This window comes from Theropithecus gelada, chromosome 5, assembly GCF_003255815.1.
Source record: "Theropithecus gelada isolate Dixy chromosome 5, Tgel_1.0, whole genome shotgun sequence".
Taxonomy (NCBI): Eukaryota; Metazoa; Chordata; class Mammalia; order Primates; family Cercopithecidae; genus Theropithecus; species Theropithecus gelada.
Window position 1 is genome coordinate 138897077 of NC_037672.1, and position 144179 is coordinate 139041255.

A 144179-nucleotide genomic window follows, 5' to 3' on the forward strand; every position below is an offset into this window, starting at 1 on the left:
CATTAGGCCAGGATGAAGGACAGATACAGGGAAGGAGAGGCTGTAACCAGAAGGCAGTAGAAAGCCCAGACCTCCCCAAGGGCCTCTGTGGCACTCAGTCCCTGTTGAGTCAGAGATAGGGAGAAGCCAGGAGGTAGGGGAGTTGGTGAGGGGAGCAGCCTTGGTGAGCGGGAGGTGGAGAGACGGAGACGGAGATGGAGATGGAGACAAAGAGATACAGACAGAGACAGAGAGAGGCAGAGATGGACAGAGGCAGAGATGAAGAGATAGAGATGGAGAAAGACAGAGATGGGGAGAGACAGAGATGGAGAGAGACAGAGAGAGAGACAGGTGGAGAGAGACAAAGACAGAGATGGGGAGAGACAGAGATGAAGAGAGACAGGGTGAGACAGAGATGGAGAGAGACAGAGAGAGAGAGACAGAGATGGAGAGAGACAGAGAGACAGAGGTGGAGAGAGACAAAGACAGAGATGGGGAGAGACAGAGATGAAGAGAGACAGAGTGAGACAGAGATGGAGAGAGACAGAGAGAGAGAGAGACAGAGATGAAGAGAGACAGAGAGAGAGATGAAGAGATACAGAGATGAAGAGAGACAGAGTGAGACAGAGATTCCTTTTTGCTACTCTACGCCAAACTCTTCATGGTGTAATTGCACATAAGCTCCCAGCAGGGCCCAGACGGCCCCTGTTGGAGGCTACTTTTGGTGTAACCAAACTCTATCTAAAACTCTTAACCATACCTCCATCACCCAGTCCCTTTGCGTTCCAGTATCTTTAGTGCCTAGCTTAACCCTATATAGCAAAGGAGAATTGTCTGAACTAGCTTCCCAGCTCAGCTCCAGCAATAACATCCAAAAGCGGGCTGTTTTTCTTCCCTTAGTTATCGGGGTTTCCCTAGCTTCAACAATTTAATGCCCCCTTAACCCCCGGACCACTGGTATGGCTACTGCCTGTAGTACAGCAGATGCTTCCATTCCTAATTCCCATACTGCCTTATGTTATGTCTTGCTCCCATTCTAATAAAATTTCTCCGAGCCAAGGTCCAAGAGATCACCTGAGTCACCTTCAACCCCTGCAGGGATGCTCCTGCATCCCTACACCCAACTGCCAACCTCAGACCCTAACTACGCCCCTTAACAGCAGGAAGCAGCCAGACAGACCACGGTGCCCTAAATTCTTATAATTAATAAGAGGTTGGACTGTTTGGGTGAAGGAAAAGGGACAAGATGGAGGAAGGTGAACAAGATGGAGCAGTCCCTGTTGTTTCCGGGTTCTTCTTCACAGACTTTCCCGCACCCGGGAAAAATTCCCGCACCCGAGAAAAGAACCAAATCAACTGAGCATGCGCAGAATGACGTCAAGCCGAGGACACCGAAATTCAAGAAGCCACTCCTACACACACGCCCCAAACTCCTCCCCTTCCAGCTCCCAGGCATAAAAGTCTGCCGCTGGCCAGAGCCGGTGTGACTTCTTCGGCCCCCGCATTTGTGGACCGGAGAACATCCCCCGAGAGCACCGGCGTGACTTCCCTGGCCCCCCACACCTGAGGACCAGAGAACTTCCCCCGAGAGTGTGTGCATATTTGCAATAAAAAACTGCCACTTTCTTGCGTACTTTGGCCTCATGTTTAATTACTTAGCTCTCCTAAATTAGGTTACATTAAATTAAATTAAAACAACAAGAATCTTGGCCTCCATAATCCCCTACTTACCTTTAGTCAAGCTGACCTCATTTCTTTATGGAGAGCTTAAGCTTTCCAATGAATTGTCAACCAAGAAATCTTTAAATCCACCTATGACCTGGAAGCTCCCTGCTTCAAAATGTCTCATCCTTCCAGGCCAAACCTATGTAAACCTCAGATTTACTGATTTATGTGTTTGTCTGTAACTTCTGTCTCCCCAAAATGTATAAAATCAAACTGTAACCATACAGCTTTGCCCACATGTTCCCAGGACTTCCTGAGATTTTGTCACAGGTCATCATCCTTAACCCTGGCAAAATAAACTTCTAAATTGATTAAGACAGATCTCAGATACGTTGTGGTTTACAATATAAATGTAAACAAGTGTATATTTTAAAAAGAAGACCTTTATATATGTGGTGAGATGTGCAAATAAAATACCAAGGCTTTCAACACAACTTATATACCTTATAGTTCATTATTTTTGTATGAATGAAAGGATGTTCAAATACCATGCATGGCTATTTCCAATACCTTTTCAATTTTCACTATGTTTCAGCATCAAAGTAAACTTTGCAAACATAAGATTTTCCTTGCCTGCTCAATAATCTCATTTCTTATTCATGTTTCAAATAGAACAAAACTGCCAAACCTTACCTTTGAAAGCCATTTTTCAGAGAAATGGCCTTTCAGTATTGTGTGAGCTTCTGACTTTATGCAATCAATAATAAACCTTTAAATGCTTTCTTGGAATATAACACATTTTCTTGTTGTTTTGGATAAGAACCCAAATACTATATTACATTCACCTAAAATTTATTTGCTCTTTCAACTGCATGAGAATGGTTACTTCTGTGGTGTATTTTATTAGTACACTATTTATTGACAACTCTTTCTTATGCTGGTTTTTGGTTAGTTCATATTGGGGATGTATTGAAAAAATCTTTATTATCTCTTTTAATTTAACATGTACAGCTGAGAAACTTTAGTGTTATCCCCATCACTTGTCATCTGTTCTGCATTCTGCCATTACTTGGATTTTTCATTAGGTATGAATCACCTCATTTCCCTATACTCTGGTTTCTCTCAAAATAAAGTGAAATAGAATAAGTTTCTTTCTAGAACTTTTAGGACAAAGACCTCTTCCTGGCAATGTCTTTTAGACCACTTTAATGAGTGTGACCTAAGCTTAAATTTTCAGATTCTCCAGCTGAATTTTATATGAGGATATCTTGGTTGGAATAAAAAGTAAATAAAATTGTAAACACCTATTCATAGAGCAAGTTAATTAAATTGTATGGCTATTATAGAATGCTGTTTTAAAAAATATTTACTGCTGTTGAGAAATGTTTATAACTCCAAACATTAGAAGCATTATAGTAAAATGTAAATGCATCAAATACAGCACATTCTGTGGCAAAAATAACTATTTGGCTGTTCTGGCTCTTCATCCCTAAATTAGCCTTGCTAATAGTTTATTCCAAAAGAAAAGAAAATTTGTTTTCAATACCACTTTGTAAGTATGTTTTCTGTAATACAAGTTCTATAAAAGATTAATTGGTGTTCTGTTAAAGGGTTATAAGGCCAATAAGTTTGAGAAATAAGTCAAATAAGATCAAATAGGATTTTTAATTACATGAGACACCAAAACTTTTAATGTATTGATAGTCATTTGGGACCTTAAAGAGGGTAAAACAGCTTATATTGTGATGAAACCCGATTTTGTCATCTTTTTTTTTCTTTCATCATTAGTACATTTCGTGTTCTGTCCAAGAAATCTTTGCCTACTCTAAGATTGTGAAGATTTTATCCTATGCTTTTTATTTAAGAAGTTTTATCATTTTTAACTTTTGCATTTAGGTCTCTGAACCCTTTTTAGTTAACTTTAAGTATGATGCAAGTTGGGAAATTTAGAGTATTTTTTCCACCAAAATACCTAGTTGTTTTTACATCATTTGTTGATAAGATTATTCTTTCTTTCTCTTACGTAGGCACAATTGTCAAAATCAATTGGCCATATATGTGTGGGTTTATTTCTGGACTCTCTAGTCCGTTCTATTGATTTGTCTATCTTTATGCCATGAATATACTACTTTGATTATTAAAGCTTCATATTAAGTCTTGATATCTGGTAGTACTAAGGGAGGAGACCACCCCTCATATCATCTTATGCCCAATTTCTGCCTCCAAAGAAAGAAGAAGTAAAAACTAAAAGGCAGAAATGAAATCCACAGGCAGACAGCCTGGCGCTGCACCCTGGGCCTGGTAGTTAAAGATCGACCCCTGACCTAATTGGTTCTGTTATCTATCGATTACAGACATTGTATAGAAATGCACTGTGAAAATCCGTATCTTGTTTTGTTCCGATCTAATTACTGGTGCATGCAGCCCCCAGTCACGTACCCCCTGCTTGCTCAATCAATCATGACTCTCTCACATGCACCCCCTTAGAGTTGTGAGCACTTAAAAGGGACAGGAATTGCCCACTCGGGGAGGTTGGCTCTTGAGACAGAAGTCTTGCTGATGCCCCCGGCCAGATAAATCCCTTCCTTCTTTAACTTGGTGTCTGAGGAGTTTTGTCTGTGGCTCTTCCTGCTACAGTACAGGTCTTACAACTTTGTTCTTTTTCAAATGTGTTTGCCTCTACTAGGTTTCTCATTTGCATTTTACCTTTAGTATCCCTCCATCAAGTTGTACAAGACAGCCTGCTGAGATTGCACTGAATCTACGGATATCTTTGGGAAGAACTGACATCTTACAGCATTAAATTTTCTAATTCATAAACATAGTATATCTCTCCAAGCATTTATGAGGGGTTGGCAAACATTTTCTATAAAGAGCAAAGCAATAAATATTTTAAGTTTTGCTAAATTATTTGGTCTCTCTTGCAACTTCTCAACTGCAAAAGTAGCCATAGCCATATGTAAACAAATGAGTATAGATGTATTCTAAAAACAAAAGCAGAGCATGAACAGCAGGCCATAGTTTACCAATCTCTAATTTATGTTATCTTCAGTTTCTCTCACCAATACTATAGTAGTCCCTCCTTACCTGTGGAGCATACATTCCAAGACCTCTGGTGGATGCCACAAACTGCAGATAGTACCAAACCCTGTATATACTATGTTTCTTCCTATATATAAAACTATCCATGATTAAAGCTTAATTTACAAATTAGGCATAGTAAGAGCTTAACAATAATAACTAATAATAAAATAGCAAAATTACAACGATATGCTGCAATAAAAGTTATGTGAATGTGTTCTCTCTCAAAATATCTTATTATACTCACCTATTTTAAACTGTGGTTCACCTCGAGTAACAGAAACCTTGGAAAGCAAAACCACCAGTAAGGTAGAGGACTTCTGTATTTTGTAGTTTCAGTGTACATGATGTTAACTTTACCCTTAAGTATTCTATATTGGATGCTTTTGTAAATTGTAGTTTTTAAATATTAATTTCTTATTATTAATGGCTTGAATAAGAAATTATCATTGATCTTTACATACTTATCTTGTATCCTGGGACACTACTAAATTCACTTATCATTCCAGAAATTTTTGGTAGGTTCCTCATAAATTTATTGTCTGCAAATAAAGACAGTTTACCTATTTTTTCCCCATATTAGTTATTTATTTAAATATTTATTTATTTTTGTTACACTGTGTTGTCTAAGATAGCCAGTTCCAGTTGAATAGGAGTAATGAGAAGAGACATCTTTGCTTATAGCTAACTTTGGAGAAGGCATTAATCTTTTTCTATAAAATAAGGTGTTAGATGTGACTTTATGTGGATGCCTTTTATCAGGTTGAGGGAGCTTCTATTTCTAGTTTGCTGAAATGTTCTATCATGGCTGAACACTAAATTTTTTCAGATGGTTTTCTTCTTTATTCAAATAATATGGAAAATTACATTGACTGACTTTCAAATGTTAAATCAGCTACACATTGCATGGAAAATCTGTAGCTGCTCTTATTCCTTATGATACATTTTTGGATTAGATTTGCTGATACTTTGTTAAGAAGTTTTGTGCAATGTTCAGAAAAGATGTAACTATATCTGCAGATTTATTTTCATGTAATATCTTCGGTTTTGGCAGAATAACTCTGGACTTCTACAGTAAGTTAGAAAGTGTTTTTCTTCTGTTCCCTTAAAGAGTTTGTGTATAATTGGTATATTATTAATATTTTTTCCTTAACTGTTTAATAGAATTTTCCATTGAAACCATCTGGGCCTGGAGTTTCCTTTGTGGGAAGGACTTTAATTATAAATTTAATTTCTAAAATAGATATAGATCAATTTAAACTTTTTTTATGTGAGTTTTCATAAATTGTGGCTTTCAAGTTTGCCCTTTTTTATCAGGTTGTCAAATTTATTGCCATAAGGCTGTTTTTAATATTCCTTATTATTCTTTCATGTGTACAGTATATTGGTAATGTCTACTCCTTCAATGCTCATGCTGGTAATTTATATTTTCTCTCTTTTTCATTAATCAATTAGCTAAAAACAATTTAGCTAAACATTTTCTAATTGTATTGATCTTTTCAAATAAGTAACTTGTTTACTTTCCTTTTCTTCTTCCATTTCAGCTCTTGTTTCCTGTAATTTGCTTTGTGTGTATTTTTCTTTTTCTAAAGGTAGAAGCTTATTCTATTGATTTTGATCTTTTTGTAAGGTATTTATAACTATGAATTTCTAAGAACTGTTAGCTGCATCTCTCAAATATTGGTATGTTTTGTTTTCATTAACATTCAGTTCAAAGTATTTTACAGTTTCTTCTGTGATATCTTCTTTGGTCCGTTGTTTATTTAGATAAAGACTTGTTGTTTATCTTGGAAACTTATCAGAACATACCTTAGGAAATGTTAAGCACTGTTCTTGCTTACATTTAGAGTATAAGGCATGTTTAGAATATAAAGTATGAGTAGAGAATAGACTCAGGATTGAATCTACGTATACACACGGTCTATATTCCCCCACAGGTTATAGCAGATTTGATTTCATTTCAGAGATTTATTGAGATCCAAGATGGTATCACATTGGAGGGAGTGGCATAAATGTGAAGGAGAAAGTTTCAGTATCAGAGCAGACATGATGCTACAGGTCAGGAGAGCCTTGGGTTGAGGACATCAAGCTTGATGTGTAACAAAAACTTACAAATGCAACAAAGTCAAAAAGCACACAAGTCTCAAATAAAATAAGTAATCACAAAGAACTTCCATAATATGACTCTGCTATATAATTAGAGAATATTTAGCAAAAAAATTATAGGATGTATGTTAAATATAAACAATGCAAAAGTGAGTAGCTTATGTGGTATGGCAAAATTCATTAGATGTGTTAAAAATAGATGGTAAGTTTGTAGCCTGAAAGACATGTTAAAGGTAGAATAAATGAAATATATACTAGAATGAACAAGAATATTACATATAATAGAAAAGGATAGTAAGTTGTAGTTATGATCATGCCCTTTTCAGGCAGGCATTTTTATATATAATCTTTAAGTTGGCCATTATCAGTGACATCCAACATGGTCCCATTCTAACCCATTCACATGTTTTGTGTCTATGAGGTATAGATAAAACCCATAGTTGTTTAGGAGGCTAATTGAAATAGAATTTTGCTTCAAATTTTGCTCCTATGTCTCTCTGATATGGTTTGGATTTTTGTCCCCTTTGAATCTCATGTTGAAATGTAATCCCCAGTGTTGGAGATGGGTCCTGGTGGGAAGTCATGAAAGTCAAAGGGAAACCTTTGGGTCATGAGGCCGGATCCCTTATTATCGAGAGAACCCACTCCCGATGTTTAACGTGGGTTCTTTTCTATTTCCTAAGTGTCTCGGCTGGGTTGAGAAATAAAGGGAAAGAGCAAAAGAGAGAGAAATTTAAAGCTGGGTGTCCCGGGGAGACATCACATGTTGGCAGGATCCCTGATGTTCCCCGAGCTGTAAAACCAGCAAGTTTTTACTAGCGATTTTCAAAAGGGTAGGAACTGCACGAATAGCGTGTGGGTCACAGAGATCACATACTTCACAAGGTAATAAAATATCACAAAGCAAGTGGAGGCAGAGCGAGATCACAGGACCACCAGAAGAGGAGAAATTAAAATTGCTAATGAAGTTTCGGTGGCATTGTCATTGATTACTCTTATCAGGAAACAAGGTTTGAGAGCAGATAACCTGTCTGACCACAATTTATTAGGTGGGAATTTTCCTCCACCTGATAAGCCTGGGAGCACTATAAGAGACCGGGGCTTATTTCATCTCTTTGGCTTCGACCATAAAAGACGGGTTGCCTTAAAAGGGGCTGTCTATAGGCCTACCTTCAGGGCGCATTCTCTTTCTCAGGGATGTTCCTGCTGAGAAAAAGAATTCAGCAATATTTCTCCGATTTGCTTATGAAAGAGGAGAAATATAGCTCTGTTCCGTCCGGCTCACCAGCGGCCAGTTCAAAGTTACCTCTCTTGTTCCCTGAACATCGCTGTTATCCTGTTCTTTTTTTAAGATGCCCAGATTTCATATTGTTCAAACACACATGGTCTACAAACAATTTGTGCAGTTGACACAATCACAGGGTCCTGAGGTGACATTCATCCTCCTCAGCTTACAAAGAAGATGACAGGATTAAGAGATTAAAGACAGGCATAGGAAATCACAAGAATATTCATTGAGGAAGTGATAAGTGTCCATGAAATCTTCATAATTTATGTTCAGAGATTACAGTAAAGACAGGTGTAAGAAATTATAAAAGTATTAATTTGGGGAACTAATAAATGTCCATGAAATCTTCACAATTTATGTTCTGCTGCTGTGGCTTCAGCTGGTCCTTCCATTTGGGGTCCCTGATTTCCCGCAACACCTTATGAATGGTTTGGTGCCCTCCCCATGGTAATAAGTGAGTTCTTTAGAGTTCATATGAGATCTGGTTGTTTAAAGAGCCAGGCACTTCCTCTTTCCTCTCTCTTGCTCCTGCTCTCACCATGTGACATTCCTGCTCCCACTTCACCTTCTGCCGTGAGTAAAAGTTTCCTGAGGTCTCTCCAAGAGCTGAGTAGAGGCCTTTGCCATGCTTCCTGTACAGCCTGCAGAACTATGAGTCAATTAAACTCATTTTCTTTATAAATTACCCAGTCTTAGGTATTCCTTTATGGAGATGAAAACAGACTAACACACTCTCTGGTAGAGTATGTGTTTTGGCCCCAGGTAACTTCTGTCCATGCATTCCATTCTTATTCAAACTTCAGCCTTGGTCCCCATCACCACAGCATCAGCAGAGAAGGTTGGCATGGCAGAGACTGAGAAACATAGGGAGGGAGATAGCTGTGTTTATGTGAAAATTATATAATTCAGGATTTGGGTAGTGTGATCCTTTCACACACTTGTACCCTACACTTTGTGTTAACCTGGTGCCCCATTTCTTTTACATCTCATTGTGTGTTTTAGATTCATTTAATATATCATGTTATTTGGGCATCTTAATTTGGTCTGTAAGTTTTTCTATTCTGAGACTTGTAGAGTAGCAACTGGAGGCTACCATTTCATCAAGGTAATTTCCCACACAACCATAATAAAATCAATATTTTAACCAGTGATCAGAAAGTTATATTGATATTTTACCAGTGATTAGAACTAATTTTAATATATATTATGAAGAAATTTTAGTTGAAAATTTAATAAAAAGTGATTGTAGGATTAAACACACATGTTAACCACAGAATGAAGTTATATAAATATATAAATTATCAAATTATTTCATGATAATGGAAAGAGCTTTTTTACATACATATATATACACATACATACATACACACATACCTGTAAGTTCCTAGATTTTGATTCTAGCAAGTATTTAAACTATGAGACAAGAGGTGATTTTTTTTAACCAAGATTAATATAACAAATATTTATTGAAGGCCAACTATTTGTCAGCCATAGAGTCAAAACCAATGCCAGTTTAACTTTGTTGACATAAACATATTATTGGTATTGACCTGATTTACACTTTTTGTAAAGGTTATTATGTGTGGTAAAAAAATGTATGAATTTTAATCATAGAACAAATTCAAGGAAGGTGTATTTGCCATGTTTTAGCCAATGTATGTGAAGAGAAGTAAAATTCCTTTTTATAATTTGTCATTGAAATAAATGCTGACAAGATCCATTGTATACATTTATAATAAACTCTCAGATTATAAATCTAAATAGATTTATTAATGTTTTGTAACTTAAGATCAACATTAAATGACTGTTCAGAATAGTACTGTTAGCATATGAACTTGTCACTTCTTTTTACGTAAGCTCCTTTCCCCCACATTAAGTACCAATGCATTTAAGATAACATGTACTTTTAAATATATCAAAAATTAAGTATGTTATTGTGATGGTTAATATTGAGTGTCAACTTGATTGAATTGAAAGAAGCAAAGTATTATCCTTCTGTGTGTCTGTGAGGGTGTTGACAAAGGAGATTAACATTTGAGTCAGTGAACTGAGAAAGGCAGATCCACCCTTAATGTGTAGGCACCATCTAAACAACTGCCAGCATAGCTAGAATACAGCAGGCAGAAAAACAAGCAAGGATTATACTTGCTCAGTTTTCCAGCCTTCATCTTTCTCCCATGCTGGATGCCTCTTGCCCTCAAACATCAGACTCCAAGTTTTCCAGTTTTTGGACTCTTGGACTTATACCAGTGGTTTGCCAGAGGCTCTCAGGCTTTTGGTCACAGGCTGAAGCCTGCACTGTTGTCTTCCCTACTTCTGAGGTTTTGGGATTTGGGCTGATCCACCACTGGCTTCCTTGCTCCTCAGTTTGCAGACAGCCTGTCATGGAACATTACCTTGCGATCATGAGTCAATTCTCCTTAATAAACTTCCTTTCATATACACATATATTTTATTAGTTCTATCCCCATAGAGAACCCTGACTAATACAGTTATTATTGTTCTTAATCTCCAGCTTGAAACTAGGCATCTTTTCTCCTTCTTTGTCATGGGTACACTCTGACATTTCAGTTCAAAGTCACCCATGTCTATTAGAATCTGCCAACTCCTAGTTCCTCTGTTTCAGACCTGCAGCAATGTTCTGCCAGCCTTTTGTCAGTCACTTTATTCAAATAACTTATGTTAGTAGCAGGTATGCAATACCTATTGCAGTTTCATTACAGAAACATAAGATGAGAAAGCAGAAATTCAAGGAAAACTGATGAGTTTCCTCCCTGGTGGTGACTAAATTTATCCTGAAGCAAACAAAATTGGACCAAGACATACTGTCTGAGGGCCCATGGCTTCTTTCCTTATGAACTCTGTTTTAGAAACAGTAGAGAATGGTTGCCAATTTAGAGGCACCGGAGAATAGGAATGTGTATTCAAGCCACACTGTCTGAGTTCAAATCCTTGCTGGGTTAGCTAATTTCCATGTGATTTTAGGCAAGTTGCATAATCTTTTGGGCCTTGGTTTTCCCATTTGTAAAATGGAGATAACAATAATTTATATCTCATAGGTTTGCTGTGAGGATTTAATAAGTTAACATTTGTGTTTAGCACAGCACTGGAGAAATAGCAGATTGGAGGAACTACAGAAGTCCTAACTAATATTGCTGTGGTTCTGAAAAAGCCTCAACTTGAGGAGCTCTTGAAAACCTAAATAGCATTTAAGGCCAAGAGTATCTGTCTATTGTCAGGATCACCAGAAAAACATGTGAGAAGCAACTTCAAGGTAATGCTGCATTTCAGCATGCTTTACCCCGAATGGAAACATAGAGGACCCAGGCAGGCCATGTTTTCCAAAGAGCAGGGGATCAACTTGTTCTTGATGGGAGGTTTAAATCTTAGGAAAACCATAAATAAGGCCACAGTCATGGACTTTGAACACTAAATCAGATGAAATGACTTGTAACTTCTTCCATGTAATCACAAAAGTTAGAAAACATTTATTAGTAATTTATTTTAAAGAAGATTACCCAATTGACATTTTCTTTGAAAAAAAGATACTAAAAATTTATTAAACTATAATTTTATTGTTAATTATTTGAATTCAAGAAGATTATTATGGTCACTTCTGTGAGGTTTAGTTAATTTTCACTTCTTTCTATGTTGTAATTTTATTAGTCATTGTGAAGCAGTTTCAAATTATTTCATCAATCTTCAACTTTGCTTTTAATTCATGTAGTGGGATTTACTTGTTCATTGGTATGAGTAATTTTCAATATTTTGCCAAACAGCCTGTGGCAACTGAAAGCACAAGTTGCATACATTAGACTTTTCTGTTTGAGTGCAATGCAACAAAAACAAATTACGTGCAAACCCAACTTTATTGAACTGCGGGCACTCATAACTAATTAAAAATACTTTTAAAATATCTGCATTTATGAAAACAAATTTGATCAACATATTTGGGAGGCAAATAGTAGAGCAAAGCATATCTTATGATTATAATAATTTTTAGTTGTACTTTATTTTTATTTATGTTTTTTATCTCCCTACTCTGACAAAATGCTTTATATATCATTCAGTCCATCTTGTTCTAGAATCTACTGTATTTGAAGCCCAATAAACAGTTGTAGACCAATTTTCTTACTGCTATATACTCAGATTATGCCTGGAAATTCACCCTACAAGTAAACTTTCCATCAATTTCATAGTGTTGTGAAAACTCTCTAGTAGCTCAGAACATTCTTGGCGGTCTCAATGTATTAAAAGTATGCAGTCAGATACTGATATCCCTCAGTCCTGCAGATAGCTAACAAAGCTGAAGTCCACAGGCTAGTGAGCACCAGCTGAGAGCAACTTTCTATAGATTTCGTGAGCAGCCCATGAGAGACAGGATCTGAGATGTGATGATATGTCCTCTGGCAGCAGCAATATCTGATATCGAGCTCTGCTAGGTGGTGCTGAGTGTGGCCTCTGAGGTGTCTTATTGTCTGGGACACCTGCTTCATTCACCAGCTGCAGAGAACACAGTATCCATTAAAGGAGCTGAAGGAGGTGCTACAGGAGTTTACATGGCAGGAGTCCAAGAAGCTCTACAGCAGTCCAAAATGAGGTTGGGGCACATAATACACTTGTTCATCCCTATTCTCTATTTTCGCACATATGGGTATCAATCCTTCTGTGGCTGCAATATCCTTGTGATGGGATCCAATCCAGCTGCAGTCTTGCTCTCCCAGTGCATGCTCATTCTGCAAATCGGAGCTTCAATGTATTGCTACGAAAAATTCTGTCTGGTCTTGAAATCCATTGACACCATCACAAGAAAATTCAACATGACATTGTCATGAACAGAAATGGATGATTGCTTCATATTCTTACATATAATTTCCAACTATGGTGAAATTTTGAATGATTGTAAAAACTGTTTTTGCATGTTTATACCTCACTTATTTTGTTGATGGAGACTATCTAGAGTTGGAATTCTCATCAAAAAGTCCATCAGTAATTATTTTAAATATAAAACTGATACCGAAAAATTGAGTTAATGAAAATAAACTCAATTTTTTCATAAAAAATATGAAATGATATTATATGGAACTTTATGTACATGGAAATTGAATAATTTCTATTATGTTTCTATTTGATATTTATATTTATGTAATTAAAAAACATAATTAAATTTTAAGCTAAATTAAACTGAGCTCCAGGAAGACTTATCATTTTCTCTGAGCCATGACTCTGAAAATTTGGAAAGCACCATACAATAGGGATTTTCAGTGATTCAGGGATTTCAGTGATTTGCAAGATTCTGCAAAGTACTTTCAAAACTGAGCATGAGGTCTTTGCTACTGCCTTTATGGCATGCAAATCACTCAGCCTCAACTCAGTTCCTTCCTCCAATGTAAAAAATCCTACAAGAACAACATCTCATGGTTCCATCAAATGGGACCACGTGTGATATTTTACACTGGACTACACAACAGACTGGAAAAGTGATCCGCAGAGAGGCTCATTGCTGTAAGTTCACTCCATGTAGGAACTGTCTTGCACAAAGCTGCCACCCTGATATCTTCTTCCAACTTTTCCTCTAGTTGGACCTCAAAGTTTCCTTCTTCCAGCCTATGCGAGGACCAAGAGGCCTGTCTAGAGTAGCCGCCCAGCATCAGGCTCCGACACCCTTTTCCCTTTCCTCTGGGAGACTTGGATATGTGCCAGCCCAGCCCAGGTCTCCAGGTTCTGCTGCGGAAGCTTCCCACATGGTGCCCGTCGCTTGGGACGCGGCTGGTGGGCTCCCTCCAGTGTCCTTGTGTCTTCTCTGCAGGTGTCCCGGCAGGTAGAGGAGGAGGCCGGTGGCTGGTGTTCCTGCAAGGCGGGGCTGGGGCTCCTCGATGTCCTTGCGCTCGCTCTGCAGGTTCTGCGCCCCAGGACCCGGCAAGGACGGAAACAGGCCGGGAAGTAGTGACACCTGGGGCAGTCAGTCATCCAGGAGCCGCCGCCACCCGCCCCACCCCCAGTCTCTGCAGGAGGTGTTTGTCTTCGCCTCTGCTCCCGGCTCTTTCTCTTTCACTTTTCTTTTCGCCAGGGGTTGGGACTCCGGGTGGAAGGCGCCCGGGGGAATCCCAGCTGACTCGCTCACTGCCTTCGAAGTCCTGCGTCCCCCCGGGAGGGAACTGGGTGGCCGCACCCTCCCGGTTGCGGTGGCTGTCGCCCCCCACCCTGCAGCCAGGACTCAATGGAGGTACAGAGCTCGACTTCTCTGCTTTGGGAGGGGAGTGGTGGTGGTTGAAAGGGCGATGGTATTTTCCCCGAAAGCCTACGCCCGGGGCCCCTCCCAGCTCCAGCGCTACCCTCTGGTCTACCCATCTGGCCTGGTTGCCCCGCCCTCTCCTGGGGAAAACTTAGTGGCAACCTCAGTTTTTGTTTTTTCCCCTAATGACACTTTAATGACACTTCCGAGGCTCTCCTCGCCATCCTCCCGCTTCCGGAGGAGCGCAGATCGCAGATCCCTTTGCCCCTGGCGTGCGACTCCCTACTGCGCTGCGCTCTTACGGCGTTCCAGCCTGCTGGCTAGCGCAAGGCGGGCCGGGCACCCTGCGCTCCGCTGGGAGGGTGAGGGACGCGCGTCTGGTGGCCCCAGCCAAGCTGCCGGTTTCTGAGAAGACGCTGTCCCGCAGCCCTGAGGGCTGAGTTCTGCACCCAGTCAAGCTCAGGAAGGCCAAGGAAAGGTACCGCAGCTCCCGGCTTCCTAACTGCTCCGGCCCCAAACTCCCTGTGGGCCGGTGCAGATGTTTGTGCGTGCGCGTCTATCTCTATCTTTGCAAAATCAAATTATCGCCCTCTTCTTTGCTTGCACACGTCTTCTGGGAGAGAAATTTGCAGGAATGGTTAGTGCTTGGCAGTCAGGCCTGGGTCTGTATTGGTTCCAACTCTGAGCCAGCCAGTTATCTATTAGAGAAGCAATAGTGTATCTAGAGTGCCAAAGGAACTTGGAAAAAATACGAGCGAATTTCACTGAAATAAAATCATTATTCACGGTGGCTTTTAAATGAAAATCCAGCCAATTTTTTCAAGTGTTATTAAGACCGCATGTTACTAGGGTATACAGTTCATTTGACTTTATGTAATTCCATGCATTAAAAACTATGTTAACTTCAAAGTATGTGTAAACCAAACTAATTATTAAATGACCCTTACAACAGATTCTTAAATAGGATGAGTCAGCAATTTCAAAACTGGTAGTGAAGTGGTGGTCACCAGCTAGTTTCCATTACATATTTTTAAACTACTTTCTAATATTATGATACTGGTGGTGGCCAACTAAGTGGTCGTCATCCTTATCTTGTCAGTGTGGTGAAAGAGGCCATATTAGCTAGACTGAATTCTTACTGTGGTATTACAGAATAAACTGGTGATTATGCATCCTGCCATGTAGAGGAGGCAAGGTGAACCACTCTACTGAAAGTATCAAGATACAATACACTTTTGGAAGGCTGAGGCGAGAAGATAGCTTGGGACCAGGAGTTCCAGGTTACAGTGAGCTATGATCTGCCACTGCACCCCAGCCTGTCAAAAAAATAAATAAATAAAAAAGATATAATACAGGTTAAAAATTTAAACTCCTCTTGTTTTCGTTTTAAATAATGTGGTCAACAGAGAAAGGAGATACAAGATCCAAGGGAAGGAACATAAAGATATATAAAGAGAAGAACTGAAAACACAGCGAAAGCCATTTAGATTTAAAAAGTGAAGAAAAAGCTAGTTTTACTTAAAGTTAACAAGTATCGTAGAGATCTTAAGGTTCGTTATGATTGTCTTAGTTTCATATCCTTGCGTTTCTGTTTTCTCACAGAATTTTAGTCAATCACAAGAGCCTCTCCTGCAGTATCATCTGCTTTGCAACAGTGACGGAAAAGGGTCAGTTGGCCATTGGTCTGGAACTTCTGATAGGCAGGGTATTCCCATACTTTTGGTTTCACCGTTCCCTGCTTGATTTGTAGTGGCAACTCCAGAACTTGATGGGAAGCTATAGTTCTAGTTGGAATTTTCCTGCAGACTACTGGTGATTAAAATGATGCTCTTTTGTTTTAATCCTTGAAATTAATGTAGCAAATATCAACAGCTATATTGCAAGGCCCAACGTTTGTCAATGAAATATTTGTTTATAAATTTCCTTGGGGGATGGAGAAAAACAGTGCCTTAAAGTTTATTGAAATAGCTTTTGGAAATGGAAGGTTTTAAAGCCTATGGGATACTCATCTCAGATTTGGTGCCTCTGATGGATTTCAGGATAGCTAGAAAAGGAGCCCTGAAATGCTGGGTACATGTGGAGTTTTCTCAGGAAAATATCCGCAACTTTGATCAACTTTTTAAATGGGTCTCTGACCCAAAACAGTTTTAAATCTTTTAGAAATATAGACTACTGTCCTTTTCTCCCCATCTGTCCTGGAGTTTAATGTTGAGTTCTGCTCATTGTGTTAACTATTTTTCTGAGGGTTAGCTAATGATAATACAGAGTTCTGTCTTCAGACCCATAACTTAAGTTATGAGAAACAGTATGAATAATAGCTAACATTGTTGAGTTTTTACTATATATCAGACATTGTTCTAAGGATGTATTTTTTAAAAACATCACAATAAACTTATGTGGTAGGCAATATATTTTACAGCTGAGGAAATTCTGAAGGTCACAGAGCTAGAAAGTGGTAGAGCTGAAATTCCAACTCAGACAAGTTTAAGATTGTTGATATTTATGGAGGATAGTATTATCTGCATAAAAATATTTCCTACAATTTGACAGTGATAATCAATCCCTATTTATTTTCAGGCAGCGTTGTAATGGTAGAATGTTGGTTGTAAAGTAATGTTTGTATGGCACTCGTGCAATTTACATTATTATATATTTAAAGATTATTTTTCTAATCAAATAATATTCATTTGAGTATCAATATGCGTTTGGTTCGTTGGAGAAATTTCCTTTATGGTCCCCGAATGAAAACATTTGTCTAATTTGCATCACTTTTTGCTGAGAGAGCTTGACAAATAGTAGGCAAATGTGGATTGATCTAGATATCTGTCTCTGCCTATCTATGTATCCATTCATCCATACAACTAGAAGTCTGGGATTCATGGATAGGTCAGAGAAGAGGTTTCCATAATATCACAACTGGTGATGATATGGTTAACCATTTGGGACGTCCTCTTTTCAGAAGGCGTTATGGTAGAAGGGTTGGCAAGAAGCCAGTTCTTTTACTCAATATTAGCTCTTTGATTCACTTACCCAGTGATTACAGTAACTGCATGAGACTACTGACACTAAACATCGCTTAAATACTTGCTGCTGTCCTATAGGAACGGGTTGGATGGAAATATTCCATAGAAGAGTTGAAGGAAAAATTGTTGTTTTAGTGAGTACTGGAATGCATTAACTAACACCTACTTGATGGTGAATTTCACTAATTAAATACTATCAAGTATATGTCTATATGTGTGCATATATGCCTATATATGTGTATATATACTGTATATGTGTATATATGTGTGTGTATGTATATTTTGTACTGTACTATTTGTTAACAGCTGTGGGCAGACAAGGGCTACTTTTTACTCAGCTTCCAGACTGTATTGACTAGGTAAGCATAAGTAGCTAAGAAATCTTGACAGAAAGCCTGAAACAGAAATTATTGTTATTAACAGTGTCATTCCAGCAGGAACCTCATGCGAATTTGAAAGTTACAAAGAGGAAGCCTGTGCTATGTTTCAGGCACCATACTGGCCCTTCATCTGTATGTCCTCACTGAATTTGAATAACCATTGCATTTTTATCCTGAATTTACAAACAAAAAAAAGGCATGCAGAGTTTCACTTGCATTAGGACACAACTGGGTGAGACAGACACTCCACTGAGATTTATCTTGATTCTAATGTTAATGCTCCTTTTTGGATATCATATGTATTCTCTTCTAAGAAAACTCAGGTGTTCAGTGTACTGAAAACTAAAATGCTGCTATCCTTACCTTGAAATAGACCCTGGTCACCATTTGGGGTGATTTAATGCTATTTATTAATTTGCCTATGTAAAAGAATATAGCTTTATTTATTTATTTATTTATTTATTTATTTATTTATTTATTTTTGACACAGTCTTGCTCTGTCTCCCAGGCTGGAGTGCAGTGGCACAATCTCCACTCACTGCAACCTCCGCCTCCCGAATTCACGCCATTCTCCCACCTCACCCTCCTGAGTAGCTGGGACTACAGATGCCTACCACCAGGCCTGGCTAATTTTTTTTGTATTTTTAGTAGATACAGGGTTTCACCATGTTAGCCAGGATGGTCTCAATCTCCTGAAATTGTGATCCGCCCACCTCGGCCTCCCGAAGTGCCAGGATTACAGGCTTGAGCCACCGCGCCTGGGCAGAATATTGCCCTTTTTTAAATAAAAAAAGTTGTTTAGTGCTGGAGTCAGAAAGAGAAGAAAAAGAGGCTCTTTGATCTCAGTTTAGTTCAATGATATTATTTGTCCACATTTCACATCCAGAGCCAGAGTATTTGTATGCACTTATTTCATAGTGTTTCATCCCACTGTAGGGGCAGAAGACTCTATTGTAGACCATATAAAATTGGATTTCTTAAAAGTCTGCGTGTAATACACAGTTGTTTCTTCTCTAAATGCTAATGGTTCCTCCAAGTGCCGACGGGATGCAGACAAGATGAGGAAAGTGACAAATTATTTTGTGAAATGAGGGAATTGAAACTGCAAATGGTTCTAGAACAGGAAAATATGATGGTTGTAAGGTTGATGGGGGGGGGGGTGGCGGTGGGGGTGAGCTCTGCTTGCCATTGTGACACACAAAAGGAGCCCAGAGAAGGTCTTTGGTCCTTTATATCACTGAATGCTACTTCTCCTTCCCGGGTATTTTGCTCACGTTCCTTCTAATAGAAATTTGACAAAGTAGTCCTTGCACACTGTTAGCACTGACCTCTAAAATTATCAAATAGTTATTTCTTAATTGAACATTTGATAAAGATTTTACATTTTTAGGTTATTTGCTCTCCTGACTCATCTGCAACAAAAATAAGTACGTAAAACTTGATCTTTTATTTGAAGGATTTTTATTGTGAAAATTATTCTTGCTTACGTTATTTAAAATACTATCATTACAAAATTAATCAAAGGAACCATTAATTTTTGGTAAGTGGTTATTAAGCATAAAACTAAAACAACATTGGAAATACATATCATACAAGTAGATATGTCAATGCTTTGATTAAAGATGTCTCTTATATCAACTTTTCAAATCGCCCCTTTATTTGGCATCCTGGTGAGGCAAGACACATGTTAAGATTCTGGATAGGGAGAGATAGGCATTTTTTTTTCCTAAAGTGGGAGAAGGGTAATTATGAAAGAGGAAGTGAGGAAGGAGAACTTGCCAGAAATTTGCCTGCTTTGGGCACATATCAGGCATATCTCTGGTAAAAGGGACTCTTGTGCAAGTAATGGATCTTGAAATTGGTTCGTTTAGAACCCTCTATGCCCACAAACCCCGGGAAAGTTGTAGGGTATGCCAGAGGTGTGTGTTGTTCAGTTGGGATATATAGTTCAGCCTTCTTTCCCACACCCTCCCTTTGGCTTCTGGATTACCATGGGTTACTGTGCTTAAAGCAAAGCACAGGGAGTGGGATGGGGAGCAGTAAAGAGCCTGGGTTAACTTCTGTAGAGGTATCCCACTGGGGACTAGTGGGAAATAGCTCTAAAAGGGCTTGGGTAGCCTCTGCAGTGAAGTCTCCTCTTCAGCTACAGTCACCCTGCCTCAGTGTTCCAGACACACTTGCCATTCTTTGTCAGCCTTCCTGGGTCCTGTTCAAAATGTTAACCCCCTATAACATTTTCTGTCCCCATCTACTGCCCAGGCAGAATTATTTTCTCCCTTACATGAATTTTTCTGGTGCAGTCTGCATTCCCTCATAACAAATTTAATGTCTGTAAACTCATTTTTATGTGTCTGCCTCTTCACTTATATTTTGAGTAAGGACAATGTGCTCCATGTGCTTAACAGAGGGTTGGTCAGAGTCTATTAGGATTGACTTCAGTAAGAGTCAGTCATCATTCAGTTGTTTGACAGCTAAGCAGACAACTGTAAAAGAGGTAGGAAACATAAGTAATATAGCAAAATAATGTTGGAATACTGTAATAAAGATAGCATTTTAGGGAAATTAGTTTGAGGCAGAATTTATTGAAGAAAAGACAATTAGAAATAAGGAAACCAGCTAAAAATCTGTCACAGCTAATTCAGGAGTGTAGTTTCATTCTCATTATCTGCTCAAGGACATAACTCTGGTAATTCATTCTTTCTCCCCATCACCATTTTTTTTTCTCTGTCTCTGATGGGTCTTTCCCAATACCATGTAGCCATACTATAATTTCTACCATTTTTAAAAAATACTCATGTTTTTCTCCTCATGCTTCTCCTCACTTCTATATCTGTTTTTTCTGCCCACATTTTACAGGAAAGCTTACAACATTAACTATATTCTCTGTTTCCAGTTTTCCTCTGTCCATTCTCTCTTGAGCCAGGCAGTCTGTCATGTCCACTGCTCCACTAGAAATACACTTGTCGAAGGTACCAAGAACATCCCTTTTATTAAATCCAGTGGTTAGTTCTTGGGTCCCTTCCTATGTATCCTTTCAGCAGGACCTGAGAGATCTTCATGTGGCTTCCAAGCCACTCTCCTTCTCCTTATTTTCCTTTTACCTTACCAGCACCAATTTCAGTCTCCTTTTACTTTACCAGCAACAATTTCAGTCTCTGACTGGTTCCTAATTTCCCTAACATGTAAATACAGCAGTCTGGGGGCTCAGTCCTTAGGCCTGTTCTCTATCTGTACTCTTTGTCTTGGTGATCTCATCTAGTGTCATGGTTTTTAATCCCTTCTTACATTGATGATTCACAAATGTACATGTGAATCTAGCCATAACCTCTCCCCTGAACTCCAGACTCATTTAGCCGTCTATTTATCTGTTATTCACCCATCTCTGATTGGATGCCTAATACTTACTGGATTCCTGCCTTTATTGCCATATCTGCTTGCTCCACCTTCTTCCTCATCTGACTTGATGGCAGTTTCATTCTCTTAGTTCCATAGATAATCAATCAGTCTGTCTTGGATTTGTCCTTAACGTCTCTTTATGTCATATTCCACGTTGAATCTGCCACCAAATTATTTAGCTAGGCCTTCAAAATATACGCCACATCCTATCTCTTCTCACCCTTTTTTTCACTGCTGTCACCTGGGTTCAAGCTGCTGTCATGTCTCACAGTATGATTGCAAAAGTGCCTGCTGCTTGTCCCCTCATCTCCACTACAGCCTGTTCTCAACATGGCAGCCACAGTGTTTCAGTTACCTGTCCCTGCATCAAAAGGATCAATAACAATAAAACAAGAACAAAACAAAACAATACCCCCAGAACTTAGTGACTTGAATAACAATAATTTGTTATTTATCATGATCTTGTAATCTGGGCTACTTTTGGCTGCTTGACTCCTCCTAGGCTGCTGGAGACGAGATATTCAAGAAGGCGTCTTCCTTCACATGTCTAGAACATCAGCTTGGATAGCTGGAAAGCTCATGCTGGCCAGGCATCCATCTCTCTTTATGTGACCTCTATACATGGCTAACTTGGACTTTACATCATGTTGGTCTCAAATAGTTGTACCATTGAACTAATTATTGACTTTCAGGATCCCCTATAGCTTATCTTGTTATGGTATCAAACTCAGAATTTAAGTCTCTAAACTGGATCTCCAGATGAGGATGATATTTCTCTGATGTAGTTTCTTGAGTGTAGAAACCTGTAACTAAAAAGATAGGTTATCTGTGACCTTCCCCTTGTCCCAACATACAACGGTAAAACAAAAATAGGACAATTGCTTTAAACAATACAATTTCAAAACAAGACAATAGAAGGCATATGACAGTCGCTAGTCCATAACAAGTCTAAATAGAGCCGGCATATGTCCTAAGTTCTTGCTCTGGAAGCAATACATCTTCCTGATTAAGGTTTAAATTTGTTCCCTAGGAATCGTTCTCTGTGGCTTTTAACTTTACCTTTTGTACTTTGGGCTCCTTTTCTCATTCTTTCTTTCTTTTCTATGAGAAATAATTTTTGCTATTCTTTGCATTGGTGTAGCCTGCTTCCTGATGTTAGAGCGTTAATAATTTAGAGACCTTTTGTATACTCACTTTTGTTTAACTGCTCTTTGTTTTTAAGTTCAATGATATTTAAAATTTGGGGGGCTTCCTATGAATTTTATTGAGATTCATTCACTTCGTTAGATAAAAGACGACTTGTCTCAAATCCTTGAGACAAGTTCCACTTTAATTTGTTGGGAAGTCGAGATGCCATAGAAACCCTTAGCATTTTTAGAAGCCCTTTGCCTAGTTAGAAAGGTCTATGAGGCACCACTTTAAATCTTTCAGAGTTCTTAATGAAGGGCCTCCCTGCCATACAACTGATTTGATCTTCAACCTGAGAGCACATGTAATAGTACACCCTGGATTTGATCTTTGCCCTGAAACTACTTATTTCTTGGAGAATCTTTTGCTGCCTGGAAAGGCAAGAATGAGAACAGTTGTTATTTTCCAATCTAGCAAGTCTTAGGTTGAACTATTTCATCACTGTGTTTCTGGCCTTCACTGACAGTGTCCTTGCCTCTCTCCAGGTGTCTTCCCACCACTCAGTCTCATAGTAGTTTCAATGTCAATTACTAATTTCCATATAATAAACAACTCCAAAACTTAGTGGTGTAAAATAAGAACCATTTTATTTTCTCAAACCTAAGAATTAGGACAAGTTACAAAGAGAATGACTTGTATCTACACTGCAATGTATATGGCCTCAGCTGGTATGACTCAATGGTCAAGGGATGTCTGAGATGGCTCAGACATTAAGTCACAGATAGAGAGCCTCAGTTCTGGCTGTTGTATGGGCCCCTTGGCTCTCCTCCTCTTAGTCTTTCCACATGGCTAAACTGGACTTTCTCACAGCATGATCGTTTCAGGGTTGTCAGACTCTTCACAACTTGACCAACTTCTATAAGAGAGGAAGTTGGAACTGTAATCACTTAAGGCTTGGATATGTAATTTCCAGACTGTAACATTTGTTTTATTCTTTTGGGAAAAGCAAGTCAGAAGACTACCCAGATTGAAGGGGAGAGGACAAAGATTCCACCTCTTGATGAGTAGAGTGTCATGCATGTTCATGGGAGGAAGACATTGATTGATGGCAGCTGTCTTTGGAGATTATCCACCACAAAGGATAATCCTGTTAAAATATTAATCAGGTTATGCCGTTCCTCTATTCCAAACCCCCCATGGTTCTTTCATCTCACTCTAATAAAAGCCAATTTCTGTTACAGTGGATATTAAGTCTCTAAGTGATTTGTACCCCTGATGTCTGCCATCTACTACTCTTTCCTTAGCTCACTGAGTCAGTTACACTGGCACCTTTTCTATTCATCAACCATACTACTATGTTCTTGTCTAAGAGTCTTTTACCTTGCTGTTCCTTCTTCCTAGAATGCTTTTCTCTCAGATATCACCCTCTTCCCCATACCTGCTTTGGGGTTTGGCTCAAATATCCCTGTTGCAATGAAGTAATCCTTGACTGATGTACTTCAAATTGCAGCCTCCCCAGCACTCCCTGTCCCAATCCTGTTTGGGAATTCAAATTATTTTTCAGATTTTGGAAAGTAATATAGTGTGTTTACTATATATCATGTAACGACGAAGCTTATTCAGGTACTTCCTCAAAAGGGAATAAATACAACTTACACATAGTCTAATGTTAGTTCAGTGTGTGTTTTGTTAACCAGTGAATTAAGGAGAAACTTTCAGTTTTTAGAGTTTTTTTTTGATTTAATATTTTCATATAAGGAGCTATGGACTTATATGTGTTATTGAATTATTTGATTATTAACATCTCCCTTCATTAGAATATGAATATGAAAGTCCAATTTATGCAGTTTTGTTATTTTATTCATTGTTATATCCCCATCACCTATTAGTGCCAAGCATATCATATGCTTGGCACTAATAGGTGATGGGGATATAACAGTCTCTCAACAAATATTTGCTTGAGTATTTAAAGCAAAAATGAATGAGGGAATGAATGGATTAATGGATGCTAAGTAGTAGGGTACTGCAAATAGAATGGAGAATAGAAAGACAAGCTAATTTCAAGGAAGATTTGATTTACCAGTGTTCTATTTATTCATTGAACTGATTTTGGCAATTCAGCAGTTAATAATTTTGAGTGCCTAATATGGGTTGGGCACCTACCTAAATACTTGACTGGTCTGGATTGAGTGGGGGGAGCAGAGCACAGGGAAGAGTCAGAGGATGCCCAAAATTTTAACCACGAGAGTCAGGAAAGATAAACATGTTAGGAACGGATATATATTACAGCTAACACATGGGGCAAGGTAGGGGAATGGATGAGCTTGATTTTAGAAATATCACAATAGAGCTAGAAGTGGAACAAACTACTTAAAATGTCCTGTAAGTGATTAGAAGTGCTAGATTGAAGATTGGATGAACTATTTGTACAAGAGATTTGAGTTTGTGAGTTAAGTAAAAATTATTGGTTAAAACAAGTGGTCAGGCTTTTTCCCCAGGAGGCAAATGTATATATAGATGGTTTAGGGTCACATAAGACAATCAGAAGGACTGTCACTGAGCTAAGCACCCTGAAAGAGAAGATGTTCGGGAAGGCCTTCGAGGAGGGATTGGCCAGCTCCCAGGTCTTCAAAAGAGAAGGCCAGGCTTTTTACACCTCCTATCCCTTGCCTGCCTGTCATACTTGCTCTGCCTGCTGCTATCTAGAGGGATTTTAATCCCTTATATGCTTGTTCTTACATATTCATCTTTAAAGACTCACTTTCTCTGTGACATTTTCCTGGCCAGATGCCATCTTTACCTCCTGTCTTGCCTCACACCTTTTCTTTGTGAGTTCTCCACCTGGTAGATATTTCTCTCATAGTATCTGCAGTGTTTCACTATATTTACCTGTGTTCATATTGCCTTTTCCACAGGTGTATGCTAAAGGTCATAGATGACAGGAATTGTGATGGTGGAGTTGGAAGGGCTGAAGTTTGAGAGACACTGAATCCTTATGTGTCTAACACCTTGCCTGGCACAGAGTAGACCTATAATAACGTTATTCTTGTTGTCAATGATCCAACATATATTCCCGAGGGGTCAAGTTAGATAAGGTTCTGAGAAAATGAGTTTGACTATATTTGACTCATAGTATATTACTGGTGATCACATGGCTTTTGGGAAACTATTCACAGCATATTTCTTATTGTCAGGGTCAGAAAGGGAAATAGAATTTTCTGAGGGTGTACTTTGGCCAGGTAACAAATAGGATCTTTACCTTCCTTATTAGGAGCATGAACTTTAGAGAACTGAAAACAAATAGGTTTGTTTAGTATTTTGTGCCAGTTTTAATATGGGGGGATAATTTTATAAATTTGCAAAGTAAACGCTTCAGTAAATGAAAGGAAATTGAAACAAGTCACACCCTATTCTCTAAATTCCTTCAAACAGAAATCCTTTCATTTTCTTAATTTTATTTGCTGAATATTTTGAGAAGTTATTTCAGTAGGACAAAAAAGAGACGAGAAATTGTGTGAAAATAATAGTATTGCTGAAATTTAATTTATTTAGTATCTCTTCTCTTGAGGGTTTAAGAGAAGAAATATAGTTTCTTCTCTTGTTATGCTGTTAAAAAATTTGTAGTTACCTCAAATATCAGATTAAAATCTGTATTTGGTATCTTTCGATTCTACCCCTGAAAAGCAAGATCCTTGTAATGAACCTCTAAAACTGGAAAGATGTGATTATGCTGATGGCTTATTTGACTTGATATTGAGGCATTCATCTTCTAAACCTTGACCTTTCTTAAGTCAAGTCATATTACTCTGAGCCACTGCAATTTATAAAACATGGCTTCCAGGCTAAGGTGTTTAATCCGAAGAAGCTAACAGCACACCAAAAGTTCTAAACAATAGTGGATACTTACTGATCACTTTCTCTGTACATGACTCCCTGCCAAGTGCTGTGAAGGATAAAAAGACGCAACACACATGATTATCCTTAGAAACTTATTATCTAGTGCAACAATTATTGTTTGCAAGTAAAGACCTGAGTGTCCAGGGTACTGAACTACTGTCAGCCCCTGAACACAACACACTTTCTTTCATAGCCAAACATTTGGACACGTTCCTCTTATTGGAAATGCACTACTTCATCCAGTGTCTGTCTCTTCCTTGCCCCCTTCTCCTCACTTACCTCGTCCAGAAGTCTCAGTCTGATCATGGCTTCTCTGGGAATATTGTCCTAAATGTCCGGAGTTGGGTTAGGTGTCTTTGATTCTTAACTTCATACCATGAATATTTCAATAGTTAATCTTTATTTTCATCCATAGTTCCAAGTACGTTAACATATGTAGCCTTCTCAAACTCATGAGATACTTTTCTTTGCACTTTTCAGATAAGTAAACTGAAGCACCAGAAAGGGTGGTGACTGGTGCAGGGACTACCAGTAGGAAGTGGTGGAACTGAAGCTTGAACTCAGGTTTCTCTCCCGAGCATGCACACTTCCTATAGAGGGTGCTACATTGCTGGTGCAATTAATAAGAATTATAAAGTTTAAAAGAGAGGAGGTAAAATTTTCATTATAGATGAAAGCCATACAAATTAACAAGCTACTAAAACAAATGAGTTCAGCAAAGTTGCCAGACCAAGATTTTTTAAAACTCAATAACATTTTTCAATACTAAATAAAGCATTAGCTAACATAACACAACAGTAAAACAAACCAGCAACACAACCTTCCCCAGCAGAAGACTGCTTGCTGCAATTAAATATGGTTTATTTGAGGATTGTCTGGATGGCTCAACATCAGAACATCTATCAAAAAAATCTTGACGATACAGGAAAAGTTAATGTCAAGTTCTGAGAAGAATAAGAATAGATGGAATTTTCCAAAACTGACTCAAGTATATCTATGAAAAATCTATAGTAAACATCAAATTTAATACAGGGCTCAGAAAAACTTTTTTTTTGTTTTAAATTTTGGGAGATGATGAGAATGCCAGTGTTGGCACAGCTATTCAGTAAGGTAACGAAGACAAAAATAATAATGACCATTCATTTTTATTGAGTATTTACCTATGTGCCAAGCAGTATAAAAGCAAAAGTGTGGTGGATTCCCATTGGTGCAAGGAGATGGTGAAACGCCCATCTTCTTACTCCTCCAAGGTAGAGGTGATAATTGAACTAAAGTGAGCCAGGATGAAAAGGAGTTGTTGCAGAGCAATTGTAGGTAGGATGTTCAATTTATCGTTCTGACCCAGAATGTAGCTGTTTGGACATAACGGACTGGAGCAAATTACAATGTAGTAAACTTTGGGTGGTACTGGTGATGGTGTAGGATAGTTAGATCTAAGCTGTGAAATGAAAAAATCCCTCAATATCTACTAATAACTGCACTTTAGATATAGTCAATACATATGGAGGTGCAAGTACCAAACATACTGTAATCATGGATTTTTGTGGTTGAAGCAGAGCACTTTTGAAATTAATATGGAGAAGCAGCACAATGCATAGCATATGCCTTGTGCTATGTTAGCTGAATGAACTTCTGGTGAAGAATTAAAGTGGGGATCCAAAACACATTGTTAAATCTCAATTTAACCTCTTTATGTAAAATTGAATAATACATTTAATTTCTCTGCACTTATTATTCTCTTCTTGAAAATTAAGATGATTAGACCAGAGAAATTCCCTTTGGTGTTGAATCTGGTGGTTCGGGGAACCAACATAACATGGATGGATTCTATCATATGCTGAGGTTTTCAACCTGTGATCTTTATAGATGTTACTTAGGCACTGGAAAGGACTTTAGACACCTCCAATCTAATCTCCTTACTTTAAAGACAAGGTAACTGACACTTAAAGACATAAAGTACCGTGCCAGCGTCACATAGCTGTTTAATGACAGAATCAAGCCTTGGGTCCAAGTCTCTAGACCCCAGTCCATTCCATGGTTCTGATAAGATTAGGAAAGCTCCAAATTTCATTAAGAAGTTCTCAATCTGAATTTTACATGAACTATAGTTTTGGAAATTGTAATATGTTAATGATGAATAGATGGGAATGATGGTAGTCTGTATGGAGTATAAGAAAACAATAGATGGTGAACATTTCCACCATTATTTACACAACACATCCAAAGAGAGAAATTCTATGGTGTGCGTGTGTATATATACACACCATATATACATATACACACACACCATCTATATATATATATAAAAACACACACATATATATACACACATACACAATGAAATACTATTCAGCAATAAAAATAATAAAATCATGTCTTTTGCAGCAACACGGATGCAATTGGAGGCCATTATCTCAAGTGAAACAAATTGAAACAGAAAGTGAAATGTGGTATATTGTCACTTAGAAGTGGTGGCTAAGTGATGTGTACACATGGACATGGAATGTGGAATAATAGTCATTGGAGAATCCCAAAGGTTTGGAGGATGGAAAGAGGTTGAGGGATGAGAGATTACTTAATGTGTACAATGTACATTATTCCGGTGATGGTTACACTAAAAGCCCAGACTTTACCTCTATGCAATATAGCCATGTAACAGCACTACCTTTGTACTCCTTAAATGTATATTTTTAAATGAATGTTTGTGGTCCCACCACATGGCCACATTTAATGTTAGTTGCGTAGAAGTATGTTTTATAACTGAATGGAGATAATTTTCTATACTATATTCTAACCTAGATGATGTATATATTCTGTAAGATTTTTCAATTTTCTTTGTTCTCACTCTGTATTTGTCAAAAAAAATTATTAGTAATTTGGTCATGTAAATTAATAGTGCAGGCTTAGTTACTCAGGGATTGCTCTGGTGCAAGAAAAAAGTTACTCACTTCTGCCTTCTATACCGCTTCACTTTTCACTCCGCCACTGTTAAAAAAAGCCCTCCAAATAAATCTGACTTCTTACACTACAAAAAATGCAGCCATCTTGGGAAACCTGCAACAAGTACACCCAGTAGAAAGGGTCAAAATCTTAAAGATTGTGACATATCTGTAATCCCACAGAAGGGATGAGGCATGCAAAGTGTTGGATGATGTCTACAAAACCCATTTTCCTTAGACAAAAGCTGGAAGGCATAGAAGTGATATAAAGCAGAGAAAAATGAAAAGCAAAAATTATAAAGACAAGAATGGCAATCTACTTATAATAATGGTTTTGATAACTACCATTTAGATAAGAATAGTTCATGAGGCCAGTGAAAGAGGAGATACAGTACTAAAACTGACCATTTTCCTATCGTGAGGACAGGATCTCTGTTAGCTCTGTCTCAGATAATTTGTACAGCCCAAGCGGAGAAGAAAGAACCAGCAGTGCTATAAAAGGTAAGTTCTTCTGTCCAATCTAGGGAGAAAAAAGCAACCACACTGACCACATTAGAGCTCAGGAGTCCAAACACTGCTAGTTGCCAAATAAACTTCATTAAGAGAGACAACTTCCCCCTTAGCAGTTTTATAAACACTATTGCTTTTTCATATAGACTTGAGAAGGTTAGTTTACTTGTCAGAAAGTAGACTAGAAAGCAATGTTTTAGAAACAAGACGTTTGGGACTGCCACAGGGATCTAATGTTCAGACTAAATCACTTGATACATTTCATACGAAGCTAAGTATTTGGAACAAGAGATGCTAGAGGTCTAATCAGCAAGAATAATAATATAAATAATAAATAATAATAATAATAATAATAAAATAAGCAAGAAGAACGACAGCCAAGTCTAGCGAAACTGTCTGGAGAAAGAGTACTGGAGGATTTGCAGTCTAATGTGCATTTGTGCTTAATAAAAGATAAGCTGTTCCTAGATTTTTAAATTTAAGTGTTATTCCTGAGGATTATGGTCATCGCATCTCTTTGCTTCTGTAAGGGGCTGGTGAGATGCAATAGCAATGTTTGAGTCCAGTTATTTGTGAGTGGGAGATGTGCTCTATCATTAGGTGTCCTTTTCACCGAATGGGTTATTATCAGCAGGTAATAAGAAATGCGCATCATTACAGATTCTCAGGTGGTATTTTGTTCTAAAACAGACAAGGTATGTCTTCTGTGGCAGCGCAGAGTGAACACATAGAGACTGGTGTCAAAATGGCTGTTATAAATTACAGGGTACGTTTTAATAGTTAAACAATTATCTAAAGAGGCAGCACTGGAAAATTGTTTAGTAATAATTGGCTGATTTTTATGATGAAGGATAATTCTAATGCAAATCTTTTTATATAAATACCTGAAGAATTCAAAAGAAGGACATTAATTTTAAAAGCATTTCTGGGAACTTTCTGTTGTCTGGACTTATTTATCTTTAACTGCAAATGCTGGAACTGTTCAGAAAACCATCAAAATAGCTTTCTATATCTATTTTTAGAGCTTAAAAGTATGACATACATATATAGTCATATGTAATTAATATATATAATATAAATGAAATATAATTTCTACTATATAATAATGGTACTTGAGAGGCCAAAATTGACCACTACTAAATTCAGGCCTAACAAATTCTGTTGTTGGAAGCTACAACTAAAAGAGAATGCCTTGGCCTATGGAATGAAAGGAAAATATTTCGTTATTCTTGAAGGGTTAAAGCTATAAGGCTTCTTTTCCTTCTTACCCTTTCCTTTGTCTTGGTATTATTTCTTTATCATTCTTCTTTACTTATCTTTCTTTCCCCATCATGGTTTTTATGTTTTCAAAACTTCGCTCAAATTTACCAGCTGTAGAAACCTCACCTTGACTACCTCAGTTTGTCTCTGCCCCTTCAATGCTACTATACTAGGCTTTGCCCTTTTCATGGCAAAATATGACAGCCTTCCTTTTTGTGAAAATGTTCAAATCATATCAAGGAGTATGTCTTCCCAGTAAGACCACTACCATCCAAATATAAAAATGTTTGTTGCTAGTATTTGGCCTGATAAAGAGCTTGTACCAGAATATAAACTAGCCACATCACTAACACAGGTTTAGTTCACGTGACTTTTTTTTCTCATAGCAAGACTTTCCTGAAAAAGAAATTAGGGCAAGCTTTATTAATTGCAAACTGGCACTTTAATGAACTAGACTATAGGGATGTTAGTGGATACTTTTTATCTTCCTGTGAGAAGGGTGAGTAGGATAATTGTGATAGATGAGGTGACTGGTTGGTGGTGAGCTGTGACATTCACAGTGTTGGATAACTGCTAATAAGAGGTGACAGTTTTGAGTGTTCACTGTGTGTCAAGGCCTGTTCTATGCAGCTTTTATGAATGAGCTCACTTACACCTCACAATTGCCATTTTCCCCATTCTACAGATGAAAAAAGTGTGGCTCTTGAGGCCAGGCACGGTGGCTCACACCTGTAATCCCAGCACTTTGGGAGGCCAAGGTGGACAGATCACTTGAGGTCAGGAGTTTGAGCCCAGCCTGGCCAACACGGTGAAACCCCGTCTCTGCTAAAAATGCAAAACTTTGCCAGGTGTGGTGGCACACACCTGTAATCCCAGCTGTTTGGGAGGCTGAGGCACAAGAATCGCTTGAACCTGGGAGGTGGATGTTGTAGTGAGCAAAGATTGTGCCATTGCACTCCAGCGTGGGTGACAGAGCAAGGTTCCATCTCAAAAAAAAAAAAAAAAAGTGAGATCCTGAGAAATTAATTTGTCCCAAACCTTACACTTAGTAAGGGGCTAATTCAGATTTCAAACCCAGATTTGTCTGAAACCAAATTCTATACCTGGATCTATTCTGTCCCACATAGCTTTCTACAGTGAAAATGTTCTGTCTTCTGTTTTCAAATCGTAGCCATTTACCACATGTGGTTTATGAATACTTGCAGTGTGTCTGGCTCAAGTGAGAAAGTGAATTTCTAGTTTTATTTTAGTTAATTTACAGATAAATTTAAATAGCCACATGTGGTTAATGGCTACTGTGATCAACAACACAGGTCCGGAGACTTTAAAATGTTGCTAACTACAGGCTAATCACAGGAAACCCAGTCCAGGAAAGTATATTCATGTAAGGTCTAGTTTTTCTCCATTTCTAGAGTTTCTCAGACATTGTAAAAAAACCAAAACCAAAACCAAAAAACAACAACAACAGCAGGGGTACTATCTTAAATTGCTGCTGCATTGGAGGTAACAGAATTCAATTAAAAAAATTATTTACAGTCTCCTTTGGTTCAGAAACTGTGTCATGCTTTGGGCATTCTAAATGAATTTTGTCTTCCAAGAGTTCATCGTCTAAGTAGCTTTATGGAGAATGTCATAGTTCTTTTCCCAAATTTTCTTCATAAATGATTAGACAAAGTATTTAAATCTGTGCTATATAATATTTTGTGGTATTTTGTTTTAATTTTATGAATAGATAATACATTCCCATGGTTTAAACTTCAAACGGTTCAAAGCGCCTTCCAATTCCCTTCTATAGGTGCAACCAGTGCTGTCATTTTCTAGTGTAATGTTTTGTGCAGACACACAAAAATGCACATATGTGTTTAACCATCCCCCTTTCTGAAACCAAATAAACACTGTTGAGTTACCTTGTTCTTTTTACTTAAAAAATACACCTTGGATATATTTTCATGCTAGTGTTAAAAAAGCTTCCCATTCTTTTCTATGGATGCATTATATTACATTGCATGCATGTATTATAATTTATTTAAACAGTCCCCTACTGATGGACATTTAGGTTTTTTCCATTCTTTGCTATTACAGAAAATATTCACATGAGTAATTTCAATACTTATATTCTAAAGTGAGCTAGAGTGACTGTATTCCTGTTTCCCAGACCGTATTCCACAGAACACAAGTCTCATGAGATGTTCAATATCCAAAAGGGTTCTATAGTTAAATAACTTTGGTTAACTCTGGGTATTTGTTGATGTTTCGTAGTGTACACTGTCAAATTAAAAGAAATCTTGCAATAATCTGCTTCGATGTAATCCAAGTGTTTCCCAACCTCACATTTTCTCAAGGAACAGAATACACTATTGTTTTGGGTCAGGTTCCTGGGAAGCAGACTGAGATAGAAATGTTCATGTGAGAGGCTTACTGGGGCATGTTCTAAAGAACAACACCTGATGGAAGTGAGGGCAGATCAAAACAGGGTGGGCAGAGGGAGAAGTTGGACTGTGATGCAGTTGCAACAGTAGCCTCACAGGATCCCATGGGGAGCCTTCTAGAGGCAGGATGTCCCTTTGGAGATGTTCCAACTCTGGAAGGGAAGCAGGCCAGATTCCTGGAAGGGAGAGCCACTCCCTGATGCTAGACAGCTTTCTTCCATTGGAAGCATTTCTCAGGAGGGGCTCAGCTGTGGGCTATCAACTGGAACAATGAATTTCATTGTTCACTACAACTCTGTATAGAATCTTCAAATTTTTAAAGGAGGTGCTTATCAGTTCCTAGAATATCTTGCTGGTCACAGCAAGTCATTCGGTCTCCCGGGACTCAGTTTCTTGCTGTATGAAATATGTATACTGAACTGAAAGTTCTTTAGAGTTTATAACATTCTTTGCATCCATTTCCATTTCAGTATGTGCGAATTAAATTCTAAGGTCAGACATAAGTTTTCCCAAAGACATACTTGGCTATATAGAGGCCAATAATGTGGATAGATAGGCCCTAATTTTTTAATATTTCTGCTGTGCAGTTATGGAAAAAACGTGCATTGTTATAATGCTTTCAAGTATATGTTCCTTAACTTGGGGCAGACTCTTGGGGCAAAAATTGAATAAGAGAGTTGAATTAGAGCTTTTTATTTTAAAAATATTTTGGTTACCTCTTGTTAGGTGTTTGCTGAAGAAGCTAGCCTGCTATCTTCCTAGGAACATTGGCCCATATTGATAAAATTGAAGGAGTATACTGGCATGAGGTGTAAAGGAGAGAGGAGCATAACTAACTTTAAAGCACATTCTTAGAAGCTCTTATTTATTCTCCTTTTAGAAGCTCAGGAAGCAAACAGGTGTAGATAAACAGCGATAGCAATTTCTCAAGGACCATCCGTTTGGGAATCAGATGGGTCTAAATGCTCATCCTATGTCTTTTATGGGACTTGCGAATTTCATTCTCATGCTCCTGCAGGACTCATCAATTCTGGTTGTTATTGATGGAAGCTTGTTTCCTGGCAGGAGAGGGAAAAGGGCTCAGGGAATGGGCCTCTCTTAAGTGTGCCTGGTAGAGTTGATGAAGGTTCATAAAGAGAATGGAAAATATATCCAAGAAAAAGAAAATGTTCTTTTTGGATAAGGAAATGGGAAGTGAAATCAAATTTAAAGCGGTGGGTATTATACAAATATGATGCAGAGAAGCAAACAAAAAGAAAAAAAAGAAGAAACAATTTTAAGATTGGTGGCTGTATGGGTGTAGGATCAACTTTTAAATTGAATGTAAGTTTTTCTAAAAAACCTTAATCTTTTTCTTCAACACAAAGCTTCATAAGGATTCTTGGATCATACTGAAATTTGGTTAAGCTGTTTCTTAATTTATTTTATAAAATAAAAGTTATACTACTTTACTTTTTAAAATGGCATAATAAGTTGGATTACCCTTATAAAAACAGAAGTTATACTATTTTTAGGTTTTCCAATTATATAGTCTGTTGACATGCTTATACCCCCCTCAAATCACATATACCTTAAAATATTATACTATATTGTGATGTTGTAGTTTACTACTTCATATTTGAGTGGAGACTTTGCCACTTGACTTTTAGAATAAACGTTTACAACTTATTTTCAACACCTTCTTTAGACTTGGTCAGTAACTTGATATCAAACAAATACATTTGACATCACAAGTGCTTTGTGATATTTTGTGATAAAGAGAAAAACATTTTACTAAAGAGCTATATGAAGCATTATAGGTTTTAAAAAATGATATATGATATTTTTTTCTCCAAAATGATATACGATATTTTTTTCTCCAAAATGATGTAGTTCTAGTCAGCAAGGACATGAGTTAAATTATGGGGAACTCTGAGGATTATAGAAAAGATTTCCCTAAGAAGTTCAGTCTTGACTTATATAGTTTTCTCCATATGAGTCTTCCTGTTTTTTTATAGCATGATCAGGTATGTAGGTAACCATAAATCTGAGGAAGGGAGGATTACTCAATACATAATTATTAATCCTTTTATCCCTACCTTTGACTCTTACAGAATCCATTCCAATATATGGCCATGTGGCTCTTTGGAGCAGTGTTCCATCATGTTCCACGATGGTGACATCATACGGAGCACAGAAATCAATGTTAGCAGATAACCAGCCCATATAAAATCGAGTAAGTAAAGTTTTAAAAATTGTATCATGGCAATATAGATACTTTTATGTAATAGCATAACTAATAATAAGGAAGATGTGGCAAAACAGGTGAAGTTATATATACCCACAACTTTTAAAATGAGCATCTTGGTTTAAATACCGTTTGTTATTGCATGCTTAAAGTATATATTTGAGGGCACAGAATATTGCACATAATTTTTTTTTCTGGAAAGAGCCACTTAGTAAATATTCTATGCTTTGTGAATCAAATGATCACTGTCACAACGAGTCAACTCTGCCCTATTGCTTGAAAGCAGCCATCATCGTGTATGGGCATGGCTGTGTCCCACCGGAACTATTTACAAAAACAGGCAGCAGATGAGGGTTGGCCTCTGGGTCATAGTTTGCCAATTCTAGGCATATAAAATGACAGAACTGTGCATATCACTTTCTGTATATTACTGGATTAATTTTGAAAGAACTTGGGTGCTTAAAATTAAATAATAAATGTAATCAAACCATCTAGTTTTTGAATGAGTTTACTAATGTAAGGATATTAGAAGGTAATGTAGATTAGATTTTTTAAAAGACTAATTGAGACTTTTGAGGAGTATTTTAGAGAAATGTAAGGTCAAGTTCAGTCTCGATAACTAACAAAATATAGTAAGGTATAACTTGATGATGGAGATATGTTCTAAGAAATATATCGTTGTACAATTCTGTTGTGGGAACATCCTTGGCTGTACTGACACAAACCAAGATGGTATAGCCTATACATGTCCAGTCTATATGGTATAGCCAATTGGTTCTAAGCTACAAACCTGTACAGCATGTTACTATACTGAATACTGTAGGCAATTGTAACACAATGGTATTTGTGTATCTAAACATAGAAAAGATACAGTAAAAATACGGTATAAAAGATAAAAAAATATATACCTGCATAGGACACTTAGGATAAATAAAGTTTACAATACTGGAAGTTGCTCTGGTTGATTCAGTGAGTGAGTGGTGGGTGAATGTGAAGGCCTAAGACATTACTTGACACTACTGTAGACTTTATAAACACTGTACACGTAGGTCATGCAAAATTTATTAAAATATTTTTCTTCTTTTAATAATAAATTCACTTTAGATTATAACTTTTTAAAGTTAAGAAACAAACATTTTCTTTAACTTTTTGACTTTTGTAATAACACAACTTAAAACACAAACATATTATACAGCTGTACAAAAATGTTTTTCTTTATATCCTTATTCTGTAAGCTTTTTCCTGTTTTTAAAATTTTAAAATTTTTACTTTTTAATTTTTTTTTGTTAAAAACTAAGACATAAACCCACACATTAGCCTAGGTCTACACAGAGTCAGTATTATCAACATCACTGTCTTTCTCCTCCACATCTTATCTCACTGGAAGGTCTCCAGGGTCAGTAACACACATGGAGATGTTATCTCCTATAATGTCAATGCCCTCTTCCTGGAATATCTCTGGAAGGAACTTCCTGAGGCTGTTTTACAGTTAACTTTTTTTTATATAATTTTTTTTATTATACTTTAAGTTCTAGGGTACATGTGCACAGCATGCAGGTTTGTTACATATGTATACATGTGCCATGTCGCTGTGCTGCAGCCATTAACTCATCATTTACATTAGGTATATCTCCTAATGCTATGCCTCCTCCCTCCCCCCACCCCATGACAGGCCCCAGTGTGTGATGTTCCCCTTCCTGTGTCCAGGTGCTCTCATTGTTCAATTCCCACCTATAAGTGAAAACATGCGGTGTTTGTTTTTATTGTCCTTGTGATAGTTTGATGAGAATGATGGTTTCCAGCTTCATCCATGTCCCTACAAAGGACATGAACTCATTCTTTTTTATGGCTGCATAGTATTCCGTGGTGTATATGTGCCACATTTTCTTAATCCAGTCTATCACTGATGGACATTCGGGTTGGTTCCAAGTCTTTGCTATTGTGAGTAGTGCCACAATAAATATATGTGTGCATGTGTCTTTATAGCAGTATGACTTACAATCCTTTGGGTATATACCCAGTAATGGGATGGCTGGGTCAAATGGTATTTCTAGTTCTAGATCCTTGAGGAATCGCCACACTGTCTTCCACAATAGTTGAACTAGTTTACAGTCCCACCAACAGCGTAAAAGTTAACTTTTAAGAAAATATAAGTAAAAGGAGTACACCACACATAATGATTAAAAAAGTATAGTATAATAAATACATAAACCAGCAACATAGTTATAATCGTGTTATGTACTGTAGATAATTTTATGTTATACTTTTATTTGACTGGCAGCACAGTAAGTGTGTTTCCACTAGCATCACCATAAATTGAGCAATGCACTGTGTTATGACGTTATGATGTCATTGTGGTTTGGATTTGTGTCTCCATTGTTGGACGAGGGGGCTGGTGGGAGGTAATTGGATCACAGGGAGAAACTTCCTCCTTGCTGTTCTCATGATAGTGACTTCTCATGAGATTTGGTTGTCTAAAAGTGTGTAGCACCTCCCCCTGTTCTCTCTTCTTCCTGCTCTGACCATGTAAGACATGCCTGCTTCCCCTTCACCTTCTGCCGTGATTTTGTTTCCTGAGGCCTCCCCAGTCATGCTTCCTGTATAGCCTGTAGAACTGTGAGTCAATTAAACATTGTTTTTTCTTTATAAATTACCCAGTCTCAGGTAGTTTTTTATAGCAATGTGAGAATGGACTAATACAGATGTCTTTTTCACCAGGTGCTAGGAATTTTTCAGCTCCATTATAATCTTATGGGACCACCTCATTGTATATGCAGTCTATCATTGACTGAAACTTCATTATGGGGCGTGTGTGGCATTAAAGCACAGAAATAAATCTAAGCATCTGTCTTCTTACTGGTAAAGTGAATCTATACATTTTATTTTCACTTCCAGTTATAATTTCTAATTAATATCCTCAGATAGAATTCTGTAGCATGTATACTAGATCAAGATAAACAGTAAAATAAGTAAAAGAGTGTAAGGAAATCGAAATATTTTATAAGAACTCTAAGAGGAAAAAGGTAGTTTCTTTATTTTTCCATCATTTTTAGTATGAAAAAATAAAATAACTATAAATTCAAAGAAAAAACACGGAAATCATGTTCTTTGACAGTAATTATTTATAAACTGAAACTTACCCCTTAACTTCCTAGAAATTACTGTTTCTTGGAATTTTCATTAAGAATTCCCCAAACTCAAGAACAAATTTACTGGTGGGTTTTTTTTTGTTTTTTGTTTGTTTGTTTGTTTGTTTTTTTTGTGAGATGGAGTCTCGGTTGTTTGCCCAGGCTGGCATGCAATGGCATGATCTTGGCTCACTGCAACCTCCGCCCCTGAGGTTCAAGTGATTCTCCTGCCTCAGCCTCCTGAGTAGTTGTGATTACAGACACATGCCACCATGCTCAGATAATTTTTGAGTTTTTAGTAGAGACGGAGTTTCACCACGTTGGTCAGGTTGGTCTCGAACTCCTGACCTCGTGATTTGCCCACCTTGGCCTCTCAAAGTGCTGGGACTACAGGCGTGAGTCACTGTGCCTGGCTGATGTCTTACTGATCCACACAAATTATTGCTACCATTGAGGGGTTAAAAAAGAAGCAGGGGGAAATTTTGGGTATTGAGTGATAATATTTAAGACATTTTTAGTAATAGCAATGTAGCTGTAAAGTGTCTTGTCACTGAGATATTGATGGAATGAATAAACATTCTTTTTTTAACAAAATTATTCTGATCAGTTCTGTGGCAAATTAGCTATGGCAGGGGAATTTTGCTTAAACGAAATTACGCTTGAAATATGCAAGAGATTTAAACAGAGATCTCCCCTAGTATGTGAGTAGTAAATAAGTGTTTCAAAGTCATAAGAAGAGTGTCGTGTGCCTTCTCTTTTCCTTTTATGAATTCTCTTTGACTCCTACATTTTTAGGTTCAGCCTCCTTTGTCAGGATACTTAAAAACAGGGGCACTTTGACTGGTTACTTTTTGGTGGCCAATAATAGTTATTCATATCAGGATTTAGGTTAGATGGAATTAAAGACCTCAAGTATCTCTTTCAATTTGCATAGTAAAACAGGCAAGTAAGTGTAATTTGTTCCTTGGTGAACTCTGCTCTTACTGTAACAAGAACCCAGAAAGGCACTATTTGTATCAGTTAATCCCTTGAAGGTAGCTTTTATTTTGGATAGTCACCTGGGGAGTGTAATGGGCTCAATGCTAAAGAAACATTTGAAATATTTCTGCCAACTGAATCTCACTTGTAGTCTTTATCATGATTTCTTTGCTATAATTTTTACATTCTGAAAATAAACACATTTATAAAGCAGAATTGGGGTATCAACTAAGTTACTAAAAACCTCACCAGTGCATGTTTTCACTCAAGGCCCCTCCTCTTTTATTTTAGCTAGGGATGCAGCTTATAAGCTTGGGTGGCCTTGAGTCACCACTTTTAACTCAATTTAGTTAAAGTTTTTAATTTTATTTCTTCTTATCTCTTTGATTATCAGGGTAATATGTGCTCATTATAGAAGAGTGAAAACTACAGAAAAGTTTAAAGTGGAAAAAATATCACCAGTTGCCGTACTTACTAGAAGGCAGCTAAATGCATGACTGTTAACAGGTTATTTTGTTTACGTAATTGCTATAAAAAAGATTGAAAAGTTGCATTGTGGTTTTGCTTGTTTAACAGGAAATTGTGACATTTCTCTGTGACATTACATAAGTAAACGTTATTTTAATGTGTATATAATACTCTAATTCAAAACAGGATCCAACCCACCATTCCTTTCTCTAATTTTTGATTATTATAAATAATACTTCAGTGAATGTATTTTTGAATAAATTTTGTCCATATTTCTGATAATTTCATTAGGTACATTTCCTAGGAAGGGAACTAAGATGTCTAAAGTAATAAATATTTTAATGGTGCTCAGATCTTATCCCAAAAATGATGTACAGATTGACACTTTTGTCATCCCTACACCTTCATCATCTCTATGTGAGTCTTGGTGATATTGCATCCTCACCAGTGCTGATGTTTCACAATTCTTTCTGGTTCTATGAAGAATAGGGGCAGCAGTTTATGCCAAATGTAATTCTTATCTTGGAAACCACAGAGAAAATTATGAGAATGGGATTGAAGGGAGTCCCACAAACTAGGTCTAGCAAAACCCAGAGACAGTGAGTAACCATAAAATCCAGAACATGTTACTGTAGATAGGCAAAAGCAACTGAAATTAGCAGAATTTGTGCAGGAAGCACTGCCAGGAGGAATGAGAGTGTGGAGGGGCCACGGTGATAGCAGATGTTGCTGACTGTCAGCAGGTAAGAAGGAAAGAGCCCTGTTTTGAGTGGGAGCTAAACTCAAATAGGAAGTCATTCCTGGGAGAATTGGAGAAAGATGTTTTTGTCCCCATAAGAGGCAGATCTCAGAAAGCACATCTTTTAAAAAGGAGAGAAATGCATTGGAAGGAAGGGGTTGTATGCCTTGGCGGCAGCTTCTAGTGAGGAAGCTGGAGGAGCTCAGAGCTGGTGCATGTGTCATTCCTCGTAAGATCCAATGGACTTCACAAGGTGCATCCTGACAGGCAGAGTTGGATTCCTGCCTGCATTGTGCACTTAGTGCCTGGGACTTTTCTCCTTTTATGGAGATGTGGACAAGTTAATAGCCTGTGTGGCTCATCTTTGACCAATGGGATACAGAAGTTAGCAACACATTCTTCCCCTTTTCTCTGCCTGAGTGTGACCTCTTAAAAGTACAGTTTGTGTACTGCTGTGCACTTAGAAATGATGAACTCTGTTGCACACCGTTATATTGGCTCCCTCCATCCTTCGTTTCTGTTTTGTTGTTGTTGTTGTGGTTATTTTTTCTCCTTATTTTCACTTCTTTCTGCTTTCCTGGAATCATACCCCTCAATAAAATACTTTTTTCTGTGTCTAATGATGATGTCATACCCGTCATACCTTTATTGTTTTTCTGATTTCTATTGGGATTTCTTTTCTATTCCATGGATTATTTAAAAATGTATTGCTTAATTTTCAAGCAATTGAAGATTCCCTAGTTGTCTTTTTCATTTTTAGATTTCACAGCCAGGTTTCTGTTAGAGAATAAAACATTGAGTACTTTTAGTCCTTTTAGTTTTGTCATGACTTGCTTTAGGCCCAACATATGGTTAATTTTGGCAAATGTTCCAAGAGGACCTAACAAAAGTAAGTTTTGCCATTGAGTGCAATGCACCTTAGAGAACAGGTAGGTCAAATTTATTGTTTTGTCCACATCTACTCTGTCCTTGTTGACTTTTTCTTTTACTGTGTATTTTATCAGCTTTTGAAAGAGATGTTTTTACATTACCCACAATGACGGTGAATTTGCTTATAAGATTTAAAGCTGTGATTTTAGAAGACTATAGATTTTGGAATGTGAGACCTTCCTGGTAGTTTGACCTTTTCATAGTTAAGAAATGCACACCATCATCTTTGTAATAAGGCTACCTGCCTTAAAGTCTGCTTTGTTATTAATGTAGCTACCTCAGCTTATTTCATTTAATATTGCATGATATAGATTTTCTCATCCACTTGCTTTCAGCCTGTTTTTTTCTCTATGTTATACACGTGCATCTCTTGTAAACAGCAGGTAGCTGTGTTTTATGTTATTGTTTTGAATTCAGCCTGACAATCTTAGTCTTTTACAGAGTATTTAGTTCATTTTTATTTAAAATAATTTGTGTTTGTATTCATCAACCTATTTTTTTTCTGTTTGACTCAGCTTTTATGTAGCTTTTTCTTCCTTTGTTGTTATTACTTAGCTATTACAACATGCATCCTTTGCATATTACATTCTATTTAATGATTTGTTTTAAGAAGAGATAATTGCAGTTTGATTTAAACCCTTAGAGAAGAATACAAACTCCAAATTGTTTCCATGAAGTGAGAATGCCACTGATATCTAAGCTTGATAAAAATTTCACAAGAAAACTATTTTCCCAATTTTATTTATGAATATCAGTGCAAAACTCTTTGTATTATTGGCAGAAAAAAAATCCAGCAACTCATTAAAATAGTAATCATTAAAAAAGTAACTCATTAAAAAAGTAATATCATGACCAAGCAGGCAGGGTTCATTCTAGGAATGAAATATTATGAACTCTATTAAAATAATTTATCATGTTAATTGGTCTAAAAATCATATGGTAATTTCTATAGATGCTGAATATTTATTCGACCAAATTCAACAGCCATTGTGGATATTTTTTAATAAGACAACTCAATAAAATAAGAGTTAAAACATTTTATGAACATGGCGAACTGACAAACTATTTATGCTGTAGGGGCAGAAATGGGGTGATCCCTTTCTTCCCCATTGTAAAGGTCACAGCCTACACCCTTCTAACAAAAGACAAATTAACAAGAGAAATGCATAACACACTTAGTTGATCATAGTTTCATGTGACACAGAAGCCTTCAAAAATGAAGACCCAAAGACTCAGGGTGAACTATCCATTTTCATACTCGTCTTTTTGGAACGTTTATGGAGACTTCATTAGCTAGGCATGATTGAAGCATAAACAGCTAATGTAGAACTGTACTTGGACAAAAATGGCATGATCTAATGTTAATGGACCTGGTGGGGAAATCTCAACAAAGCCTGTTCGGATTCTTCTTGCCCTATCTATGCAACTTTCCTTCCTCCCAGGTATGGGATATGGCCCCTCTGGAATGAGAGTCTTAATTTCTTTTTGGCCAACTGTTACATGGAAAGGTCAGGGAAGTTTAGAGTAATATTTTTAGGTTTTATGCCTGGCTTTGGTGAAAAGAGGTTCTGGCTCCTATGACCTGTGTTGAAGAAGAGGGCTTCTAGTTTCTATAGCTCTCCGTGGGGAAGAATGAGGCTGAGAGACACGAGAATAGAAGATCAGAGAGAAACTTGCTTCTGAGGCTGCTTCTGAGGACTTCATTTTGAAATATTATTTTTTGAGCCCTAAGAATGCACACAAACAAACACAAACACACATGCACACAAACACACCATCTTGTCTCAAAGCCATTATTGTAATGGAAAAAAAAAAAAAAAAAAAACACTAGAGGCATTTCTGCTTATTCAGTTAAAAGTATAAATCAGATAAGGATGCACAATTCTCAACCCTGCTACTGATACTGTACCAGAGATTTTAGCCAACAAAGCAGATGCAAGAGACAAGTTAAGTCTTAAGCTCTAAGACCTAAGTAGGTGGAAGTAAAACCTTTATGTTTTTGTGACTTAATATTTAGAAAACCCCCAAATAACCTGTGAAAGTTTCTAACCATTACTCAATTCCAGCATCTAAAATAGGAAAAACAGAGATACATCTGACTCATTAAAAAAAATCCTTTGGTTGGAAAAAAAAAAAAAAAAAAAAAAAACCCCACACACAAAAAACCAACAACAAAAACACCCTCTGGGGAAATTCAAAAGAATGATAAACTGAGAAAAATATTTACTTCTCCAATCACCAAGCACTTCCTAATATATTAAGAGCTTTTAGAAACTGGGGCATGTGGGGAAATATAAACTGTAGAGCTGTTGGCAAAGAACGTAAATGAACAGTTTATATAAAAAGAATTGCAAATAGCATTTCAACTCAGAACAAAGGTGTTCAACTCCACATAAGACGCTAGTTTTTATTTGATTTTATTTAAGAAATGAGAGAATATAAGTATATATTTCTAAATTTGCTTGCGTTTTATAAAGAAACTTTCAAGGAAGCATAAGAATTAATAGAAATGGTTGTCTACAGAGACCAGAGTGGAGGGACAACAAATAGGGTGAATGGGACTGGAATCGAAGCCTAATTCTTACGTAAACACTTTCTCATATTGTTTTGTTTTTCAGCCATGTGAACATATTACTTTTATAGAAAAAAATATAAAAATACAAATTTGCAATTCCTTTATGTAAGGTGAAAAATTTCACCTCTTTCGATTACTGTGTAAGTTGAGTTATTTAAAGCATTCATGTGCTATTTGTATTTCTTAAAATTATCTGTTCAAGTTCTTTAGAGATATTTTTGCTTTGTAGTTTTTTAAACAAACTTTATAATTCCTTAATATATTTAGGAACAAGTACATTTTAACATTTTTATCTCACCTTTTAAAAGTCTGGTTATTCTATCATTTTGTTTATTATACATTAACTTAGAGAAATTAGTAATTCTTATTTTGTCAGATCTATCAATATTCCTGTGTTGACTTTTTAAGAAACATTACTTTATTTTATTTTTGAGATGACAACCGAATGCTAAATGTTTAATGAGAATCATATCAATTTTAAGGAAATTGATTATCACTGGCTGACCTTTCACTTCAAACTGCCCTAGTTTTAATAAATGCATAAAACATTTCAAAGGAATCATGACGGTATATTTTATTTCATGACCTTTAATCTTCTTCATGAAACCTTCATTTTGATGAATGACAAAAGGAGAAAATACAGAAAATGATTCTGTGTACTTTAATGACATCTCTTTGCATGAACTATGAACCACAGTTACCCGTGCTATGAGACTGGAGGGTGTTGCTTGTTCATTAGAGATTCTTACAGGGATTAGGAAACAAAGACTAACTGTGAAATGAGACTTCATGGTTTGGGAGATCTGGAAACATCAGGTAAAACTGAAGTTCTCCCACATGAATAAAACATTTTTATTTTTAAGGCTAATTAGGACATCTGTAACTACTATTTGCTTTCTTGAAGGAAAGTATATTAGGTTGCAAACACTAAAGGGGAGATAGGTGGGCATGTTTCTTAATCTTAGGTAGAATTTAAAGACTACAAATATCTGAATGTATGTGTGTTGGGAGATGGAGGAACAGGGAAGAAATGGGTTTAGATCATCCAAGATTTTAACAAACAAAAGTTTGAAATTTTCCAAGCACTATATTTACCTATGTTCCAGGTGCTCAGATTGCATAACAAATTATTCTCAGACTTCATGTAATAAAGACACCATTTATTATGCCCATAAATTCTGCAGATCAGGAATGTAGACAGGGCACAACAGGTATGGTTGTTTCTGCTCCAGATGCATGGGACTTCAATGGAAGACTTGAAGGCTGGGAGGCAGGAAGCAGGTCATTTTTCTCTAAAGAGCCAGAGAGTAAGTATTCTTGGCTTTGCAGGATTTAAGTACAGTCCCTGTCATTACTACGTATTTCTGCTGTTTCAGGATAGTAGACACCATTGATAATATATAAATGAATGAACATGGGTTCCAATAACCTTTATTTTCAAAAACAGGCAACTGATTGGGTTTGGCTCCCTGAGGTACCTGAAGGATAATTTGTTTGCATGTCAGGTTGATGAGAAGTGTCAAGTGGAGGTCTCAGTTGTTATTCATGTAGACCACTCCATGTAGGCTCATTCCTTTGGGATAGTTTGGGCTTCCTGTCCTCAGGGAGGCTGGGATCTAACGATATAAGTCTTCAGAAAGAGGCAATTAATACATACCCCAAATCCTCCTAAGAATCTCCTTAATATATCTATGACACTTCCTCTTCTTAATAAACAATGGAAAAATGAATGAATGGAACTCAAGACATTGCCTCAAATGATTCATCCTTGCCCAAGGATGGACTCACAGAGACTTGGCACAGCAGGTTGGGCAGGTATGTGAGTCTTGAATGATACCAGTTGATCTCTTTGCCACTGTAGTTAAGATGGGCTTCTGCTGTCACTGAGAAGTTCCAGAAATATTAGAGCTCATCTAGAAATTACGTAAATATTTACTTTTTTTCTAGAATGTCTTTTTTTAAACTAGAATTTATTTGTCATAGGAAGTGAGATGAGAATATAAATCTCTTAAAGACCTAGACGAATGCTTCACAAAATCCTTGTTAAGTAGTAACTTGTCCCTTACCTGCTGCTTCAAGATTCAGACAGTGCTTCATTGAGTCAACTGTCAATATGTTAGTATTGATAGAACAAACTTGTTTTTATTTTGTGATAAATTTTAACATCTACTAGGTCTAGTTCCTCTTTATTCCTTTTCTATTTAAAAATTATTTTCACTAGTAGATGTTTTTGGATGAACTTAAGGATCATAGTGTCAAGTTCGCTTCTTATGTCAATTCTTATATGTCAATTTCACTTCCGAATTTATTTCTTATGAAATAATTTGGAAAAATGATATTTCTGTAATATATAGTTTCCATCTAGGAATAAAGTATGCTTCTCAAATTCCTTAATTGTTCTTTCTGCCTTTCAATCTAGTTTTACTGATTTCTTTATATATTTCCATACATTACCATATTCATTCCTAACTATTATATAATTTTGTTGCTAATGTGGATTAGGTAATTTCCCCTACATACCGCTGAGACATGGAATGATAAATATAAGAATTGTTGATATTATTAGGTATATATTTTGGTTTCTGTCCATGGTTTCTGTCTCATAATTCCCATAGATCTTGTTTTTCCTAGTTGACTAAAACAATAGGTATGTCTTTTGTTAAAGTATTTAGTCTTTTGTTCTTGATTTCTGAAGCAGCTTCTAAACAGCTTTAAAGTAATAAAAGTGAAAGACAGCCTTTTGTCATAATGTTGGGGCTGTTTAGGGCTCAGAAGCAGGACTCAGAAAACTGAATCTCTCTCTGACCTTTTCCTGACACTCCTCTCCAATTTTTTTTTTTTTTTTTTTTTTTTTTTTTTTTTTTTGTGACGGAGTCTCGCTCTGTCGCCCAGGCTGGAGTGCAGTGGCATGATCTCGGCTCACTGCAAACTCCGCCTCCTGGGTTCACACCTTTCTCCTGCCTCAGTCTCTCCAGTAGCTGGGACTACAGGCGCCTACCACTACATCCCCGGGCGTGGTGGCTCACTCCTGTAATCCCAGCACTTTGGGAAGCTGAGGCGGGCAGATCACAAGAGATTGCTCCCCTCCTTTTAACTTAAAATTTTCAATTTTATAAGACAGGGTCTCACTCTATCAGCCAGCCTGGAGTGCAGTGGCACAATCTTGGCCCAGTGCAGCCTTGACCTCCGGGGCTCAGGTGATCCTCCCATCTCAACCTCCTGAGTAGCTGGAGCTACAGGTGCACACCACGCTGCCTGGCTAATTTTTTGTGTTCTTTTGTAGAGATTTGGTTTCACCATGTTACCTATGCTGGTCTTAAGCTATCTATCCATCTCAGCCTCCCAAAGTGCTGGGATTACAGGTGTGACCCACCCCACCTGGCCTTTCTGCCTCCCCTGCCACTTTTTTTAAACTTTCTCCTTTTTCTCCCCAAGGAAAGCTATAGAAACTAAAAATATACTCTCATCTTCCCTCCTTTTGTGTCTTGGAGCTGGCCATAGAGAATTTGTCTGATTGTAAGTCATAAGATACCCATTTCTGAAGGGGTCCTCCTGCACCATACCCAGGAAGAAGGAATGCTGCACAGAGAGGCCAAGAAAAATCTCAACAGTCCTTGCTGGGTTGCCCCACTCAGTCTATTCATATTAGGCTATACTCTCTTTGTCCAGTCATATTTTTACACGGTTGTCCATGCTTCAATCATTCCTATCCAATGAATTTTCCATAAGAGGCCCAGAAAGATAGAATGGGGGGAGCCTCTGAATAGCTGAACTTGTGGAAGCTTGCAGAAAGGTGAAGAAGAACTCATCCACGTGTGGGTGGGTGGCACATCCCACTTCCACAGGAATGGAAGCACTTGTGCTCAGGACCCTTTAGACCTCACCCTGTGTATCTCTTCATCTGACTGTTTATTTTCATTTTTAAAAATATCCTTTATAATAAAGTTGTAAATGTGTTTCTCTGAATTATGTGAGCCAATCTAACAAATTAATGAAACCCAGGGACCAGGCTATGGGAACTCTCATTTATAACTGGTTGGTTAGAAACCCAGGCAAAATAACCTGGGACTTGTAGGGACTGAGCCTCCAACCTGTGTGATCTGATGCTGTCTCCAGGTAGATAGTGTCAGGAGGCTATTTCCAGGTAGAGAGTTGGTTGTCCACTGCAGAACTGACTGCTTGCTTGTTGGTTGGGAGAAATCCCCACACACTTGGTCACAGAAATTTTCCGTGTTGATTGTTGTGGTATGAGAGTAGAGAAAAACTGTTTTTCCCACTCAGCACCTATGGTTTAATTCATACCTTCTTTTTTCACTCTGTATGCCACTTACTTTAAAAAAATAAAAATGTGAGTGTCTTGTCTAGCCAGCAAGACTGAGAAATAAGTTTGTCTTCTGCTTTTTGGGGCTCTGTTTTTTTCAGTTATAGGAAGGAAGGGTAGAGTTGAATCAAATGCTAATTCTTAAAGCATCTTTTGTTTTTTTAGTTCTCTTATAATGTGAGGTAATGTGGGGTGTATTTATGTTTTTCTTGGTATCCTAATGTATATAATACTTAGAAAGTTGTCAGAACCCTCTAGGGATTAGACATATATGCATAGATAAATCAGCATGAACCTCACTGTCAGCATCTACCATTAGTGAGCTTATTTATTTAATTCTTTCTCTTATTTTAATTTTCTGGTACAATAGGTTATGTTAATATTCTGTGAAAACTAACCTGACATTGTTAACCTTTTCATGGGACATTACACTTTGACTACTGTCACAGTTAGTAAAGCTCACTTTACAGAAATTTAATCTGTGCATTAAAAATATGTATATACAATTACCTTTTATTAACACATATTTTACAGTTGTGGTTAAATCACTGTATAATTTTATTAAAACGTATGAAATGATTGATTTTGAGATAGAGATCATACCTAGTGCCACATATGGTGGGAAATACATGCACATCCTTGTTGAGAGGTATTTTCTTTAGGATGGAAGGCCTTTTGAGAGAGACACTGCAGCTCTCCTGTGCCTCAACCTACCTCCCTGGGCCAGGCCTTTAAGCTGTCTCTGATGTGGTGGGTTCAGCTTCCTTTATGCCACTTGGCTACTGCCTCTTCATGCAAGCCTCTGACTCTCCCCTCAGCTATCTTCCATGTTCCCTGTGGGTTTTGGCAGAAACTTCTGGATTTCTTCCAGAGAAGACGCTCAGATGAGCTGCCCAGGGTGTTTCTGAGCCAAGGTTAATGGCTGCATCATGTTGAATTTAGCAGAAATAGAGAGTTAAAAGAAGAGAATGTTGCCTGGGTAGAAAAATTTTGATTTTAGATTTATTAAGTTTGAGGCAATAATAGGCTATTCAAGTGGAAGTATCCCAGGGGACAGGGATTGGCAAACTTTTTCTGTAAAAGGCCAGATGGTAAATATTTCAGTCTTTGTGGACCGGATGTGATCTCTGTCACATCTTATTCTTTGTATTTTTTTTTTTTTTTTTACCATTCTTTTAATGTATATTTAAAATGCAAAAATGTAGGACAACAACAAAAAGCTGCAATGTAACTTGTCTCATGACAGAGCCTTGACTGAGATATTGGGTCTAGAAATCTAGATTAATATTCACCATGTGGATAATTTGAAAACTCATGAGTAAGCATAGATGTACAATATTCTAATTAAGATAGATTATTATTGTAAATTATATAAGTATTTACATTGAAAGTGTTTTGCCCAGAAATAGATTTTATAAAATCATGTCTTATTTTTTTGAGCCACGTAAAGTTACTAAGGACTTCCATCAACCAGATATAAAAATAGATTCAATAAAATTAATAAAATTTTTCAAATTTGATTAGGATTTAAGAAAAATAGTTTCAGAAAATTTCTAATTTCATAATTCTGTGGAAATTAATGCAAAATAACGTTAAGCTTAGTGGATGTCACAGAGGCTAAAAGTAATCTTTGGTTTATGAGAATATCATGATACATGATAGAATAAGACAGGCTGTAAGAATTGTAGCCAGCTGTGTTGCCATCAAGGAATTATAATATTTATGCTTTAACTGTGGGATTAAAAGGGGTTATATCCTTTCAAAATTGACTGAAATAAACGCATTATAGGTAGGATTAAATAAAAACAACATGAGTTCTTTACTTCTGTCCAAATTAATCAAATGAATGGCACAAATTGAAGAAGTCTTTTAAACTAGTCATAATTAATGAGTTCATTTATTCCCTTAATTCAAGTAGATCACTAGAGTTTAAGTCTATTTTCCTAATGGAATTTTATTGATTGTAAGTTTAACCAACATGTTTTGCTTTTTGCAACAGATTTATAGAAAGATTCAACATTTTTACTAGTACAACCTAGAAATTATTTTACTTCTTTCATTTAAGATGATACAATGTTTCAGATAAATTTTTGAAATCTATAGAGTATGACTTTCATATATTAAATGCAGAGTGCAGAATACAGAAGTTAGTTTTAGATTCAACATTATGTCCAAGTTCCAGTAGTACCTTTATACCTGAAGTGTTTGAGAGAAACATGGGCAAATTGGAGCTTATGTGGAAAGACATAACCAGGAATGTAACATATCTAAGTACTAATTCAAGTGAAAAATAGCTAAAACAACTAGTATGGAGAAGAAAGACCTTGGAGGGTCTGACCTCATGTATGCATTGCACAATGGGGTGTATATCACAGTTGTCTTAAACATTTAAAATGGCAGAAGAAGGAGCAGACTCATTTATCTATCCACTCATCCATCTGTCTAACCATTCACCCATCATTTCATATAGAAATAGCCTTCTATATGCTAATCTTATTGTATATACTAGAGACAGAAAGATGAGTAATATAACCCTTACCTAAAGAAGCTCATAGACTAATGAGGAAGCTCATATTTTGTGGGAACACTTATTAGTTAGGTAAACCATTAGCTTTCTTTTCCTCCTCTATAAGTCCAGATAATAATAATAATAATGCATAACTCAGAGGATTATCTATGGGGGAAAATGAAATTGTGAAAAGTACTACAAAATGCTATAGAATGTTAGATGACATATTATTGACTGAAGGATTTCTGGATAAGAGATTACTAACTCATGTTTTCTGAATCTCTTGATTTAATATTTTATAGTAAATCAGTTACGTGTGGTGTGATAAACCATGTAAAATTTAGTGTCTTAAAATCACAACACTTTATTATTTCTCATTATTTTACTGGTTAACTGAATGATTTTCTCCCTGTCTTGTTTGGGCTCATTTGAGATCTCCTCACTCACCTGCCTGGTGCCTTGGTGATGGCTGTTGTGTGAGCTGCTTTCATCATGCAGTTTCTTCATTAGGTAGTCCAGCTGGATTTTCTTACATGACAGCAGAAACAGTCAAAGATGTAACAAACAGAACGGCAAGGCCTCTTGGGACCTAGAGTTGGAAGTCACACATTATTTTTGCCATATCCTGTTGGTCATAGCTAGTTATAAAGACATAGGACATAAATCATAGCTGGGACATAAATCATAGCCAGCCCAGATTTAAGGGGAGGGAAGATAGACTCCACCTTTCAATGGAAGAGGTGGCAAATTCACATTGCAGAAGGGCACATGGGATGGAAGAGGCTGTTGTGGCCATCTTTGCAACTATGTACCACATATACACATGACAGGTTTTTATTTCCCATTTGGTAAAGTGTAAGTAATCTATTTTTTCTGTGTACAGTGGCTAACAGTAGTACTTATTTTTTTTGTATTTCAATCATCATTGCTAGCAAGGAAATAATAGTATGAAAAGGCACAGTTTGAGTTCTCCTATATAGTTCATTCCGTCATTGTTGTTCATAATTAAAGAAATTGCAGCAACTTCTAACCAATAGGTTATGAGTGAAGGATTTGTCTGTCTGTGAAAAAATCTAGTAGTTTGAAGGTTCTTAATTCTTGCTACTTTATTACTACACTATCGTCAATTTTTTAGCAATAAGAGGTACATTTTTACTTTACTGCTTAATATCTGTCACTTTTATTCGTCCATAACAAAAAGATAAATATTTTAAGTCAGTTTTCCTCTTGTCTAAGTATATAACCAATGGTTACAGAGCATGGAGTTGGGGTGAAGTGTGACTGTGTTTTCTTTTTATTTTAATCTAGTAGTTTCAATATCATTTCTAACTAGATAGCCTTACTTTTCCAATGTCTCACCACAAACTATTACGTTGCTGCATTGATTTATTTTTGTTGTTTTGAAGTCTCAGTGAATTTATGATTTACATCCCACTCTATTTTGAGGGTATGTGTGCTAAAGCAGAAAACACAAACTTGTCCATTTTGGTGAAATAAGGGTATTCCAAACTTTTGACAATTGCAAAAATCCTACTTTGAAAAATATTCAGTCTCCAGATGAACTGTAGACTTTAAATACATAAAAGCAGTTATAACAAAGAAAAATATACCAGTTTATAGCCAATGATGTATGTTGATCACAGACTCTAGCTATAGGAATGCCTTTCATTTTCTTGAAAATACAAGACAATATCTTATCTTTTAACTTATACATATGTTGCCCTCTCAGGTTGAAACACACCCTACTATTCTTTTGATGAGTGTCTCCCTACCCTGTAAGTCCCAGTTTCCATGTCACTTCCTCCAGTCTTCTGGCCAGGCACCTCTCTTGCATGTTTGCATAGCGCCCTCCTCTAATGCCTCCCATTATCATCTAGCTGCTGTGGACTTTTCTTTCTTCCCACTAGACTATGAGCTCAAAGAGGACAGTCATGATGCTGACCTTGAACATGTTTATACCTTCACTTCTTATAACAGCAGTTAGAACATTGTAGTGGGCAATTGATATTTGTTAAATGAATGAATTTGGGGTAGACCGTAATAAAATCTCCCACTTTGTGCATTTTCATTCAGATAAAAATACAACAGAAAATCTCTTTTTTGAATCAGGACTCATAGTTGTTCGGCACTGAAATAGAAAAAGCATACAATGATCTATCATTTCATTGTGTACAACAAATCAAACATTACGCTTTGTAAGTGTCTACATAGTCTCTCATTAAATGGTTCTTTATATAATCAAAGATATGATTTTTCTTGTTACTTTTATTTTGTGGTTCCCTAGCAAATTACTATGGGAATTAAGGTCACCCAAATCAAATACCTCAATTATGCCTTTGGTATCTTACTCATCACTATCCTACCTACTTTGCCTGTATCTTTCTGCTTCTTAAAATTTTCTACAGCTTCCTTTCACCCTCTGAAACAATAATGACCTCATTGCCCCACTGTTCTCAGAGGGCTCCGCTATTAGATACAAGTTATTTGACTGTATCTGCCTCTTGGAACACACATGAAATAATGTATTTATACTATCTGACAATATATTTCAACTCACCTTCTGTAGTTGCCACCTTTCCTTAATTTTTGTCCATTTATATCATACATATAAACTACTTTATTCATTCTGACAGCAGTAGCATAGATTTCATTCTCTTTTTAATTTCATTATATGGTTTGCTTCCTCTAAAAACAAACATTCTAGTTTTTTATACCATTTCTAATATTCCAGCATAATTAATGATCTGCTCTTTTCACTCAACGCATATTTGTACTTTGATAACTATGAATTATTTGGGCCAGCTAAACAATGTAAGCAAATTGAACATTCACAGCATTTGATCATTCATAGCATTTGATCTATTTTGTCTGGGTCTTGATATTTAGAAAGTTCAGCCAAAGTTGATATTAAAGTGTTAAATTTGCAGGAATTTCAGGTAACTCTTCAGTTGATCTTTATTGAAATAATGAACCACAGCCTAGAGCCCTTGTGCTTTTGTATGCTTACTAGGATTCCATAATTTTTAAGGATATCTAAGGATATTTTAAGGATATTTAAGGAAATTTTGGGAAGTGGGGATTTGACTTTTGGTTCATTCTCAACTGAAGTGTAGCATGTATAGGATGCAAATACAGACCAACCAGACTGAACTTTCTGTGTGCTTTGTGGGGTCATTTGATTATTTGTGTGGTATCTCACATGAGACTTAATTTTAATTTAAACAAACCTGTAAGTCTGTTCAAGGTACAGGGAAACCCGGGTAGAAGTAATACCCTAACAATTTTGCAGAGAATATCAGAAATATAAAATGTGTCAATACAAAAATTAGCCAGGTGTGGTGGCGCCTGCCTGTAATCCCAGCTACTCAGGAGGCTGAAGCAGGAGCATTGCTTGAACCCGGGAGGTGGAAGTTGCAGTGAGCCAAGATCACGCCACTGCACTCCAGCCTGGGTGACAGAGAAGACTTAGTCTCAAAAAAAAAAAAATGAAATAAAAAATCTCTGAAGTTTCATAAAATAAAGAATTTAAAGGTACAGTAACAGCATATTAATTTATTACTGTATGCTAAATAGTGTGCTAGGCATATTACATACAAGATTATGTATGCAGTATGTACGCAATGTGCCTCCTAAAATGTGTTTATGATTTGTATTATTATCTCTGTTTTTCAGCAGCTCTGGAAGTTAAATAAATTGCCCCATGTATTAGTTTTCTATTGCTCTGTAACAAATCACCACAAACTTAGAGAATTAAAATAACAGCATGACTTATATCGTGGTTCTCTAGATCAGAAGACCAAGCAAGCTGGACTGGATGTTCTACTTAGGGTCTCTGAAGGTAGAAATCAAGGTGTCAGCCGTGCTGGGCTCTTAGTTGACAGCTGGAAAGAATTCATTATCAAGCTCATTCAGGTTGGTGGCAGAATTAAATTATAACTGAACCTCGAACAACATGGGTTTCAGCTGCACAGGCTCACTTATACCCATATTTTAAAAATAATTATATTGGAATTCTTTTGGATATTTGAGACAATTTGAAAAAAATAAAAGATGAACAGTATAGGCTAGAAATGCTGAAAAAATTCGGAAAAAGTTAAGTGTGACACTAACTAGTCTGGAGATACTAGTCTATTTTATCATTAACTACCAAAAAAATACACAAATCTATTATTAAAAGTTAAAATGTATCAGAACTTACACATATAAGCACTTAGAGTTGACAGAAATGTAAACAAATATAAGGAGGCATAAAATTAATTGTGGAACATACTAAGCTACTGTAATCATTTTGTAACCCCCTCCTGTTGGTATTGAGGTGAACTCCAGTGCTGTGAGTCTCTGCATAAAATGCCCTGTGATGCTAATCAACCTGTGTGAGCAGTTTATTTCCAGTAAATTGCATACTGAAGTAAAAAGTTACCTCTTGCAGTTTTCGAGTATTTGTCATAGTGTTTAGTGTACTACCATAAACCCTGAATAACACCCATAGGAAGTGTCACTAGTGATGCTGGAAGTGCTTCCAAGAAACAGAAAAGTCATGACATTACAAGAAAAAGTTGGATTGCTTGATATGTACCATAAAACGAGGACTGCCACTTTGATTGCCCATCATTTCAAGATACATGAATCCATCCTAGGAAAAGGAAATTCCTGAAGCTGTAGCTGCAGCTACAACAGCAGGTGCAAAAACCTTGCACATTTTGTGAAATACCTTTGTATTTCGTATAGAAAATGTAGCTTTTATGTGGGTACAGGATTGCTATGAGAAAGCCATAGCTATAGACCAAGAGACAGCATACTAGTTTCCTAGATACCATTAAACAATAATTAAATAGAAATGATATCTGCCTTAACAGGTTTTTAATACAGACAAAAGTGTCTACTCTGGGAAAAAAAAGCCACAGAAGACATTTGTTAGTAAAAAATAGAAGCCAGCACCAGGAATTAAGGCAGCAAGGGATAGGCTAACTCTACTGTTTTGTACAAATGTAGTCAGGTTTATGATCAACACCGCCCTCATCTATAAAGCTGCTAATCCAAGAGCCTTGAAGGGAAAAGATAAACACCAGTTGCCAGTCTTTTGCTTTTACAAGAAGACCTGGACAATGAGAAGCCTTATTCTGCATTTGTTTTATCAGCGCTTTGTCTCTAAAGTCAGGAGGTACCTTGCAAGTAAAATTCTTTTGATTTTGGACAATTCCCTTGGCCACCCAGAACTCCATGAATTCAAGATCGAAGGTGTCTAAGTTGTCTACTTGATCCCAAACACAACTTCTCTAATTCATTCTCTAGATCAAGAGGTCACAAGGACTTTAAACACATTACACATGGTACTTCATGGAAGTGATTGTCAGTGACATGAAAGACAGCCCTGATAGAAAGGACACCATGAAAGTCTGGAAGGATTACACCATTGAAAATGTCATTGTTATTGAAAAAGCTGTGAAGGCCACTAGCCCAAAGCAATAAATTCCTACTGGAGAAAACTGTCCATATGTTGTGCATGACTTCACAGGATTTATGATGGGGCCAATCAAGGAAGTTACGGATGAGATTGTAGGTATGGAAAAAAAAAAAAAAAAAAAAAAAAGATGGCGTAAAGGATTTCAGGATATGGATCTTGGGGAAATTCAAGAGCTAATAGAAACCACACGAGAGGAATTAACAAAAGACAACTTAATGGAGATGAATGCTTTTGTACCAGTGCCACACTATGAGGAAGAAGACATATTATAAATGAAGCAGTGCCAGAAAACAAATTGACATTAGACAATCTGGCAGAAGGGTTATTGTTATTCAAGACTGCTTTCAACTTCTTTCATGACATGGACCCTTCTATGATACAGGCACTGAAACTAAAGCGAACAGTGGAAGAAAGATGCTACCACATAGAAATATTTTTAAAGAAATGAAAAAGCAAAAGACTCAGAAGTTACAATGAGTTTCCTCGAAGTTACACCAGGTGTGCCTGCCTCTCCTTTCTCCCCTTCCACCTCCTCCACTTCTTCTGCCTCTGCCACCTGAGACAGCAAGACCAACCTCTCCTTTTCCTCCTCAGCTTACTCAGTTTGAAGACAATGAGGATGAAAACCTTTATGATGATCCACTTCTACTTCATGAATAGTAATTATGTTTTCTCTTATGACTTTCTTAATCATAATTTTTTCTACAGCTTGCTTTATTGTAAGAATACAGTATCTACTACATATGAAATACGTTCAAAATATGTGTTAATTGGCCGTGTTATCAATAAGGCTCTGGTCGACAGGAGGCTATTAGTTTTGGTGGAGTCAAAATTTATAGGTAGATTTTTGACTTTGCCAGGGATCAGTGCCCCAACCTGAGTTGTTCAAGGATCAGCTGTACTTGCAGTTGTAGGAGTGAGGTGCCAGTTTTCTTGCTGGCTGTCAACAGGGGCTGCTCACCACTCTGGGAAGCTACCTGTGCGTCTGCTCGTGTGGCTCACTCGTTTCAAACCAGCAATGGCATGTTGAAACCTTCTTATGATTTGAGTCTTTCTGGGTTTCCCTTCTCCTACCAGCCAGATAAAGTTCTCTGCTTTTAAGGGCTTGTGTGATTACATTAGTCACCCCTTCTACATAAAATCTCTCTATGTTAAGGTTAACTATGCCTTGCAACATGAAACAGTCACAGGAGTGATACGTTGTCACATGCACAGTTAGTGTGAGATATTCTGGGGGAGAAGGGGCATAATTCTGCTTACCATATCATATTGCTCAAAACAGAAATTGGCAGAGTTAGAGGTCAAGCCTGGGTTTGGTTGAACTTCAGAGCTTTTTTCTATACCACATTCATCAGAGGGCCTAATTTTATCTGTGGTGATATGGAAACCAGTCTTAGTCCTATATAGCCAGGCTATGTTGGTTCCATATAGTGCTCTAAATGTATTGCCTCAGAGGTCTCCAGCACAGTTTTACGTACACACTGGTCCTGTAAAATAGGAGACCCAGATGGTCAGAAATGCATACATTAGGTTTTGTTATGCACCTTATATTTCTGTGATTTGCACTTGTGTGTGTTTGTTTAGTCTGCACTATTTTATTACAAGCTTTGATTTCTACTTTCTACCCTTTCTCCCTTCTGCTTACCTTATGAACATACTTTAAAAACTTGGTTAACTAAGAGTCAGGTTCACTGCAGTTTCTTATGGAAATTTGTAGTCATATATATTTTTTTCTGTTTAGTTAAATCCTTTCCAGAGGTGATTGAGTTGAGTGACCATAATGTGCTAAGAGAACTGCAAAAGATACAAAACCAATCAAGAGAAATCCCTTACTTGATCATACAAAGCTATCATTTAACTAGGGACCCCATGGATTTTTATGAAGTGGAATATTTGATCTGGTGCACACAATAGAAAAAAAAAAAAAAAACAAATGTGTGATTTCGTTGTTTTTTTTTCTTTTTTTTTTTAGACAGAGTCTCGCTCTGTCACCAGGCTGGAGTGCAATGGCATGATCTCGGCTCACTGCAACCTCTGCCTCCTGGGTTCAGGCAATTCTCCTGCCTCAGCCTCTTGAGTAGCTGGGACTACAGGTGCCCACCACCACGCCCAGTTAATATTTGTCTTTTTAGTAGAGATGGGGTTTCTCCATATTGACCAGGATGGCCTCGATCTCTTGATGTTGTGATCCACCCGCCTTGGCCTCCCAAAGTGTTGGGATTACAGGTGTGAGCCCCCGCGCCTGGCCTCAGTGATTTTAAATAACATAAACAAATATATGCCATATATTTCTTAGGCTGTTAAGTGTAACATATTTTGAGATAACTATTAATTTCTTTGTTAACAGCTTTTGAATCTTGTTTGCTTGCCTCCATTCAGAAAATGACACAGTCTTCTTTTTCCTCATGACTCACCAGGCCAGAGACATCCTCCCAGATTATAACTAGCTCAGTGGTATGAGGAGCAGTATGGATTGTGTATGAAACAAAGTCCAACTTTTATTTACTCAATGACTAAGTAATTTGGGACAAGTCATTAGATACAGCTGGACCTCATTATTCTCCATTATAAAAATAAGCAAACAGTTCCACAATTCTATTATTTTAAATGACATCTGCTGTGATATACTTTGCTTAGTATCCAAGAGGCTGGAAATATTTAATTTATTTTAGTTTGACCGCTAAAAAACTTGTTCTCTGGATCTCATAAAGACATGGAAACATTTTACAAGTCAATATGTGTAAATATTATAGTAAAATTAATTTGAATATACATGGGGCTTATCATACTTAATCAAGTTATAAGATTGTCTTTCCTTCTTTACACAATAAAATTCTTTCTTTGGTTTCAATTTTTTGTATATGCTTGTGTTCTCAAAGGTGTTCCTTTTATTCTCTTTCTTTTATTTAACCAGAAATATATTTTATTTTGAATGTTATTTTGTCATAATTCATGCATGATTGTGCTTACTTTAAATGAGATATGATTATTTCTGCTGTCTAGGTTACATGACCAAAATATTAAAAAACAGACATGATGATTGCAGACTATGGCCAACATGGCTACACAATGTCTTAGAAAAGTTAGTTTTGCCTTTCTTTGTGAAATATATTGCATGAAACACTGATGTTATCATTTTGATGGATTCTCCCCCAAATTGATGGTCTGGTTTTTACAAGTCAAAGCATTCACATATTTTAAAGTGTTAAAGAAAATTAAATGAACAGTTAAATTAGAAATGAAGGATGAGCTATAACTTCTCTTCCTAGAAGGGAGGACATTATGAGCAACATGCACATAGAGAATGATTTTTCTGGTAATAAAGTTTGGAAAACAGCAACCAAAACAACAAAACTATTCATGTCGTCATTCAGTACATAGAGAACAAAAAGAGTTAGCAATGATGCTTTAATGCAGGGGAAAACAGCTCTTTATCTGTTTTTCTTTTGGTTTTATTTTCTTTTTAGATTGCCATCCTGTCAGTACGTGGCTTCATAAAGCTGTAGGATTCTGATAGGGAAACTACCGATTCCATGTGCTTTGGAAGCCAATGCGCTGATTATCTAGCTTGATAGCAGTATTTTATTATAGCTGGAGGGAAAGTGTGACTCTGTTTGTGAGAGGCAGGAAGGCAAATGCCACCAATACCATGTCCAGAAGTGAGCTATCCCCTGTGTTTTATGCGCTTCATTCTACTGAATGAATATTGTATCACTGTTTTCATTTTTTTGTTTGAGTATCAGAGACTTTTCCAATGGTTCTGTTTCTGTCGAACTCTTGATGGAAAGCCCTGTTGTAAAGCTTCCTTCATGGAGATGGCTTTATGACTTGGCTATAAAGTTCCATAAAATTTGATCAGAAATCGTCTTTATGGGTTGCCATCCTGTGTGCTATTAAAAGCTCAGAACCTGGGTGTTAGTTTTCACTCAGAGCTGCGCTTGCCTTTTATATTTGGCAAGTGCAGCTCTGAGTTAAAACAAACACTTTCCTTCATTTTATCACTTTCTTCCTACAGAACCTCTCTCCCACAAGCCTCCCTTTTGGGGCTCACTAGTCTTGTTCAACCCATCTTTACTGTACACTAGAACCAAGTTCTTTGGGTGTTTTCCTAGGATATTTGCAACATCAAGGTCAAAATGTTCTTTATGTTCAATAATTCACCTCTTTCATTACCCTAGGTATAGCTCCTAAGAAGTACTTCACACCAAGGAGTCCTCAATAAATATTAATTATACATTTTTGAGAGATTTGTATTGCAATGAACATGCTTCAGTGCCAGTTCTTCCTTATTAAAACTTCTTGTTCTCCACTTATATCTTGTGGCCATGTCATCCTGGCTTTGTATCCTTACCTGCTGACGTCTATATATTCAGCCCAGCCAGTATGCATTTATATTCTCTCTGTAGTTCTGAGACTTATTAATGGTCCTCTTTTACCTTAATTGAGTACAGTCTGAGAGAGTGCCTGTCTTCCATTATTGTACATTTTTCTTCTCACAGAACATCTTTTGATTCTTGCTCTGATCTCTTATATGAGATGCACTGTGAAACACAATTTCTTTCCTTCTTTTTTCTTTTCTTATGAGTTGGTATGTTTAATTAACCTGTGTAAAAAAAAAAAAAAAAAAAGAAAGAAAAGATATGACTTTTTTTTTAAAGGGTAATAGAAGTCATAGTAATCTTTTGCTTTGCCTGAAAACAGCTTTCTCGGTGTCCAAAGGGATTCTAAACTATACTTGTATTTCTTCACATGCATTATTAATTTAAAAATAAATAAATAAGAGGGTAAGTGGCAGTCCAGACAGCCTGCTTCACTGTGTCTTGATGCCTCATGGTAGCACAGGTGCTAGAATGCTATGAGTGGGAAAACAATTTCTTTCATCTTCCTTTCTGATAATGTTGTTTGCGTGATGTAAATATTCAGTTCTAGCATGATAATGGGTACCTGAGGGAATTTAAAGTGAAATAACAGGATTGTTAACAAATTTTCATTCCCATATAATTTATGTTTCATATATTTCTACTGGAAAACTGAGAAAACATTTTTTCCCGAAGGCAATTATTTTGCAAGGCCTTTTTACCCTGTTATAAGACTGTCTTTCTTTTCCGTTAATAACCCACAGTATCTCTTCAGATACTCAAGTCAAGTCGTTAATTGGCTTGACTAAGTGGTTGTTGGTGCAGAAAGTTTATTCTCTCCGTTGGTTGTATATAACTCATAGACATTAAATGACCCACTTTGTTGTTCCTAAGGCAAAGAATCATTATTTTCTTTTGGCAGTATACTGTGGACTTTTAATTCACAAACTTATAGCTCAGGTTGAAGTAATTTCTGCTGGGAAGTGATGTTTCTAAACAATTGTTTAATGTTTTTGATTAGAAGTAAACATTAGATGCAACTTTTGAACTAGTATACTCTACTATAGAGATCATTAATGTAAGCTTTTGTTTTTGTAGTGTACCTGTCTCCCTTCAAAAATTGTTTATTCTAAACTGTGATCTTTTTTCTAAACATTTGTTTAGAGTTAACAAGATACGTATCACCATTAAATTCACATATAAATGATTAATACATAAATATTCAGCTTTGTTCTCTGCATAAATATCTCCCTCTCCTTAAATTAAAATTTGTAATTGTTGAAAGAAAATTTGAATACTAGGAAAATTTTACTTAATTATGTCTAACTGTGAATTTTATTTGCTGAGTGGGAAATAGTGATAATTGAATCTCATAAATAACTTTACCTAGAGTTACATAAACCTTTTGACCAAACTTATTTAAAAAATAAAGTACTAGCTAGAATATATCTGTCAGAAAGTCACTACAACTTACCTCTGCATGTCCATAACACACATAAGTAATATATATAGTCATATTTTAAAATGTGTCAACTCTGTAAGAACGGAGACTTTTTTCTCTTTTGTTCTTTCAGTGGCACGTGCACATGTGTACATACCTGTGTACACAGACACACACAATGGAAAGCCAACATTGGCACCTTCTCCGGGGAGTGGGGAACGATGAGAGACAATGTGGTATAATAAAAACAATAGGGACTGGGTGTGGTGGCTCACGCCTGTAATCCCAACACTTTGGGAGGCTGAGGCAGGCAGATCACGAGGTCAAGAGATTGAGACCATCATGGCCAACGTGGTGAAACCCTGTTTCTACTAAAAATACAAAAATTAGCCTGGCGTGGTGGCATGTGCCTATATTCCTAGCTACTCAGGAGGCTAAGGCAGGAGAATCGCTTGAACCCGGGAGGCAGCGGTTGCAGTGAGCCGAGATCATGCCACTGCACTCCAGCCTGGTGACAGAGCGAGACTCCATCTCAAAAACAAAAGCAAACAAACAAAAAACAACAGACCAAGTGTGGTGGCTCATGCTGTAATCCTAGCACTTTGAGAGGGCAGGGTGGGTGGATTGCCCGAGTTCAGGAGTTCGAGACCAGCCTGGGCAACACGGTGAAACCCTGTCTCTACTAAAATACAAAAAATCAGCCTGGCATTGCAGCGTGTGCCTGTAGTCCCAGCTCCTCGGAAGGCTGAGGCAGGAGAATTGCTTGACCCCGGGAGGCGGGGGTTGCAGTGAGCCAAGATCAGGCCACTGCATTCCAGCCTGAGTGACAGAGCGAGATTCCGTCTCTGGAAAAAAAAAAAGAAAGAAAGAAAGAAAGAAAAAAACCAATAGTGGACAGTGTCTCCTCTTGGTTGTTCTAGTAACTGCACTGTGGGAACCTGGAACAAGTCATTTAATAACTTTTAGCTCACTTTTATCTTGTCCATATACTAGGAAAACATTCTCAAGTGTAATTTCACATTATTATTAGAGTAACAGTTATTTGAAGATGGAGAAGATGATGTTAAAGATACAGAAAAGAGCTTTAGGTTGGAGAGAGAGCAGTACAGATGTTCTGGGGGAAAATGGCATTGCTCACATCTACTGTTATCTATAGCAAGGATTCTAAAGGGATTTATAACCCAAACATACTGCAAATGGATTTGTAGAGAGATTAATGACTAGCGTTAGTAGACTGAAATGTAGACACAATATGAATACTTGATACATAGCAGGATTTTCTTCCCCAAAAATACACTTATGGAAGCAACAGTAAGAAAGAGTGCTACAGTGCAGGTGAAAGCCCCTGTTGGGGATATGTGTTAGAGAAGCTGGGAGATGTCATGCTATGACCTCAACTAATTATGACCCAGCCTGTACCCAGACAGCTAAAAATTAACACAGAAGTTTAGCATGTAATCAACTACAAATTCTCACTCTTCAGTACTCAATAGTCTTTTTTTTTCTGTTAAAGGAATCACCACTGATGACCAGGAATTGTAAACGGATTTATTCAAGTAGAAGGGCCATTTATCAGATTAGGCTCTTAGTTTATCTAACAGGTAAACGACTGTTCTGAGTTTTCATACTAGCTGATGTTAAAAAGTAATGTGTAAATTTTTTTTTCTCTTCAGTTATGCATTTAATTACCGACTAATCCCTGTCAAGTATAATTATTAGGCAGCATCACTGTCTAAGAATCTAAAGTGATATCCCATTGCCGAGCAAATAATCTCAGATTCCTCAGACTGGCTTTGAAGGACGCATGCAATCTGGCTTCAAGCTGCCTGTCCACATGTATTTCCTTTGACTTCCTTCAATACTTTTCATTCAGTGGCACCTCTTAGGTTTTCTCATACTTGCTATTATTATCTATGCTAGGCCTATATTAGCTTGGAATATCCTCCTTCTTTCTATTCAAACTTTATCCACTCTTCAAAACTGACCTCAATTACCACCCATTCCAAGACCTTCTCCATTTGCAGCAGTGTTTATTCAGTATTATTATTCATTTTTTCATATATTCACAATAACTCAACAAATGTTTATTGAGTGACTTCTATGTTACAGATGCTGTCCTCACCTAAACATGAATTTTTATTTCATGTAGAGTCATAACCAAGTAGTATACTGAGTTTGTGGTTTAATATTTATTGTATCTCCTCTATAAAACTGAGCCTACAGTGGCAGTCATTATGTCTTTTTCTTTTCGTTAACAAAGAGGTCATGAAATAGTGTAAGACAAAACCAAGTGGTGAATTATAAGGCTGATTTGTATTTCCTCTTGGCTGCTACTTAGTCATTGGATAATTCAAATCAATGGACATTTATTAAACTTCTATAATGTACATTGCAATGTTATACACTATAGGAGATATACAGACAATCACTTAATAGAGTCAGTATTCCAAAAGAGAGAGCCTCTATTTGAGGTCCTAAGACCCCCATAGAGAATTCTATGTTTTAACTTCAGAGGATTTTATCTAAAGTTTGGATATGTGCTTATATTCATTTTTCTGAGGAGCAGGCACATAGTTTTTAGATGTTAAAGATGTAATTGATAGGCCGGGCGCAGTGGCTCAAGCCTGTAATCCCAGCTCTTTGGGAGGCTGAGACGGGCGGATCACAAGGTCAGGAGATCGAGACCATCCTGGCTAACACGGTGAAACCCCGTCTCTACTAAAAAATACAAAAAACTAGCCAGGCGAGGTGGCGGGCGCCTGTAGTCCCAGCTACCCGTGAGGCTGAGGCAGGAGAATGGCGTAAACCCGGGAGGCGGAGCTTGCAGTGAGCTGAGATCTGGCCACTGCACTCCAGCCTGGGTGACAGAGCGAGACTCCGTCTCAAAAAAAAAAAAAAAAAAAAAAAAAAATGTAATTGATAATTTTTTTAAAAAGGTTGAAGAGCTCATGATCTCAGTATGTATGAAATAAGTGCACAACTAAAGAACAAGAGTCATAAAAGAGCAACAAAGCCTAAGCCGCGTTTAGAGAAAGGTAAACTGATATCTGACTGTGGTCGTTTAAGGAAAAACTTCTTAAAAGAGATGACTTTCGGAATAAATGCAGTGCATTTTTTGACCTAAGCTCCCTCACGGAAAAAAAGGATAGATTATAAAATCTCTGCTATTTTTCCCAGATATAAATTTATTTCTTGATTCAATCACCAAATGCTCTTCAGAATGCCAGTGACATCATAGGCACTCAAGAAACATCTGTTACTTGGTAAATCTGAAATTAAACTTTAAAAATTTATAGCCCCAAATATATCTATTATGTTGAGTTGAAATTTTAGAATATTATTGCATTAGCTTCCTAATGTTCCATGAATGAATAGATTTATCAGATGTTTATATACCATTAATCACAATCTTCCACTTGGCAGATCAGAATGTTTAATTCATTATTTCTCCTTCATTTCTTCATAACATTAAAAAAACTTTGTATTTTGTTATTCTTACTGTTACAGCCATTGGGGTCTCCTCATTAGTCTTTATGATTTGGAGGGGCAGGAACTCTCTTAGACCTGTGTGATATTATTTAGAACCTAGCACGTCCCCCTAATCAAAAAGGGACACAGTAGGCTGTGCCTGTAATCCCAGCACTCTGGGAGGTCGAGGTGGGCAGATCACGAGATCAGGAGTTTGAGACCCGTCTGGTCAACATGGCAAAACCCTGTCTCTACTAAAAATACAAAAATTAGCCAGGCATGGTGGTGGGCACCTGTAATCCCAGCTACTCAGGAGACTGAGGCAGGAGAATCGCTTGAACCCAGTAGGCAGCAGTTGCAGTGAGCTGAGATCGTGCCATTGCACTCCAGCCTGGGCAACAGAGCAAGAGTTCATCTCAAAACAATAAAAATTAAAAAATAAATAAAAGGTGGGGGAGGGGAACAGTAAATATTTAATCATAAATGAAAGGCTGCATATCAAGGTGCATCAAAATAATAAATTTCCTATTTCATTATCGCCCAGAATTTAAAGAGCACGAGCCCAGGAGTGAGACCACATGTTCAAATCCTGACACTGCCTAGTCCTCTGTGAGTCACTTTTGACACGTTCCTTAAATTTGTCACTCAGCTTTCTTGTCTGTGAAGTGCAGTAATGACAGTGCCTACCTCATAGGGTCATTGTGAGCATCAAATTTAGCGCTTGGCAAAGTGCCTAACACATCATAGGCAAGAGAGAATCCAGGTTTGTAGGGCCTTAAGCTTTTACAGTGTCTGAGCTCTCTTTAAGAAAATGAATTTCAATCTATGAATTCAAAATTAGTTAATTAGAACATTTTAAAGGTATTTCTTTGGAGTGGGAAATTATAGGCAGCAAAGGTCTGAAAAATACCCCAGTTATCATCAAGTATTATTGTTACTAGTAATTTCCTGACTCATTATAATACTTTATTTCCTATACATTTTCAGATGCATACACTCAGATTTCCTTTTTCAAATAATTGTTTTAAATAATTTCTATAAAGAGAATAGAAAGAAAATTCATTCTTTAGCAAAGTGGATTGTTATTTATTTATTTTTTATCGTTACTGGTTTAGGAAGTATTCATTTACTGAATTCATAATGTATTACTGAAAATGCCACATTCTGACTTCCTCCATGGCTTTTTGGCCAGTAAGTTCTTGTTTGGAAGGAAGCCTCAGAGAAGTTAGGTTATGGGTCTCACTTGGCATGGTCTCAGACAGGACAGTGCCTTGGCAGCGGCTCCATCCTGGCAGCCTTCTCTTGACTCCCCATCTTCATCCTTGTGAGCAGGGCAGGTCTTTCTGTGAGAGATGAGGGGAGGAAGTAGAAAGTAGCCAAGAGCCTGGGAGACAGTGGTCACAAAGCTTTGCATTTACATTATTAGGGTCACTAAGGTAAGATCCAAAATCTCCCTGAAGTCCATTGGGGTTAGGTTGTCTTTGAAGTGTAGATAGATTGAAGGAAATGCTGGCAGCCTGCCTCCTGATAGCATCTGCTGCAAACCCAGGATGATTTTTAGGAAGTAGAAGGTGAGGACCAGGCTAGGACCACTCTCCCCACACCTCCACTACAGGCCTGAGGCTATTACTTCCTCACTATAGAAAATGCAGGTGAGGAGCTCTGAAGCCTCAACTCCATTAATTCCCTAGTAAATCTTCTTCTGACTCTTAAGTGCTCAGTAAATTAGCACTTACCCAAATGATTTTACTGTTTCATTGGTAAATTATTTTTCATTGAAACCCTAGGAATTTTGTAATGAATACCTTTTTAAATTCTATTTTATTTTAAAAAAAACTTAGCATTAATTGTGTTTCTCCACTTTATTCCAAACAGGACAGAATTCTAAATAACGCAGCCTTTTACTAAAGTGAATTTGAAATGAGTTGTGATAGAGCAAATTTTTTTAATACCTCATGATCATGTTAAGATCTAATCATATTGAGAAAAAAAATGCCGTATTCATTTTATTCTTAAATATCATTTGTAGTGGACACTGTTCTGTGTCCATAGATCCTTTCAGAGATGAAGAATTTGTTATCCCAGTTGTTGGGAGTGCGGCTTGCTACCTGTTAAGATGACAGTTCTCTCCGGGACAAACTCTTTTTGTGCAAGATCACAATCACTCCCTAAGAGCAGCTAACACCCAGTGTTTCTTTGACAGGAGTTGGGTAGGGTTGTTTACAAAGGCTCTGGTCTAGTTCACCCAACTTGGCATAATTCTGAAGGATCATCCTAGCTTCAGAGCTCCACAAGGTCTGGCTAGTGACAGAACAGTGACTTTACTTCTCCTCCCTCTGACTGATTTACCTATCCTCCCTTCCCTGACACGTAGTGACCCTGAAAATATTTTCCAGTATACCTTGTGTACGTAAATCATTCTCAGAGTCTCATTCTTAGAGACCGCTACCTGAAGCATTTTCACAATTTTTAAGAGGCATAATGTGTTAAATAATAGCTTCTCTGGGGACAAGGGTGGAGATCACTTTAAAAATGTGATTGAATTCCAGAAACGTTCAAGTTGAAAAAAATCTTCTTACATTCAAGAAAGTGTGCTATCAGAGTATACAGGAGTGCTATAATTGTTTGCTCTATGTTAGCTGTGACCAATAACCTGAATCAATGAGAAGCCTTTCACTGAAGCCATTTTCTATAGAAAGGTTAAAGATTGTTGTTCTTTCCTTTTCCCACTGCAGTTTTCTCTTTATATGCTCTCTTGGCTTGATCTCTTTTGAACTCATGGTTTTTGACCATTGCAGTACATCTCTAGTTCTGCCATCTCTTGAGCTTCCGATTTACATATTCATCTGTCTGCCAGAGCCCTTTTGTTGATATCCCACCAGCCTCCCCAACTTAACATGTCCAACATTGAGTTAACTTTCCCTCAGATCAGTCCTGTCTTGTTTACAGTTTCAATTAGTGGCCCCACTACCCTGACATTTCAAATAATAAAACCGATTAATCATCCTAGATTCTTTCTTCTCCCTTATCCAGCATATGCAGACAGTCAACAAGACCTGCTAATTTTCCTATGAAGTATTATTCCAATCAGCTTCCTCTTTGCAATTCCTATTGCTACTTTCTCGGTTTAGGTTCCTATGAGGACTACTACAATAATAATTGACTTGTTTTCCTACCCTAAGCCTGGCTTCCTTTAAGCCCTCTGCATAGTGGTCCAGATACTCTACATCAAATACAAATTTGATCATGCCATTACATTCATGAACACAATGAACAGCAACTTCTCCTGTCAAGAAAGGCTCTCTATGACATACTCCTATTTTTTTCATTTTCTATATTACCACCACTCCCTTTGTCCAACTTTATGTGCTAGTAAAATTGAACTGCTTGGAGTCTACTGGTGTGCTTCATATTTCATGCCTCTGTGCCGTTGCCCATTATTTCCACTCTTCCAGGAAAGCACTTTTCTTCTTTATTAGATTAACTACCTTTAATCATTCTTTAAGATGATTTATTTTTATCATCTCTAGGATGTTTCTTGCATCTAAAAATCCTATAATACTGTAGTAATCCATTTTCTTACTGCTATAAAGATACTACCTGAGACTGGGTAATTTATAAACTTAAGAGGTTTAATTGACTTGCAGTTCTGTGTGACTGGAGACGCCTCAGGAAACTTACAATTATTGTGGAAGGTGAAGGGGAAGCAGACACCTTCTTCACAAAGTGGCAGGAGAGAGACAGCATGCAGGAGAAACTGCCAATTTTAAACCATCAGATCTCATGAGAATTCCATCACTATCATGAGAACAGCATGGGGGAAATGGCCCCTATGATCCAATCACCTCATACCAGGTTCCTCCCTCAACATGTGGGACTTACAATTCAAGACGAGATTTGGGTGGGGACACAGAGCCAAACATTATCATTCTTCCCCTGGCACTGCCCAAATCTCATGTCCTTTTCCATTTTGAAACCAATCACACCTTCCCAACAGTCCCCCAATGTCTGAACTCATTCTGGCATTAGCCCAAAAGTCCAAGTCCAAAGTCTCATCTGAGACAAGATAAGTCTGTTCTACCTATGAGCCTGTAAAATCAAAAACAAATTAGTTATTTCCAAGATAAAATGGGGGTTCAGGCATTGGGTAAATATTCCCATTCCAAATGGGAGAAACTGGACAAAACAAAGGGGGCACAGGCTCCATGCAAGTCTAAAATCCAACAGGGCAATCATTAACTCTTAAAGCTGCAAAATGATCTCCTTTGACTCCATGTCTCATATCCCTGGCAGGCTAATGCAAAGGGTGGGCTCCCAAGGCCTTGGACATCCCTACCCCTGTGACTCTGCAGCATACAGTCCCTTTAGTTGTTTTCATGGGCTGGCATTCAGCGCCTGTGGGTTTTCCAGGATCATGTTGCAAGCTGTCAGTGGATCTATCTTTCTGGGGTCTGGATGTCAGTGGCTGTCTTCACATAGCTTCACTAGGCAGTGCCTCAGTGGGGACTCTGTGTGGGGGCTCCAACTCCACAATTCCCCTCCACACTGCTCCAGCAGAGGTTCTCCAGGGACTTTGCCCCTGCAGCAGACTTCTTCCTGGATATCTAGGCATTTCCATACATCCTCTAAAATCTAGGCAGATGCTCCCAAAGCTCCACTCTCATCTTCTGTGCACCTGCAGGCTCAACACCACATGGAAACCATCAAGGCTTGGGGCTTGCACCCTTTAAAGCATGGCCCAAGCTGTGACTTGGTCCCTTTTAGCCCCAGCTGGAGCTGGAGTGGCTGGAACACAGGGTGCCATGTCCTGAGGCTGCACAAAGGAGCTGGGCCCTGGGCCTGGCCCACAAAACTGTTTTATTTTCCTAGGCCTCCAGGACTTAATGGGAGCAGCTGCCTTGAAGATCTCTGAAATGCCCTGGAGACATTTTCCCCATTGTCTTGGCAATTAACTTTTGGATCTTTGTTACTTAGGCAAATTTCTGCAGGCTTAATTTCTCCACAGAAAGTAGGTTTTCTCTACCAAATGGTCAGGCTGCAGATTTTCCAAACTTTTATGCTTTGTTTCCCCTTTAAACATAAGTTCAATTCAAACTATCTCTTTGAGAGCGCATAAAAACACGTACAGGAAAAGCCAGGTCACCTTTTGAATGCTTTGCTGTTTAGAAATTTCTTCTGCCAGATACCCTTAATCAACTCTCAAGTTCAGAGTTCCACAGATCTTTAGGTCAGGGGAAAAATGCCACCAGCTTCTTTGCTAAAGCATAGCAAAAGTGACCTTTACTCCAGTTTCCAAGTTCCTCACCTCCATCTAAGACCACCTCAGCCTGGACTTCGTTGTCCATATCACTATCAGTATTTTGGTCAAAATTATACAAGTCTCTAAGAAGTTCCAAACTTTTCCACGTCTGCCTGTCTTCTGAGCCTCCAAACTGTTCCAACGTCTGCCCGTTACCAGTTCAAAAGTCACTTCCACATTTTCAGATTATCTTTGTGTCAGTACCCCACTCTGCCTATTCTCTGTATTAGTCCATTTTCACACTTCTATAAAGATACTACTTGAGCACCACTGCACTCCAGCCTCAGCCAGGGCAACAGAGCAAGACTCCAACCCCCCCACCGCCCGCCAAAAAAAAAAAGAAAGATACTACCTGAGACTGGGTAGTTTATAAACAAGAGGTTTAACTGACTCACGGTTCTACATGGCTGGAGAGTCCTCAGGAAACTTACAATCATGGCAGAAGGCGAAGGGGAAGAAGGCACCTTCTTCACAAGGCGGCAATAGAGACAATGCAGGAGAAACTGCCACTTTTAAACCATCAAATCTTGTGAGAGCTCACTCAGTATCCTGAGAATAGCATGGGGAAAATTGCCTTCATGGTCCAATCACCACCTACTGGATCCCTCCCTCGACACACAGGGATTACAGTTCGAGATGAGATTTGGGTGGGAACGCAGAGCCAAATCATATCAAATACTATAACAAAAGTATGTGTTGATTTTCTATAAATTCCTAAAGGACAGGAACCATGCTCATTCACTTTTGTAACCATTGTGCCTGACACATAGGGGATACTCAGTAAATGTCTGCTGAACAGATCTGAAGAGTTAACAGTAATAGGTCCCTAGATCTCTTTGCACTTACTGACTTATTTCTTATTTGGTATATTATCAATTTTTCCATGATTGTTTCTTTAAAAATTAGTGCATTTATGATTTATTTATACAGTAAATATTTATTGAGTGGCAATCATATGAAAGATACTTCTAGATAGTGGGAAAACAAGAATAAATTAGTATTAAATGATTTAGATACACATTTATTGGATAAATAAGACAATTTCATTAGTCATTTGAAACAAAAAAATTAGTGAGCACATACTGTGTTCCAGGCACTATTCTGGAAGGAAGAAAATTCTGGGAAGAGAGGAAGGAGGTAGCACATATAGATTATTTTTAAGAGTTTTTTTATTGTACTGAAGACAGAAAGCTTAGGCAGTAGTTGGAGGAATTGGTGAGGTCAAGAGTCTTTCTATATGAGAGAAATAATTATATATAGGTATGCCTGATATAAATGATCCAGCAGTGTCAGAAAAACTGGTGATGTGGGAGACAGTGGGTTCAATTAATGGAACAATGGTGTTGAGAAAGTTTAAAAAGTCAAGTATTTACTGCACCAATGGATGGTTTTATCTTAGGTAGTGGCACAGTTTATCTATAGTTGTAAAGGGAAAACAGAGCAGATGGACACAGATACAAGGAGATGGAAGATGTGGAAGTCCTCTGGTGAGTCCTGTTTTCTAGGTGAAATAAGCAAGTGATCATCTACCTGTGAACATGGAGAGTACTGGTTTAAGGAAAAAAGAGAAGCAGAGCAACAGTCACCTGAGAAAATTACTAGACTATTAAATGTAATAAAATAGCTGGGCATTATTAAGGGTGGGTTCTCTTGAGGTTAGAGATCACAAATTGAAAGTGAGCTTCACCATTCAATATATGGTATTTCTCTAGGCACAGTCTGATGTAGGGGTGAGGTCACAGTAGGCAGAGAGGTGAACTTAACCAGGTCAGATACTTTATCAAGTAATTTCAATGAAGGAAAAAAGAGGCAGTGTTGTTGAATCTGGTTGCAATGGAGGTGGTACATGCTTATATTTAAGATCATGGAAGGCCTGCAACAGAAAGAATTGGGGAAGCCCAGGGCTCAATTCTCAGACCCTCTTCATCCTCCTTCCTTTGCTAGATGATCTCATCCAGCCTTGAGGCCCTGCAAATCATCAATAAGCAGGTCTATTCCAAATTTATATCTCCAGCCTGGACCTCTATCCTGAAATACAGCCCTCTTCTCAACATCTTGAAAAAATTGGTCATCTAAGAGGCATGAAACTTTCAAAAAACCCTAGACTTTTCCCACAGACCTGGTACTTCCACGGTTTCACCCATCTTAATAGATGGCAGCCCTGCTCTATTGGTATCTCAAGCCAAAACCTTTGGAGCCATCCTTGAGGCTTCCATTTCAAATGTGATGTCCAATTCATCGGCAAATCCTATACCATCAGAATATACACCTCTCTCCGTGTCCATTGCTATTTATTTTGGATTACTGTAGCACCTTCCCATTTGTCTCCCTGTGCCCATGCTTGTCCACACAAAAACTTCCTCAATATGGTAGCCCCGGTGTGCCTTTTAAAATTTAACACAATTTACATTCTCCTCACACTCAACATGCTTCAAATTGGTTTCCCAATGAAATCCCAGCTTCTTACCTGATGGCATACCTCCTGCCAGCCTAGCTAATTTTAACTTTATACTCTTTGCCCAACTTCTCCCAATCCTTCTAAGCCTCTTCTCATCCCTAGTCTCTCTTCTGCTCTGCTTCTATGATACCTTTTTTTTTTTTTTTTTTTTTTTTTAAAGATTCCACATATGAGTGAGATTATGTAGTACTTGTCTTTCTGTGTGTGGCTTATTTCACTTAACACGGTGTCCTACAAAGTTCACAAGTTCTCATAAAAGACAACACTTCATTCTTTTTATGACTGAATAGTATTCCATTGTGAATATATACCACATTATATTTATCCATTCATTTGTTGTTGGATACTTAAGGTTGTTTCCACATTTTGGGTTTTGGAAATAGTGCTGCAATAAACATGGGACTTCAGATATCTTTTGATATATTTATTTCTTTTTCTTTGCATGTATACCCATTAGTTGGATTGCTGGATCCAATGGTAGTTCTGTTTTCAATTGTTTGAGGAACCTCTATACTGTTTTCTGTAATGGTTGTGCTAGTTAACAATCTAACCAACAATGCATAAGCTGTGGCCTCTCTTCACATCCTCACTAACACTTGTTTTGTCTTTTTGATAATTCGAGATTTTTGTCCATTTTTCAAGTTCTATTGTTTCTTCAAAGTTGAGTTGTTTAAATTCACTGTATATTCAGGATATATACACTATATATTCAGATGGATAGTTTGCAAATATTAACATTTTCTCCTATTCTGTATGTTATCTCTTCACTCTGTTAATAGTTTCCTTTGCTGTTCAAAAACTTTTTAATTTGATATAATCTCATTTTTCTATTTTTGCTGCTTATGATTTTGAAGTTATTTAAAAATTATCTTTACCAAGCCAAATGTCATGAAACATTTCCCCTATATTTTCTTCTAGTAGCTTTGCCATTTTAGGCTTTACATTTAAGTAATTTAATTCATTTTGATTTGACTTTTGCATATAGTCTAATTTTCTGCATGTGATGATGCAATATTCCAGCAAAATTTATCTAAAGACTGTCTTTTACCCAATATATATTCTTGGCACCCTTGTTGAATGTCCACTGTAGGTGTGTGAACTTATTTCTGGGTTTTCTTTGCTGCTCAACTGGTCTATGTGTCTGTTTTTTATGCCAGTATCATGCTGTTTTGGTGACAAGAACTTTGTAGCATATTTCAGGTAATATGATGCCTCCTACATTATTCTTTTTGCTCTGAATTTTTTGGCTATTTGGGGTGTTTAGTAGTTCCACATGAATTTTAGGATTTCTTTTATATTTATGTGAAAAACATCATTAGTATTTTGATAGGTATTCCATTAAATCTGTAGATTGCTGTGGGTAGTGTGGTCATTTTAACAATATAAATTATTCTACTTCATGAACACTGGATAGCTTTCCATTTTTTTCAGCGTCTTCACATTCATTCAGAAAAGGTTTATAGTTCTTAGTGTATGGAATTTTATTACTTTTCATTTTTATTTAAATAGAGTTTAGGTAACTGTGGTTTTTGGTTACAATGATAAGTTCATTAGTGGTGATTTCTGAGATTTTAGTGTACCCATTACTCGAGTAGCATACACTGTACCCAATATGTAGTCTTTTATTCCTCACTCTCCTCCCAACCTTTCTCCCTGAGTCCCCAAAGTTGATTATATAATTTTTATGCTTTTATGTCCTCATAGCTTCGCTCTCATTTACAAGTGAGAATATATAACATTTGGTTTTCCATTCTTGAGTTAGGTCACTTACAATAATGGCCTCCAGCTCCATCCAAGTTGTTGCAAAATATATTATTTCATTTCTTTTTATGGTTGAGTAGTATTCCATGCTGTATATATATGAGATTTTTTTTAATCCACTCGATTGATGGGCATTTAGGTTGGTGCCATATCTTTGCAACTGTGAATTGTGCTGCTATAAACATGCGTGTACATGTGTTTTTTAAATATAATGACTTATTTTCCTTTGGGCAGATACCAAGTAGTGGGATTGCTGGATCCAGTGGTAGTTCTACTTTTAGTTCTTTAAGGAGTCACTGTACCTGCTTTCCATAGTGGTTGTACTAGCTTACATTCCCACCAGCAATGTAAAAGTGTTCCTTTTCACCACATCCACACCAGCATCTATTGTTTTTTGACCTTTTAATTATGGCCATTCTTGCAGGAGTAAGGTGGTATCTCATTGTGGTTTTAATTTACATTTCCCTGACGATTAGTGATATTGAGATTTTTTTCATGTTTGTTGGCCATTTGTATATCTTCTTTTGAGAATTGTTTATTTATGTCCTTTGCCCACTTTTTGATGTGATTATTTGTTTTTTTCTTGCTGATTTATTTGAGGTCCTTGTACATTATGGATATTAGTCTTTTGTCAGTACATAGTTTGCAAATATTTTCTCTCAATTTGTGAGGTGTGCATTTACTCTGCTGATTATTTCTCTTGCTGTGCAGAAACTTTTTAATGAGGTTCCATTTATTTATTTTTGTTTCTGTTGCATTTGCTTTTGGGGTCTTAGTCATAAATTCTTTGCCTAAGCCAATGTCTAGAGGAGTTTTCCCAATGTTATCTTCTAGAATTTTTATGGTTTCAGCTCTTAGATTTAACTCTTTGATCCATCTTGAGTTGATTTTTGTATAAGGTGAGAGACGAGGATCCAGTTTCATCCTTCTATATGTAGTTTGCCAGTTTTCCCAGCACTATTTATTGAGTAGGATGTTCTTTCCTCAGTTTATGTTTTTGTATACTTTGACAAAGATCAGATTGCTTTAACTATCTGGCTTTATTTCTGGGTTCTCTATTCTGTTCCATTGATCTACATGCCTATTTTCATACCAGTACTATGCTGTTTTGGTAACTATATCCTTGAAGTGTAATTTGAAGTCAGATAATGTGATGCCTCCAGATTTGTTCTTTTTGCTTAGTCTTGCTTTCGCTATGTGGGTTCCTTTTTGGTTCCATATGAATTTTAGGATTGTTTTTTCTAGTTCTGTGAAGAATGATGATGGTATTTTGATGGGAATTGCATTGAATGACCAGATTGCTTTTGGCAATATGGTCACTTTCACAATATTGATTCTACCCATCCATGAGAATGGGACCTGTTTCCATTTGTTTGTATCATCTATGATTTCTTTCAGCAGTGTTTTGTAGTTTTTCTTGTAGAGAGGTCTTTCACCTCCTTAGTTAGGTATATTCCATTATTTCTTTTTTTTCAGCTATTATAAAAAGGGATTGAATGACAGTTCAATCAATTTATACTTTACCGATATGGATGCCCTTTATTTCTTTCTCTTGTCTGATTGCTCTGGTCAGGACTTCCAGTACTATGTTGAATAGAAATGGTGAAAGTGAGCAAGTGAGCGTCCTTGTCTTGTTCCAATTCTCAGGGGGAATGCTCTCAACTCTTGCCCATTCAGTACTATATTGCCTGTGGGTTTGTCATATATGGCTTTTATTACTTTGAAGTAAGTCCCTTTTATGCCTATTTTGTTGAGGGTTTTAATTATAAAAGGAGGCTGGATTATATCAAATGCTTTTTCTGTGTCTATTGAGATGATCATATGGTTTTTGTTTTCAATTATGTTTATATGATGTATCATATTTATTGACTTGCATGTGTTAAACTGTCCCTGCAACCCTGGTATGAAACTCACTCGATCATCATGTATTATCTTTTTGATATGCTGTTCAATTTGGTTAGCTAGTATTTTATTAAGGATTTTTGCATCTGTGTTCATCAGGGATATTGGCCTGCAGTTTTCTTTTTTTGTTTTGTTCTTTCTGGTTTTGGTATTAGGGTGATACTGGCTTTATAGAATGATTGAGGGAGGATTCTCTCTTTATCTTTTGGAATAGTTTTAGTAGGATTGGTACCAATTCTTCTTTGAATGTCTGATAGAATTCAGCTGTGAATCCACCTGGTCCCAGACTTTTTTTTTGTTGGCAACTTTTTTATTAGTGATTCAACCTGGCTGCTTGTTATTGGTCTGCTCAGGGTTTCTATTTCGCCCTGATTTAATCTAGGAGGGTTGTATATTTTCAGGAATTTATCTATTTCCTGTAGGTTTTCTTGTTTGTATGCATAAAGTCGTTGATAGTGGCCCTGAATGATCTTTTGTATTTCTGTGGTTTGGGTTGTAAAATATCTTGTTTCATTTCTAATTGAGCTTAATTTGATCTTCTCTCTTCTTGCTTAATCATACCAATGGTCTATCCATTCTGTTTATTTTTTCAAAGAACCAGCTTTTTGTTTCATTTATCTTTTGCATTTTTTTTTGTTGTTGTTGTTGTTTCATTTTCATTTAGTTCTGCTCTGATCTTTGTTATTTTTTTTTCTTCCGCTATGTTTGGGTTTAGTTTGTTCCTGTCTCTTAAATTCCTTGAGGTGTGATATTAGGTTGTTTATTTGTGCTTTTTCACTTTTTTGTGTAGGCATTTAATGCTATTAACTTTCTTCTTAACACTGCTTTTGCTGTATCCCAGAGGTTTTGATAAATTGTGCCACTATTATAATTCTTTTCAAAGGATTTTAAAATTTCCATCTTGATTTCATTGTTAAGCCAAAAATCATTCAAGAGCAGATTATTTAATTTCCATGTATTTATAAAGTCTCGAGGGTTCCTTTTGGAGTTGATTTCCAGTTTTATTCTACTGTGGTTTGAGAAGATATTTGATATGATTTTGATTTTCTTAAATTTAATGAGAATTGTTTTGTGGTTTATCATATGGTCTATCTTGTAGAATGCTCCATGTGCTGATGAGAAGAATGTATGTTCTATAGTTGTTAGGAAGAATTTTCTGTAAATATCTGTTAAGTCTATTTGTTCTATGGTATAGTTTAAGCCTATTATACTTTGTTGACTTTCTACCTTCATGATCTATCTGGTGCTGTCAGAGGAGTATTAAAGTGCCCCACTATTATTATGTTGCTGTATAACTCATTTCTGAGGTCTAGTAGCTATTGTTTTATAAATTTGGGAGCTCTAGTGTTAGGTGCATATAAATTTAGGATTGTAATATCTTTCTGTTGGACTAATCTTTTATCATTATATAATGTCCTTCTTTGTCTTGTTTTACTGTTGTTGCTTTAAAGTCTGTTTTGTCTGATGTAAAAATAACTACTCTTGTTTTGTGTTTCCACTTGCATGGAATATCTTTTTCTACCTCTTTCCCTTAAGTTTATTTGAGTCCTTATGTGTTAGCTGCGTCTCTTGAAGACAGCAGATATTTGGTTATTGGCTCTTTTATCCATTCTGCTATTCTGTATCTTTTAGGTGGAGCATTTAGGCCATTTACATTCAACATCAATATTGAGATGTGAAGTAGTGTTCTATTCATCATGTTAGTTGTTTCCTAGATACTTTGCTTTTATTGTGTTATTATTTTATATACTCTATGAGAATTATTTATTTATTTTGAGATGGAGTTTCCCCCTTGTCATCCAGGTTGAGGTGCAATGGTGCGTTCTTGGTTCACTGCAATCCCCACCTCCCAGGTTCGGGCGATTCTCCTGCCTCAGTCTCCTGAGTTGCTGGGATTACAAGCACCCACCAACATGCCTGGCTAATTTTTGCATTTTTAGTAGAGATAGGGTGTCACCATGTTGGCCAGGCTGGTCTCAAGCTCCTGACCTCAGGTGATTCACCTGCCTCAACCTCCCAAAGTTCTGGGATTACAGGAGTGAGCCACTGTGCCTGGCTGAGATTTATTCTTTAAGGAGGTTATATTGAACTTTTGTTTCAAGATTTAGAACTTCTTTTAGGATTTCTTGTAGTGCTGGGTTGGTAGGGGCAAATTCCCTTGGTGTTTGTTTGTCTGAAAAATACTTGCCCTCTCCTTCATTTATGAAACTTAGTTTTGCTGGATAAAAAGAGTCTTAGCTGACAATTATTTTGTTTAAGGAGGTTTAAATATAGGGCCCCAATCCCTTCTGGCTTGCAAGGTTTCTGATGATTTATCTGCTGTTAATCTGATAGGTTTGACTTTATAGGTTGTCTGATGCTTTTTTCTCACAGTTCTTAAGATTCTTTCCTTTGTCTTGACTTTAAATAGCTTGATGATGATGTGCCTCAGTGACGATCTTTGTGCAATTAATTTTCCAGGAGTTTTTAAAGCTTTTTATATTTGGATGTCTAGATCTCTAACAAGGTCAGGGAAGTTTTCTTCAATTATTCCCTCACATATGTTTTTCAAACTTTTAGACTTCTGTTTTCCATCTGGAACACTAATTATTCTTACGTTTGGCCATTTTACATAATCCCCATATTTCTTGGAGACTGTGTTCATTAAAGAAAAATTGTTTTTGTCTTTGTCTGATTGATTTATTTGAAAGCCTTGTCTTTGAGCTCTGAAATTCATTCTTCTACTTGTGCTACTTCTACTTGTTCTAGTCTATTGTTGAACCTTTCCACTGCATTTTGTATTTCCATAGCATGTCTTTCATTTCCAGAAGTTCTGATTGTTTTATATAATATCTATTTCTCTAGAAAAATGTTCATCCATATTCTGGATTATTTTTTAAATTTCTTTAAGTTGCTTTTTGCCTTCTCTGGTTTCTCCTTGAGTAGCTGAATAGTCAACCTTCTGAATTCTTTATCTGGCATTTCAGAGATTTCTTCTTGGTTTTGTTCCATTGCTGGGGAGCTAATGTGATCTTTTGGGGGTGTTATAGAACATTTTTTCTCATATTACCAGAATTACTTTTCTAGTTCCTTCTCATTTGGGTAGACTATTTCTTCAAATTGTTCTTGAATTTAGTTTTCATGGGATTGAGTTGTTTTTTTTTTTTTTTTTTTGAGTTGTTTTAATATATTTTTTCCCTCTTGAGGATCTGACTTAAGATCCTTTTTTATACTTTATTTTTATATATAAAAATTTATATAAATTATATATAATTACATATATACAATTACATATATTATGTATAATATACTATATATTATATAGTATATTTTATATTAAATCTTATGTTAAATTATATATTATATTTATATAAATTATATATATAAATTATATATATAAAATTTATATTACATACAAATTATTTATATAAAATAAAGTTTATACTTTATTTTAGCCTAATTTAATTCTTGGTGCTTTTAGGGTGAAGACTTTGTATGAGTTCTTTAGTCATAGAGAGACTTCGTGTACTGGTTTTTCTAAATGTTGTTTGTAGTAGTTATGTACTTGGTGTGTGGGCAAGTTCACTGTCTCCTGTGGAGTTGGAATGGCTGGAATCTCTTGAATTTTATCTCATTCTCTTGTGATGTACACTTTATTTATTTAATTTTGCTCCAGTATTTTATTTACTGAGTTGATGATTCAGGCTTCAATCCAATAGGAGAGGTAGCCCTTAGTAGTCACTGGCTGTAGCTAAGGCAGGTGGGTACACGTAATACTCAGTGGTGGGCAGGGATCCCAGCCTTGATGAAGGTGGCTAGGGGAGTTCTCAATTAGATGTGCAGAGGTTGTACCAGGATGAAGGGTGTGAGCTACCTCAGTTCCCCTGCCAGGCCAGCAGAAAAACTATCCACCTCCCAGCCTCACTTCTGTACCAGTGTTCTGGCTATTCAGATCATACAGGCACCTCTTTTCACGCATAGGAATGTTGGTGTTCCAAGTAGGGGGGAATTGTGACCCTGCCTCTCATACAGGCCTGAATATGGGGTGTACCCTCCCCGCCCCCGTTGGGCTGCAATCACTATGAAGTGTTCCAGAAAGGCTGTCTATACATGCATCCACACTGCATTCTTGTGGTAGAAACTCCAGTTGTGTCTGCAGTGATGTACCAGGGTTGAACAAGGATCTCTTCTCCAAGACCCTTCATGATCACAGAGGCTGCCTGCCTGTTTGGGTAGAGGTGCTGACTGACCCCTCTATTGTGTCCAGCTCTGCACTTGGGTCACTGCTGTAAGAAACATTCCACTAGTGGAAAGATCCGGGACTCAAGCCTGCTGTTCAGACTCTTTTGTCCTATGGGTGTTCTCTTGATATGGTGTTCTACCCCTTCCCCTAAAAATGGGACTTCTTGAGAGCCGAACTGCAGTGATTACTATTGATCTTCTTGGTCTAGCCACCCAGTAGGGCTACCAGACTCTGGGCTGGTGATGGAGAATATCTGCAAAGGATCCAGTGATGTGACCTGTCTTCAAGTCTCCCAGCAATGGATACCAGCGCCTGCTTTGAATGGAGGTGGCAGGGGAGTGACATAGACTCTGAGATTCCTTGGTTGTCAATAGACTTAGTGTGCTGGCTTTCTTAAATGCTGGTTGTACTAATAGTGAACTTGTCATGTGGACAGACTCAGGACCCCTGGATAGCCAGGGTATTGCAGGCAGTGGTGTAAGCTGAGATCACACAGCCGTTTTCTCCTTCCTGAGAGCAGTGATATTCTGCTGAGAGGTATTGTAATGGCCTGAGTTGGCTGGCCTCCAGCCGGAGGTGGCGCTTGCAAGACAGCACCAGCTGCAGTAGCAGCAGTGGGATTTGAGCTTGCTCTAAGTTGCTCAGGGGAATTATTCTGGTTTCTCAGGTGATGGACAGGGCCGTAGAGCTCCCAAAAGTTTGTTATTTGCGTTAATCTACTAGGGTGAGTGGAGAAATATCACCAGGTGGGGGCAGGGTTAGGTGGATCTGAGCTCAGATTCCCCTTGGGTGGGGCCTGCCACAGTCACTGTAAGAGGCATGGGGTGGTTTGCAGGCCAATAGGGTAATATTCCAGAGGTGAGTATAACTGCCTCTGCTATGCAGAAGATTTCACAAAGGGAGTGGGGAGTAGCGGGCAGCAGTAAGCCTCATCCAGCTTCAATGCAGTTGGCAAGGTCAGTCTTGTTTCTGAAGTGCCATGCTATTAGCACCAGGTTTAGGTCCACATAGCCTGTGCACAGAACTCAGACTTGCCTGAGGCCATACGTTCCCTGTAGAAATAGCAAGCATGACTTTCGGGTCATGTCCCTTCTCCTCTGCCCTCAAGGCTGGTCAGCGGTGCTCTTCCCACTCGCCAGCAAGTTCTGTTGATGGGTGTTTGTCCTTACTCAAAATTATACCACAAATTCAGCTGGGAGCTTATTTCACCCTGTGACCCCTCCCTGAGCTCATTGGCTAACTTTCTTGAGGGCTCCTGTGAGATATAGTCAGGAATGGCTTCCCTTGGTTCACACTAGAGACTCGGAATACCTGCAAGGCACTTCCTGCGACTGCTTCTGCTTTTATTTTCACGAGGCTCCCTAAATTTGTTCCAGCTCTGGGTAGCATTAAGGCCTTCTCCTGTGGCCTGGATTTTCAGAATCCTTCGTGGGGATATGTGCTCAAAGGCAGAATCTCCCCCTCTTATACTCTGGGAACTTTTATTTTTTTTCCTATCTCATGGAGTAGGCTGCAGCCTACCCCTTCTTTCAAAAGGTCTGTGGATTTTTCCAGTTTTCCCAGTGGGAGAGACATGCTAACACTGCCTCCTATCTGCTATCTTGAAAAAAAAAAAAAGGTGTATGGATCATTCACTTCCTTCGCTAAGTTTATTTCTAGGTATATGATTTTTTAAAATTTTTTGTAAATAGGATCGCTTTTTGATTTCCATTTTAGCTAATTCATTATTGGTGTATAGAAATGCTGGCGATTTTTATATGTTGATTTTCTATCCTGCAACTTTACTGAATTTGTTAATTTTAAAAGTTTTTTGATGAAGTCTTTGGGGTTTTTAATATATAAAGTTTTGTCATCTGCAAACTGGGACAGTTTGACTTCCTCCTTTCCAATTTGGATGCCTTTTATTTATCTGGCCTAATTGTTCTGGGTAAGATTTCCAGTACTATGTTGAATAGAAGTGATGGATAGGCATCCTTGTCTTGTCTTTAATCTTAGAAGAAAAGCTTTCAGCTCTTCCTTCTTTTGTATGATGTTAGCTGTTGTTTTGTCATATATGACCTAAGAAGATACATTCCTTGTATGTCTAATCTTTTTGTGAGTTCTTCACATGAAGGAATGTTGAATTTTTTCAAATGCTTTTCTGCATATTATCATCTGTATTTTGTCTTTCTTCCTGTTAATGTGTTGTACCATATTTATTGATTAGCTTGTTATGCCATGCTTACCATGCTTGCGTCTCTGGGATGAATTCCTCTTACTCACACTAAGTGATCTTTTTAATATGCTGTTGGATTCAGTTTGCTACTATCTTGTTAAGAATCTTGTATCTATGTTCATCATCAATATTCACCTATAGTTTTATGTTTTTATTGTGTCCTTGTCTGGTTTTGGAATCAGATTAATGCAGGCATTATAAAATAAGTTTAAAAGTTTTCTCCCATTTTCAATTTTCTTCAGTAGTTTGAGGAGAATTGATATTAGTTCTTTATATATTTGGTGGAATTCAGCAGTGAAGCTTTCAGGTCCTGGTCTTTTCTTTGATGATGGAAGACTTATTAGTGATAATAATAAATAATAATTTATGTTAATTGTTATTAATTTCTTTACTCATTATCAGTCTGTTCATATTTTATATTTCTTGGTAGATTTTATATTTTAATTTTGATAGGTTGCATGTGTTCAGAAATTTATTCATTTCTTCCATGTCATCAATTATTTTGGTGTATACTTGTTCATAATAGTCTCTCAGGATCCTTTGCATTTTTGCAGTATCAGTTATGTCTCATTTTTCATCTCTTATTTTATTTACTTGAATCTCTCTCTTGTTTTTTAGCTTAGGTAAAGGTTTGTTGATTTTTATCTTTTTAAAAAGCCAAATCTTTGTTTTGGTTTTTATATGAATTTTTTTTTAGTCTATATTTTATTTATGTTTTGAATTTTATCATTTCTGTCCTTCCTTCTACCAATTTTGGGTTTACTTGTTCTTGTTATTTTTAGTTCCTTGAGGTGAATCATTGGATTGTTTACTAGAAATCTTTCTTCTTCTTTGATGCCGGCATTTACTGTTATAAACTTCCCTCTCAGAGCTACTTTCACTTAGGTTTTGTCCCTTAGGTTTTGATATGATATGTTTTCATTCTTGTTTGTCTGAAGAAAATAGTTTTTCACTTTTAATTTCCTCATTGACTCATTGGTTATTTAAGAATAAGTTGCTTAATTTCTATGTATTTTTAAATTTTCTGAAGTTTTAATTTTAGTATTGATTTCTAGTTTTATTGCATTACGGTTAGGAAAGATACTTGGTATGGTATCTATCTTTTTAAAATTTTTAAGACTTGTTTTGTGGCCTAACATGTGATCTAGCCTAAAAAATTGTTCCATATGCAGTGAGAAGAATGCGTACTCTGTTGGATGCAGCATTCTGTAAATGTCTGTTAGGTCCATTTGGTCTATGGTATAATTTAAGTCCAATGTTTTTATGTTGATTTTTTGTCTAGATGATCGGTTCATTGTTGAAAGTGGTATATTGAAGTCCTCTACTATTACTGTATTGCCCTCTATTTCTCCTGTTAGGTCTAACAATATATTTGCTTTAGATATCTGAGTGCTCTGGTGTTGGGTGCATAAATATTTATAGTTGTTACATCCTCTTATAGAATTGATTATTTTTATATAATGACCTTCTTTACCTCTTTTTACAGTTTTTTACTTGATGCCTATTTTATCTGATATAAGTATGGCTATTTCTGCTTGTTTTTTGTTTCTGTTTGCGTGAAATATCTTCTTCTATCCCTCCACTTTCAGTGTGTGTTACACTTGTTGGCAGCATATAGTTGGTTCCTTTTAAAAATTTATTTAGCCACTCTCTTATCTCTTAACTGGAGAATTTAGTCCACTTACATTCAAGGTTATTATTGATAGATAATAACTTACTCCTGACATTTAAAAAAATTACTTTCTGGTTATTTCGCAAATGTTTTGTTCCTTTCTTCCTCTTTTATTGTTTATCTCTGTGGTTTGGTGGTTTTATGTGGTACTAAACTTGGTTTCTCTTCTCCATGCTTGTATATGTTATATATGTTGTATCTTTCTTTGTGGTTATTATGAGAATAAACAGTCTTATGGCTTATTTAAATCTGATAGCAAGTTAATTTTGGTCACATAAAAATACTCCAGATGTTTTCTCTTTTCTTCACTATTCATATATCTGTTTCCTTAATTTACTTCTTTACCCATTATGTAGCTGTTGTAATTTTTGATGATTTTGACTTTAAACCTTCATACTAGAGGATTAAAAGATTTGCACAACATTAGAGCACTCAGATATTCTGAGTTTGAATGAATTTACCTATACTGGTGAGCTTTATATTTTCATAAGTTTTTATTATAGTAATAATCAGCCTTTCATTTCCAACTGTAGCACTCCTTTAAGCATTTCTTATAAGATCAGTTGAGTGGTGATGAATCCCATCAGTGTTTGTTTGTCTGGGAATGTCTTCATTTCTCCTTCATTTTTGAAGGGATAGCTTTACTGAATATAGTATTCTTGGCTGATTTTTTTTTTTTTTTAAATTTTCAGCACTTTGAATATATCATGCCATTCTCTCCTAGTCTACTGAAAAATCTGATAGTCTAATAGAGATCCTTTTGTATGTGAGTTAACACATCTGTCTTGCAGCTTTTAGAATTCTTTGTCTTTGACTTTTGACAGTTTGATAATCATGTGCCTCAGAAAGGATCTTTTGGGGTTCAATTTAATTAGGGACTTTTCAGCTTCCTGAATCTAGATGTTTATATCTCTTCTCATACTTGGGAAGCCTAAAGCTATTATTTCATTAAATACGTTTCCTATGCCTTTTTAAAAAATTTCTTCTTCATCTGGCATTCCTCTAATGTGAATATTTGTTTGCCTAATTGTATCCCATGTATTGTGTAGACTTTCTTCATTCTCTTTTGTTCTTATTTCTGTGTTTTTCATCTGACTGGGTTATTTCAAAGACCTGTTTTCTAGTTCAGAAATTCCTTCATGAAAGATCTAGTCTATTGTCAAAATTTTCACTTGTATTTTTGAAATTTTCACTTATCAAATTTTTCAGCTCCCAGATTTCTGTTTGGTTCTTTTAAAATTATATTTGTATATTATGAATTTTTCATTCCAATTATTGATTGTTTGTGTTCTATTATCTCACTGAGTTTTTTTAGAGATTATAATTTTTAATTTTTTTTAGGCATTTCATAAGTATCATTTTACTTGGGGTCTTCTACTAGGATTTATTGTGTCCCTTTGTGGGTATCATGTTTTCTTGCTTTTATTATATTTCCTTTGTCTCTGCATTGATATTTGTTCATATAGTAGAATAGTTTTTGTTTCCAATGTTATGGAGTAGCTTTTTTAGGGAGAGACATTTCCTGTAGATAAGTCTTAGGGTGTAAATTCAGTATGGAGAATGGCTTTGATTCTGAGTGGACTCAGTAGCATGGTATCTGTGCAGTTTCTTTGGCTATAATACTCATCAGTGATGTCTGTGATTGCCTCAGTGGCCTACGCTGTGAGAGCTTTTGAGGCAGTGGCATGGTTTTCTTGGGGTGGGAGCACTGGGTTGGTTTTCAGGTTGGGCATGTGTGGGCACAGTGAGCTGACAAGCTGTCTGGCTACCTCTCCAGAGAGTCAGTGGCTAATGCTGTGCTGGCTATTGGGCCAGACTTAAGCTTACAGAGATGCTACCAGCAAAGTAGCTGTGTGACTTTCTTTTCAGGGAGGCAGGGCTGCCACCAAACTAGATGAGCACAGCAATGCCAAGCATCCCTGTGGCAGTCTGTTGGAGAGGCAGAGCTGCTGCAGGACTGGATGTCAGGCTGCATGTGAATGTCTGTGGGTGCAGTAAGGCCAGGCAGCTCTGCAGTTGTCTTTCACAGGAGTGGATTGCCACACGACCACTTGCCAGGCTGAGTGCAGGCACATGCATGCTCAGTGTGCTTGCTGGCTGTGAAGCACAGGCATGTGTTGGTAACATGGCTAGTGGCTGTTTCAAAGCTTCCCTGCTGTGCATATCTGCCTGTTCCCTGAGATGGTGGTGTGCTGTGTGAGTTTTGACACTGGGGTCTTGGTCATCATGATATGCCTATGCTCTAGGTAGCTGAGTTTGTGGAGTTGCAAGCATTCATGTGAACATCGTGGAATGAGAGCAGGGCCTCAGGATGGAGACAGTCAGTTGCTATTGGCCCTTAGTACTGGGTCTGGTTTTAAGAAGCCATTGAGCTGTATCATCTTAGGTCTTAAGGGTGGGAGGTGTTGAAGGCGGGCTCCTACTCTGAGGCAGTGCAGCTGTACAAACTTCTGGCTAATCTCCAAACTGGATTCAAAACCTGTAAGGACCAGGAAACTCTCCTGCAGCAAGGATTTCTGGCATGTGTGGTAACAATTGGGACTGCTGGGGATTTACAGCTTACGTTTACCCCATAAGAAGAAGTCTCCCTGACTCTGAGCTAATTCTGGTGAAGATGACATTGTGGCAGAAGTAGATTACTTGCTCTCCTCTCTATGGTGCTATTCTCGCCTTCTGCGCTTCCCAGGGATGTTGCCACTTCCCTGGTGCTCTCCATCATACTTCCTCAGTCACTCCAGTCAAATTATAGATGTTTAGTCATTGTTTTGATCCCGTTTAGTTGGGGGAAGAAGCACCAGGTAACTATAGTCAGTCATCTTTCTGACTTCATTTGGACAGGTATTTTAATTAAGTGCCATTTCCAGATTGACTTCCTCTTTTATTTAGGATTACTTTAAATGATAATTTTATATTTATAAGTGGACAGGATTTTTTATTGGCTAGTCTTTTATTATTAATTTGTAATTCAATATTATTAAAATTTTTGGGATTCAATATTCTATTTAATAGTTCAATATTATTAATTTTTTGGATTTTTTGGATCATATAATGTAACAAGCATGAATTTAGATTTCTGTAATGTTCGATACTTTATTTTAGATCTAGGACATAAATATTTTAGGTCTAGGTCATGGATGACCTTTTACAAATATTCTGTATGTTTATTTTTAATGTACTATCACTGTGGTGTAGGATGTCATGTATCTAATCTGTTTAACCAAATGTACATATATACTACATAAAAAGATTGTTCATTGTGTTTTTAAAATTTACCCTAGGCATTGGTTTGCTGGAGCCAGCTCTAATTGGCTCATTAGGGCCAATGGTTAAATAGTTAGGAATTTTATGAGCCAGCTTTTAAACCATTGGTATTTTGAAGTCAGTATAGTGAGGTTTTTATACAACAAAAATTGGCAAATGCTACAAAGTAATGATTTTTTTTTGAGAGCTCGTTTATTGGCATATCAATGCTAGCTTCACTGATTACTGTATATGTTTAAATTTCTAAAAAACTAGGTTAAAATATTTTTAACTTATTTTTCCTGTTCATTTTTCTCTGTATAATTTGAAGCTATACTATTAGGCACATAAACATTCATAACTATCATATCTTCTCAGAGGGTTTTATTTGTTTATTTTCTCAACTTTTATTTTAGGTTCAGGGCGTATATGTGCAGGTTAGTTACATGGGTGAATTCTGTGTTGCTGCGGTTTGGTGTATGAATGATGCCATCACCCAGGTAGTGAGCACAGTAATCAATGAGTAGTATTTCAACCCTTGTTCTCCTCCCACCCTCCCCCCACACTAACTCAGTGCCCAGTTTCTATTTACCCCCACTTATAAGTGAGAAGATGCAGTATTTGATTTTCAACAGAAAATCATTAAAAATCATTATTTTGCCTATGATAATGGCTTCCAGCTGCATCCATGCTGCTGCAAAGGATGTGATTTCCTTCTTTTTATAACTGCATAGTATTCCAAGGTGTATATGTACTACATTTTAAAAAATTCAGTCCACTGTTAATGTGGAATGACAGCAGGGCCTCAGCGATGGAGACAGTTATTGGCCCCTGGGGCAGGATACCCTCTATTAGTGGGTCTGGTATCAAGAAACCATTAAGCTGTATCATCTTAGGTCTTAAGAGTGGGAGGTGTTCAAGAGCCAGTGTTAATGAACATTCTCAGAGAGTTTTAACTTTTATCCACGTGCATTATCCATTATATTTTTAGTACTTCTCACTTGAATTCTACTTTTTCTCTACTCTTGTTGCTACAGTCATATTTACTTGGCATATCCTTTTTTTGTAATTTTTAAGCATTTCGTATCATTTTATTTTTGTTTCATTTCTTATAAACTCATATTTTAAAATTTATCTGCGTCTACTTTTTAACTAATCTTAGTATCCATCTCTTAGTAGTCAAATATAGTTTATTTACATCTTTGCTTGCGTGAGTGAATGATTACTGGTATGTTGAGACTTACTAGTGCCACATTGCTTTTTTCTGTATATTTTTACTGCACTTTCTTTTTTTCTTCTCTCTTTCTGCCTGTCCCCACTACCTCTACTGCTATTACAGCCTTCTGTTAGATTCTTTGAATTTTGTTTCTTCATTTTATTTTGTCTTGGTTTGGAAATTATACATGTCTGGCTTGGGTTTATTTTTCGTAGTTAAATTTTCTCTTGATTTTTTGCAATTAATCAGCATAAGTGTATTTCAAATTCCACAAATAAAATAATCATCACAGTATGAGTTTACTTCCTCTTCTTCCTTTTCCTACACCATTTCCCCCAGGGAAATTATCCATGATTTTCTTGGCACATTGCTACTTGGAAAAGTACATGGCTAAATCAGTAGTTGCCTAGCATTGGGACTGATGATACAGTGACCGAAAAGGAGGATGAGATAATTTTTTATAATTACAAATATTTTCTATATCATGGTTGTGGTAGTAACTTCATGAGTGTATACTGTCATCAAAACTGCAAACTGTATGCTTAAAAAAAGTGTATATTTTATTATCTTAAAACTGTATCTCAATAAAGTTTATTTAAAAGTATGGTACAGAATGTCAGAGAGAGTAGGAAAGAATTAGCAGGATGTGGAGAAAGCCCATTGCAAGTTACATCTCATGAAATTATACTGGCATGGTTTTTCCAAAAATACTTAGCACTTTGGAACTTGAAATTGGTGAGATGGATGTAGTAGAAAGAGATGAAATATGGGGTAAAGTTAGTGTGCTATTTAGGATAGTATTTATTACAGTGACTGGCTGGGCTACCTTCTGGTTAGGGAAGCTAGTGCAGCTAAGATGCTGATAGTTGTGAGAATAAGGACAATCTATTTATAATATAAACAAATTAAAAATCAAATCCAGTAAATACGTCATATGTGCTTATTATATGCTTAGCATGCTTATAGGTGTTGTAGGTACTGTAGGTACAGTAATTAGTAAGATACACAAGGTTTCTGACCACAAGAATTTCACATTTTTGCAAAATGAATGATGTCAAAAATGTACTTTAATGAATTGCCATTAGTGATTTAGACTCAAATATAAATGTTACTAATTCTGCATTCTTTCTTATATCCCACATCTTTTTTGGATAACTTTTTAATTTTTCTGGAATGCATTTTTTACATAATTATTTCATGGACATTCTGTGGGTCTTATATTTTCTAAGACGTGCTATGAAAGAATGTGTTTGCCCTCTTTTTCAAATACTAATAGCTTTCTAGGTTCAAACTCATACTCACTTAGAACCTTGAAGATGAATTCTCTTGTCTTGTAAGTGCCATGATCAGATTCATTTTGATTTTTGTCCTTAAATAGCTTTCTATTAGCATATATTTCGTTATCCTGGAATCAGGAAATTCAATTCAAATTGCTGTGTTTTTCAATTATCCGTTTTATGCCCCGTCAGTGTGAAAGCTTGTGTTCTACTTCAGCTCTGTAAACTTTTATTTTATGACTGTTTTGATTATTTCATTCTGTCTGTTGTCTCTTTGCTGTCTGTTTATGGAACTCCTTTTGGATACTATGTTGGAATTTCTAGACCTATCTATCTCATAATTTCCAACTTTTTATTCTTTTGTACTATGGCTTGGGATAATTTCTTCACTTTAGCAAGTGTTTGAATGAAGTGCTTTGGGAAACTGACCAGAGGAACAGATATCATTGATTGTTTCTGAAGAGTACATTAAATATATCTTTGCTGCCCTGAGGAAGCTGTCCATTGTTCCTGCCCTAGAGAATTATACTAGCTGGGATTTTTCAAAAACATTTATACCAAACATTTTCCAAAACATTTGCACCAAATGACAATAGCCCATGAACATAGTGCTACAGAAAACTATGATCAGAGAGTGGTAAGAGAATCTATCATATATCCCCTCCAGCCACATGAATGAATATCCCTTGTTTACCTTAAATGATAAACTACCTGAAGTGTTCCTGTATTTATTTTATATATTTCTATAAATATATTGTTTAAATATATATTAAATATTGTTTAAATATATAATTCTATATATAAATATATTGTTTAAATATAGTGTTTTTATGTTTACCCACTATTTGTTTAATTAATGCTTTTTGACAGTGATTAAAACTAAGATGTCCAAATCTTACTGCTACCTCTGTCTGTGGCAGTTCAAAGAATATTTATATAGATTATTGTTTGCTTTGGAAACATTTCAATATAATTAACAAATTTGTCTTATTTTAAGCATTCCAAAGGACTTAAAGGTATTTCATTTTAAAAGATACATATATTTGTATAACTTTGCATGAAGTAGTTACCTAATATTTTTTTTTGGTTTTGATAAACTGAAATTTATAGGCCTTATAAACATGTTGGGTAGTCTTATAGGAGAATTAATACCAACCTCAGGTCTTACATTTGTATGAATGAATTTTTAAAAATCATTATAGTAATCCAAGTTACCATAGTTTGTATTGGGGTTTATTTAGCCTTGATATTGAACACAGATTAAGTTTGAGGAAATTTCTTATTTGAAAATCTCACATTGGTGTCAATTTAAAACAGCTTGAAAGCAATTACTGAAAATGTCTTAATGCAATTAATGATAGGAAGATTGGAGATGTTTAAAGATATCACTTTCTCAGCTGTGCTTAAATTAGGACTGATTAAGAGAGCTGTAGCGGTCAAGAGCTGGCAAACCAACTGTTTATTTATCAAAACCGACTACTTATTTGTCAAAGCAGGTGGTTGGTGATTCAAATCCATCAACCACCTGTTTTTATAAATAAAGTTGTATTGGAACACAGCCATACCCATTTGTTTATGTGTTGTCTATAGCTGCTCTTACACTAGAGTGGATGAGTTAATCACTGGCGACAAAGTCTGCAAGACTTGCAAAGCATGAAACATTATCTGGCCCTCTACACAAAGTGTTAACAGTTGCTGCATTAAACAATGGTGACAGTTTTGTGGAGTCCTGCTGACCACTACTTTCACACTGTTAGGAAAGTGGCTCACAGTTATCTGCAAACATGCTATACTTGTTTGCATATGGCCTTGCTTGGGTTCTGCCTTCTGCCTCAATGCTGTTTTTCTCCTTTCACTCATGGCTAGAATATATCCGACCTTCATGGTATGATTCAAGTAACACTACCTTTATGAAGTCCTGTAATAAAGATATGAAGTAAAATTTCCCGGACAAATCTCCCAATCGCTCCCTTACATATAATCTGAAATCCCTTGCCCCTCTCTTCCTTGTACTATCTTAGTATACACACAACAGGTTTAAATCCAGTAATCTTACCTATTCCAGGCTTTCCTTCCCTTTCAGCTTACTGTGGCTGGAGAAAACACATACAACCTTAATGACTAATCTCACTCTACAGCCATTCACAACATTGATCCTTCAATAGGCCAGGCTCTCATACTATTCTCCCAGTTACCTAAATGCCTATTTTGTGTATCCTCTTCCCTGTCATCCTCCTCCTTTCCCCATCCTCCTCCAATCTTCACTTTCTGCTCATGACATTTTATCTTAATTCACTGAGAAAATGGAAGTAATAGTAGAAAACTTACACCTAGCTACCAGCCCCACCCCCCTTATAACTCAGCATTCCTTCCTGTGACAGTAGATGACTCAGCCCTCACCCCCTCTTGGAGGTGAGCTAACATCCTCATCCTCACTTGCTTATTAGAGAACATTGCTCTGGCACTTCCTACCCCCACCAACATCCTTAACTCCCCCTCTCTAATAAGTCATTCCCATTAGCATGCAAACGTGTTGTTATTTCCACCACTTTCTACCACCTGCTACAACCCCCTTTCCTTCCACCCTTTTGGAGCAAGATTCTTAACAACATTTCCTGCACTAGCATTTACAAAATCTTTTCTTGCCACTTTCTTGTCAACCATCCCAGGCAGGCTTCCCCCTCCATCATACCCCTAAACATGCTATTGTCAGAGTCATCTGACATGACCTCTGGGTTGCCAAGCCCACTGGTCAGTGCTGAAACTGTGTCTTGCTTGGCCTGTCAGTGCATTGGATGTGTCCATCATTCTCTTTTGCTGGATATACTTCCCTTGACTGCGTTTTCCCCTTCTTCAGTAGTCATTCCTTTTGATTTTTCTTTCCTTGTCCTTCTTTTATAATCCCTAACCTAATTAATACTGAAGTATCCCATGCTTAGGTTTTGGTCCTTTTCTCTACCTACACCACTCCCTCATGAGCACTCTCATGAGTCGCATATCTATTTCCAGTTCAGTAACATTCCTGAACTCCAGATTTACGTATCCCATGGCATATTTGACATTTCCTTGTGCATATCTAATGAGCCTTTCAAACTCAGCATGTCCAGAACTGAAACTCCTGACCTGTCCCCTCTCCTCAAGGCATCAGCTCTGTCCAAGGCTTGCTTGTTTCAGTTGATGGCAGCTCCATCATCTCCGGTGTTCAGAGGAAAAGACTCAGAGTCATTCTCATTCTCTTGTTTCCTCCTGTACCCTACAATCTGTCAGGAAATTCTACTAGTCCTGTCGTAAAAAATGTTTCCAGACTCTAACCACGTGTCTCTACCTCCACTGCCACCCAAAGCAGATTCAGGTCCTCCTCTCCTCCACCTTTCTGACCTCATCTCAGACTACTCTTGCCCTTGCTCACTCCACTGGCTTCTTTTCTGTCCGTTAGACTCATAGCCACACAGTTGCCTCTGCCCTATCTATTCCCTCCGCTTCAAATAGTCTTCACAGAGATACTACCGGGGTTCACACCCTTGCTATCTTCACCCTGACCACCCAAAATTTCAATCTCACCCTTCTTTCCTTTTTTTCCTTTTTCCTAGATAATTTTTCACTCTCTAATAAAATACAAAATTATAATAATTTATTTGTGCATTTTCTATATAGTCCATCTTTCTTTCTGAAATCAAAATTGTGTTCTGCCATCATTGATGTACTCCAAGGTCATAAAAAATGCCTAGCCTGTAGTAAATGTTCAGTGAATAATTACTAGATGAATCAAGGAAAGTGATGCTGTCTTATAATCTCTATATTCTATTCAGTCTTGTCGTGTCTTTTCTAGTGGTTTGAATGAATGGATGATGTATTTAACTCAATAAACCAATACTTGTAAATCTTTTATTCTTGTATGTTTAATTAATTTTAAATGTGTGATTAGACAAGTTAATAAGCAGAATAAAACAAAACATCAAGTATGTCAGATCGTCTTTCCTCACTGGGAAGAACTATAATATTGGTATAGAATGTAAGATGTTTACAGTTATTTTCACAAGCATTTATTTGCTTGGGAAATAGCAACGGCGTGAGCCCCAACAGTATCTGAGTGAAGAATATTTGAAGCAGAAGGAAAAACTAGAGCAGAGGCAACTGTGTGACTACGAGTCTAAGGGACAGTTTTCACTTCAGAATGAACACTACAGAGATGCCTGGCTGTGTGAACTTGCTCACCTCACGATGTACTTTCCCTGGGCAGTACCATCCTGCTGCGATTTCAGTGCTGCCGTGAGTCACCAGTCACCCTGCAGTGAGACCTAGTCACAAGATTCCAAACAGTTCCTACCCTGTGAGCTCCTTGAGGACAGGGCTGGGATTTAGTCTCTTTTATTTCACAGGCCCAGAGTTCTAGGATGGCAGAATGGTTTCCAGTGCCAGGCCCCACCTGGTTGCTCTCCGTGGGCTTACTGCCCAGGGCTGCCTTGGGACTTGGCTCCCTACTTTCTGGTGCAACACTCTTCGGCCACTCCAACTATGGCTTAAGTGGCCCCAGCTACAGCTTGACCCACTGCTTCATGAGATACAGGTGTTAAGCCTTGGTGAAATTCATGTGGTGTTAAGTCTGCACTCTCACAGAATACAAGAACTCAGGGGGCATGGCTTCCTCCACTTTGACTTCAAAAGATGATGCTGACTTCTTTGGGACACAGACAGAGACTTTGCACAGGGGCAGAACCACCACAGAGAACCCCCGACAGGGCAGTGCCTCGTGGAGCCAAGAAAATGGGGTTGCCACCAAAATACCAGAACTATGGTTAACAATGTAGAGTTGTAGTCTGGAAAAGTTTCAGGCATGAGACTCCAACCCATGACAACTGAAGCACAGGCTGAGCCTAGGAAAGCCGTGGGATCTGACCTGCCTGAGGCTTTAGGCGTCCAACCCCCGCTCGGTGCCCAGGATGCAGAGTATGAAGTGAAAGGAAATTATTCTCCAACTTTAAGATTTAATATTGTTCTCCTTGTTGGGTTTTGGACTTATTTCAGATGAGTTATCCCTCTTTTCTTGCTTATTTCCCTATTTTAGAATGGGAATGTCTATTCTATACCTTCGCACGTTGTATTTTGGAAGCAGATAACTTATTTTAATTTCACAGGCTCGTGGTTACAGAACATTTGCCTTCAGGATGAAATCTCACCCATATTTGATTTAGATAAGTATTAGCTAGATGACTAGATTAACTAGATAAAGATAAGTATTAACTAACAGCATTAACTTTAGAATTAATACTGGAGTGATTTTGAGCCTAGTAAGATGGAATGAATATACTTTGCGTTGTATGAAGGGCGTGAATGTAGCAGAGAGGGGAGGGTAGGGGCAGAATGCTATGGTTTGAATGCCTCCACCAAAACTCGTGTTGACATTTAATTGTGATTGTGACAGTGTTAAGAAGTGGGATCTTTAACAGGTAATTAGGTACCTCTTTAGGCACTTTCACTAGACAGGGCCCTCACAAATGGATTAATGCAGTTACGGAGGGAGTCAGTTTGTTATTGCATGAGTGGGCTCCTTATTAAAGGGTAATTTTGGCTCAGTTTCTTCTCTGTCTTGTGTGCTTGCTTTCACCTTGTACCCTTCCGCCACAGGATGACCTTTAGCAGATGTCAGTGCCATGCTCATGTACTTCCCATCCTGCAGAACTGTGAGCCAAATGAGCTTGTGTCCCTTATAAATTAAGTCTGTGGTGTTCTCTTCTAGCAGCAGAAAATGGATTCAGGCAGCAAGCAGAGCTATAAAATACTTCCTTTTTTTTTTTTTTTTTTTTTTTTTTTTTGAGATGGAGTTTCACTTTTGTCGCCCAGGCTGTAGTGCAATAGCATGATCTTGCCTCACCACAACCTCCGCTTCCTGGGTTCAAGCAATTCTCTGGCCTCAGCCTCCCGAGTAGCTGGGACTACAGGAATGCACCATCACACCTGGCTAGTTTCATATTTTTTTAGTAGAAATGGGGTTTCTCCATGCTGGTCAGGCTGATCTTGAACTCCAGACGTTAGGCGATCCGCCTGCTTCGGCTTCCCAAAGTGCTGGGATTACAGTCATGAGCCACCGCGCCCAGCCAATACTTCTTTTCATCTACACTGGCTTCCAATATCATAATTTGGTTACATACCTTTGAGGACATTTTCTATTGCATTCCTTCATGTTTGGCAATCACACTCTATTGTGGAGTATTCTGGCTAAACACTTAGTTTTCTTTTACTTATGCCAGCAGGATGTAGTTGAGCAGGGTAGTGAAAATCCATTGTGATATTGTAAAGCCTCACTGCTATAAGAGGCCAGGAATGAAATTGTTTACAAAAGTAGCTTAGTAAGGCCTAATTAAAAATTATATCACCCACGGCATTGCTCAATCCCAAGTCAATATTATTGCTGTTTGAAAAATGTGGATTTGAGGATACCACAACTAAAAGGGAGGTAGGGAATGTAAGAGACTTTGGATGAAATGATGAAGATAACTGTAAAGTTCTATAAAAAATTTGAAGCACTGAGATAATATAGACAAAGGGAATAATTATAAAATGAGAGTGATAAGGAAGGTTTGCTTTAAATAAACCAATCAATGAGTGATTTAGATCATGTGTAACAGGAAGATTAGATTTGATACGTTCTTGTGGACAAAAAGGTGTTTCTACTGGATACACCTTTATATCTTGCTTAATACTTAAATAAGTGTTAGCTTTTTCTTTCTGTGAGTTATACATAATATATTTTAAAGCAGCCATTTTTACATTTCAGAAACATCTGAAAAGTATAATAATTTAATTATTTGAGTTTATAGAACTTAATTCAGTGAATATTTGTGTCATGGGTTGTGGAAGATTTTGATTTTTTGTGGAAGAGGTCACCACATATATACTATTTTAAAGGGCAGAAAATAGTTGTTTGTGTTTTTGTATATTTTGGTTATAAACTGCTTTTAATGACATAGAGTTGAATTTAGGAATGTTTAATCTTCACATTCTTCACTTGATTTGAGTGAGAAAAATAAAATTTTCTTGGTTACAAAATTCTCAAATGATTAACAGTGGTTTATTTAAAAGACTGAAGATACATATTCAGTGACTGTAGAAATGACTACTGCTGTTGTAAACTAATTAACAATCAGTACTTCTATAAATCTAAGTATTTGTTTTTTCTTTTTACTAGTATGACTCTGGAATTTTTCAATTCAGGGACATAATAGAAAAGTTTTGCAAAGGCTTTGTAATTAGACAGACCTGGTCTCAAATGCTGGCTGTCATGTACTTGCTGTGGACCTAGAGCAGCTTACCCAAATGCTACTAATCTTCTTTCATAGGATTATTGTAAAGATTAAAGGTGATGCATCTGTTAAGTAACTAATAGAGTGCTTATTAAAAGGTAGGTGTTCAATAAGTATTAATTCCCTCCCTTTCTTTTTCTCACTAGTCCACTTGTGTTTTTAATGGATCATACTTTACCCTAGATTGTATTGTAGGAAGCACCGTGGATGGATGGCTGCTGGAAACCCCCTGCCATAGCCAACTCTTCTTCAATACTTAAGGATTTACCGTGGCTTTGAGTAATGAGAATTTCGGTAAGAAAAAAAAAAAAAGATGAAAATAGCATATGGAATTTCCCTAAAAGGTCGTTTGAATCTCAGAGTCTTTGCAATAAGTTACATGGTTATTCTCTAAAGATCTTGGGATGTCATAGATGTATGTTCACATTTGGATTGTTCTTATTTTGAAAATAAATTAAATAGGTTTTTTAAAACTCTATTGACCATCTTAAGGCTCTTCTTGTCATTATAAATGTGTTATTTCACTTATCCCACTCTTTTGTGTTCTCTAAATGTCTTTGTACATACTAAATTGTGTAGTCTTAGAGGGCAGGGTATGGTTATCATTCATCTTTTCAGTGTAAACAGAAGGAAGCATGAACAATCAGTGGTTAAAGTGGTAGTTAACACTACTTTCTGAAACTATAAAACTTTGACAACATAAAAGAGGCAGGTGAAAGTATCAAAACTCTGGTAAGTTCTAGGATAAATGATTTTCCTAAATCACCAAGAAAAATTATTAGATAGTCACTCTCGAGATGGAATATAGTATCTGTAGTTGGTTCCATTTTATCCAATTTTTCACCAAATAATATTGATATAATTCATTTTATCAATATTTTACGTGAAGTTAATATAACTAGTGCATCTCTGTTATTAATGCATGTTATTAACCTGTGCTTTATAAATTATTTTGGCCTGCTAAAACAGAGAGAAGGATGAGGAGGAGGTCAAAGATAATATAAAAACATTAAGTGGTGACATTTGTATGTATGTAAATTAACAAATATGTCAACTTTGTTAAATTATCTCTGACATGCATCTGCAGAAATATCTGTTAAGAAATTTTGTGCATAAGAGACAGAGTTGGAGGTAGGAGAGAAAGCAAAAAAAATATAAATTATAGTTTTATTATTTTTTGATAAGGAGCATTAATTATGAAAATATGAAAAAATTACATCTTTAGACCTAAAAATATGTTGACATGTTATTTTAAACCTCACTTTTTAACTAAAAAATGTAACCATTTGTCTATGATTATATTTTTCAGAAACCACATTTGAGAAGTATTTCCATCCAGTGCTACTTGTGTTTACTTCTAAACAGTCATTTTCTAACTGAAGCTGGCATTCATGTCTTCATTTTGGGGTAATTTTATCTTTAGGCATAAATAATATTATGTTCATGGTCATGATGACTGTCCTCGGATATCTTTTCCATTAAGTTAGTTTATGTTCAGTTTGCTTATATCTCTAGGTACTCAGTATCTGGGGGATAGAAGGCAGACTATAGAGATTCAGAGGAGGTTGGGTAAACACCTAACTGAGCGTTTTTCTACATTGTGGTAATAGTACAAATGAGCATTATAGCCCTCAAATAAATTGGGCCTTTTGATATTTAACGGAGCTTGGAAATGTACGACTTATTGATAGACTACATATTTTTCACGGCAATTAAAAGTAGATATTTCGAATTTGCTTATGTTACTTCTTATCTGTCCCTGACACTGACTTCTCCTATCCCTTGATCCTTATCCTAGTTCAGTTGAAAACATTTCTTTCTTTATTTAAGCCTTTTGTTGTTTCCTTCTAATAAAATTCATATGTTTCCATGACTATTAACTTTTTTCTTCTCTCTTAGATGCAGCTAATATACCCAGTTGGCCCAAAGCACCTAACCTATAGTTATATAATCTGACTCTCAGTTCAGTTTTACTCTACTAATGCCTTCATGGTATTGGGAACCATAGATTTGTGCAGGTAATTCTTCATCATAAGACAGATTAGTGTTGACTATCATGCTTCTGTGTAAGATCCATCAGGAAGTGAGGGATTATTTTTCCTCAAGCTGTAAGAATCATTCCAATGTTACTTGGTCAGTATAAGTGTATTTTGTCTGGATATTAAATTTTAATTTTTATGAAGTTTATGAAAGTGAATAAGTATATGGTCATTCAGCCTACACTGGGATGAAGTCTGTAATGTTTATGGAGAAAGCTGCTGCAAGCATAGTAAGAGCATGAGCAACATGAAAGGGGAGTGTTTAATGTTTTGTAAAAAAACATTTACTGTCAAAATCATTACATGAAAATAATTATTACTTATTTTAAGAATTTTACCTATTTATTAGCCTTCAAAGTCTCAGTAAATCTCTATGTAAAGGAAACTAGTAATTCATTCAAAATCATTTACTGAGCCTTGCCACACATCTGGCACTGTTTCTATTACACTGTGATAAATTGAGCCAGTTTATTTATAAAGTATGCCTACAATTAGGCTTTTCTCTAATCAGGTTGGTGAAGCCTCAAGTTATCATAAAATGTCAAAGTTGTACTATATGCTCAATGTTTATGTTCAGCTACAAGGCTGTTGAATGCACAGAGGCAAGGATAACACTGATTTTTTTCACTGGTCAGAATAAAAAAATTATTGATTGCTCTTTTGCTTATAGTATTCATCAAGATGAATAGGCTCCTTCAAAATGCTTTGCTCATGGTTTTTCTTTCAGCTGTTTCAGTGCAGGGCTCCCTAAAACAGAAGCCAACTGGGTGAATGTAATAAGTGATTTGAAAAAAATTGAAGATCTTATTCAAGTGAGTACTCATTTTTCCATATAATGCCTGGTAGAACTGCTATGAAGTTTGTTTCTCTCTGTGTTTTTCTATCTGTCTTAAAGAAACCACACTTGAAACAATAAGATTTTTGTAGAAATTTATGATCTTATAAAGCTCAAAAAGAAATCTTTTCCTTACTGTTTTATAATCTAATTATCTTTAAATCTTAATTTATAAGCGGCCCAGCCTGATGAGTTCTAGTCTGCACAGGTGAGGTATTATCTTCCTGTATCTGGAGAAGCCAGATATCTTGGTGGCACCTGCAGGGAGAATGGCTTGACCCAGAGAAGAGCTGTTGTTGTTTGTGGACTAAAGGCCCTCTTCTCCCACCTTGAGAAAATAGATTGCCTGACCTAAGGAAGTGCTTCCTGCCATAGAAGGTAATATCAGCTTCAGTGGAAGTCTCAATGGCACCAAGCATACAAAAATAGCACCACAAAGTTCTGAAAACTAAATTGTCATTGGATTCACAGTATTAAAAAGTAGGTTAGAACTTGCATGCTAAATCCAAACAGGCTGACTGCATGCTAAAATAGAAGATTTAAATAGGACCAGAGTGTCCTAACATAATAGACATGAAGCCAAGATACAATTGAAAATCACCCACTGTACCAAGAAATAGGAAAGTTACAACTTGAATGAGAAAATATAGTCAACAGACTACAAAATTGAAGGGGATCAGATGTTGGAATTCTCTGACATGGATTTGAAAGCAGACATTATATAAAGTGCTTCAAAAACCAGTTACAAATGCCCTTGAAGCAAATGAAAAACTAAATGCCTTAACAAAGAAATAGAAGATATGAAAGGAACCATATAGAAATTATAGAACTGAAAATACAACTGAAATATAAAGCAAACTGTAAAGGCTCATTAGCAGAATGAATAACAGAGGAATGATAGTTAATTTGACAACAGAATACTAGAGAGACAATTGACTTAAAAAAAAGAAAAAGCATCACTGATCTTGAGAACAGTGACAAAAGATCCAGCATTCCTGTGGTTAGTATCATAGGAGAGTATGAGAATACACCAAGTAAAAGAGAGAGATTGGCTGAGTTGATAACAAAACACCACCCATCTATACTATCTATAAGCAGTTCAGTTCTGGTACAATGACATACATTGGTTGAAATTTTAAAAGACAGAAAAAGATATACCATACTATAATGGGTTGAATAGTGTCCCCCCAAATTTCACATCCACTTGGAACCTTAAAATGTGATCTTATTTCAAAATAATATCTTTGCAAATATAATTAATGAAATTAAGATGAGATCATACTAGAGTGGGGTGGGCCCTAAATCCAGTGACTAGTGTCTTTATTGGAAAAGGAAAGGACACAGAGGAACTCACTGGGAAGAAAGCCATGTGAAGACATAGAGGAAGAGATCAGAGTGATGCCCCTATAAGCCAAGGAAGGCCAGGGATTGCCAGGATCCACCAGAACCTTGGGAAAGTCAAGAAAGGATTCTTCTCTAGACCCCTCAGAAGGAACATGGCCCTACCAACATCTTGACTTTGGACTTCCAGTCTCCAGAACTGTAAATGAATAAATTTCTGTTGTTTTAAACCACCCACCTTGTGGTAGTTTATTACAGCAGCTCTAGACTGATACACATGCATACATTAATTATAAAAAGCAGAAGTGGCTAGATTAACATCAAATAAAGTAGACTTCACAGAAAATAAGGTTACTAGAATCCAGAGGGACACTACATAATGATAAAAAACAAATCCATGAGGAAAACATAATGTTCTTAAATGTATACACATCAAACAACAAAGCCTCAAACTTTGTGAAGCAAAAAATAATAGGGCTAAAAGAGAAACAGACAAATCCACAATTATTCTTGAGAATTTCAGCACCTCCTCCTCTGTAACTAATGGAAGTACTAGACAGAAAATCAGCAAGGGCATAAAAATACAACATAACCAACCAACAGGATCTAATTTAACACATAGACCACTATACCCAACAACAGCAGAATATACTTTCTTTTATCAAGACTGAATATATACTGAGTCATAAAAGAAACTTTAAAAATTTTTTCAGAACTTAAATCATGCAGAATTTGTTCTCAAACCACAGTGGAATCAAACCAGAAATCAGGAAATTAAATACAATGGGCAAATCTCCAAATGCTTGGAAATTAAATACTATACCTCTGTATAATACATGGGTCAAAGAGTAAATCTCAAAGGATATTCATAATACATACAATGAAAAAAATGAAATACAGCATATCAAGGTATATGCGATGCAGCTAAAGCAATACTGACAGGGACATTTTTTAAAATCAAATGAATACATGAGAAAAAAAGGAGAATTATCAAATCAAAAATCTATGTTACCACTTCAAGAAACTAGAAGAAGTAGAGCAAAACAAATTAAATACAAGCAGAACAAAGAAAATATTTAAATGTAAGAGCCAAAATTAATGAAATTGAAATCAAGAAAACAATAGAAAAAAGTAATGAAACATAAAACTGATTATTTGGAAAATCAATACAATTAATCTTTAATAAGACTTACAGAAATAAAAAGAGAGAAGACACAGATCTCAGGAATGAAATGTGAGGCTGTCACTACAGAATCTGCAGTCATTAGAAGGATAATAAGAAAAACTATGAACAGTTTTATGCTCACAGATCTGACAACTTAGAGGAAATGGACCAATTCTTCAGAAACCACAAACTATCAAAACATGTAAAGATGAAATGGACAATCCAAGCACTCCTGTAATCAGTATATACATTGAATTCATCATACACAAGCTCCAAAAAAGGGATCTCCAAGCCTGCTGGTTACACTGAAACATTCTATCAAATATTTAGAGAAGCACTAACAACAATTGTACAGTTTCTTCTAGAAAATAGAAGAGGAAGGAGCATTTTCCAGTTGATTTTAGGAGGGCAGTATTGCTCTGATGCTAAAACCAAATAGAGACATTACTAAAAAAGACAACTACAAACAAAACATGCATTTGCCTTACAGTCCAACAATTGTACTCTTAGACATTCATCCTCAATAAATGAAAACTTATGTGGACACAAAAATATGTACATGAATGTTCATAGAGATTTTTTCATGACTGCCAAAAACTGGAAACAAATATGCTTTAGTTGTAAAAACTGTGGCATATCATGTCAGGGAATACTACAGAGTAATAAAAAGGAACAAACTAGTGATACTCACAAGGTGGGTGGATCTCCAGGGTATTATGATGAGTGAAAAAAGTCAATCTTCATAAAGAAACTGGGGTACATTTATAAAACAGAATATTATCCATTGATAAAAAGAAATAAGCTATCAGGCCATGAAAATAAATGGAGAAACCTTCAAAGCCATATTGTTAAGTGAAAGATGGGGATGCCAATCTGAAAAGGCTTCACACTATATGATCCCAACTATGACATTTTGAAAAAGGCAAAGCTATGGAGACAATAAAAGATCAGTGGTTGCCAGGGGTTCGGAGGGAGGGAGAAATGGCTAGGCAGAGCACAGGCTACTTTTAAAGCAGTGAAAATGTTAATATATGATGATGGGTGGCATTATACATTTGTCAAAACCTGTAGAACATACAACACAAATAATGAGCCCTAATATTCTATATAGCTAAGATCATAATGGTGACTCACCGATTATAACAAACATACCACACTAATGCAAGATATTAACAATAGGGAAACTGGGGTGGAGGACAAAGGGGTGTATAAGTCTTTGTACTTTCTGCTAGTTTTTCTGTAAACCTAAATGACTCATAAAAATGTCTATCAATTCTTTTAAAAGCTAATTTCAGAAGGTTACATACGATATGAGTCCCTTTACGTAACATTCTTGAAATGACAAAATTATAGGAATGGAGAGCAGAGAAGTGCTTGCCAGAATTTAGAGAGACTGGGTGATGATGAGGTATGTATAGGGAGAAAGGTGACTTTGGTTATGAAAGAATAGCAGGATAATCCTTGTGGTGATGGAACTATTTTGTGTCTTAACTGTGGTGGTGGTGATGTGAATCTATGCAAGTGATAAAATTGAATAAAACTTCAGACATATGCATGCACACATGCTGTGGCACATAAAACTTGTGAAATCTGAACAAGGTGACTGCATTGTATGAATGTCAATTTTCTGATTGTAATTCTGTACTGTGGTTATAGAAGATATTACCACTGGGGGAAGCTTGTTGAAGAGTACACAAGATATCTCTGTATTTACTCTTACAGTTTCATATGAATTTTAAATTATCTCAAAATAAATAAATGAATTAAAAACAATTTAATGTTTTCAGTAGGTTGTGCTCATAATATTTAAAGCAGGGCATAATTTTTAATATTGTCTAATTTTGTTTCCTTCCAGTCTATGCATATTGATGCTACTTTATATACAGAAAGTGATGTTCACGTGAGTATACTTTTTTCAAAATTGCTATTTGTCTCGTTATCAAAGTTTTTAACGGTATATTTTTGTAACAACTAAAATATGTGTAGTTTTAAAATCTAACTTTTGGTGTGTTTCTATAATATATGATCAATGAGTTTTATTAGTGATTGTTGAGATGGGACTTGGGGGCAGATAGCTACATAAACACTATTTTTGTAATGGTGCCAAATCAAAATATTAAAAAAGTCTTTTCCCTCAATGTCAAACAAGATACATTATACATTTTTGTGATGCAGTTGCATCGTGATGCAATTAGATGCAAAAATCAGATTAACTTATTCAATTTAAGAGTAGCCAACATATCAGTTAATTCCAATGCTGTAATGTATCACCATCTGCAATATTTTCCATAAATTGCTTAAAGTCGTCCATGTTCTGCATTTTACATGGTTCTCTACATTTGTCAGAAAAAGATTCTGACCAATTATTCTTTATGTGAGAAAAGAAACATAACCCATGAAACGTACTAGAATTGAAAAGTGATTTTGAACTGGTTTCATTAATACATTGACATTTACTAAGGCATGTAGGATTTGTCATTTTGGTGGTGGTCCTTCCCTTCGGGATTGTTACTAAAACCAAGAAATGAATCCCCAACTTCACCTCAGGGAAAACAAACTCTATGTCCCTCTCCATTATTCTTCAATTGGAACTTCTCTTACATAGATGACTTTCTAAGCATTGGAAAGAAACCATAGCCAGAAACTAGAAAAAAGAGATATTCACCAACCAATTGGGTCATGCTGCTGCCCAAAGAAATTGTCTCCCTCCTCTGACTTCAGCATGTATTGTTTTTCTCTGCATTTTTTGTAAAATGGAAAGTAGTCAATTAACCACCAAATTCAGCATCCTGAGATTGCTTTTTTGCAATAAGATAACTTTGCAACCCATGGGTTATAGACACAACCTTAGACTGAACTTTAGATTTTAAAACTGACTCCACCACTTTTTACTTGTGTTACCTTGGAAATTACTAAACATTTCTGAAGCTCAGTTTTATTATTGCTGATACGGTGACAGTATTTGTCTTTCAATCCTAAGCAGTGACTGTCGGGGTTAAGGAATATTACCAGTGCTGGGCACATGGGTGTATTTTTTCATTTTTTCATCCATTCAGTAAGCATTTGTGGAGTGCCTGCAGGCTCCCAGGCACTGTGCAAGGTATTGAGAACACAAAGTCAAATAATGGTCAAATCCCTAGATATTCCTTGTTTCCTTTAAGTTCTTGTTAAAGTAAATGTTGTGGAAAACATATTTTTGTGGCACCTAAGAGCCTTTTCTGATTTGGCCAGCCTGTGAGTGGACATTAGTCCTGCTTTGATTTTTCTAATAAATTTCTTGGAATTGCTTCTCTCCCTCTGGAACTTTGGAAATTGAAAGAATAGTATAATTAGCAGCTACCACTATTTAAAGTGTTAACAACATGATTTGATTCTAAAACTTCTTACAAATGCACTGTCTATATTGATATTTTCAGAGTCTAAGGCCAGTATTGTTACCCTTTCCACAGGGGAAATGTGCTCAGTGAGAAAAACTGGCTAATATTTCTACATTTTCTAGTTTCATGTTCTGTACAATATTACCATCCTTCTTGATTGTGTTTTATTGGTTTGTTTTGGTTTTTATTTTAAAGCCAAAAGAAAAAAAATTAAACTGCCTCCTATGTAAAATTTCTTAAGGATATTGTGTATCTTTATAAAATATTTGGATAAACTTTTTGAAAATCAAAATTACATCAGTATGAAAATTAATAATCACAAAAAATTAATTGTTCTTTATAACTTTTATTTTTAGCCCAGTTGCAAGGTAACAGCAATGAAGTGCTTTCTCTTGGAGTTGCAAGTTATTTCACATGAGTCCGGAGATACAGATATTCATGATACAGTAGAAAATCTTATCATCCTAGCAAACAACATCTTGTCTTCTAATGGGGTGAGTTTTCCAACAGTTGCTCAGAGTTGCATCTTATGTTTTGGGCCTGATTTGGAGAAGTTGTTCATGGACAAGCAGATCCTCCTAAGGGGCACTTAGGAGAAGGAGTCCTTTTCCAGTGGAATGGCATCCAAAAGTGGCACCAACTCCAGCATGCACACAATGCTAAACTGTTCAATGATTTATTCAGTAGACAAACATTTACAGAATCATGCCAGGTAGTGTGCTTCAGTGCTAGAATTATAGTTGCAAACCAGACAGACAGGTCACTGACCTCAAGGTGTTTATTGTCAGGTGCAGTGGATAGACATTAATCTAATTACATACTCAAATGTCTGACATCAATAATAGTAACTCACATTTATTGAGTTATTACAGTGTGGCAGACACTATTCTTTGAGCTTTAAATTGTTAATTCATTTAATCCTCATGACAAATCTGTGAGATAGTTATCTTTATTTCTAATTGAATGATGAAGAAATTGTGGCACTGAGAGCTTGGATCACTTGCTCCAGTTTATACAGCTAGTAAAATGAGGAGCCACAATTCTTACCTGAGCAGTCTGTCTGCAGAGTCTGTTATCTCATGAGAAGATAAATGCTTTAAAAGGATAACAATGAAAATATTAATAATTTGAGTATAATCTGGGACATTCCAGGCAACTTGAGCAGTAGAGGGTTCCAGGAGAGCAAATTCTAGGTACTCATATGATAGGCTGGGGCATCAGCTGTGCAAAGGCCCTGAAGTGCAAAGAATTATGACTTTCATGGCAAAACACCAGTGGCCAAAGCAAGGTAGAGAGAAAGCAGTTTTGTAACAAAGAAGCATAATCAAATTAGTTCATTTCATAAATACTTTTTAGCCCTCAGGAGACAGTGTGAAAAAATAACCATAATCCCTGCTGTTAAAGAGGGAGGAAACAGAAAGAAACCAACCACTCAGCAAATGAGTAATAAGTTAGTTATTTATGAAGTCCAGTGGTGAAAAAGAAGGTAGGGTAGGGGGACTGGGGCTCCAGTTAGGGTAGGCTGAACTAATAAGCTGCCATTTGACAAAGATGTGAGGGAATGAGCCTTAAGGGTATCTAGGGACATATGTTCAGGCAGACACAACTGAAAGTGCAAAGACCCTGAACTTGTGTGGGTGGACACCTTGACTTTTCTCTAAAAATACAATGCTGCTTTATGTCTTTGCTTCAGTGTCACCTTCTCAAAATCCCTTCCCTATTTGAGCACTCCCTGTCCCCTTGTCTGCAGGTCCCATATCTGGAATACGATATATTTTATGTAATGGGTATTGTCTGTTTTTCCCTATGAGAATGTCAGCTTAAAAGGGACAAGTGTTTTTGTTTTTTATTAGTACTATATCCAAATTCCCAGAACAGTGTCTCATATATATTAAATACTTTATGTATGTATGAAATGAATTGATTAAGGTTTATAATACTCTTATGATGTTATCTCCATCTTATTGGTGGAAAGAGTGAGCCATGCAACAGATAACTCATGGCGAAATAAATGATGAGCTCTTTAATGTGAATGTTGATAGTCACCCTGATCATGGCAGAGTGTGGTATACATGCTGGAATGCGTGGGCAGGACTGCGCAGTCAGAAGACCTGGATGTGAAGAATTTCAGTTGATTATGTCAGTTGAGATGAGTCAATACCTCTGTCTTCCTATCTGACATGATTATTTTCAGGATCAAATAGGACAGCATTATATGAAACATGACAGTGCTTGGCATAGAGGATGTGCTTGATAAATGTTAGTGATGCTGAATTCCAAATAGTTAATGGACATAAAATCTAATTTTTATTTTTGCTGGCACAGCCTTCATGGTTCAGATGATCTCTAAAAAGCTTATTCTTAATTGCTACATTTGGAACATTCTAGTTATCCATAAAACTGTGTTTGAATTACAACAATTTGTGGTATTCACCTAAATGGCTCAATTCAACCAGTGGGTGATTACAGTGCATCAGGCCCTGTGCTGAATGCTAGGGAAACAAACGTACTGGCTTTGCCCTTCTGGTAGAGAGCTTAGAGAATAGTATTATAGTATAAAAAGAGTAAAACTTCATAATATGAATAGAATACAGGAGATGTTGTGAGAGAGGTCTAAATAAGGGTTCTGAGATGTAAAGATGGGACATTGAGTCCAGCCCTGGGAACCCAGGGGTTCAGAGAAGCCTCCCTAAAAGAGTACTTGAATAATCTTAAGTGTGACTAGCAGCAGCTAAAATAGGAAAGAATGTAACAGAGAGAAAAACAAAGGCAGAGAGGCATCTAATAGTAGGCTGTGCATGGCAAGGAAAGCCAGATGCTCACTCAGTGTTCCTAGAGCATAACATTGAGGCACGGGGTATATGTGAGATAAATAGGTAAGAAACAGCTCATGAAGAGCTTGTGTGCTATGCAGGGAGGCATGGTCTTTATGCTAGAAGTAGATGATAGCAAACCATTGAAGGGCTCAAAGCAGGAACTCCATGGTCTGACAGACACAGCTTATTTTTCTCAATGTCCTTAACCCATTATTGGAAAAATAAACATGTATCAAATCTCCCAGTTCTCTTTTCTCATAATTCTTCCTAGTATGCTATTTGCTAAAGTTTTCATATCTCAATACCTCACCATATGGTTCAAATGATATGATATTCCCATTCCCATGAATGTATATTTAATTTAATTATAAATTGCCAATTTAATCTTTCTTTATATTTTGCAGAATATAACAGAATCTGGATGCAAAGAATGTGAGGAACTAGAGGAAAAAAATATTAAAGAATTTTTGCAGAGTTTTGTACATATTGTCCAAATGTTCATCAACACTTCTTGATTGCAACTGATTCTTTATAAAGTGTTTCTGTTACTAACGAACATCACTCTGCTGCTTAGACATAACAAAACACTCGGCATTTCAAATGTGCTGTCAAAACAAGTTTTTCTGTCAAGAAGATGATCAGGCTTTGGATCAGATGAACTCTTAGAAATGAAGGCAGAAAAATGTCATTGAGTAATATAGTGACTACGAACTTCTCTCAGACTTACTTTACTCATTTGTTTTTAATTTATTATGGAAATTGTACATATTTGTGGAATAATGTAAAATGTTGAATAAAAACATGTACAAGTGTTGTTATTTGAAGTCGCACTGATATTTTACCTATTATCGCAAAATAGCATTTGTTTAAGGGTCAAATTATGTAGTGGCGGGGATAGGTACCAATGCTGCAGGTCAACAGCTATGTTGGTATGCTCCTGCCAGTGTGGAACCACTGACTACTGGCTCTCATTGACTTCCTTACTAAGCATTGCAAACAGAGGAAGAATTTGTTCTCAATAAGAAAAAGAAGAACTATATGTGAATCCTCTTCTTTACACTGTAATTTAGTTGTTGATCTATACAGCAACTGTTATGAAATAAAGAAATTGCAATAACTGGCATATAATGTCCATCAGTAAACCTTGGTGGTGGTGGCAATAATAAACTTCTACTGATAGGCAGAATGGTGTGCAAGCTTGTCCAACCCATGGATTGCAGGCCATATGCGGCCCAGGACAACTTTGAATGTGGCCCAACACAAATTCATAAATTTCATTTTTAGCTCATCAGCTGTCATTAGTGGTAGTGTATTTAAAGTGTAGCCCAAGACAATTCTTCTTACTCCAGTGTGGCCCAGGGAAATCAAAAGATTGGATGCGCCTGGTATAGAAAACCAAGAGTGACAGTGTTTATATTTCATGCTTTCCCAAATACAGGTATTTTATTTTCACATTCTTTTTGCCATGTTTGTATAATTTTTAAAAAGCCCTGTTGATTTGTTATCTCATTGTTATCTGACAGAAAATAATTGTTTATATTTTTTGGACTACACTGTCTAAAATTAGCAAGCTCTCTTCTAATGGAACTATAATAAAGATGGAATATTTTTGTTTTATTATACATTTATTTCATCTTAATTCAATTCTAGTAATACTCACTGAGTGACTGTGGGATGGGAAATTATCTCTTAAGAATTTGGTTTCTCTCCATTCCACAGTAAAAACTGGTTCTCTGTTGAAACATTCTTCTATCACCCCAGTGCCCTATCCATGTACATGGGTCTTATTGCTCTAGTCAAATGGTGCTTATAAATACCTTCTGAGAAAGTTTAGAAGAAATCTGTATCCTGTTTGACTTTCAGTAATCATGTATTGGCTCTCAGCTTCTTACCTAATCTCAGTCTAGAAAAAAATAGTATTTGGCAGCCACTCTTAAAAGTCTTGGATTGTGGAAGTTTATTTATTTTTTTATTTCAATTGAGATAGTATTTTTAATATACCTGTATTTTTGTTTTGCTTTATGTATCTTTTTTCTATTAGGGAGAGGAGGAAAAGTGTACCATTTTCATCTCTAAGTTTCCAGTTCAGTCTTTAGGGGAATGTTAGTCTTCCTGAGATGGGGGAAGGAAAATCATAATGCCAGTCACGTTACAAATAATATTTTATAGTGATCAATAGTTCATTTTGGTTACATAGGCATACATGTGGGCTTAAAACTTGGAATTCACTAGGGCTCAAAATTAAAATTCTTACATTAGTTACTCGATATGGATCACTTCAGTTGATCTTAGAAAACTCAAAGCATAGATCTGCAACTACTTTAAAATACTATTAGTTAACTGAAGAAACAAAATAATAGTGTAAAATAATCTAAATTTTATTTTTCATGCTTATATTCTTTACAAAATCAGTCTTTCCTTTGGATTCAAAATCTGCCTGTTTGAAGTATCTTCCTTAATTAACCAACCCAATGTCATGTGCCTAGAGGATACTGTGTTTATGTCTCATTTACTACCTTAAATGCTGAAAACATCTTCCATATGGAACATATAATAAAGGAAGCACAGAAACATATACTTAGAAACTCAAATAGTAAAGATAAGCATAACAATATGACATACAGTCCAAAGTTATATTGTTGAATTTTGTTTTTGTCTTTTCTTAATTTCGGGAAAGAAAAAGACATATGAAAGAATATTATCTCTACATTCTCCCTGACAATGAACAAAAGGGCTAGAAGGCAGAGGACATGGAAATGTAAACAGAACCAATATATAATTGTTGAGCCCAGGCCAGGCACGGTGGCTCACACCTGTAATCCCAGCACTTTGGGAGGCCAAGACGGGTGGATCACGAGGTCAGGAGACCGAGACCATCCTGACTAACATGGTGAAACCTCGTCTGTACTAAAAGTACAAAAAACTAGCCAGGCGTGGTGGCGGGGGCCTGTAGTCCCAGCTACTGGGGATGCTGAGGCAGGAGAATGGCATGAACCCAGAAGGCGGAGCTTGCAGTAAGCCGAGATCAGGCCACTGCACTCCAGCCTGGGGGACACAGCGAGACTCCGTCTCAAAATGAAATGAAATGAAATGAAATAAAATAAAATAAAATAAAATAAAATAAAATAATTGTTGAGCCCAGAGAATTTTAAAACTTAATCACAAAGCTAGTATTATATACTCTCATTTTTTTTTATCTTAGAAGAGTAAGTCACAGAATTACTTTTCTTCTTTTGCTACTGTTGTTGTGAGAGGGGATCACGTGTTTTGATGTGCTACTGTTTATGGCCATCAAATTCAATAACTCATAAGGTCAACCAACATATACAATATGAAAATCAAGTAGTGTGGTTGTTCCCTCCCTTCTCCCCCAACTTAGCACAAAAATACTAGAGAATGCATTTTAGTTCCTTCATCTGTGTTATGTCAAGCTTAGCTTAAGCTCTTTGTATTCCTTGTGAGCCATGGTTAAGGTATGCATGCCATATATAAATGTTTTGCACAGAGAATATCTCATTTCCATAGAAGTTTGGTTCAATGTTTCTGAATGTGTCTGATGACTGAATTGTGTCCTTAGTAAGAAATTGATTATGCAAGGTAAACTTTAGCTTAATTAAACAGTATCCTAATTGTAATTGTATAATCTATTAGATGACACACAGAGGAAAAATTAATGAATTATTAATAAAGGCTAATTATTTTATTCTATATTTTACTTCTTCAACACTGTACTTCAAAATGACAATAGAGGAACTGAAGAGGAAATTGTTAGACAAGTAGAATTGAAAATTCTACATGTAATTTATACAAAGGTATCAACACTTTCAGAATATTGTCATCAGAGAATCCAGAGTCACCCAACAGGTTATATGCCTTCATTGTCATCATCACTTTTTTTTTATTAACAAATTCTCTCCTTTAGTCATACTGAAAGCATCTTTCTTGAAAACCTACTGTATGTGAACATTATGTTAGATGCTACAATTCTAGCTGTGAATAGAAAGCCATAGTCTCAGCCCTCATAGGGATTTCATTTCAGCAGAAGAACCATATTATCAAACTAATAACTTGAGAACTTATTCACTTACCATCATTTCTAATGAACACCACCAGAAGAACATACAATGGGAGGATCTGATTCATTCAAGGAATCAGAATTTCTTTGAGAAAGTGATATCTGAGGTCAACTATGAATTATGATTAGGACTTATCTGGGGTGAAGTGGGAAGAGTCCATCAGCAAAACAGCCTACCAAAACCTTCAGTCAGGAAGGATCATGGCATTTTCATAGAGTGGAAGGAATGACAGTACAGCAAGGCTAAATGAAAGAACTAAAAGAGGAAGCTGATTAAAAAAAGTATCAACTGGTTAGGCTCTAGTAAGAATTTGCTATCTGAACAAAAGAAATGAGACTTACTCTGACATGCATAAAACATACAGAATGTATTATTCTACTGTCAAGAAAAGAGGTGAAGTCAAAATTCCCTTACCACTAAATCCCAAGTTAATAAAACAATTTCTAATAACAACATCTTACATGGGCCTCATCATTGCACTCATTTAATGAATTATTTTCAACTTAATGGGCATAAACTTCAGCAAGTAATTACCTGCTCACTGTCCAAAACAACAAGCCTTTTAGTAGTGTACATAATTTGAGAGGCTGAAGTCAGGACAATTAACATATGAATCCATAATTGGGGAGGAGAGCTGAGGAAGATGATGGAATAGCTCTCTTCAGGGATTGCCTCTGTCCACAGAAAGATCAATTTGAACAACTATCCATGCATGAAAGTACCTTCAAAATGGCTAAGGAAACCAGGTGAGAGATTACAGTGCCTGATTATAGCATAATAATAAGAAAAGATGCATCAAAGAGAGTAGAAAGAATGATTTTATATTATTTGCATTACCCACACACCCTCACCAACCCTAGGCACATAGCACAGAGAGATACCATCTGCTTGTGAGAAAGAGAAAGAAATGAGTATATAATTTTTCATTGATGCCTAACATCACAGTCAATCCAAACAAGACTATCCCAATACATACTATAATCAAACTGTTAAAGAACAAAGACAAAGAGAGGATCCTGAAATCAAGAGAAAAGGAACAAATAATATGTAAAGAAGTTTCAGTACACCTAGCAGCAGACTTCTCAGCATAAAACTTACAGGTCAGGAAGAAGTGGGATGATTCAAAATACTGAAAGAAAAAATATTATTAACCAAGAGTATTGTACCCAGAAAAGCTGCCCTTCGGAAATGAAGACAATATAAAAACTCCCAACCAAAGAAAAACTAAATGAGTTCATCACCACCAGACCTGTCTTACAAGAAATGATAAAATGAGTTCATCAAGCTGAAAGAAAAGGGTATTAATGAGTAACACAAAAGTATCTGAAAGTATAAAATTTACTGGTAAAAGTAAGTACGCAGTCAAATTTTGCATACTCTAATACTATAATGGTGGTGTGCAAATTATTTATATCTGTAGTATGAAGATTAAAAGCTAAAAGTAGTAAAAATAATAGCTACAATATTAACTAAGGGATATGGAATATAAAAAGATGTAAACTGTAACATCAAAAATTCAAAATCAAAGGGGATGGAGTGAAAGTGTAGAGTTTTGTGTGTGTGTGTGTGATCAAAGGTAAGTTGTTAGCTTAAAATAACCTTCATAAGATTTTTGGTCAACCTTTTGGGAACCACAAGACAAAAACCCATAATAGAGAAATTAAAAATAGAATTAAAGGAATCAAAACATACTACTAGCAAAAAAATCACTTAATCACAAAGAAAGATAGTAAGAGAGGAAGAAAAGATCTACAAAAAGAAAGGCAATTAACAAAATGGAAATAATGAGTCCTAACTCAATAATTAGTCCTAATAATAAGTCCTAACTCAATAATTATCTTGAATGTGAATTGATTAAATTCTACAATCAAAAGACACAGAATGGATAAATGATACAAAACCAAAACCCAATTATATGCTACCTAAAAGAGATTCACTTCACCTATAAGGACACACAGTGAAGAGATCTAAAAACATATTCTTCACAAATGGAAACTAAAAGAAAGTAAAAGTTACTATGCTTACATCAGATAAAATAGACATTAAGACAAAAACTGTAAAAAGTGCCAAGAAAGTCACTATATAATGATAAAGGATTCAACAAGAGGATACAACAATTGTAAATATATATGCACCCAACATCAGAGCAGCTAAATATATAAAGCAAATATTAATAGTTTTGAAGGAAGAGATAGACTACAATATAACAATAATAAGGAACTTCACTTTCAGCGTGGATGGAGCGTCCAGACAGAAAATCCAAAAGGAAACATTGGATTTAGACTACACTCTAGACCAACTGGACCTATCAGACATAAAAAAGAACATCCTACCCAACAGTTGTAGAATACACCTTCTTCTCAACGGAACATAGAACATTCTCCAAAATAGATTAGATAATATGTTAGGCCATAAAACAAGTCTTGTCAAATTTAACAAGGTTGATATAATATCAAGTATCTTTTCTGATAACAATGGTATACAACAAGAAATCAATAATGAGAAATTTTCAAAATTTACAAATTCACAGAAATTAAACAACATGTTCTTGAACAACCAATGAGTCAATAAAAAAATTAAAAATTTCTTAAGACAAATATAAATGGAAACTTATGAGACACAGCAAAAACTTATGAGACACTTTTTATTGATAAAGAGTTTTTATCAATAAATATCAATATCAAAAAAGAGAAAGATTTCAAATAAACTATGTTGCACCTTAAGAAACTAGAGAAAAAATAACTAACTCAAAATTACTCAAAGGAAGGAAATAATAAAGATAGAGGAGAAATTAAAAATAATGGAAACTAGAAAAGAAAAACAGTAGAAAAGATGAATAAACAGTTGATTTTTTAAAAAGATAAGCAAATTCAACAAGCCTTTGACTAGACCAAACGAAAAAAGAGAGAACACTCAGAATCAGAGATGAAAAAGGAGACATTACAACTGATACCACAGAAATAAAAAGGATCATAGGACACTATTGTGAACAATTGCCAACAGATTGGGTAATCTAGAAGAAACGGATAAATTCTTGGACATATACCACCTAGCAAGATTATGTTATGAAGAAAGAAAATCTCAACAGATCAATAATGAGTAAGGAAATTGAAACACCCATAAAAAGCCTCCCATGACAGAAAAGTCCACTCTTCACTACTGAATTCTGCCAAACATTGAAACAATAACTAACACCAATTCTTCCCAAACTCTTCAAAAAAATTGAAGAAGAGAGAATCCTTCCAAACTCATTTTATAAAGTAAACATTACCTTGATTCCAAAACCAGAAAAAAACAGAACAACAACAACAACAACAAAAAACCATAGGTCAATATCTCTGATGAATACAGATGCAAAATCCTCAACAAAACACCAGTACATTAAAAAGATTATTCATCATGATCAAGTGGGATTCATTCTAAGGATGAAAGGATGGTTCAACTTAAGCAAATCAAAAGACATGATACATCACATTAATGGAAATAAGGACAAAAACCATATGATTTCCATTGATGCAGAAAAAACATTTGACAAAATTCAACATTCCTTCACTTAAAAAAAAAATCTCAAAAAATTAGATGTTAAAGGAATGTACCACAACACAATAAACACCATATACAAAAAAAATCTACATCTAATATTACACTAAAAGGGGGAAATTGAAATGTTTTTCTCTAAGGTTAGAAACAAGAAAAGGACTCCCGACCTGCCTCTTCTATTCAACATAATACTGGAAATTCTAGCCAGAGCAGTTAGGCCAGAGAAAGAGATAAAAGGGATAAAAGACATCCAGATTGAAAAGGAGGAAGTTAAATTGTCTGTTCTTGTAGAAGGTGTAATTTTATATGTAGAGAACCCTAAAGACTCCATCAAAACACTATTACGACTAATAAACAAATTCAGTAAAATTGCACGATACAAAATAAACGGCAAAAACAATTAACATGTTTATACATGAAAGCAAACCATCTGAAAAATAAATCAAGCAATCTCATTTATAATAGCTCAAAAGTAAAAATGAAATGCTTAGAAATACCTTAGCCAAAGAAATGAAAGTGCTACACTAAAAGATAGAAAACATTGATGAAAGAAATTGAAAAAGAAAAATAAATGGAAAGATATCCCAGGTTCACGGAGTGGAAGAATTGATATAGTTAAATGTCTACACTATCCAAAGTGATCTACAGACTTAATGCAATGTCCATTGAATAGAAATGTTATTCTTCACAGAAACAGAATTCCAAATTCATAAGGAATCCCAAAAGACCTTGAATAGCCAAAGAAGTCTTGTGCAAAAAGAACAAAGCTGGAGGCATTACTCTACCTGCCTTCAAAATTCACTAAAAAGCTATAATAGTACCAAATACAATAACCAATAACAGTACAGCTTTCTGACAGTACCAAAACAGCATGGTATAATTAAAAAAAAAAAAACAGACACAGAAATTAATGGAACAGAAGTATCAAGATCAATAGTGCCACAAGCACACAATGGGAAAGGATGATTTCTTCAAAAAATGGTGTTGAGAAAATGAATACTCACAAGCAAAAAATAGACTTTTATCCCACATCACATCAAAAAATCAACTGAAAATGGATTACAGACTACAGACTTAAATGTGAGAATCAAAACTATGAAACTGCCAAAAGAAAATATACAGTGAAAACTCCATGACATTTGGTCTGGGAAATTATTTTATTTTCTGGATATGATCTCAAAAAGGACAGGCAACAAAATAAAAAGTAGACAAATGGGATTTAAAAGCTGTACAGCAAAACAATCAACAGAGTTTGAGAACTCCTACATAATAGTAGAAATTATTTGCAAACTATATGTCTGATAAGGGAATAATATCCAAAATATATAGGAAACTCAACTCAATCACAAGAAATCAAGTAACCCAATTAATAAATGAACAAAAGACCTGAGCATAGATCTATTTCTTTCTTTTCTTTTCTTTTCTTTTTTTTTTTTTTTTTTTTTTTTTGGAGACAGAGTTTCATTCTTGTTGCCAAGGCTGGAGTGCAATGGCGTGATCTCAGCTCATGGCAACCTCCGCCTCCTGGGTTCGAGCGATTCTCCTGCTTCAGCCTCCTGAGTAGCTATGATTACAGGCATGCGCCGTCATGCCCAACTAATTTTTGTATTTTTAGTAGAGATGGGGTTCCTCCATGTTGGTCAGGCTGGTTTCTGGTTCCTGACCTCAGCTGATTCGCCCACTTTGGCCTCTGAAAGTGCTGGGATTACAGGCGTGAGCCACCGTGCCCAGCCAGAGATCTGTTTCTTAAAGGAAGACATACAAATGACCAAGAGATATATGAAAAAAATGCTCAACATCACTAATCAAAATCTCAACGAGTTATACTCTCACATCTGTTAGAATGAGTATTATTTTTTTAAAAGTTAACAAAAGTTGCAAAGATGTAAAGAAAGGGGAACCCTGCCACTCTGTAGGTGAGAATGTAAATTAGTTATAACCATTATGTAAAACTTTATGGCGGTTTCTCAGAAAATTAAAAGTAGAACTACCTTTTGATACAACAATCCCATTGCTTTGAATATATACCCAAAAGAAATAAAATCAGTGAAAGAAATGTCTGCACTCTGATGTCTATCACAGCATTATTCATGATAGCCAAGATACGGAATCAGTCCATCAGCAGATGAACGGATAAACAAATGTGGTGTATATACAAAATGCAACATTATTTAGCTATAATAAAGAATTTCTTGTCATTCACTACAACATGGATGAACCTGGAAGACATTAGGTTAAGTGAAATAATCCAGGCACTTAAAGGCAAATACTACATGATTTCACTCATAAGTGGGATATTAATAAGTTGATCTCAGAAAGTAGTGAATACAGTGGTGGTTACCAGAGGCTGGGGCATTTATGCAGGGAGGGAGAGTTAGGGAGATGTTGGTCAAACGATATGTATTTATAGTTAGGTGGGAGGAATAATTTCAAGACATTTATTGTACCGTATGGTGACTATGGTTAATGGCAACATATTGTACTCTTGACAAATGCTAAGAGAATGGATATTAGGTGTTACCATCACAGAAATGATACCAAAGTAAGGTAGTGTATTTGTTAATTACCTAGATTTATCCATTCCACAATGTATATGTATTTCAAAACATCATATTGTACACAATAAATACATAAAATTTAATATATCAATTTGAATAAATTTTTTAAAATAAATAAATCCAGCATTGAATTCTGAAGACTGACAGAATTTATCTGTCATCAAAATCTTAACATAGGGATGGCTTCTTGACAAAAGGACTTTCTAGATTACCTTTCAGTGATAACAAGTTTTTTGGTTTTGTTTTGCTTTTTTAATTGACAAATAAAATTATATATATTTATCATGCACAACATGATATTCCAAAACACATCTATCAGAATGATCAAACCAAACCAACCAACTTCCTCACGTAATTGTTGTGAGAACACATAAAATGTACTCTCTTATTATTTTTCAAGAATAAAATACAGCATTATGGTCTCCATGTTTTACGATCTATCCCTTGAATTTGTTTTTACTATTAATTGAAATTTTCCAAGCTTTGACCAACATCTCCCCAATCTGCTCCCCCACCACTACCTTATCTCCTGATGATCACTGTTTTACTTTCTACTTCTTAAGATCAACTTTTTTAGATTACATATATGAATGAGATTATGAAGTATTTGTTTTTACATGCCTGACTTACTTCACATAACATAATGTCTTCCAGGTTCACCCATGTTGTTGCAAATGACAAGATCTTTCTTTTTTGTGGCTGAATAATGTTCCATTGTGTAGATATACCATATTTGCCTTATCCATTTCTCTGTTGATGGACTGTTAGGTTGATTCTATATCTTGGCTATTGTGAATAATACTGCAATAAACATAGGGGTGCAGATATTTCTTTGACATACTGAGTTCATTTCCTTTGACTATATATCCTCAGATGGGATGGCTGGATCATGTGGTAGTTCTATTTTTTTTCTTGGCAGGAACCTCCAAAAAGTTTTCCATAATGGATATACTAATTTACATTCCCACCAACAATGCATATTCCTTTTTCTCTGCATCCTCTTCAATTCTTGTTATCTTCTCTTTTTCATTATGGTTTAATTTGCATTTCTCTGAATATTAATGATGTTGGACATTTTCTCATATATCTGTTTTACATTTATGTTTTCCTTTTAAAAATATCTATGCAGGTATTTGCCCATTTTATAATCAAGCTATTTGTTTACTTGCTATTGAGTTGTCTGAATTTTTACATATTTTTCATATTACTTCCTTATCATATATGTGGTTTGCAAATATTTCTTCTTTACTCTGGTGATTTTTTTTTTTTTTTTTTTTAGCTCATGTCATCCAATTTGTGTATTTTTGCTTTTGTTGCTATTGGGATTATAGCCAGAAAATCATTGCCCAGACCGACAACATAGAGCTGTTATCCACTGGATTTTTTGGTGGTAGTTTTATAACTTCAAGCTTTACATTTAAGTCTTTAATTGGTTTTGAGTTGATTTTCATATACAGTGTGAGATAAGAGTCTTCTGCATGTAGATATATGGTTTTCTCAACATGACGTATTGAAGAAATTGTCTTTTCTCCATTGTGTGTTCTTAACTCCTTTGTCAAAATTCAGTTAGTATAAATGTCTGGATTTATTTCTGGGCTCTTTACTTTGTTTCACTTGTATGTGTGTTTGTTTCTATACAAGTAGCACATTGTTTTAATTACCATAGCTTTGTAGCATATTTTGAAGTCAGGTAATATGATGCCTTCAGCTTTGTTCTTCTTGCTCAAGATTTCTTTGACTGTTTGAGATTTTCAGCGAAAACATTTTGTATAAGGGGGGCTAATTATTCTCTGTAAGAAAAATGAGGTAGAGGAATGCACAGGAGCATGCTGATGGTGCTCTGCTGAGTGATGACAGGGTACAGTTGAAACATGGAGAATGAATAAAGGCAAGGCAGGTGTGGCTGGGTAGAGACAGAGAAAGATTTTGAGGCACAATTATGCTACTTACAATCAGGGACTCAGAAAGTTAGGCTATACATTAGCTTAGAAGAGATAAAAGTTGATATGTTTAATGGGAGGATAAGAAAGAAGCAACATTTTTGAATAAGTGACAGCTAAGAGCCTACAGGTAAGGATAGAATGTCACTGTGTTGGTTGTGCATGACAAGCACCATCTTTTCAAGAGTTTTAAAGATAATGATCATCAACCACATTCAGTTTTTAACAAAGGCAAAACCCTCAATGTGTCTATGAATTCTGCTAAGGACACACCAGGTTGATGGTAATGACAATTGTCTTATACATTTATGATTCTTTAAAGTTCACAAAGTACTTTTATCTACATTATTTTAATTGGTAAGGGTTTCTGTCCCTCATGGGTAAAGACAAGAAGATATGCAAGTCCTGGAAAACCTTTTTATATATATTACTGACATATAAAAATAATAAAAGAAGACACTACCTGAAATTTTATCTGAGCTGAGCTGTGTATTTTTCTATGCCTTATTGCCTTTTATATTTCTTTTCAAATGAGCATGAGCATAATACTTATGGTGGAAAATTATTTGTTGTTCAATAAATCAAAATAAAGTTTATCATATATTTTTATTTCATATTTTAATTATTTTTTCTTCACACAATTATATACTGGTGTTTTGTTTGCTTTTCCCAGATGGCAAATGCACCATTAAGTTTATCCAGCCTGAATTAATTATCTTTTTATAGTAGAAGAAAATCCTTTCCTTTTGACAAGTAAGATGTTTGTGCTGTATTTATGAATAAATAAAGACAGCTTTTACACACAGCATTATTAATAGCAATGCTTTAAACATCTCATCTGAAAAGAAATCCACTCTTATCAATATAGTGTAAGCTCTTGGTGTTCTAGATTTTATTCAATAAGTGAAAACCACAGACTTGTTATCCATGCTACAGCATAATAAGAAAAATATCATGCTTTCTATGAGACACTCAATTCAAAATAGCAAACATAAGGCAGTACTCTTTTAAATGCTTGTTGTCTTTGCTGGTCATTTTTTCCTGATTCTTCAATACTTCACACGTTAAAAATCTGGAGACCAGCAACACTTCTCTCCCTGGAAACACAGTTAACATGCAGCCACAGACTTCATCTAAATGGCCACAGTGATGCTGCTCCCTGTTTTCCATTGAATGGCTTTCTGACAGATGATATGGCCATTGTAAAAGGGATTTTTTGTCTTTAGTAGGAGAGAGTATGTTTGCAACACAGATATACCCTTTTCCCTCACAGACAGGTCTTTGTAACTCTAAGCCAGAAAAGGTAAGATGAAGTATAACCCCTTGTCACCATGATGAGATTACAGCTCTCTGGAGTACGTCACTGGACTTCAGACGTTCCCTATTTGAAGGAACTTGGTTTCTCATAAGGCCACTGTTTCTCGGCAGTGCCAACTTGTTTCTAAGAATTTAGTTTTCTTTTTAGTCATCTTTAGTTTTACTTAAAATAATAAAGATAAAATATGTTCAAAGGAACACATATTTACAAGTTCTGGCACCAAGGTCCAGCAGCAGAACTCCCAGGTGCAGGCTTCAAGGAAATGCATTGTTTGTACAGAATTTAGAAACAATAATGAAACTGAGTAAACATCTGTCTGCCTTTATGATGACTACATCAACTATTACTATGTGTAAACAATACCCACGGTAAAACACTCTTCTCTAAAAACATTTCTTTGGTCTAAATTTTAAACAATTGCTCAGGTTTTGGTTGTTCTTCATAGCACACATATAATCTTCTAACTAGCACATATTTATTATGTCTCCTTCAAAAAACACTGTACTCTACATGGATGTTATTTTACAGACCTTGGTTATGCAGGTAGCCCATCAACTCTAGTGGACTCAGTTGACAGTGACTTCTAGGGTTCAGACTTCTTCACACCAGCTTTGGGCGCAGATGGCACTATTTTGACTGCTCTGGTCCTACATAGTCTTGTGTTTAAACAGGTTGAAATAAGCAGTGACAGCCTAATGATGGTAAGGATGATAGCCTAATGATGGTAAGGATGAAAATTACCTCAATTTTGTTTTTTTCTGTGACTGCTTGGGATTTTGATTTGTGTTTCACATGGAAAATGGTGAGAAGGAGAGGGCGAATTTTGATGTGCAATGGTTTAGCATGCTCAAACTTTATTTTACCCCCAAAATAGTTTATTGAATATAATTAGTATCTTTGACTTTGAAATTTGTTCTTTTTAAATTGTTGCTTGCTTTAAAATTAAAAAGAAAGAATATAAAATGTTACATCAGTGGTACAGTTTATTAGTTATCTAAATTGCATCTTTTGCAGATGTTTTAGTGTTACTAAATTTATTTACTAGTTACTGGTAAGTTATTTACATGAAATGTTATTTTATCAGATTGCTACTAAAGGATAAAAGTCTAAACTGTTATGGTGATATAAATAATTTAAAAAGTTGTGCTTTCTGTCCTCCATAAACTTGTAAGAACTTACAATTTTTGTACTAGTTTTGTAAAACTAAATAGTACAACTGATTCATAATTATTCTGAATTTTGTAAAGAAATTTACATGCGGAATCCATATCAACATGCAGCTATATTGATGGTGAGGAAAAGATAAGGGAAGAGGGAGGTGTTAGCAAAATTAAGAATCATAAATTCTTGGATACATACATCCTCCCAAGACTGAACCAGGAAGAAATTGAATCGCTTAACAGACCAGTAACAAAGATCCAAAATTCAATCAGTAATTAATAGCCTACCAACCAAAAAAGCCCAGGACCAGACCAATTCACAGCTGAATTCTTCCAGATGTACAAATCTGGTAGAACCAAAAAAGAGCTGATACCATTCCTACTGAAGCTATTACAAAAAACTGATGGATTCCTCCTCAAATCATTCTATGAGGCTAGCATCATCCTGATGCAAAAACCTGACAGAGACACAGCAAAAAAAAAAAAAAAAAAGAAAGAAAGAAAAATAAAACTTCAGGCCAGTATCCTTAATGAACATGGGTGCAAAAATCCTCAACAAAATACTAGCAAGACAAATCTAGCAGCACATCTAAAAGCTAGTCCACCACGATCAAGTAGGCTTTATCCCTGGGATGCAAGATTGGTTCAACATAAGCAAATCAATAAATATGATTCATCACATAAACAGAACTAAAGACAAAACCACGTGATTATCTCAGTAGATGCAGAAAAAGCTTTTGGTAAAATTCAACATCCCTTCATGTTAAAAACCCTCAATAAACTAGGCATTGAAGGAACATACTTCAAAATAATAAGAGCCATCTATGACAAACCCACAGCCAACATCACACTGAATGGGCAAAAGCTAAAAGCATTTCCCTTGAAAACTGGAACAAGACAAGGATATCCAGTCTCACCATTCTTATTCAACATAGTATTGGAAGTATTGGCCAGAGCAAACATGCAAGAGAAAGAAATAAAAGGAATCCAAATGGGAAGAGAGAAAGTAAAAGTATCCCTGTTTGCAGATGACATGATTCCATATCTAGAAAACCCCATCGTCTCTGCCCAAAAGCTCCTGGAAATGGTAAGCAACTTCAACAAAGCGTCAGGATACAAAATTAATGTACAAACATCTGTAGCATTCCTACATGCTAATAGCACCCAAGCCAAGAGCCAAATCAGGAATGCAGTCCCATTCACAATTGCCATGAAACGTATAAAATATTTAGGGATACTAGCCAGGAGGTGAAAGATCTTTATAGTACGAATTACAAAATATTGCTTAAAGAAATCAGAGATGACATAAACAAATGAGAGAACATTTTATGCTCATGAATAGGAAGCATAAATATCATTAAAATGACCATAGTGCCCAAAGCAATTTAAAGACTCAATGCTATTCTTGTCAAACTACCAATGACATTCTTCACAGAGCTGGAAAAAAAAAAAAAAACTATTTTATAATTCATACAGAACCAAATCAGAGCCTGAATAGCCTAGGCAATCCTAAGCAAAAAGAACGAAGCTGGAGTAATCACATTGCCTGGCTTCAAACTGTAGTACAAAGCTACAGTAACCAAAATAGCCTGGTACTGGTTCAAAAGCAGACAAGTAGACAAATAGAACAAAACAGAGAGCCCAGAAGTAAAGCTACACACCTACCATCATCTGATCTTTGACAAAGTTGACAAAAGCAAGAATGGAGAAAGGATTCTCTATTCAATAAATGGTGCTGGGATAACTGACTAGCTATATGCAGAAGATTGAAACTGGACCCCTTCCTTATACCATATACAAAATTTAACTCAAGATGGATTAAAGACTTAAATGTAAAATCTAAAACTATAAAAGCCCTCGAAGGTAACCTAGGAAATATTAATACCACTTGGACATAGGAACTGGCAACAATTTCATGATGACAATGCCAAAAGCAATTGCCACAAAGGCAAAAAATTGGACTAATGGAATTTAATTAAACTAAAGAGCTTCTGCAGAGAAAACAAACAAACAAACAAATGAATAACAACAACAAATAACCCTATCAACAAACGGGAAACTTACAGAATGAGAGGAAATATTTGGAAACTATACATCAGACAAATATCTAATATCCAGAATCTACAAGGAACTTAAACAAGTTTATAAGAAAAAAACAAAAACAAAACAAAAAACAATCCCACTAAAAAGTGAGCAAAGCACATGAAGAGACACTTTTCAAAAGAAGACATACATGCTGCCAACAAGCATATCAACATCAGTAATCTTAGAGAAATGCAAATCAAAAGCACAATGAGATACTGTTTCATACCAGTCAGAAATGGCTATGATTAAAAAGTCAAAAAATAACACATGCTGGCAAAGTTGTAGAGAAAAGGGAACACTTTATACACTGTTGGTGAGAGTTCAACATTGTAGAAAGCAGTATGATGAATCCTCAAAGAGCTAAAAGCAGAACTACCCTTCAACCCAGCAATTCTACTGCTGACCCTCAGGGAGTTTCTAACCCTCTATATACCTAGAGGAATATAAATCATTCTACCATAAAGATACATGCACACATATGTTCATTGCAGAACTATTCACAATATCAAAGACATGCGATGGGCAACCTAAATGCCCACCAACAGTATACTGGTTAAAGAAAATTTGGTACATATACACCATGTAATATGCAGCCATAAAAAAGAATAAGGTCATGTCATTTGCAGGAACATGGATGGAATTGGAGGCCATCTTCATTAGCAAACTAAAGCAGGAACAAAAAGCCAAATACTGCATGTTCTCACTGATAAGTAAGCTAAATAATGAGAACACATGGACAATAAGAAGGGAACAACAGACACGGAGGCCTACTTGAGGGTGGAGGATGGGAGAAGGGAGAGGTTCAGGAAAAAAAAACAAAAACAAAAACAAAACCTGTTGGGTTCTAGTCTTAGTACCTGAGTGACAAAGTAATCTGTACACCAGACCCCTGAGTCATACATTTACCTAATTAACAAACTTCACATGTACCCCTGAACCTATAATTAAAGATTTTTAAAATTTAAAAAAATTATAGAAATAAAAATAAACTAAAAAAATATATTAACAATATTTTTAAATAATGGAAAAGAGAAAGACACTACTAAAGACCAAGTAAGATTAGACCAAAGCGCTAATAGACTTGGGCAAGACCAAGACTTTATTAAAGAAGAGTAGACGAGTGATAATTTAATCAATTTTTCTATCACTAATTGTCCACAACTGCTTCCAGGTGACTTGAGAATTAATCTCATTAGGAAAAAAATGAATCTCTTCTCAATAAAGATAGACCTCCCTTCAAAATCCAAGGAGAGGGGAAAGGGGGCAAAAGAAGCAGTCAGTATTGATGATGTTACAATGTTAAAAATTTTACTGAATGGTGAAAAGGGTTGAGAATGTGGGTATTTTATTCAAAATCCATTTTTTTTATTTTCCTTTTGCTTCAGACTTTACAGTTCATAAGGTAAAAATTGAAATGCACAGCTTTACAACTAGCTGAATAGTTATAGTTATTGAAATAGTCTTTGAAAACATAGTTGAGAATACATCTCAACATCCCTAAGAATGAGGTATCCAAACATTATTTTAGAAAAAAATTTTCATCAATGAGGAAAATATTGGAATTGGGACCAAAACGCCAAATAACTATCGATAAAGTCCGTGGAGAAGTAATAAGTAGAGAAATAAAAAGAGAGAAAATTTCTAGGGAAATGTATTATGTCCACATAAGTCCATATAGTGTATCCACATAAAAAAAAAGTTCTGCTATTTTCTAAGGATGCATATATGGCTGAGCTTGTATAATTATAGTCACGTTTGCTTAACAATGGGGATATTTTCTTTTTTTATTATTATTATACTTTAAGTTCTGGGGTACATGTGCATAACATGCAGGTTTGTTACATAGGTATACATGTGCCATGTTGGTTTGCTGCACCCATCAACTCATCATTTACATTAGGTGTTTCTCCTAATGCTATCCTTCCCCCAGCCCCCGACTCCCCAACAGGTCCAGTGTGTGATGTTTCTCTCCCTGTGTCCATGTGTTCTCATTGTTCAACTCCCACTTATGAGTGAGAACATGAGGTTTGGTTTTCTGTCCTTGTGATAGTTTGCTGAGAATGATGGTTTCCAGTTTCAGCCATGTGTCCCTGCAAAGGACATAAACTCATCCTTTTTATGGCTGCATACTATTCTGTGGTGTATATGTGCCACATTTTCTTTATCCAGTCTATTATTGATGGACATTTGGGTTGGTTCCAAGTATTTGCTATTGTGAATCGTGCCACAATAAACATATGTGTGCATGTGTCTTTATAGCAGCATGATTTATAATCCTTTGGGATCACTGGGTAAAATGGTATTTCTATTTCTAGATCCTTGAGGAATTGCCACACTCTCTTCCATAATGGTTGAACTAATTTACACTCCCCCCAACAGTGTAAACTCCTTCCTATTTCTCCACATCCTCTCCAGCATCTGTTGTTTCCTGACTTTTTAATGATTGCCATTCTAACTGGTGTGAGATGGTATCCCATTGTGGTTTTGATTTGCATTTCTCTGATGACCAGTGAATATGTCTGTTGGCTGCATAAATGTCTTCTTTTGAGAAGAGTCTGTTCATATCCTTTGCCCACATTTTGATGGGGTTGTTTGTTTTTTTCTTACAAATTTGTTTGAGTTCTTTGTAGATTCTGGATATTAGCCCTTTGTCAGATGAGTAGATTGCAAAAATTTTCTCCCATTCTGTAGGTTACCTGTTCACTCTGCTGATAGTTTCTTTTGCTGTGCAGAAGTTCTTTAGTTTAATTAGATCCTATTTTTCTATTTTGGCTTTGGTTGCCATTGCTTTTGGTGTTTTAGTCATGAAGTCTTCACCCTTGCCTATGTACTGAATGGTATTGTCTAGGTTTTCTTCTAGGGTTTTTATGGTTTTAGATCTTAAATTTAAGTCTTTAATCCATCTTAAGTTAATTTTTGTATAAGGTGTAAGGAAGGGATCCAGTTTCAGCTTCCTACATATGGCTAGCCAGTTTTCCCAGCATCATTTATTAAATAGATAATCCTTTCCAACTATGGGGATACTTTCTAAGAAATGCATCCTTAGACAATTTTGTCCTTGTGCTTACATTATATAGCCTATCGCTCCGAGGCTAGAAACTTGTACAGCGTGTTACTATACTGAACACTGTAGGCAAATGTAACACAATGGTAAGGATTTGTGTATCTATCTAAAAATAGAAAAGACATAGTAAAACTATGGCATACAGGATTTAAAAATGGTACACTTTTAAAGGGCAGCTCCATTATAATCTCATGGAGCCACCACCATGTATGTGGTTCATCTTTGACGGTAATGTTACGTGATACATGACTCTATGGTGCTGCTAATGGAAAGAGTTCACTTTTTTTCTTTCACTATGGTTTTTCACTTTCCAAACTTTTTATACAGATTTTGTATTTCTCCACTACCATAATCACCTCCCAAAGGCACTTTTAACCTGGAGTCTACAGATAACTAGTTTGTCCACACATAGGTTTCAGGGAGTTTATAACCCTCAGAAAATAAATAAAAGTTTGTGTAATAATGTGCTTACTTTATTCAGGAGAAGGTTCATGGTTTTAATCAGATTTTAAGAGTGTTCCATGAACCAAAAAAGGTTTAAGAATGCCTCTTTAATAATCTTCACTTTTCCTGTTAAGTCAAGGGGTTAAGGAGTGTTGGATCTTGTAAATTATGTATATGTACTTGATGGTGCATCTTAGGGTCTTGTTAAAATGCAGATTCTGACTCAGTAGCTCCCAGGAGACATGATGCTGTTGATCCAGGGCTCACACTTTGAGCATCATAGGTGCAAAACTTTTAAAGTTTGACGTTAGAGAGCTTTTGCCTGTAAACTGTTCCAGTAAGCCACAACGATTACTGGAAGGATACCATCCAGAGAGACATGGGACTAGATGTGGTCTTAGTTATCTGATCATGGGCAAGTCACTCTAAGCTTATTTTCTTGAGTCTAAAAAGGCAGTAATTATATTAATGACTAGCAGGATTGTTACAAGTTAGATGTCAACTGCATTTCTTGGTACAGAGTAACTACTAAACTTTTTTCCCAATTTCATTCTCTGAAGCACTTTCTGATTTTCTTTCCCTCTAATGAGGTGATTACTTAGGAATTACAATCAGCATAACTGACAATGGTCCCAGGTTTAAAATGAGTACAGTATGACATATGCCAAGAGTTTCCTTAGGAAAGTTGCCACTTAATAACTCCTGCTTCCAAGCAGAATTCGAGTTCCAGCCTTTTCTACCCATCAACTTTCACCAGTAGTCTGCCAATACAAGTTGGCTGTTTACTGCTCTTTTTGGTTTAGCTGCTCACTGTTTTGGGGAATGCTGCCTTTAAGCCAATATGACCACTGCATTCTCTCACTCTTATTCCAACTTCAACACTTATTTGTACCAGTTACATTGGTTGTCATCTTCTATAGTGAATACTGCAATATTCCCATATTTCTATTTTCTATCCCCAACTTCATTTTCAAGCAATTCTGTCTGCCAGATTTCACTTACCTCACTACAACAAAACTTCAATGCTTATCTAATTACCACTGCTGAATGTAACTGCTTAAATTATTTATATTAATTATTGATTTGATATATGACCTTGGTTACTCATCTTCTCACTTTGCCCTTCTCAGATTTTCAAGAATCAAATATGTATAGGTTTGAATTGCATCACAACACTGAAGTGTCACATGGAGTTGGGGGCCTAAATGCTTTGGAACATGTCACGGTTATTCCTTCTTGTGGTCTAGGTCACTGCTGTTGCTAATGAATAATTTTATGTTCTCATCATTAAGCTACAAAGGCAGAACAATTTGATCACTACTTTATTTTATTAGAAAAGTACCAAGGTCATGATTAACATGGAACTTATATTAATGTGACCGACTATCAGAGTCTCATCATAGAGAAAGACTCAAAGCAGATGGTAGTAAACAAATGTGGTGGAAAACAAAGGTACTAATTGATAATTTTTCAGTTCTTGAAGTTGCCACTGGTATGAATAGATCCCAGAATAAAAATGGAGAGAAGACTGTTGTGTTATACTTGAAGACTAGGAGGCTCAAGGACACCAGCCAAGCATAATTCTTGTTTAACTCCCCCATTATCTCCTCATCTTGTTTATGTCAGGAACAACTTTAATAGAATGTCACTTGAAATCACTGAAATACAGACAGGTGCTGTAATTTACATTAGCAACAAAATGAATACCCTTTCCACAGGGACCCTTGAGTTAGCAAGTGCATCAGGGACAATGTATGTTGCCTCTGAACTCTCTCTGGAAGCCATAGCCATTACTTGGTGGATATCATCTAAGAGGAAGGTGACTTTTTTTTCGGAGACATCAATTAGAGTGTTCCCTTTTCCCTTTCTGAAGGGAGTTCTGGGTGCTGATCCAGGAAATAAAATGTTTCTGGTTTCTGGCACTATAGTGTCTCTGTCTGAAAAGGAAGGATTAGACTTATCTACTCAACCTCTAAGTTTTAGTTCTGCCTACAGGGTGTTCTGATGTCTGACGAGGCCTATGGCTGACTTCTGGAGTAGCGTATCCCCCTGAGAAGAGCTCCCCAAATGCTTAACTACTCAGTAATAATTGAAGAAATCTGCATTACACTGGACCTGATGTATTTGGCTATTGGCAGCTACAGAGAAGAAAGTACAACAGAATTAAAGTCATTGATAGGACTTCAAAACGACCTTTTGAAGAACAAATATCTAGGAATGTAACTTCTTATAGAAAAATTATACCATTTTTAGTAACTCAATTATTGCTTTGATAAAGCAAGAATATAAATGTTGACTGTGCCATTCAATGACAAGAATGAACCTGATGATTTTTAATTTGCCATAAATTGGGACTGTGGAATAACCTTTAATTTTAGAAGTAAGTAACTGAGATTTATGGAAACCATTGTTGGGATGACTAAGTGGATTTGCTGGGTGGCCAGCAAATTTCTACAACAAATTTACTGTCTATAGGTAACCTGCCATTGAGAACACTTTGCAAAATGCACAACTACAGCAGCCTTTTAGTATGATGGAATTTTCCACTTTTCAAGTCTAAATTGGTCATAGTTAGGGGAGGACAGGGTTGGGGGTAAAGGAGGCAGAGTCACACTTCAAGGGCCCACCTGATAAAGGGTCTGAGGACTCCAACAGTAGGCAGGCTTGTAATGGGCCCTGTCCCATTTTTTTCTACTCCCTTTAGGCATCACACCCTATCTTGGCTACCTCTTTTATATGATTCCTTTTGTGTATTGCAGTGGTTCTCAAACTTTAGCATGCATTCATTTCAATTGGAGGGATGATTAGAACACAGATTCCTGGATCACAAGCCCAGAAATTCTGCTTTCGAGTGTCTGAAGTAGGGAAAGGAACAGTAATTTGCATTTCTAATAAAATGATGTTGATACTGCTACCAAGAATTACTATTCTGTCTCCTCTGGAACACTTTCCTTTTGAACACTCATTACTTTGTTGTCATATCTGCCCTGCTCAATATTTTTCCTCCTTGCCCAATTAGAGCTTCCATTTCAAGAGAACAAAACCCCAATCTCTCCAAGGTCATATGTATTAAGTGGCAGGTTAAGAATTTGAACTAATGTCTCTCTCTAATTCAATAGAGCACTGAATGGAAGTGCACCATTAGATCTATTCTTGGGAGTGTTATAGGAGCTGACTCTTGAAAGCAGCCTGATAGAGGTTAAAGAATGTTTCTTGAAGGAGGTGAGGAGGTGAAACCAAAAAGTTAAAGGATGAGTAGAAGTTTGCCCAAAAAAGTACATGGAAAAGAATACTCCAATACCTTTACTCTGACCTCTGAATTTTTTGCTGTTGCCACTTTGTTCTCATTACTTTCACCTCTTGGGTGCTGTCTCTCTGCCTCTGTGACTGTCTCAATCATCCTCCCTCTTTCAGAACAGTGGTAGAAGTCAAACACCTTGTTCAGTGCATAAATCTCCCATTCTGGACTCAGATTGGAGTAAAGTTATTTATTTATTTATTTATTTTACCCTAAGTGCTGCACAGATTGTTCTCTGTTAAAGCAAGGGCAAAATTATTTTTCATTTTCTTCCCATCATCACTTTTCTCAAGGACTAATAATTTGATCTTTTCTGTACAGCTGTTTCCCTAAATAACTTAAGAACAAAATTGTTACTTCAGATGATTTTGCTTTAATGTCTTAGCAATCACACACTGGAAAATTAATCAAACAGAAAGGATGATTGGTATTTGAAAAAGAAGGCAGAGTCCACAAAGAGACTAGTTTTGAACAATCTGCCAGGGAATTCTGCTGCTTCACTTCACCTGGAGGCTGCTATACCTTGGGAAGAATTATCAAGATGAATAACCCCTAGCTTTTCTGGTAGTCTTTAAAGGTGACTTGGAATCTTTTGTGTTTGTGACATTTTCAGATATTTCTGAGAGATCCTGATGACTTTCTGATGTCACTTTGTGGTTCTATAAAATACTCATCTTAGCCTAGTGTTTTTATCAATGGGACAGGCCTTCTGTTGTCACAGGCTTCACCACACCAGCTTGGTTTTCACATTTGTGTAACTCCCTGGTCCCTGCAACCATTTTATTGCACAACTGCTGAAAGGCCGAAACCTAGCTGCAATTGCCACTTCTTCCAGTGCAGTTTCTGAGAAAGATATACGTACAAAAGAAGAAAGTAGACAGAGGTACTTGCATAAACGTAAATAGCTATCACTGGCTTGGGTTTTGGCTTCTCCATGCCTCAGTAGGGAATTCTTGTGAGCTATACTGGATGATAGCACTATGGTTCCTCTTGTCTTTTATGCTGTAAGCATATTCTTTGAATCTCAATGCTCAGCTCCAAGGCCAACAGGATAAGAAAACACATTAGTGGGGAAAAACAAAGAATGGAACATTTCCTTAATCCTTAGATAGAGAAAATTTTACTTCACTACCCCGCCCAAGCATTCCTAGGGTTGCTTGTATTACCAACTCCAGGAGAAGAGGAAAGCCCCAAGAGAAAAGGAGAGTCAATCCCACCCGTGACAACACACACACACACACACACACACACACACACACTGACTCAGACCTCTAATTCCTTCCCCATTACATGAACCTACTAGTCCTTTTTAGCACAAGGATCCAACAGAACATCTTTGAGCCTAACCATGGTGCATCTTGGGGGTTACAGGGTGTTTCTGTGAGGCTGGGGGCAGATGTTTAGAGTCCAACTTGCACAGCTCTAATCAATGGTCCTGGAGGGGGTCTTGTTTGGGGATGATATTACTTGGATATGGTAAAATTGTAAAAGAAGCACTCTTGACCCCCCTTAGCCCCCAACAATGAGTTCCATAGAAAAAAATCATGGAAGAAATAAAAAGACTTGGATAATGAAAACAAGTTCAAAAAAAAATTCTTATTGTCTTTGAAGTCAAATAATCACTTCCTCAATCGGGGTTCTGAAACTTTTCATCAAATGACCACACTTTAATTTCCAGCGTCATGTCTCTCTATTTTACTAAAAGTTTCTCCTCTCCTAACCTCATCAGCTATGCCAGTCATATCTTTTTTGCAAAGCCAAATGCCATTTTCCCCAGCAAGGCTAGGGGTAAGCCATACCTTCTCCAAAAACCTTTTTACCATGGCTCTCTAGGACATTCAAATCTGTTCCACTCTTTCCAGTCCTCAACAAAAATCTATGCATGATGCCATGCTAGAATATTATCTTGCAAGTGTGATCAAGTTATTTCAAGTAGGGATGATTTGTTTCCCAAAATAGGCATCAAGTTTGCAGCAAATTTGTCTCAGGAGAAATCTGTTTTCTTTTTTGCCTTCCCAGGGCACTAGTAAATCATATACTCATTCCACTTGCAAATGTTTGTGACTAGATGAATAGATGAATGAATCTACGGATCTCCAAAAGCAGATCGTTTGAAGGTGATAGCGAATAATGTAGGGTCAAAAAGGGAAAAGTAAAGCCAGAGAACATTTACTTTAGAAGAAACCCATTTTTGAAAGACCATAATAATTCCTAATAAGAGGCAGCCTCAAATAAGCCTACTGAGCCAGTTATTGAGTTGCAGGGAAGTAGTTCCTGCACAATCCAGGTACCGGTATTGTTCCCTGGCTTCTGACAGAGATGTGCCTCTCATCACAATTGACCAAATCAATTGTTTTCTTTCATTAATGTTTTTGCTTAACTTGTATGAACCTTACGTGTTTTTATAGAAAAATTGGATAATTCATATTTTAATAATAAAAAAATTAAAATCACATAGAGTGCTACCACTTAGAGGTAACCACTGTGAACTCTTTTTAATAACCTTCCATTCTTTTGCATGTGCATTTTTATACATAAAAAGAGTTTCTATTGTATATACTATTTTATAAATCTTTACCTAACTTATCATGAACCTCATTTTAATGGCCATATAGCAGTCTATCATATTAATATAATATAGTTTCTAAGTCTTTTTTTCTATTGTTGCACCTCAGTCATTTTACACTTCCATTGTTATAAACTCTCTTCAATGAGTATCCTCAAGATAAATCATTTTGTTTATGTCCAATTGATCCTGTAAGACAGATGCCTCCAAATTAAAGGATATGAATATTTTTAAGGACACATTATTGTTGAGTGGGTCTTTTATCTCCTTTCACATTTCTGCTTCACCCACAGGAAAGACTAAACACACCCCAAGCCTCTACATTTAGGGAAGTGTTGGGGCAGATACATCTGAATTTTCTAGATCCCATTCTCTATCCTATTCTAGGAGAGAGTGGCTGATTGAAGTGGCCACAGAGCACATTAGCAGGGCTTCTGTTCACTAGTAGTTAAGGTCTTTAATTTAAGAGTTGGATCTGCGTGCATCCTGGCCTCCTGCCTTGTCTTACACATTCAGGGTTCTTTATTTCAGTCTGACCTGACTTGAAGGATAGCCTTCCATCTAGCTTTCTCCAGACTAGCCATACTCCTAGCATTCTTTGTTCTGGTTGGGACTGAGTACATGGGTAAGTTGAAAACACAAATCTGTTTCTTGGCTCCAAGTTGTTGTGGTTGGGTGGGAAAGCCAACTCACATTCAAAGATTAGAGAATAGGAGATAAGAAGTTCTACCTAAGACTCCTGGCCTATTCTCAGCCTGGTTCCAGTGTGTCAGTGTTTACATAGGATGATAGAGGCATGAAGGATATTAAGCACTGGCCAATATTAAACAGACCAGCACTTTATTTTTACTTTTTCATCATATCTTTTGTGCATCCTCTCTTATCAGTTCGTGAAACCTAGAGGATGGATGAATTTTACGTGTGTGTGTGTGTGTGCGTGTGTGTACACACACACAGCTACTTCCTTCAAAAAGGGCTGTGAACATGAAAATGACTCACAGGGTATTATCAAGTACATTAGTCATGTTTTGATAGGAAGTGTTTTAATGTCCATGCAGTAGTGGTGGTCAAATCTATCAAATGTTTTATTTATGGTTCCAGCCCTGACATCTTACTTGGAAAGGTTTTTCTCAGCCTAAATTTAAATTTAAATCCATGTATTTTTCCTCCAGGTAGGTTTTTGGTTTCATTTTGGGTTTTGAAATAATTTGACTCATTACTTTGGTTTGAAGTATGAAACAGGGAATCTCAGTTAATTATCTCCCACAAAGGTTAATAAATTGTATTTTATTATGTGATTATTTTTCCACATATATACTTAGATACCTTCCTGGACTCTCTCTATCCTCTTTTGGTTTTTTGATCTGCCTATTATTCTTATTATTTGAGCAGATCAAGAGCATTCTGCTGTTATTAGCAATACTAACAAGTAAATATGTGGAAAAATAATATTAAATATTAGATTGGGACAAAAATTTAAGGGAAAAGTATTATTCTGCATAAAATGGTGAATTAGGCTTTTGTAAAGTTTTTTGGAAGAGTTTAATATAACTAACGAAAAGATAAAGGAGAGTTGGAGAAGCAAGCAAACTTCAGGAAAGCTCATGCATTTGCTTCTCCGGAAAAGGGTCCCTTGGTGGAAGATTTGACTGCTCATTGCCAAGAATGGCTATATTCCTCTCATAGAGACACATACACCAGCCTCTCAGAGCCTGAACTTGATGAACCATTTGAATTTTACTTGCTCCCTTTGCTCTGATTTGCTCCTCAACAATTAAATCGCCAAATAAAAGTTGGCTTCTTACTTACCTTACCTACAGGGAGAGAAGATAGTTGCCTGAGGATGCCTGGCCTATTGGCAGTTAGAAATCTTGTAAATTCTTAAACTGTATCCTCCTGTCAGCCTGTTTATGCTGGTGTCACTGAGATTTGTGTCTATGCATACAGAAGAAGCACAATAATTCTAGCATAGTTTTTCTCTGAGCACAGCTAACAGCATTTATGTAAGAATCAGACATCAGCTTTTGTCTCAAGTGAACCAAACAATTTAGATACCTAAAAGCACAATTTCTCTACACATCTGTAGATTACAATTTATTTTCACTTTTTTTTTTTTTTTTTTTTTGGCATTTTAAAGGTGAAAAGGACAGGATATCTGGGACCTGAATTTAATAATGCCAATAAAGAAGATTTAAGGTACAAGCTTATATATATTTATTATTTATCTCTAAGAAAGCATACTTGTTAGAAATGTATTAACCTCTCTTAGAAAGAAATTCCAAGAAAACTTATGTGATTATGACCATAGGCATTGCAGCAACCGCAAGAACGCCCCACATTTAAGTAAAAATGAGTGGACCACTCAGACAAAGAAAAATTGGAGTCGATATGTGGAAAATTGTTTAATTTGTTTTTCAAATCTTGAAAACCCAACAAGTGGATTTAATTGCTTAGCAGTTCTCCACCCATCAAGTGGCAGGAAGTGAGAAAAAAGGAAATTTATTGCAAATCTGTTCCTTTTCTTCTTGAAACAATCTAGTTTAAAGTGATGGCTCAATGAGCACTTGACTTCTCTCAAATACTTTTCTCAAGTTTATACTTTGCTAAGTTTATCCTCTTATTTCTTGATTTTTCAGCTCTAGGCATTACCTACAGACTCTCTTCTCTGGCAGATGAGAATTTTACACTTTCATTTACCCTGGTTCCCACCATACACTTTGCCTCATGTCAGTATATCAAAATAAGCATTGATACTCAACATTTAATTATTGTGACTAAGTAAATTCTGTCTACTGCCAAGCCAATTGTGCAATTTATTCTGCTAAAGACCATGTTGTTGTTTTTTGTTTTAATAGGAATTACCTCAAATAACATCAGTAACAGTGGAATGATCAGTACAACTCGGAAGTCATATTATGTTATATGACATTTTGCATGATATGTTAATATTTTGAAGTCATCAAGGATAAGTGATTTTACAGGTAAAAGAAAGCCTTAGCAATATATATATGTACATTACAAAACTGCTGAAAATACTATAAAATGCCTTTCTTTAGAGCAAGAAGTTGCTGATTTAGTGACTGCAAGAAATGCTACAACCTCTAATATCTTAAATATTTTGGGAAAATAAGTGCAGAAGACATCTCCTCCGACATTAAAACATTTGTTGATGGAAAAGACCATCCCTGTATCACAGTTTTAATTTTGATGAAATCAGCCACTCACAAAGTAAAGACAAGCTAGATAACCTAAAAGAAAATATTCAAAACCCATCAAATACTTGAAGTCTTAAAGTAACATAATGAATTAAAGTATGAGAAATGCCCAGTCCTCTTAGGAGATATGGAAGCTATTGATGTTTTCATCTTTGGTAGAGTAGCAGGGAGAAGAGGAAATTTCCATAGACACAGCAGGAAGAAAACAGGTGAACTTTTAAGGATTTTTATAGGCTGAGTACAGGCTGGTATAAGAGTTTAGAGACCTTGAGGGTCCTGTAGACAAGCAGAACCTATGCTGCCTGCCAACTTTTTAACACAGGCCTTCACTGAACTGTCACCGGAAAGATAGCTGGCAAGGAAGGAGAACCGAGACCCTTCCAACGTGCAAGTGCCACCAGTCTGCTGTAGTCTGAGGGCAGAGCAAAGAACTAAGAGAAACCCTCCTGGCTGGGTGCAGTTGCTTACACCTGTAATCCCAGCACTTTGGGAGGCCGAGGCGGGTGGATCATGAGGTCAAGAGATCAAGACCATCCCCGCCAACATGGTGAAACCCCATCTCTACTAAAAATACAAAAATTAGCTGGGAGGTGGCGGGTTCCTGTAGTCCCAGCTACTCGGGAGGCCGAAGCAGGAGAACCGCTTAAACCCGGGAGGCAGGGATTGCAGTAAGCCAAGATCGTGCCACTGCACTCCAACCTGGGTAACAGCGAGATTCCATCTCAAGAAAAAAAAAAAAAGAGAACCCCTCCCATATTCCAGGCCTTATGCTGAATATCAGACAGCAGCACTCTATGACTGGGGATGAGGCAGGACCCTTCTGAGGCATACACATATGGGGCCTGCCTAAGTATGATGGCAGGAAGGAGAACTGAGAAGAACTTCACAGGAACTCCAAGCTTTACTTTGATCCTAAGTGATAGGAGTCAGCCATCAAAAGAGGACCAGAAGAACTGAGAGAAACTGCCCACATAGGTGCAGAGGTACTGAGATAAGGAAAAAAATACTGAGGGAATCCCTTACAGGCAACCAGGCTGACACTGCAGACCAGGCAATAGCTTTCTACCACCTGAAGAGTACAGAAATGGACTGTAACATATAAAACTGAATGGCTTTAAACAAGGATACCAAAGCAATTCAGTGGAGAAATCAAAATCTTTTCAACAGATAGTGCTTAGAGAATTGGATATTCAAATGGGAAAAAAAAAAGTTACATCATAAATGAAAAGTAACGTGGATTACTTTTGAATTCACATGAAAAGAGATGGATTATAGACTTAGAATTAAAGCTAAAACTGTAAAACTTCTAGAAGAGCTGTCCTTAACCTTTTTGCCACTAGGGAGTGGTTTTGTGGAAGACTATTTTTCCACAGATGTTGGGGCCAGGTGGCAGGGGATGGGTGGAGCACACAACCTAGATCCCTTGTATACACAGTTCACAATAGGGTTCATGACCTTTGAGAATCTAATGCTGAGGCTTATCTGACAGAAAGTGGAGCTCAGACACTAATCCGAGTGATGGGGAGTGGCTGTAAATACACATGAAGCTGGGATAATAGGCTTCAGCCACTGAGGCCAAGGTGGGCAGGTCACCTGAGGCCAGGAGTTCAAGATCAACATGGTGAAAACCCGTCTCTACTATAAATACAAAAAAATGAGCCAGCTGTGGTGGCAGGTGCCTGTAATTCCAGCTACTTGGGAGACTGAGGCAGGAGAATCACTTGAGCTGGGATGGCAGAGGCTGCAGTGAGCCAGGATCTCACCACTGCACTCCAGCCGGGGCTACAAGGAGTGAAACTCTGTCTCAAAAAAAAACAAAACAACAACAACAAAAACAAAAAACAATAAAAAAAAAACCATGAAGCTTTGCTTGCTCTCCAACTGCTCACCTCCTGCTCTGTGGTCTGGTTCCTAACAGGCCCCAGTCTAGTACCGGAGTAAGTTGGGGACCCCTTTTCTGGAAGATAACATAGGAGAATCTTCACTACATTGGTTTAGGCAAAGATTTCTTAGAGTAGAATCGCATGACATTAACCAGAAAATAAAATCATTGATAAACTGAACTTCATCAAAACTAAAACTCCCACTCACAAAATTTCACCATTAAGAAAAGAAATAGGCAAGGCTGCAACTGGAGAAAATATCATTAATATCTGACAATTACAACTCAGTAATAAAAAGACAAACAACCCAGTGGGTAAAGACTTGACAGGTATTGAGAAGACACACAAATGGCAAATTCACATATTAAAAGGTGCTGAACATCATTATCGATCAGAAAAATGCAAATCAAAACCATTGCAAGAACCTACTGTACACCATCTAGAATGGTTACAATGACAAAGATTTATAACACCAAGTGTTGGAAGATATATGGAGCAACTAGAATTTTTATTCATTGATTTGGGGTGCATCAAATAGTAGAACAACTTTGGGAAAGATTTTGGCAATTTCTTGTGAAGTTAAGCATATACTTACCATACAACTCAGCAATTTTCATTTTAGATACAGTGACTTTTAAGATTTATTTTATTCTATTTTTTTAACTTTTAGGTTCAGGGGCACATGCATAGGTTTGTGATATAGGTAAACTCATGTCATGGGGCTTTGTTGTACAGATTATTTCATCACCCAGGTACTAAGCCTAGTACCCTGTTTTTTCTGATCCTCTCCCTCCTCCTACTCTTCATCCTCAAATAGGCCCCAATGTCTGTTGTTCTCATCTTTGTGTCCATATATCCTCATCATTTAGTTCCCACTTATAAGTGGGAACCTGCAGTATTTGGTTTCCTGTTCCTGTGCTAGTTTGCTAAGCATGATGGCCTCCAGCTTCATCCATGTTCTTACAAAGGATATTATCTCATTCTTTTTTATGGCTGCATAGTATTCCATGGCATATATGCACCACATTTTATTTATCTAGTCTATGATTAATGGGCATTTAGGTTAATTTCATGTCTTTCATATTGTGAGTAGTGCTGCAATGAACATACATATGCATGTGTCTTTATGGAAGAACAATTTAAAGAAAAGTTCAGTATCACTGATTATTAGAGAAATGCACATCAAAACCACAATAAGATGCCATCTCACACCAGTCTGAATGACTATTGCCAAAAAATCAGAAAAACAGCAGATGCTGGCAAGGTTGAGAAGGAAAGGGAATGCTTATACATATAAACTATGTAAATTAGTTCAACCATTGTGGAAAGTAGTGTGGTGGTTCCTCCAAGAGGTAAAAACAGAACTACCATTTGACCCAGCAATCCCATTACTGGGCATACAGAAACAATGATTTTTTATGGCAACTTTATTTACAATAACCCCAAATTAGTGACATCTCAGGTGTTCACCGACAAGAGAACAGACTAACAAAATGTGATATAGTCATACAATTAAATACTCATCAGTAATAAAAAGAAAAACATAAAAGTGGGTGAATTTGAAATTTCCTATTAGAAAACTCACCAAAACCACTATGCTAAGTGAAAGTAAATAGAACCAACGAACTACTTATATAATATTCCATTTCTATGAATTTCTAGAATAAGCATAACACATCTAGGATGTTTGCTTTAGGTGGACTTTTAACTGAGAAAGGGTATGAGGAAAATTTCTGTGGTGATAGAAATATTCTGGCCCGGGCGCGGTGGCTCACGCCTGTAATCTAAGCACTTTGGGAGGCTGAAGTGGGCAGATCACTTGAGGTCAGGAGTTCAACACCAACCTGGCCAACATGGTGAAACCCCGTCTCTACTAAAAGTACAAAAATTAACTGGGCGTGGTGGTGGGCGCTTATAATCCCAGCTACTAGGGAGGCTGAGGCAGGAGAATTGCTTGAACCTGAGAGGTGGAGGTTGCAGTGAACAGAGATTGTACCACTGCACTCTAGCCTGGGCCACAGAGTGAAACTCTGTCTTGAAAAAAAAAAAAAAAAAAAAATTCTGAAAAATGATAGAGATCAAGATTATACTAATGTATGTATTTGTTAAAATTTTTGACATATACACTTTAGATTTCCATATTTCACAGTATGTAAATTATATTCAACAAAAATATGTTTTAAAGTTTTCTAGTTTTAATTTTTATCAAATAGTCTTGACCTGACATGTTTCCCCCTCCATGGCATTAGCTTAATGTAGCCAGATTTCAGTTATCTTTGAAAGAATTTTTAAAGAATCTCTTTTTTTCCACCAAAAACTTGGGAGATTTAAATAATTCATGTTTTCAGATATGATCCCTAAATTTAAATTGAACTAAGCAAACTCAGTGAATGCAGTTCATTCACTAGCAGGTGTAAAGCAGTAAAGCAGCTGTTTAGCAGGGAAGTGTCTGAACATTACAAGAAGCCTGACTAATAGATTCATTATCACAGTGGAGCATGATTTTACAGTACTGTGAATGTGTTAAACTGGTTACGCCAGGGGACTTAAACTCTGTTTTGTTATGGTGCCTTAAACAATGAGAATATTCCAAAATATTTAGTCAATATATAATTATTATGAACTCACAGAGACATAACCCTACTCAGAGGTGCTTTCCAAATACCCTAGAATATTGAGACTAATTTGTTAACATACATATTCAATGTCTTTTATATAAATGAGCATTGACCTTGGAAGTTCTTAGAACTAGGCTTTTACTTAAGTGCTATGCTTTTTGCATAAAACTTTCAGAGCTAATTTTAAACTTTAAATGAAAGAATAATTATTACAGGTTTTTAAAGTATTGGTTTATTCTTTATTCAGAAATACTTCCAAATTACATTATTTTAAAAATTAACTCAAAAGTTGATGATTTACTACCACTGAGAAATTTAAGAACTCCATTTGTAAGCCCTTATATTTTTCAAACAAC

At 36.6% G+C, this 144179-nt stretch overlaps 1 protein-coding gene across 4 annotated transcripts; it reads left to right on the forward strand.

The window, feature by feature from the left end:
• Positions 1 to 13735: 13735 nt before the first annotated feature.
• IL15 (interleukin 15) lies at positions 13736 to 111697 on the forward strand. Of its 4 annotated transcripts, none has more exons than XM_025385767.1 (8): positions 13736 to 14832; positions 35410 to 35531; positions 98669 to 98779; positions 99795 to 99892; positions 101252 to 101336; positions 105721 to 105765; positions 107599 to 107736; positions 110463 to 111697. In XM_025385767.1, the coding sequence occupies exons 3-8, from the start codon at positions 98768 to 98770 to the stop codon at positions 110571 to 110573; spliced, it is 489 nt and encodes a 162-aa protein (XP_025241552.1). In that variant the 5' UTR covers positions 13736 to 14832; positions 35410 to 35531; positions 98669 to 98767; the 3' UTR covers positions 110574 to 111697. The 4 variants fall into 4 exon arrangements, 3 of the variants coding, with proteins under 3 accessions (XP_025241552.1, XP_025241553.1, XP_025241554.1); XM_025385768.1 differs by having other exon boundaries at positions 13736 to 14345; XM_025385769.1 differs by lacking the exons at positions 13736 to 14832; positions 35410 to 35531 and adding an exon at positions 100385 to 100503 and having other exon boundaries at positions 98450 to 98779.
• Positions 111698 to 144179: the final 32482 nt, after the last annotated feature.

Coding starts and splice junctions, on each gene's coding strand:
- IL15 (XM_025385767.1), top strand. Junction 99,893..101,251: donor ATTCATGTCTTCATTTTGGG/GTAATTTTATCT, acceptor TTTTTCTTTCAG/CTGTTTCAGTGCAGGGCTCC. Junction 107,737..110,462: donor ACATCTTGTCTTCTAATGGG/GTGAGTTTTCCA, acceptor TATATTTTGCAG/AATATAACAGAATCTGGATG.